The 144,179-nt window shown below is 38.1% G+C and overlaps 1 protein-coding gene, 1 long non-coding RNA gene and 1 pseudogene across 2 annotated transcripts; 2 read left to right on the top strand and 1 right to left on the bottom strand.

Annotated features, from left to right (window-relative positions):
- Positions 1 to 60,696: 60,696 nt before the first annotated feature.
- LOC140511210 (uncharacterized) lies at positions 60,697 to 62,447 on the bottom strand. The gene is made up of 2 exons (XR_011969468.1): positions 62,094 to 62,447; positions 60,697 to 60,989 (listed from the first exon to the last, which is right to left on the bottom strand). It is a non-coding gene; the product is annotated as an uncharacterized lncRNA (long non-coding RNA).
- A 75-nt stretch (positions 62,448 to 62,522) lies between these two features.
- Positions 62,523 to 138,168, top strand: LOC140512653 (uncharacterized). Its single transcript, XM_072621949.1, has 9 exons — positions 62,523 to 62,683; positions 75,687 to 75,779; positions 83,582 to 83,659; positions 83,747 to 83,839; positions 110,200 to 110,283; positions 127,548 to 127,586; positions 128,499 to 128,576; positions 134,841 to 134,985; positions 137,315 to 138,168. The coding sequence occupies exons 1-9, from the start codon at positions 62,584 to 62,586 to the stop codon at positions 138,009 to 138,011; spliced, it is 1,407 nt and encodes a 468-aa protein (XP_072478050.1). The 5' UTR covers positions 62,523 to 62,583; the 3' UTR covers positions 138,012 to 138,168.
- LOC140511209 (splicing factor C9orf78 pseudogene) lies at positions 66,809 to 68,194 on the top strand (annotated as a pseudogene).
- Positions 138,169 to 144,179: the final 6,011 nt, after the last annotated feature.

Genomic DNA, 144,179 nt, shown 5'->3' with positions numbered 1-144,179 from the left:
TCCTGTTTACTTTTTCATGCTTTTCTTGATTCTATTTTTTCTATTCATTTCTATGAATTTTCTATTCAGTTCCAGCCTTTTTATTAAGAATACTTGAAAGTCCTCTATTTCATTGAATGACCATTTTTCTCTGAAGTATTATACTCAGTTTTTCTGGGTAAGTGATTCTTGGTTTTAATCCTAGTTCTTTTGACTTCTGGAATATCATATTCCATGCCCTTCTATCCCTTAATGTAAAAGCTGCTAGATCTTGTGTTATCCTGATTGTATTTCCACAATACTCAAATTGTTTTTTTCTAGCTGCTTGTAATATTTTCTCCTTGACCTGGGAACTCTGGAATTTGGCTACAATATTTCTAGCAGTTTCTCTTTTTGAATCTCTTTTGGGAGGTGATCAGTGGATTCTTTCAATATTTATTTTGCTCTCTAGTTCTAGAATATCAGGGAAATTTTCCTTGATAATTTCATGAAAGATGATGTCTAGGCTCTTTTTCTGATCATGGCTTTCAGGTAGTCCCATGATTTTTAAATTGTCTCTCCTGGATCTGTTTTCCAGGTCAGTTATTTTTCCAATGAGATATTTCACATTGTCTTCCATTTTTTCATTCTTTTAGTTTTTTTTTGTAATTTCTTGGTTTCTCATAAAGTCATTAGCTTCTATTTGCTCCATTCTAATTTTGAAGGAACTATTTTCTTCAGTGAGCTTTTGAATCTCCTTTTCCATTTGGCTACTTCTGCTTTTTAAAGCATTCTTCTCCTCATTCATTTTTTGAACCTCTTTTGCCAATTGAGTTAGCCTATATTTAAAGGTGTTATTTTCTTCAGCATTTTTTGAGCCTCCTTTAACAAGTTGTTGACTCGCTTTTCATGATTTTCTTGCATTGCTCTCATTTCTCTTCCTAATTTTTCCTCCACCTCTCTTACTTGATTTTCAAAATCCTTTTTGAGTTCTTCCATGGCCTGAGCCCATGGTATATTTATTTTGGAAGTATTAGCTGCAGAAGCCTTGCCTTTCTCTGACAGTATGCATTTTTCTTCCTCATCCAAAAGGATGGAAGAAAATACCTGTTCACCAAGAAAGTAACCTTCTCTAGTCTTATTTTTTTTCCCTTTTTTGGGGCATTTTCCCATCCAGTTACTTTATTTTTGAGTCCTTTGTCAAGAGGAGGGTATACTCTGGGGCCCTGTAAGTTCTCCAAGATGGCACAATCAAGGGAGAGGAGTCTACTTCTCTCCTGGCCTGTGCACTGCTCTGGGAGCAACCAAAAACTTTTCTGCCTAGAATTTGCAAGTAGTAGGATTCCCACTCCACAATCACCTCTAGCTCTGCCAGTACTCCTCCTCCACACCCCAGCGCCCCACCTAAGGCCTGAGATTCAGATCAGTAACTCAATTCCCCCAGGGGCTTTAGAAGGAAGGCAGGTCTGCCACTCAGGGCTGAGATTCAGATCAGCTGCTCAGTTCCTCCAGGGGCTTTAGTCAGAGGGCTCCAAAAATGGATACTGCAGTTGCAGTGGCTGCTGCACAGCAGGGCCAGACTGCATTCACTTTCCCAGAAGAAAAATCTTTCTCACTGACCTTTGAAACTTTCTTTAGCATTTGTGGGTTGCGGGATCTGAGAACCTCTGCTACTACTGGGGATTCCACCCCCGAGTCCTCTTCTGGTCCTGTTCCTGCCAGTGCTGAGCTGGGCTAGGATCCATGGGCTGCACTCAACATCCCATGTGATAGACCTTTCCTGTCAGCTTTCCAGGCTGCTTTGAGCTGGAAATCTCTTTCACTCTGTCATTCTGTGGCTTCTGCTGGTCTAGTATTTATTGAGAGTCATTTTTACAGGTCTTTTATGGGCTGTGGGTGAAGAGCTAGAGTATATGTGTCTTTCTACTCCACCATCTTGACTCTGCTCCCTACACAGCTTCTTTACCGCTTGTTTGATTTGATGCTTGTTGGCCTTGACATCCACATGGAAGATGAGGGTGTTGTGTTCAATCTTCTTCATAGCAAACTCAGTGGTTAAAGGAGACTTAATGATGGCATGGTGATCAAGCTGTTTCTCCCAGGAGTACTTTTCTGAGGTTGAAAGCTGCCTTCAAAATTCTTAGTATCTCAGGTTGCCAGAATGTGGAGGATGCTCAGATCTTCTTTTTGTGGCTATGGATACCCTTTAACACTGTGTTCTTCTCCTTCAAGGTCTTGTACTTGACTTTGGTCTTGAGGAAGACACAGCTTTCTTCTTTATCTTTGGCATGATCTTGGGGGGAAAGGCAGGACTAATAACGAGCTACTAGGCACAATTAGCTCTTAGTAAAGACTGACTAAAATGGCATAGTAGGAATGATAGGTACAAAATAATCCCCTTATAAACCTGGGGTGAACTCTTCTACCAATACATGCAGTGTCTGTAGGAAAAGTGTGTTGAAACTTAGATTACAATAATAGTGAGGCACATATGTAGGATACACATGTGACAAAGACAACTTAAAACTCCTGGTTTATTAATTTCAAGGCTTGGGAGTCCTTTTTACTCTTCATAGGAGTTCTCCTACAATGGCTGTTGGGTTTAACATCTCAGTTAGATTCCTAGGATCTGTTCATCTCCATAGCATGACTCTCTTCTCTGTTGCCAGGGCTCATAGTCCTTGAAGCTAATTCTTCCTTTGTGGGGTTAGCACCTAAGTTGGGTGTCCAGGGCACACTCATCTCCATAGCATAATTCTTTTCTCTGTTGTCAGGGCTCATGTCCTTAAAACTACTCCTTCTTATATGTCTGCATTCGTCTAGAGTGTGTGACTATACTCTCCAGTGGATAGAGTGTCTCCTAGTGGTCTTCTCACTCTCTTTCTTTTTTTTTTAAATTAATTTATTTAACTTTTAACATTTATTTTCACAAAATTTTGGGTTCCGAATTTTCTCCCCATTTGTCCCCTCCCCCACCCCCAAACACCAAACATTCTAATTGCCCCTATCACTAATCTGCCCTCTCTTCTATCATCCCTCCCTTTCCTTGTCCCCATCTTCTCTTTTGTCCTGTAGGGCCAGATAACTTTCTATACCCCTTTACCTGTGTTTCTTATTTCCTAGTAGCAAGAACAGTACTCGACAGTTGATCCCAAAACTTTGAGTTCCAACTTCTCTTCATCCCTCCCTCTCCACCCCCTCCCTTTGGAAGGCAAGCAATTCAATATAGGCTATATCTGTGTAGTTTTGCAAATGACTTCCATAATAGTCATGTTGTGTAAGACTAACTATATTTCCCTCCATCCTATCCTGCCCCCCATTGCTTCTATTCTCGTTTGATCCTGTCCCTCCCCAAGAATGTTGACTTCAAATTGCTCCCTCCTCCCATTGCCCTCCCTTCCATCCTCCCCCCACCCTGCTTATCCCCTCCTCCCCCACTTTCCTGTATTGTAAGATAGGTTTTCATACCAAAATGAGTGTGCATTTTATTCCTTCCTTTAGTGGAATGTGATGAGAGTAAACTTCATGATTTTCTCTCACCTCCCTTCTTTTTCCCTCCACTAAAAAGTCTTTTGCTTGCCTCTTTTATGAGAGATAATTTGCCCCATTCCATTGCTCCCTTTCTCCTCCCAATATATTTCTATCTCACAGTTTAATTTCATTTTTTTAAGATATGATCCCATCCTATTCAATTCACTCTGTGCTCTCTTTCTCTGTGTGTATGTGCATGTGTGTGTGTGTGCGTGTAATCCCATCCACTACCCAGATACTGAAAAGTTTCAAGAGGTACAAATATTGTCTTTCCATGTAGGAATGTAAACAGTTCAACTTTAGTAAGTCCCTTATGACTTCTCTTTGCTGTTCACCTTTTCATGCTTCTCTTCATTCTTGTGTTTGAAAGTCAAATTTTTTTTTCAGCTCTGGTCTTTTCATCAAGAATGCTTGAAAGTCCTCTATTTCATTGAAAGACCATTTTTTCTCCTGAAGTATTATACTCAGTTTTGCTGGGTAGGTAATTCTTGGTTTTAGTCCTAGTTCCTTTGACTTCTGCCCTTCGATCCCTTAATGTAGAAGCTGCTAGATCTTGTGTTATCCCGATTGTATTTCCACAATACTTGAATTGTTTCTTTCTAGCTGCTTGCAATATTTTCTCCTTGACCTGGGAACTCTGGAATTTGGCCACAATGTTCCTAGGAGTTTCTCTTCTTGGATCTCTTTCAGGCAGTGATTGGTGGATTCCTTGAATACTTATTTTGCCCTCTGGTTCTAGAATATCAGGGCAGTTTTCCTTGATAATTTCATGAAAGATGATGTCTCGGCTCTTTTTTTTCATCATGGCTTTCAGGTAGTCCCATAATTTTTAAATTGTCTCTCCTGGATCTATTTTCCAGGTCAGTTGTTTTTCCAATGAGATAGTTCACATTATCTTCCATTTTTTCATTCTTTTGGTTTTGTTTTGTGATTTCTTGGTTTCTCATAAAGTCATTAGCCTCCATCTGTTCCATTCTAATTTTGAAAGAACTATTTTCTTCAGTGACCTTTTGAACCTCTTTTTCCATTTGGTTAATTCTGCTTTTGAAAGCATTCTTCTCCTCATTGGCTTTTTGAACCTCTTTTGCCAATTGAGTTAGCCTATTTTTCAAGGTGTTATTTTCTTCAGCATGTTTTTGGGTCTCCTTTAGCAGGGTGTTGACCTGCTTTTCATGCTTTACTTGCATCTCTCTCATTTCTCTTCCTAGTTTTTCCTCCACCTCTCTTATGTGATTTTCAAAATCCTTTTTGAGCTCTTCCATGGCCTGGGCCCATGGTATATTTTTTTTGGATGTGTGGGATACAGAAGCCTTGACTTCTGTGTCTTTCCCTGATGGTAAGCATTGTTCTTCCTCATCAGAAAGGAAGGGAGGAATTATCTGTTCACCAAGAAAGTAACCTTCTATAGTCTTATTTTTTTTCCCTTTTCTGGGCATTTTCCCAGCCAGTGACTTGACTTCTGAGTTTTCTTTCCACACCCACCAGGCCTCCAGATCCACCCAGCCAGCGCTTGGGGTCTGAGATTCAAATGCTGCTTCCCAGCCTCAGGGCTTTGGGTGGGGGCAGGGCTGCTATTCAGTGTGACATTAAGTTCAGGTGCTCAGGTAGGGGCAGGGCTGCCACACCAGGCTCAGTTCCCTCAGGGAGTTTATGCAAAGACCTTCAACAGTGAATCCAGGCTACTGCCTGCTTGGGGAGCCACTGTCCACTGCCGCCCCTGCTGCTGCCTCCCAAGGGGGCCTGAGTTATGGGGCACCCCACTCCCCTCTCAACCAGCCAAAGAGACCCTCTCACCGACCCTTGTCACCTGTGGGTGGAGGGACCTGCCCAGCTGCTAGAGATTCTGTCCCTGAATCCCGCTTGGATCTGCTCCTCTCTGTGCCCCACAGCCAAGGCAGGGCTGGGCTCTGCTCTGGGTCTCGTGCCTGACGGACCTTTCACATCAGGTTTTCAGGTCTCTCTGGAACAGAAATCTCATCTGCTCCATTGTTCTATGGCTTCTGCTGCTCCAGAATTTGTTGGGAGTTCTTTTTTACAGATATTTTATGGGCTGTGGGTTTGGAGCTGGCATATGTGTGTCCTTCTGCTCTGCTATCTTGGCTCCTCCCCCCCTTCTCACTCTCTTTCAAAGGTATATCACCAGTGAAAGGGAAGGGAAGAGAGAGAAATTGCTTGTTACCTCCGAAAGGGTTTTTACACAGGTGGTTTTTGGATTGTAATCTCTCTTGCTGCAGGATTTGCTATTTAAAGTCCCAGGTACATATTTAATTTGTTTTCTGGACAGTTGATTGTTTCTTTCTTGTCTTTCTCACTCAGAGAAGTCTTCCTATCTCATAAACTCATCATTGAATGGGGATGCATTTTTACAGTTAGTTTAACACCTATGTAATTTAGTACAATATCTTGTAATTATATTAATGGCTTTTTGGGCTGAGAGGTTGGTCAGAGATTAATTCCCCCATACTATCTTTAGGAATATTACTGGGGCCTCGAACTTTATTCTCAGATACTCAGAACCAATTATAATACCACCTCAGTATATGTGCATACAGTTTTGCAAAGATAAGTCTACTCTTGTAAGACACTGTGGGATGCCTGTTATGTATATGCAAGCTAATACTTCAAAGTGACATAAAAATTTGGTCCAAATGAAATCTAGATTTATGAAATGGGAAAATTTGAAATTTGGAATATTCTCTCAGTAATTAGCATCCATGAAAAATTCCAAAATACTTTCACAATATGCCAGTAGATACCAGGTGTGTGGCCAAGATGCTGTCCTCATAATCTTCAGACCTATGATATCAAAATAAAATAGAAAAAAAATTGATTATTAACAGAAGACCAAGAATAAAACCTAGGTCTATGGACATTCTATCCCTACTTTTCCAGCTATTTTATCAAATGGGAAGCAGACATTGAAAATCTTAAGGACTATACCTGGGTAGTTTCAGTCCTTTTCTTGTATTCCTGAATAGACATCAAATAAATAGCCTTCAGATTGTGGACAGGTGACAATTCTGGACATTTCTAATTTTATTTATTGTTATAGTTCAGTACCCTTGTGCTTTCTATTTTCATAGATCTAATTCACTAATGTGAATGTCATTCATGTTAGTTTGCAATGTCATCGTGTCATTTAGAATGTTATCATCTAGAGTTTGGAAGGGAAGAGTATTTGTGTTTTATACAACATTTAACACTGTGCTATTTCTATGTGAGTGTTTAAGAGGTTTGAGACAATTACAAGGACCTCCTGAGAAAGATTTTGGTTTCAGCTTTGGATTCTCCTTGCCAGGAAGCAGCCCTTATTTGGGGGCCACACTCCAGACTCAGATACATGGAAAAGTAATCACCATGTTAAGGGTGTGCTACTTGTGTTCCTAAAACAATATCTGCCTCCCCCAAAAATAGTCATAGAAAATAACTCTAATACCAAACTATCACTAAGAACTTTCCCCCAATTCACCAGCCTCAAGCACCCGAGGTATGTGAATGAATGAAGCAAAACATCCAGGCAAAGAATGAAAGAATGAATTGTTGGTAAGAAAGAGACAAAAGTCTCAGTAGAAGACACTTAAATGTCCCTTGTTTTAGAAAATCCCTCCCACATGGGACTGCCTCAAAAAAAATAAGATCTGGGGGGCAGAGCCAAGATGGTGGAGTAGAAAGACACACATACACATAGCTCCGAACCCACAACCCACAGAACGGCTAGAGGGGACCAACCCATGGTGAATTCTGCACCCAGACGCCACGGAATATTGGAGCAAGGGAGATTTCTGTTCCAGAGAGACCTGCAAACCTCTTGCGGGGGGTCCTTCGCGCTGTGGACTGGGCGCTGGGACTGGGAGCTGAGTGCAGCCCTGCAGTGGCCGCGACACCATGAGGAAAAGATCCGAACGGGCTACGGGGACGAGATATCCTGCGGCCACGAGGGTCCCTCCACCCACAGAGGGACCTGCAAACCTCTCGCAAAAGGTCGTCGCGCTGCAGACGGGGAGCCTAGCCCGGACCTGCGGCGGCCGGGGCTCCGAGAGGTACAGATCCGAGCAGGCTTTAGGGACGGGATCTCCAGCGGCCACACAAGCCCCCCCACCCACAGGTGACGAGGGTCGGTGAGAGAGTCGTTTTGGCGGGTCGAGAGGGGAGTGGGGTGCCCCCATGGCTCGGGCCCCCTGGGAGATAGAAGCTGAGAGGCGGCTGCAGACAGGGGCTCCCCAAGCGGGCGGGAGCCTGGATCCATTGTGGAAGGTCTGTGCATAAACCCCCTGAGGGAACTGTGCCTGAGAGGCAGCCCTGCCCAGACCTGACCATCTGAACTTAATTCTCACACTGAATTGCAGCCCTGCCCCCGCCAAAAGCCCTAAGGCGGGAAGCAGCATTTGAATCTCAGTCCCCAAACGCTGGCTGGGAGGACCAGGAGGCGAGGTGGGTGTGAGGAGAATATTCAGAGGTCAAGCCACTGGCTGGGGAGAATGCCCAGAAAAGGGAAAAGAAATAAAACTATTGAAGGGTACTTTCTCCGAGAAAAGACACCTCCTCCCTTCCTTTCTGATGAGGAAGAGCAATGCTTACCATCAGGCAAAGACACAGAAATCAAGGATTCTGTGTCCCAGCCCACCCATTGGGCTCAGGCCATGGAAGAACTCAAAAAGAATTTTGAAAGTCAAGTTGGAGAGGTGGAGGAAAAACTGGGAAGAGAAATGAGAGGGATGAAAGAGAAGCATGAAAGGCAGATCAGCTCCCTGCTAAAGGAGAACCAAAAAAATGTTGAAGAAATTAACACCTTGAAAACTAGCCTAACTCAATTGGCAAAAGAGGTTCAAAAGGCCAGTGAGGAGAAGAATGCTTTCAAAAGCAGAATTAGCCAAATGGAAAAGGAGATTCAAATGCTCACTGAAGAAAATAGATCTTTCAAAACTGGAATGGTACAGATGGACACTAAGGACTTTATGAGAAAGACAGATATCTCAGAACATACCGCGCAGATTCGAAAAATGGAAGATAATGTGAAATATTTTATTGGAAAAACAACTGACCTGGAAAATAGAATCAGGAGAGACAATGTAAAAATTCTGGGACTACCTGAAAACCATGATCAAAAGAAGAGCCTAGACATCATCTTCCATGAAATTATCAAGGAAAACTGCCCTGAGATTCTAGAACCAGAGGGCAAAATAAATATTCAAGGAATCCACAGAACACCGCATGAAAGAGATCCAAAAAGAGAAACTCCTAGGAACATTGTGGCCAAATTCCTGAACTCCCAGGTGAAAGAGAAAATATTGCAAGCAGCTAGAAAGAAACAGTTCAAGTATTGTGGAAATACAATCAGGATAACACAAGATCTAGCACCCTCTACATTAAGGGATCGAAGGGAATGGAATAGGATATTCCAGAAGTCAAAGGAACTAGGACTAAAACCAAGAATCACCTACCCAGCAAAACTGAGTATAATACTTCAGGAGAAAAAATGGTCTTTCAATGAAATAGAGGATTTTCAAATTTTCTTGATGAAAAGACCAGAGCTGAAAAGAAAATTTGACTTTCTAACACAAGAATGAGGAGAACCAGGAAAAGGTGAACAGCAAAGAGAAGTCATAAGGGACTTACTAAAGTTGAACTGTTTACATTCCTACATGGAAAGACAATATTTGTAACTCTTGAAACATTTCAGTATCTGGGTACTGGGTGGGAGTACACACACACACACACACATGCACACACGCACACATACATAGAGATAGAGTGCACAGAGTGAATTGAAGAGGATGGGATCATATCTTAATAAAAAAAAATGAAATCAAGCAGTGAGAGAGAAATATTGGGAGGAGAAAGGGAGAAGTTGAATGGGGCAAATTATCTCTCATAAAAGAGGCAAGCAAAAGACTTATTAGTGGAGGATAAAGAGGGGAGGCAAGAGAAAAACATGAGGTCTACTCTCATCACATTCCACTAAAGGAAAGAATAAATGCACACTCATTTTGATAGGAAAACCTATCTCATAATACAGGAGAGTGGGGGACAGGGGCACAAGCAGGGTGGGGGGGAGGATGGAGTGGAGGGCATGGGGAGGAGAATGCAATCCGAGATCGACACTCATGGGGAGGGGAAGGATCATAAGAGAATAGAAGTAATGGGGGTCAGGATAGGATGGAGGGAAATATAATTAGTCCTATACAACACAACTAGTATGGAAATCTTTTGCAAAACTACACAGATTTGGCCTATATTGAATTGCTTGCCTTCCAAAGGGAAGGGGTGGGGAGGGAGGGAGCTAAAGAAGTTGGAACTCAAAGTGTTAGGATCAAATGTAATGTTCTTACCACTGGGAAATAAGAAATACAGGTTAAGGGGTCAAGAAAGCTATCTGGCCCTACAGGACAAAAGAGAAGACGGAGACAAGGGCAGAGAGGGAGGATAGAAGAGAGAGCAGATTGGTCACAGGGGCAATTAGAATGCTTGGGTTTGGGGGGGGGGAGGGGATAAAAGGGGAGAAAATTTGTAACCCAAAATGTTGTGAAAATAAATGTTAAAAGTTAAATAAAAAAAAAATAAGATCTCCAAGGTGTGCAAAGCAAGAGAAAAGTGAATAGTACCAAGGTAAGCTCTAGAACTTGGTGAAATGATAAAAAGTCATTTGTATAGAACATTCCATTCTTTATTCCAACTGATCCTCATTATCATCCTGTGAAATAAGTACTGCAGATTTATTATCCTCATTTTATGTAGAAGGAAACTGAGGCTCAAAGACTTGCCCATGGTCACATAGCCAGTAAGTATTGAAGATGAAATTTGAACTCAGGTGTCTCATGACTCCAGGTTCACTCCTCTATCCAATATACCATATTTCTTACTAGATTACACTGGAAATTTGCTCGTGGTGCCTGGTAAGAAGAAATTCCTACTTATTTGAGTAAGAGAAGCAAGTATGGATTAGTAGAAAGAACCCTGGATTTGTAATCAGAGGATTTGAATTGAATCCTCATTCAGTTACTGACAGAATTGGACAAATAATCTCCCCTTTGGGCAAATTGGACAATTATTTCCAGTAATTTCCTATTTCTAGGCTGTAGTTTCCCCATCATTGAACAGTATTGCATAGTAAAAAGTTTGTTGACTCTGAAGTCAAAGGACTTAGGTTCCTATCTTACCTGCAATGCTCACTGTGTGTGATGTTGGATAAAATACTTGTCCTCTCCCAGTCTTTGTTTCCTTGTTTATATAATGTGGGAGTTGGACCATGGGGTCTCTTCCAATGCTACATCAGTGATTATGTGACTATATATTTGCCTTCTGATGCTAGAAACTAGGATCTGTAATATGTTACCTGCTCTTTAACCAACTTTTTTTTTAATTTATGGAATAAAATAAGCATTTCTATGATAATATAATTAATTACAAACCTATTGTGTCCAACATACTATTCCTTTTAAATATATAATTATCATATAATTTTTTTCTTCTATCCCCCTGCCCTAGAGAAGGCTACCATCAGACACAAATGTGTGTGTGTGTGTGTGTGTGTGTGTGTGTGTGAAATCATTCCATATGCACTTCAGTTCTTTCTCTGGATGAAGATACTGTCTTCCTTCCCATGTCCTTTGTAGCTAATTTGGGTGTTTAAAATAATAAAAATTACCTAGTTGCTCAAAATTGTTCTCAAAACAATATTGCTGCTACTCTTTACAACATTCTTTTGGTTCTGCTTTGCCTAACTTTCTACAGACTCATTCCCTATCTTCCACAAGGTTACATTTCAGAGGAAATTCAAAATCTCAATCTAGGATATCCTTTATTATATCCTGAAATCCACCCTACTTTCTCTCCCTTCCCATCACTATCATTCCACTAGTTCCAGTGCAAATAAATGTCCCAGGCAGGAACTAGCAGAGGAAATTTAAATATGGGGATGATAATAAATGATATGGGGAGAACCTATAAAACCAGATGTGGGAGAGTCAATAAAAGTTACAGTAAGATATGTCTGCCAAAGATATCTCTTATGTAAAGTAAGGGACAGATAAGAGATAATAAGGTTATAAAGTTCTAACAAAATTCAAGAACATATACACAAACTATTCATCCCTTTAAGAAGTGGAAAAAGTTGTCTGCTTGAATTGGAAAAAGGAAGTTGGTCTTTGGCCACACCCCTGGTAGCATTAAAAAAAATTAAGACTGACAGCCATAGGAACAATTTGAGAAATTGAGGTGTTCCAGGCAAGGAACATCTTTGTGAAATGTGGACTCTCATATCCCTTTGCAAAGGGCAAGGAATTTTCTCTCTTCTGCCCATTCCTCCCCCTCTCCACCCTACATACATACATCCCAACCCTGCCATAACATCTAGTTTGAGGCATAGAATAAAGACACAATTTCAAGACACAAAATGGCCATATTCAAGGTATAAAAAACTTGAAGGGATATGATCTCTGGCTGCAAAGAAGAGACCTGACTATGGAATCAAATTAGCCCCAACAGCCAAAAGTTAAGCTGAGAAGAGCAGACCCAGAAAGCTTAGTTGAGTGACCCATGAAACAAAGATGATGTACCCAGGGTAGAGTAACCCAAAGATTCAACTGGAAGAGAAAGGGCATCAAGGCTTCAAAGCCAGGTGTATGAGCTGCCTCAGCCATGTTTCTTACATATATGCCTTACATTGTAGTTCCAAGTTTATGCTCATTCTTCCCTGGAGAATTGTATGTCTATGGGAAAGTATGCTACAGAATTATGGAAGGAAATATTTTGTAACTGTTGATCTTACTATTCTATGTTAGTAAATGTCTTTGCTTGGAGTTAATCGTGTCTTTTACTAAAGGAAGCACACCAGTGGGGGCTTATAAATGATAGTTTTTAAGAGTGCAGACCCATAGATCATCCTTGGGAATTCTTCCCATGATCCAACTCATAAGTATGAGTTCAAATGAGAAAGTTATCTCAGAAGGGGTACTATATGTGAAAGAGATTGAAGTAAGATATGATCTTTTCAATGCATAGAACAAGCACTGTGGGAACAGGATCTACAACTACTCACTACTGTTAGTCAAAGACTGAACATATAGTGTATGGAAACCAAGCCATTCCCATGATTTAGAATCAAATAAGAACAAAGATGTAGCTATTCTTACCAGTAAAGTACCATCTGTATACAACATATATTTCAACCGCTACATTATTAGCCATTCTATTGGACAGATATTCTATCTGTTGTCATTGTGAATTCCTGCAAGCCAGCCTCCACACCTGAACTACACTAACTCCTCTTTCAAAATCTTTAAATTCCTTTAATTCAATTCAATAGGACAAGCAATTATTCAGCAGCTAGTATGTGTAATATCTTACCTTTAACCCTTCCTGAATTCCTCGGTTCTTAGTGCTTTCTCCCAACTCAAATTATTTGTTATGTACCTATTATGTTTCCTCTATTAGAATAAGCTCCCAATAGGCAGGGGCTATATTTCCATCTTTATATACCTTGTGTATGTTAGAGGTTAATAAAATTTTTGTGGAATTGAGCTGAACCCTAATGGAGGAATTTCTACCTAACATATGTTAGAAATCAAAAACAATAAATACTAATGTTAGCAAATGGTATCAAAGTCAAGAGATCCTTGGCTTTTGTCCTTGTTGTTTGCTGTTTTGTCTTCTTAAGGTGATCTTTCTTTTAATTACCATGTAAAAAGTGCCCTAGATTGAAATTCAGATTTTTTCCTGGAAACATAAGCTCATAGAAGACAAAAGACATATCTGTATCCCTTCCAGTATAATGACTAACATAATGCAATTGTTGACATATTTCTATAGCTATCAAGTCAACCCAATGTCAATTGCCTGTGAATTGATTCATAATCTTAAAAAACTCATTTATTCCTGCTATGTCTTAGGGCTTGTCTATCAAAGGCAACTACTGACTGCTATCCACAGGGATGAGTTTTAGGAATAAATATGAATAAAATATATTTTAAATCCTTTGGAACCAAGAAGATTCATCAATACAAAGGATATTAATACTACTACTAATAATAATAGTTAACATTTATATAAAACTTTCTAGTTTATGGCTTTCACATATATCATCTCACTTGATCCTTGAAACCGTACATATGTTACCAGTATTATTATCTCCATTTTGCAGTTGAAGAAATTGGTCATCAAAGAGAATAAATGACTTGCCCAAAACCACACAATGTAGCAAAGACATGACAGACAAATAAGGATCTCCTGGCTTCCATTCTAGTATTCTTTTCCTCTTCACCATAAGTGTCAAAACCCATAGCCTGCAAGTCACATGCCTCTCACACTGAACCTGATTAAAATGTTATTGGAAAATGTTTAACAAAATAAATAAAGAGAGAATAAAACATGTTCATTCAGTCATTTTTTCAGTTACGTCCAACTCTTCATGTCCCCATAAGTGGTTTTCTTGACAAAGGTACTAGACTGGTTTGCCATTTCCTTCTCCAGCTCATTTTATAGATAAGGAAATTGAGGCAAACAGGGTTGTGACTTGTCCAGGGTCACACAACTAGTAATTCTGGAATTACTAGAAGACGAATCTTCCTGACTCTAGATCTAGCATCCTATCCACTGCACCAACCTGTCAATAAAACATAGATAATATTAATTTTAAAACTACCAATATGAAGCCATCGGGGATTCTTATGTATTCCTTAGTAGCCCCTGTCTCTAGTTGAGATTGACACCTTTGCTCTGCACCACCATACTCTAAATACAAAATGGTGTTATACAAACATTGCCTCTAGGAGAGATGTCATTGGCCAATGGGCTAATTTCACTCCCTTTTTCTTGGGCTCCTGGGTTCCACACACCACCTGCCCCTTTCCTCAGCATACCTCTCCTCCCAAAGGCCTTTGTAAAATATGGGAGTGGAAGCCTGCTAACCCTAGGGGAGTTCCCAACATTTTCATAGCTGTTTTATACCCACCCCACACTGTAATTCTATAGCAAATACAAAGAAAAGAAAAATGTCAGACCTGTTTTTCTTCACGTACATACTTCCTGTACCCAACCTCTGCCAGATTTTCCTGGAGTGTCTATTGAAAAGCAATGCAAAATGCTGACACTTTGTGCCAAAAAGTTAATCAAAGCTCTTCCTCCTTTCCCCTAAAGCCCTACTCATCTCAATAATAATAATAAGCCCTAGCAGGATTAATTATGGCTCTTATTCATTTTCAAAGCCCCATTCACCTGCATGATCTCATTTGAGCCTTGCAAATGCTCTGTGATGGAAGTGGCATGAGTTTAGTGATAAGGAAACTGAGGCTGAGAGGGGAAAAGAGATTTGCCCAAGGTCACATGACTAATAAGTGGTAGCAGCGGGCTTAGAACCCAATTTCTTCTGACTCTTGAGTCCAACACTCTTTCCACAGAGAGGTGCCATTTCCAAAGAGGAAGGCAATTACCAAAAAATAAACAGCCAGCATGAACTGAATCTTTATGCTTTCATTTAGTGACTATGGGATATATTCAATAACTTTAAATCACTCTATAAATGTGATTATATAAATAAATTATTATTTACATACATTATTATCATTATTAAGATGAACAGCTATGAAATGCTGCACAATGGTACAATTATATTTTGCATGGGACTGTCATACAGAGGAGAATTAAAATTGAAATCTGATCATTTGGGTAGCAGTTAGGTGGCACAGGGGATAGAGTGCCAGGTTTGAAGTCAGGAAGACATCTTCCTGAGTTAAAATCTGACCTCAGACACTGTTTCTCAGTGTGGCCCTAAACAAGTGACTTAACTCATCTGAAAAATGAGCTGGATAAAGAAATGGCAAAGCACTTTAGTATCTTTACAAAGAAAACCCCACAAAGGGTCAGACAGTACCAAAAACACTGACTGCAACAACAATCTGGGTTCAAATTCTAGCCCTGTCACTTGCTAGGTGTCATTCTGTCCTCATCTGTGTGTACTAGATCATGTCTAAGTTCTCTTCAAGATCTAAGATCTCACAACCTTATGACTTGCAGTTTAAAACTGATTTAACCAACTGAACCATTTTCTTGATCGAAAAAGACTACCATGGCAATGTTGATTGTTGATCTTTTAAAATATACACTTGGATTTGTTGGATGATTTATTTTATGTGTCTGAACTCAGGCACTGTTCTGAACATGCCTCTATCCTGATTCACCCTACAGGGCAGCACAAACAGAGCGGTCTGCATTTCGCAGATCTCAGAGGGAGGATGGTGCAAATACAAGATAACATCTTATTGAGGCTTTGACTAGATTATTGTTGTTCATTCTTCATTTTCAAAGCAGACAAATGACATTTTAGAGTGATGTCAGGAATTGGATTTAGGTGAGGCAGAGCTGCACAAAGTCACCAGCCTCACTCTCTCTTCCTAAGTCGTTGAAGTCTTGTGGCTGGACGAAAGTCAAGATGATTGGTGATGGCTAGGATACTTTGGATAACCTTGGAATATTTGATATCTGACAAATTCTAAATACTCCACAACACCTGTTTCAGCCACCTTCATGTTCATTGAAACAGATTGTTCTTTTCTGCCCATTCTACTGGATGGAATCTTCACAGGCTTGGGGTAGACATCCCCCTAACTTACCAACAGGTTTGAGACCATTTGGTTGCCTTCAACCTGATTTAGACCATCTGCCAACATGGTTTACCATGTGGACAGGGCACATACTACATCTTCATGGAGCCACAGGTGAGAGTTGGATGAAAAGTTGAATAAGCAGCCCTTACACCATAGGTGCTAGTCCTTTCCTCCTATGCCTAAGATCTGCATGTGTTCATCCTTCATTGCCGTAGAAGACCATGCCATCAGAGAAATAATGACATGACTTGCACTTGACTTTGTTTTGAGTGAGGGAGGGCTGTGCAGGTCACTAGCGTCATTTTCTCCTCCTGAGCCATCTGAATACGATGACCAGATATTCGTCATGATGACTGGAAACAGCCCAGGATGAGGCAATTGGGGTTAAGTGACTTGCCCAAGGTCACGCAGCTAGTGAGTGTCAAGTGTCTGAGATGAGATTTGAACTCAGGTCCTCCTGACTCCTGCACTGGTGCTCTATCCACTGTACCACCTAGCTGCCCCTGTGCCTAAGATATACATGAGGAAAAGGCAAAAGTCATGCTTCCAAGAATCACACTATCTTCCACTTATCTATTTCCTTCAAAGACATATTGTGACCTTTCTCCATATTAATAGCTTCATGATTTATTATGGCCAAAATTTTCTCTCTTGATGGTAAATTTTCTGATAATGAGTCCATCAAACATTGCTGCACTCAGAAATACTTTCAAGATCTTTATTTTATGAAAGATTAGGGGTTTCCCCTATAAAATTATACTTAAGCTTTGCTAAGTAAACTTTTCTTGATAGAAGGCCTGTCTCTTTTGTTTTGGTGAATATTATATTCCCAGATCTTTTAATATTTGTGATAGAAGATTTCAGGTTTTATGTAATCCTGATTTGGTTACTTGGCACTTTACTTACTTCTTTATGGCTGCTTCCTATACTTTTTCTTTGATGTAGGAGCTTAGGATTTGAGCTATAACATTTCTGGGACTTTTCCTTTTATTTCTTTTGTTTTGTTCAAAAGGTGATTGGTATGCTTTTGTCTATCTTTACCTTAGGATTACTTGAAATATGATGTCCAGGATTTTTAACATTATGTTTTTGGGAGAATCCAATGATTTTAAATTCTTTTCTTTACCTATTTTCTGGGTCACTTTTTTGTAACAGGTCTCTTACATTTTCTTCTTTTCCATTTTTTTATTTTGTTCTAATATTTCTTTCTGTCTCAAGGAATCATTGATTTCTGCTTGGCTTGATCTATCCTAGTTTTCAGAAAGTCCATTACTTGAGTAGGGTTTACTACCTTCTATTCAAAGGTATTTATTTTTCTCATTCCTAAAAAGTATTTATTTAATATTTTTATCTCTTGCTTCTTTCCATATTGTCCCTGTGGAAAATCATTTTTCCCCTTTGAGTCACTTATTATGGTTGCTAAGGGGTTACTTTTTAAATGGATATCTAGAACTGCAATGATTTTTTTTTTATACTAGTAGGTTTTTTTCTTTGATTTACTTATCTCTCCAGCTTTTAGTTCCTGAATTGGGATTTTGTGCCAGGACCAGGCTCCAACTTCTGCAACCCTTTTTGGTTGGGTAGCTGTCCCTGTCTGACCTTGTTCTGGGTCCCCTGGGATACTGTGCTGGTCTCCCTTCACCTCCCAGGATTAATCTCCTTTGGCCTTTGAGGTTCTGAGCACTGACTCTTCAGGACCTTCTATGGCTCCTCAGTCCAGGTACCTTGGAGCCTCTATGCACTTAGGTTTTTCTGGCCTCAGTGCTTCCAAGTTATTCCTAGTTGATTCCTCTCCTTGTTGGTTTCTAAAGCCCTTATCCTGGAGTTTTGTTACCACTTCGGGGATTTTTCAGGAATCTCTCCACTCAGGGTCTCCAGACACAAAGCATTACAGACTATATGTATGTCTCCAGCCTATCTTTGGTTCTGAAGAGAGACTACTGCTTTATTTGCTTGTCCTGGTGCTGGTTTTACTAGAAGGCTCTTTTTCTATTGCCTGTGGACTTTAGGCTGACTTTTAATGCACTTCTGAGGTAAAAGAAATGATTTACTGTAGTTTTTCATTGTACTTCTCAATAATTATTCAGCTTATACAAACTGGGACAATTTATGGTTTATGGGAGCTGGGTTTTCTGCCTTTATTAAAGCAAACAATCAACCAGAAGTCTTTGACTAGACTATGGCATTAGTCTTCTAACAGGTCTCACTGGCTTAAGTTTCTTTCCTTTCCAATCTATCATCCATTCTGTTACCATGAACATTTTTCTTAAAACATTGATCTGACTATGCCACTTCTTGCCCATTGAGTTATAGTGGTTCCCAATTATCTTCAAGAATAAATACAAGGTCCTCTGCTATTTAAAGTTCTTAATAACATGGGCCCTTCCTACCTTCCTAGTCTTCTCAGATGTTACTCCCCACTTTACACTCAATGGTTCTAGCATCACTGGTCTACTTCTAGTTTCTTGGCACTCCAGCATCCATCTCTATGCCTTTCAATGACTGTTGATGCCTGAAATGCTCTTCTTTTGTACCTCTTCTTTTAGCTTTTTTAGCTCCTTTAAATTCTCAGCTCAGATTCAACCTTATACAGGAAGTCTTTCTGAGAGCTCTTAGCTCCTAACGATTTTTTCTCTTGTACTGTGATCTCTGTCTCCCTCCCCTCCCTCTGTCTCTGTCTCTCTGTCTCTGTCTCTCTGTCTCTCTCTCAAAAAAAGGGCCTGTATTTGTCTTTCCACACTATCTCATATATAGTAAATGCTAATAAAAGCTTTTGGTTAATTTGTGATATGTGAATTTCTTCCACAAACACATATTGTAAATCATCTATGACTTAATAGGTGAATCCTATCTCTTCTTCCACATCAGTGCTCCAGACTATTTTTTAACTGTAATGGTACCTGAAAATAGATGCTTTCTACTCAAGCCACTTTTTGATATTTCACTATAGCTCAAAATAAAATCAGTTAGTTTAGTGTCTTGTAGACTTGTGTCCAAAACCAAAATGAATGAATTAATCAATGAATGAAACAATGAATTCTACCACATCCTTACCACTGTCATGATTAATGCCATTGAGGAATCTATTTGGTGTTAGAGAAGTTTGAGTTGTACATATTCAGAAAATCAGAAAGTCCAGTACAGTATCCTTAATTGTGTATAGACTGGTAATAGGTAGGGACACCCAGAGTTGAGAGTTTCAAGACAAAGATATTATTGATTAGTCTTTCCTTTGCATGATTGGCCACATTCTTGCCCAGGTATTTAGTGCATATAGGGAAGAATATAGGGAGAAAATATATCCTCAGTTTCTTTCTAGTTGTACATCAGTTTGCAAGGAGCTCTCTGAAAGGCATAGAGATTAAATGACTTGCTCATATAGCTACTAAATGGCAGTGGGAGGTTTTGAATCATGATCTTCTTGTCTCTAAACTCAGCATTTTCTCCACTATAATACTCCCTTTGTATCCCAGACTCTTGCCTGTGAACACATGCAAATCTCAGCATTGCCATTTACTTGCTCTATGACCTGAACCAAAGTGCTTCAAATTTGTGGATCCCAATCTCCTCATTTTGGGAAATGATGAGATTGTATCTTCACCTAGATTATATCTAAGTCCTTGTACAGTTCTAAAAATTATAAACCTTAAGATGCTGGAACATGGTTGGTTCTTTAATGCTTATTTATTGTTTGATTCTGTAAACTGTAAATAGACCTAACAATTTCAGCAACTGCTATCCATACTCAAAATTTCATTGAAATACATTTAAATAATAGGAAATATGTCCATTTTAGACCTTTTGGTGCAAAATAATCAATCAAAAATGAATCTATAATATGTCTTCTTATTCTTTAAAGTGTATCCAACTTGGTCAAGATCTTTCTCTACTCTGGAAAGAGATTTGGGAAAGAGAAAACCTTGAAATGTCAAATAGGTAAACTGAAACAGAAGTCACTTGCCTTGGTCAATAATGCAATAAATCAGTAGGAGAGACATACCTAAACAATCATATATTCCACTAAAATATAGAAGTTCAGGCAGGTTAAAGAGAATGCCAATGAATAATGAGTGGCTTCTAGGCCAGACATTTAATTCATTTTTCTAGTGATATTTCCATTCTCAGGAAATCTGTTTGGTACCAATCAGCAATGCTTAATATGTGTCAGGCACTGTACTAAGCGCTCCGGATACAAAGAAAGGTAAAAACAGTCTCTGACATTAAGGAACTCACGTTCTAGTTGGAGAGCCTTGTCAATAACAATGCACATAGAAGATATGTACAGAATAGGTAGAAGAAATAGATAGAAGGGGAATGTACTAGCGGCTAAAGGGCACCAGAATAACTTCCTGCAGAAATGGGATTTGTGCGAAATCTTGAAGGAAACTAAGAAAGTTAAAAGGTAGAAGTCAGAAGGGAAAGTGTTCTATGCATGGAGAAGAGTAGTTCAAGGGCAAGCAGATAGAAGATGGAGTGAAATGCTAAAGAATACAAGGAGGCCAATGTAACTGAATCACAGATTTTGTGGAGGGAAGTAAAATATAAGAAGGCTGGAAAGGTTGGAAGAGACTGAATTATGGAGAGATTAAATGCCAGAGGAGTTTGTATTGGATCCTGGAGGTAACAGGGAGCCATTGAAGATTATTGTGCAAGAAGGGAGGGGACACATATTTGCACATTCATCATTTCTGGAGTCAAATAGACTAAGGAATATCAAACAGCCTTCACCTGTGAGTTTTCTAGTCATATGAGACAGATTTCAGGAAGCTCCTAAAAATGGATAAATCATATCATTTTTTAATCTTTTCTTCTAAGAAGAGATTTAAATCCTCTAAGTTAAATGTGTGTCAATGTAAATAAATTCAAGCCTCATGGAAGCCTCCCTATCCTGCCCCAGCTTCTATAGCAATTTTGCCTCAGTGGGAGACTGTTATTACTGTGGTTCTGTAGGGTTGTTTTGTTTTGTTTTTTTTTTCCATTTTGGAAGAATGACTTTCTCCCTAGTAACAAGAAATCATGATATCTGCCTGCTTCTGTAGTGCTAAAAATCAGCTGCAGGGTAGGACAGGACAGGGTAGGATGTTACATCTATTCCAACCAATTAAACCTATAAGTCTACTTTTTCCAAGAAGCTCCAATGATCCTTCAGCACCCTAGATGCCTATATTTTCCTCTCTCATTTCAGATACGGCTGTCATCTTCTGTGCCCTAGGATTGTAAACTCTTTGGGACCAAATATTTTACTGTTGCTATATCTTCCCATATTATGAAGCACTGTATATGTTCATGGTGCTTTGTAAATAATCAAATTATTGGTGGGGATTTATAATTAAAGATAAAATTTTTAAAATTGAAGTGGTGGGATCAGAACACTCTTCAAAAATGAAACATTTTGAGGTAACACCAAAACTCTGCACCAACCAATCTACAATTTCCTCATAGTACAGAACAAAGGTAAACTCACCTGTATTTCCCACTCACCAACCTCTTCTTGGGAGATGATGGGGAAACAGATTAAATAAAGGAGGAAAGAGATGAGGTGGCATAATATCCTGGTGTGAGTTTCTATTCCATCCCTTTGGATCATCCTAGAACAGTGCCCTACCTAGTCTGTCCTCATATTAGACATATTAACACATAAAAATTTGCATAAATGTATGCATAATATCTGGGTGGTTAGGTAGCAAACTCACTCCTGGAATCAGAAAGAATTGAGTTCAAATCTGACCTCAGATACTTACTAGCTATATGACCCTGGGCAAGTCACTTAACCCTGTTTACCTCAGCTCCTCATCTGTAAAATGAGCTGAAGAAGGAAATGGCAAACCACTACAGGATCTTTGCCAAGAGAACCCCAAATGGTGTCACAGAGAGTTTGACACAATTGAAACAACCCAGCAACAAAACATATAATATCAATTATGGTTGAAGACCTAACACTGCAGGCAAGGAAGAAAAATTAGAAAGTATTTGATCTTAGATTCTGTATCTACCTCTATTATGAATGATAGAATTGTGTTGGTTTAATTAAGATACTAAGTCTTGATAATAGGTAAAAGAATATATTGACTAAGACTGTTCTCTATAGGAGTTCTCTCCAATAAAATACAAGACGTGAAATTCAGACCTACTTATGAAATTCAATAATGCTTTTTTAATTTACCCATAGTCATTAATGATTTCAACAAAAATAGACTATCCCACTCAAAATAAACAGAAACCTAATTTGATATATATAGAAAGGCAGAGAATATACACATTCATACATGAGTATATCCTGGCTCATGTCTCTTGGGAAATTAATAGTTTGTGTCTGTATTATCACATCTGTAATCAACCTAAGGATTTATTTCGCTAACAGTTACTGTTTTCATCAGGGATAATCAATGAAGCAAATACATTTCTATTTTGTCAAATTGCATTTGTTTAGTCTAGAAGGTAATAATGGTGTTTATTACCTTCTACCATAAGCTACCACCCCGCCATAGCAACTTTGTGAAAACAAATGCTGTATAAGAATGAACCCTGAATCCTGTGTTAGAGGACCTAGGTGTGAATTCAAGGGCCAGCTACTGACTGCCTCCCCTAACACAGGGCTAGTCACTTCTCTGGGTTTCAGCTGCTATATAAGCAAGAAAAAAAAGCTAATAATAGAGGCTAGCTTTAAAGGGCACTTTGAGGTTAGGTTAGCAAAACATTGTACAAATAATCAAATCATTTTATGCTCATAATAACCATTGTGTACAGGTGCTACTATTATCCTTATTTGAGAGATGAGGAAACTGAGGTAAGCAGAGGTTAAGTGACTTGCCCAGGGTCAATCAGCTAGTAAATGCCTGAGGCCAAATTTGAACCCAAGCCTTCCTGACTCCATAACTTTATCCATTGTGCCCCCTGAAATGAGGGTATTAATCTAGATGATCTCTAAAGTCCCTTCAGGGCAGCTAGGTGGCATAGCGGATGGAGTGACAAGCTTGAAGTCAGGAAAACATCTTCCTGAGTTAAAATCTAGTCTCATATACTTACTAACTGTGTGACCTTGGGCGAGTCACTTAACCCTGTTTGCTTCAGTTTCCTCATCTGTAAAATGAGCTGGAGGAAGAAATCGCAAACCACTCCAGTATCTTTGCCAAGGAAACCCCAAATGGGGTCATGAAGAGTCTGACATGACTGAAATGACTGAATAACAGCAAAAGTTCCCTCCAAGTTCTAACATTCTGTGATGTGAGGACATATCGGAAGCTCCTAACGAGGACAATTGAATATACACATCATTAGGCTTATGGGCACATTTCACTCATTTTTAGATAATCCAGTGGACCCAGGCGTTTGACAGATGTTGGTCATGGCATCCACTTTAAGATGTATAGAAACAAGACTCATGGTATGATAAGGATAATACCTCCTTTATGTAAAATGAAACAACTTTGCTGACTATCATTTCCAAGGCTCCCTTGATCACCAACAATAGAATTTATCCTGAAGGGCTAAATGCAGCATTTCTGAGCTTATATTCTGCCATCCAGCCTTTTGTAATCACCCACTCCAATGAACAGGGGAGATATTTGGAAGTACTAGGACTGTAGGGAACCTGTGAAGGAAACATATGATACAGTGTCCCAAAAGTCTTGGTGCAGTTGTAAACTCCCAGAGTTTGAATTAGTGCTGTAATGGCTTGAAATAACAAGCTCTACTAGCTTGAAACTGCACCAAGACTTTTGGGATACCCTGCATTTCTGCTTTAAAACATATGGTCTTTATATGTGGTTCCTAAAGTTCTAGAAAAAAGAGTGAACAGAGTAAGTATAGAAACATGGTGGTTCCCAAGGGCATCGCTATCTATGTGTGGTGGAGTTGGAAAACAGAAATGAAATTGGGCAGCCACCAGATGTTGTCAACTCCACTTAGAATCACCCTGACTATTCATCATGGGGAGTTGATTCATAAATTTTTTTTTTCTTGAAGTTGTAGAATGAGTAGAACCAGGAGATCTGATATTTTGTGGATCGCCTTTGTCCGAGCTCCCATTTATATTTAGGTGAAATCAAGCTAAAATGGACCATCAGTGATAATGCTGATGGATAGAATCTACGGCCCAGATACTGCTCGAGGAAGAAAAGCCAGGAGGTGTTGAGTTGTTTCAATTGTGTCTGACTCTTCATGACCTCCTTTGAGGTTTTCTTGGAGAAGATACTGGAGTGGTTTGCCATTTCCTTCTCCAGCTCATTTTACAGAGGAGGAAACTGAGACAAACAGGGCTAAATGATTTGTCCAGGGTCACACAGCTAGTAAGTGTCTGAGGCTGGATTTGAACTCAGGAAGAGTCTTCCTGACTTCAACCTCAGTACTCTAATCACTGTGTCACCTACCTGCCCAGTCAGCATGGAGAAATAAAAATGAATTTGTAGGAGCTACCTGAGAGTCTGAGTAGATTTGCCCACCAACGTTAATTATGTCTTCTACTCTTATGTTAATTGTATTTTAGCTCCTAGTTAGCACTTTCTCCTCCTACAACTGCCATGGTGATCCCTTTGTTTCTCCCTCTACCCTCCCCTCCCCACTACCCCCAAAGTGATTATAGCAATTTGTCATAACTAAGGATGTCTCTGGAACCACTCAATCAACCCTGCTGCCTCAACTGTGTGGAAAAGCTGCAGAGACCAGGTCCTTAACTCTGGATTTGCTGAACCTCAGTCACTCATTCCACAAGGTCCTCTTTAAGCTTGGGGCAATATAATCTTGCCATGGGAAAAAAGCCAGCTTTGTTCCTATCCTTCAGCAAATCAGCAAAGTGCAAACTATATTAGCTGTCAGCCACCACTGATGGTAGTTTTGCTGTGTCCTTCCTTGCAGTAATTAGGGAATTAGAAGAGGTAACATAATAATAGCTTGCATTGGCATCCACAAAAGCAGACTGGATAAATTCCTATGAAATAGGGCTTCCAAGGTCAATAGACTCACTGCTCTCCTCTCCTTTGTAAGGATGGAACAAAAACAATTTCTCATGGGCTGCTGGTCAAGTGTCCAGTTACCTCTGGGGATAGCCTAAGCCTGGAAATAGGAGTTGCTCTGATCACACCTGCTAGCTCTGGTCAGGAAGCAATCGCATTTATAAGCTCACATTTCTATTGTGTATAAAAGTTTATTATTACTAGTAGTAATAATATTAATACTGACACATATGTTTTAAGATTTCTGAATTACTTTACATCTTATCTCATTTGATTCTGACAATAATCCCATGAGTGGAGTATTGTTATTAGCCACAATTTTTAGTAAGAATACCGAATTAAGTGTGGTTAAGCGATTTTGCCCTGGGTCAAACAAATGGTAAGCATCTAGGGTAGGATTCAAACTCAAGTCTTTCCTCCAACAACCCTGTGATAAAAAATGGTATGAGCACTGTGACCCTTATTTTGCTCGCATTGGTGAATAGGAGCTTAGTGAGGTGGTTTCTTGCCTTGGGTTACTTAGTTAGCAAGTGGTGGAGCATGAATCCTATTCTCTTACCTCCAAGTCTTGAGCTAAATCAGGCTATTTCCCAGAATGATGGAAATGCCTTGAATTGGGGCAACCAAGTGGTTGGAATGAGAATAAGCCCTAATAACAATAAATAGCACAGAAGACTTATGCTTTATGCAAGTCACTCTAAAGCTTCTCTGATTATTCACTTAAATTGTATACCTCTTTCCAATCACTGACCTCATTTGGGATCCAAGAGTGAATTGAAAATTCTCCTACAACTGAAAATCTCTACTAAGTATTTTCAAACTTTTCTTTAGATTTACCAAGCTCCCACATAACAGATAGCAAAGTTTGAGAGCATATCTAGAATGTCATTTGCACCAAGCGACGAAAACGCAGAACTAGAGAATCATTGTGAACAATGCTTCAGTGTGCCTTTTATCTCAGATGCAGCAGAATCTTTTTACATAGCAGGTAGGTGAAAAAGGTGACCAACTAAAACGTACCTTGTATATATTCTGGAATTTGTTTAATGAATGTTAATTAAATCTTAAAAGTGAAGATGCTCAGCTCAGAGGAGGGTGAGTCCTACAGGAACAAACCCAGGTCTCTGTCCACCACCTACAGTACCCTTACATATAATCTACCCTCCACGACCACTGTGGTTGGAGCATTCTTACATTACTAGAGCTCAAAAGATAATAAACAGATCTGTTAAAGTACCAATGATGTCTCTATTGACAGACTTTTAAAAAGAGCTCAGTGACCTTGCTTAATTACCCATGTAATACACTAGAATTGAAGGGACCTATTTCCACAAACCACAGCTCAGCACCACTCCACCCCCTGCCTGTCAGAGAAGCCAGGCGATGCAACGTAGAGTGCACCCACTTAGCCTTATACCCTTTCTGAATATAGTTAAAGAAAAAATTAACAGAAATTTTCTCCCAACCCGCTGAAAAAGAGGACTTGTCTAAATAAAAGTTCACTCTGAAGTAAGAGTGCTCCCCCGGCTTCCCTGTGCCTGTTAGCTGGCTTAAGAGAAGGCTAACAACAGACTTTCATTTTTTTCCTGACTGATTTTCTCCTCCTTGTGAACCTCAAGTCATTATCGAATGTGTTTTTCTCTCTTGTAAAGAAAACTTCTCTCCCAGGGGAAGTTAAGCAGGTTCTAGAAATCCACCTTTATTTCTCTGACGACTGTTCCTGACCATCTATGTCATTCCAGAATAAGTCCTTTAGAGGCTTTATTCAATGGGGAGGTACCAATTTATTTCACAAATTTTGGGCCTACCTCTGATAAACTCATTTGCAAGAAGGGGTTATTTTTTTAAACATGTCCAAAACAAAATCGTACAAATGATAAAATGTCCTTCTTATCCTTAAGTCATCAAAGCTATGGAGAAAGAATCAAATGAAAAAAAACTCCAAACAGAAAGGTTTCAAGGGGGGGCTAGGAATAACGGTCCCTCTTTAGGGAAAGGAGCAGATTTCCTGATTGGGCCCTTTGAGAAGGTAGCAGCAAGCACTTGATGAGAATCTAAAGTCCCCTTTCTTACGTTTTTAACAGACTTTTCCTCCCTCTAATATTCTACCTTTGCTCCAATGATCTTCTGGGAAAGATAACCTTTCTTGATAGCTTCCTAAACATAGTCTCAATGCTACTTTATAATCCTGTTTTTGATTTACTGGTTCATTTCCCAAATATTATTAATGTTTTTTTCCTGTATTTCTTTATCTCTGTGGTTCTGAAACAAAGTGCCTCGATAATTATTTGTTCTTAATAAAATGGATTCTAGAACATACTCTCCCATTTAGGATTCTCTAGCATGGTAACCACCAAAAAGTTCAAGGCCATAATGAACTAATGTAGATAATACCAAGATGTATAGAATCACATTTCACTAAAAATCTATCCCCCCCCCCACACGCATTCACATATACCCTGATATACTTAACAACTTTGTTCTGTTTGTGTGTGTTGTGTTTGTGTGTTTTCCACCTAAGGTACTGATTTTAAAGCTCTGTCATTAACCCTTTTGTTGAATTCCCCTCACACAGAGAACCTCAAAGATTTTATATATATATATACACATGCACATATGCATATATGTATGTGTATATACATACACATACATATATATTTATGCATGTGTTCATACAAACATGTGTATATATACATATATGTATGTATGAAATGACTTTCATGTTTTTCTGTACTTTTGACCAAAAAATGCAAACGTATGATTTTTAAAAATCAAGAAGATTGTTCTTTTTAAGAAAACAAAACATCCTCAGAAAAGTAACTTATTTTAAAGTATTATGTTGAGTACAAAAGTTGTATTATGTTGGATATAGGAGTTTCTTAATCTTTTTTGTGCATGTCATGAACCCCTTATCAAATGAGATAATATTTGTAAAGTGCTTAGCACAGTACCTGGTATATAATAGGTGCTTAATATATGTTTATTCTCTCTCCTCCTTGCCTTTAGCAAAGTCTATGGACTCTTTCTCAGAATAATGGGTTTTTTTAATGTATAAAATAGAATATACAGGATTACAAAGAAAATCAATTATATTTAAATGGTACAGTTATACAAATTTTTAAAAAATACATTAACCCCAGGTTAAGAATCCATGGTCTGATCTAGGCACAGTACCACATTTTCACACAGCAGAATGAAAAATCAATGGGAGTATAACATATGTTGCATTTCACAAATCATGTTGGAACACATCACAGCCCAGCTGATACTCATGCCTGGTGCCCTTTGAAGTTGCTGAGGCTGGCACACAAGTTAAGGGCGGCATTTTGTCCAGATGCACTAAGGTTCCTTGTGTGAAGATGGGTTGGTGTAGCAATTAACCTAATCAAACCAACAGCTTTGAACCATTCCCAGAAAGAGAAACAGGGAGAATGCACACTCTGGCATCTTCTACTGCTGTTGGATGTTACCACTGTCTCAGAAAAACCTATCTGAAAGCTCATCTGTGCAGCCCAAATCTCCCCCAAGCAGACTTCTAGAGAGCCAGCTAGTCTTCTACGGAGCTCTGGGCTGGCTCAGAATTTTTTCCCCTGTCCACGAAGGATGGAAGATGACGCCCTCCACTGGCTGAGCCTCCACTTTTCATCAATCATCAGATGCTAAAGAGAAATCACTTTGAACACTGAGGCGGGTAGCTAGAGGCAATTACTTGTGATTGATAGCTCTAAATATGAAACGGCATGTACCTCATCCATGAGGCATGGAATCAGAGGCATATTGTTAGTGGGGGAGATGAATGGAGCTTGAGATAACCTTGGCAAATTAGGCATATGTTAGCATTAAGCTTTGTCAGTAAGCAGGCTATAAATTACAGACATATTGTAACTCCATAAACTCATCTAATGAATTGAATGACAGTGGTAATTTAATGCAGAATGTAACAGTTTAACCCTTTTAAGAATTTAGCTACATTTCCGTATTATGCAACAAACCAAATTATATTAAAAAGGTTAGTGTTTAATATCTCTGGAAAGAATATATTCAGTAAGGTAGAATGGGACCTTTAAATTTCATGCACATTTTTTTTTAATGTGTTCATTAACCCGGAGGGAATAGTATTATTTACTAGTTAATTATTTTTAATGATTTTTTTTTGTTCACATAGTCTTCATTATAGTCCCTTGGTTCCCCCTTCTTAGAAAATGATCAAGCTAAATATATTTAAGCCCCAAGGCACAGCATGGAGCACATTTCTGGGCCATGACTGAACACCTCGGGTGGTATTGTGAGCAGGAGGCTAAAGGCCAAGAGACTTTAACCAGAGAAGTGCAGCAATTCTGTAGAAATGCACTACCTGTGGTGTCTTATTGCTATAATGAAATGGAATTTATAAATAAAAATAAGGGGAAAAGACAGACCCTATGCATTTACTGGCCATTATTGACAGAGCTATGACATCCATGTCAGCTAGTCCAGGATTGTGAAGCTATTTCATAATTTACTGTATATTTTAGTCAAAGTTCCATGTGGAAATAACTGACAAATCAATGTGGGAGCCAAAGAAAAGTTCCGAATTCAAAATGGGAAAATTAAATGTAATATGTCATTACTTAAAATGTGTTGACACACTAAAAAGCATTTTTAAGTTCTTACTCAAATGGAAGTGATGCAAAACAGGCCAATGGGTGCAATTATTGTCTCCCAGGTGTGATGATTTGTGCTTGATGTTACTAAACTAAGAATTTTCCCGACAAATTGCCCCCTTATACGTTTGTTATCCTACAGAATACAATTATCTTTTACCATAGTCTCTAAGTTGAAATACATTGTTGATTTCCTGTACCATAAACTGCGTTAACTGCTTTCCATGGCCATCTCTTTGTGCAAGGTAAGCAGCCCCATCACATGGACTTTCAGCCAGACGTTTTGCTTCCTTCAGACTGCACAGAGTAGATCTGTAATATTATTTTCCCTCATTCTGGTATATTGCACGCTATTCACTTAACATCTCTGGTGAACGGAACCACCACATTTACCCTAATAGAAAAAGATGAATAACAATAAGGATCATATTTGACCCATTCTGCCCTTGCACCTTTAATCTGATGATCTCCAAGTGCTTTGGAGAAGCACTGTCGAAGTAAGGGCCTTAGTAGGAAGTTGAACCTGGGCTCATTAACAGATCAGAGCTATTTGCTTCTAAGAGGCTAATTCAGAGAAACAGTCTATTCAGCTGTCATCGCTACGCTTGCAGCGCTGTATAAACCCTCAACTATCAAACTTCCATCACCTGCAGGGGAAGCTGGCTGCATTCTTTGGTTAAATTAAGCCCTAAAAGTTTAAATTAAGCAAATGGGTATTATTTCAACTTTCAAATAATCATACTTCACAAGCCTTTTATAGGGTAATCAATCATATGCCACATTGACATGCGGTAAAGAAAATCTGTGTCTGGATGGTCTACTGTCTCTTTTTGAATGGAACCTACGATGGGGGGGAGGGTGAATTGTCAGAAGAAAAAGAGAAACACTATCTAGAACTCCCTCTATCACTCGAACATTCCTAATAATACTTTATACTCTATAGGACTCAGGTGAGATACATAAATGGCAAATAGCACCTCATAAGAGGTGATATATGCAGTCTGTGCTCAATATTCATGTTATTTTGATATTGACAATACATAAAACTGGATCACTGACCTCGAGTAACTAACAAGCAAACTCCTGGGAAGATCTAATAACCCAGGACTTGGAACACAGAAAAGACAACAAATCCCTTTTCGTTGATTCAATCATTCAATCCAGTCCAAAATAATCTCTCTTCTGAACTTCTATGTGTTACTCATTTGGCACTTCTCCAATACTAAGATATGTAAATTACCCTTTCCTTCCCAACTAGACTTTAAGCTACTTGAGGGCAAAGAATGGGTCTTACACATCAGAAATTCAATAAGAGGTGCCCAATAAATTTTGATTAATTGGTTGATTGACATCTTTTGGAACTGACAGGTTGTAAATATATAAATTTAATGTTGATACATGCTAGAGGAGCTAGAACCAATGAAAAAAACTTGATGGAGATGAATGATCAGGACTGACTGAATAGTGTAAACTCTTTAGGCAGAACTTTTAGGCAACATGTGTGTTCTTGCAAATGTCAACCATTCTAAAGAACAGGCAGAAACTCATTCTTCCCATTCATAAAAAAAAGTTCTAGAGGACACACTAAAAGCCTTAGACTACTGAGTCTCTCTTTTAAAATGGGAAAGTTGGTCTAATCTGTTTTTTTTTTTTTTAAGGTAGGATCATGGATCACTTATGTAAACATAACCTATTGAGTGAGGTTAAAAGTTTAGGAAGAGGCAATACGATTTCTACTAGAGGAAGTCATGCCAGACTAATCCACTAGAATTCTTTGAAGGAATAGTTTCAGGGGAACAATGAGGAACCAATAAACATAATCTATTTAGACTTTCAAAAAGGCTTTGACAAAGTTCAGCACTAAAAGCTATTTTTTTAAATTGAGTCACTTAGGGATAAGGCTATGGAGACCATTTTACTACAGATAAGGAACTAGCTGATAGACAGGAAATAAAGAGTAGGGACAAATACTTATCCAAACACATAGAGAAAGAGGACTTGATGTTCTATTGTCTCAGCCTATAGAATAGTTTATTGAGTTTCTTAATGTATACAACTCTTCTCTGGTCAGGCCACACCCCTCCTATTGGGTTTTTGAGGACCAGCTTTTACTGTTTACAGTCTTTTTAATTAGCTGAACTTCCTACCCAGAATTTCAGGGCTTCAAACACCACCAAGTTTGGGGTGAAAATTTGTTATTCTTTTTTGTAAACAAAGGATACAAAGAAAGACTGAAAATCTCCACCTCCTTCATGAGATGTTAAGTAGACAGAGTAGTGATTGGGAATGAGGTTGATTCCACAGTGATCTATGCAAAAAGCTCCTAAAAACAAGATCCCTGTGTCCAAGATCTTGAATTCTGAATTTTGCCTGCTTACTAAAATCTTCTCCTTCCACCTCTCCTACTGCCCTTTGTTCCTAAATCTAGTTTCCTTCATCATTGGGACCACATAGCGTTTGATCTCTTCTCTTTTTTTCCCCCAGACTGTCACTGGTGTTCTGCTTAATTTCCCTTCCTCAACAGTCTTAGACCTAAAGTCATACATTTTCATCAACTCACCATTTACCATTCTTTAATCCTTTGAACATTACATGTTGGTTGTTTCCACCACCACTGCCACCACCATCTACCAAATCCATATTTCAAATTACCAAACACAGCTGGAAGATGCCTTTACTACTACATAGAAATTCACTCCAATTGACTCCTGATCACAATAGAAGGAATAATAATAATTTCAATTTTTCTTTCCTCAAACTCCCAATTCCATCATCACCTCTGTTTTAGCAGATTTAAATGAAAAGTTTAAGGCCAGCTTCAGTGAGCTTTCTCATCTCCTCTCTCCCATGCTTCCATACCTCTGTGACCTCACTCATTTTTTCTTCTTCCTTCCATTCTTGGAGTATGAGGCATCAGTCCCAGTGACTTGTTAGCAAACTCTTAGATCCAATTTTTTTCTGTCTTCTGCAAAACCCTGATAAATTGATCATCTTCTCTCGTTTTTAATCTCTTTGATCCATCATTCTATATTCCTCTCTGTTTCAATGCTATATTTCTAGAAAAATAAGCAGAACAAAGAGAATGTTGTATACAGTAACACCCATCTTGTTTTCAGAACAGGTTTGGGCAACAAAGTCATTTAGACTATTGTAAATACCCAAAATAACCACAAAGGGCCTATGAAGGAAGATGCTATCTGCCTCCAGAGAAAGAACTGATCAACAGAAGTATGTATAGAATGATTTCACACACACACACGTGTGTGTGTGTGTATATATATATGTATATACATATATATATACACACGTGTGTGTGTAATAGTAGCCATCTCTAGGACAGGATGGGGAGGGGAGGAAATAAGGAGAAAAAAAGGAAAGTTACTTGAAAACTTTATTATACATTTAAAAGGAATAACAAGTTGTACATAATAGATTCGCAGTTTCATGTGCAATCATCTTTTTTCTATTCTACTATGCCATGGCAATGTTTGAATTATTTCTTAAGTTCAGAATAACATAAATTAAAAGAAATACAAAAGGAAAAAAGAGAAAAGAAAAAGTTGTCTGCTGCCTTTCCTTCAGAGAGGGATTCTTAACTTGGAGTCCTTGGACTCCACCTCCAGGGATCTATGAATAGATTTCATAGCATGTATCCACTTGGATGGGAGGGAGGGGAAGAAATTACACCATCATTTCAATTTAATTGTTTTCCTTTTTAATCCTATGCATTTATTTTATTCATTTAAAAATATTATCCTGAGAAGAGGTCCAAAGACTTCACCAGACTTCCAGAACAGGTCCATAATATAAAAGTAGTTTAGAACTGTTTCTATATTCTCTTGCAACCCACTCGCTCTTCAATTTAACTTAGCAAATATTCACTGAGGTCTTAATATGTTTGAAGCACTATGTTAGATGCAGGAGTTACAAACAAAAATATGAAAATCTCTGCCTTCAAAGAGTTTAAATATTGTTCAATCTGGATTTCCTCCCAATTACTCAATTGAAACATCTCTCTCCAAGGAAGAAGGTGCGGATAAATTTTTAGAACCAGATATCTGGAAAAAGAAATGTACACATAAAAGGCTTTTAATTTTAATAGACATTATTCATATTTTCCCTATAGCTTTCTGAAGTCCAAACCAAAGATGTTACACTTGGAAGGAGCCAGCAAAACTAGAGTGCTGCTCAAACTGGATTAAAATATAGTTGGGAAGTGTTTAACTAAATAAAATTACAATACAACACAAATGATGCTAATTTGTGGTTTTCTTTTTAATTTTTTTTACTCATTTTAAACTTAAAGGCAAAAAGACAAAAAAAAATTCCACTTACTACAAAAAAAGAGAGGATTCAATATGAAATGATGAATCTCAGAGATAATTTTTAGAAAACTGTGTAATTGTTTTCAAAACTACCTTGCTATTCTGTGCTTCCTTCTGAGTTTTCCTTTATTCTCTGCTGTGTACTTTTTTTCTCCCTCTCTCCTTATCCCACGCTAGAGAAGGTCACCATTTGACATAAATATGTCTATAGATGTAAAATCACACTATATATATTTCTATTTATCAGTTCTTTCTCTGGAAGTGGATAGCATCTTCCTTAATAGGTCTTTTGTAGATGGTTTGAGTATTTGTAATACTCAATAACTTAGTTGTTCACAATTGTTCTTCCAATAATATTGCTGTTATTGTATTCAACATTCTTTTGACTCTTTTAGTTTCATTCTTCATCATTTCATGCAATTCTGTGCATATTTTTTTAAATTAGCCTGTTTATCATTCCTATGGCACAGTGTATTCCATCATAATCATATACCACAGCTTGTTTAACCATTCCCCAAATGATGGGCATCTCCTCAATTTCTAATTCTTTGCCACCACAAAGAGAGCTGATATAAATATTTTAGAACAAACAGATTTTTTCCTTCTTTCCTGATAACCTTGAGAAACAGACTTAATAGTGGTATTGCTGGATCAATGAGTATATATAGTTTTAGAACTCATTGGGCATAATTGCAGCTTTTTTCCAAAATGGTTGGTTGAATTTACAGTTTCATCGACACTGTATTAATGTCCCAACTTTTCCAAATCCCCTCGAATATGTGTCATTTCCCCTTCCTATCATTTTAGCCAGTCTGTAAGGTGTGAGATGATATCTCAAGGCTGTTTTCATTTGGATTTCTCTAATCAATAATGATTTAGAGCATTTTTTTCATATGACTATATATAGCTTTGATTTCATCATTGAAAAACATCTTGTTCATATCCTTTGACCACTTATCAATTGGTGAATGATTTGAATTCTTATAAATTTGCCAAAATTCTCAATATATTTGAGGTATGAGATCTTTATCTGAGAAACCATATATAAAAATTTTTGCCCAATTTTCTGCTTTCCATCTAATCTTGGCTACATTGATTTTATTGGTACAAAACCATTTAATTTAATATAATCAAAATTATCCATTTTATAACTCACAATGGTATCTCTTGTTTATTCATAAATTCTTCTCCTATCCAAAAGTCTTACAGGATAATTTGTGGTTTTCTAAGTCAATATACAGCCCATTCATTTCTATTTGAGTTTGACACCACTGGTCTAGACAATTAGCAAAACAATAAATCAAGCCCCAATTTGTAACTTTTGCCAATTTCCTAGGTTTAAATGCCTACACTGAAAATTTAATAATGAGCTCCAGAGACTCATTTAGGGTTGGCTCTAATATATCCATACTCTGAGGCCACCAATGACTTTTTAATTGCAGGATTCAATAACATTTTCTCAGTTTTATCTTCTTTGACCTTTCTATCAATATCTATCACTGCTCAACACTTTGCACATCCTGGACACTCTCTCTACCGTTGGCCTCCACCCGTTTGACCATTTCTCCTTATCCTCCTTCAATAGTTCATCTTCCTTCTCCTGTACCATATGGATGAGTGTCCATAAAGGCTCTCCTCAGCTCTCTTCTCTTTCTACACATTCTTCTTTAGTGAATTTATCTACTCCCATGATGACTTCAATTATATCAGTGCAGATGACTCCCAAATCTATGAAATCATCCTTCTTTTCTTTTCTGGATGCCAATCTTATTTTGAGCTGTTTGTTTAACACCTCTACCTAGATGTTAGCCCAACTCCTTCAACTCAACATGTCCAAGACAGAAGACATTATATTTCTTTTTGAATTTACTTATTTTGTTCAGTTAACAGAAATCTACCTTCTCTTGCTCCTACCCACTTCCCCATTGAAAAGGGAAAAAACTTTTCTAAAAGCTATTACTTATTGTATTCCCCCCCCCCCAAAAAAAAACCAATTTCTTCTCCTCTTCTGAAATTCCCTATTTTTGTCAAGGGTACCACCATCCTCCCAGTTACCTAACTTCTCAACCTCAGCATATTCTTGACTCTTCATTATCCTTCATCCCCATACCTCATCAGTTGCCATTTTGTCATCCATGCAACATCCCTAGAATCCTACTTCTGCTCTCCACTCACCTAGTATTACCTTGTTTAGACTCTTACGACCACTTGCTCAGACTATTGTAATAGTCTGCTAATTGGACACCCTCCTCCAAGTCTCTCTTTTCTCCAAGATATCCCCCACACAGATGCAAGGAGACATTCCTAAAGCACAAATCAAACTGGCTTACTGGTTTAATAAATATGACATTCCATTAACATCTTTGTCTCTTTCTGTGGTTTTTGCTACCCTCAATGTGTCCCTTCTCATTTCTACCTCTTAGAAGCCTAGGTGTCGTCAAAGCATAGCTCAAGTGTACCTTACAGATAAAGCCTTTCCTGATTGTCCAGCAGCTGGTGCTTCTTCCACCCTTGCAATTATCTCATATTTATTCTGCATATATTTTACATTGACTTGAGTTCATATTGCTTCTTCTGCTAGACTATCAACTTCTTAAAGGCAGGAATTGTTTAATTTCTATCTTTGTCCATGCAATGCCTAGTATATTATATGTGTGTGTGTGTGTGTGTGTGTGTGTGTGTGTGTATGATAGGTGCATAATATATAATAGATGTATAATAAATACTAGCTGATGAAATTGCTAAAATTCACAGAAAAATATTATTTTCTTGACTTTTGCTTCTGGGAGACAATAATTGTCACATAGCTGGGCCATCTCCAGTCATCTTGATCTATATCTTGCCACTAGAACCAGATGGCTCTGGAGGAGAAAGTAAGGCTGGTGACTTTGCACAGCCCTCCCTCACTCAAATCTAATTCAACTACAAGTCTTGTCATCATCTTGCTGATGTCATGGTCCTCTTCAAAAATGAAGGACAAAACATACAACCACAATTATCACATATTAACCTAATATTTCCTCTAAAGCATTGATGTTTGTTATAGCTCAAAGATATAGCAAATAATTTGTATAGTTTCTTAAAAGAGACAATCAGAATCATAATCATTGTTCAACATTTACTACACACTTACAAGATATGTAGACGGCATTTTGTGGTATTAGAATAATGAAATTCAGAGGACAACCTGTGTATCCTCTTCAGCCAGCCCTGGGGTCTGGCAAGGATTGTGGTTCCATGGTGGAATTAGCCAAAGACTAAAGAATTTCTGCTTCTGGAAGGATGAAAGAAAATCACAGAACCCAACTGAAAAACACAGTACTGTAGTTAGCCCTCCTTTGGGACTTTGCATCTTCCTATGAAGCAGACATCTTGCCCCTGCGAGGCTTCATTCAAATGAATGAATGGATGGATAAATGAACAAATAGATGGGTGGATGGATGAAAAACATGTATTAAATACTTATTTTATGCAAAGTGGTATTCCAAATACTAAGTATACAAATAGAAAAGGAAGATAATTGATACTTTCAAGGAACTCACATTTTAAATATGGGAGACAACATATATTCGAAGTTTCAACTTCAAGGCAAATGGAAAGACCTGATGTTGCATGGGGTACGGTGGCAACATTGGTGTGGATTCGTGTAGAGATACTCCTGAAGTCTTATTTCTGTCTTGAAGTCATCTCTACTTACACAAATGCCAATATTTCCTCTAATTCCACTGTTTAAACATATAACTTGAGTTATCACCCCACTAAATGAACTTAATGTAACTACCTAACTGGAGTTATGTATTGTAAATGTTAGTATATCCTTAGTATTCCTCCTCCACTTTCTTCTCCTTCACAACCTCCTCCACTACCTTCTCTTCCCTCACTTCCTCCTTCTCTTCTATCACCACCTCCTCATCCTCATCCTCCCCCTCTTCCTCATCCTCCTCCTTCTTTTTCTTCTTCTTCTTTTCCTTCTCCTTCTTTTCCTCCTCCTTCCCCTTCTTCTCCTTCTCCTTCTTCTCCTTCTTCTTCTCCTTCTTCTTTTTATTCCTTGAAACAAATTCTTTATTAAAACAGATGATTAAGAGACTCTCCCCTCTCAGCAAAAGTATAGATATGACCTCTCTGGAACATTGCAGTGATAGGAAACTCAGTACCTAAATTTACCATCTCCCCAAAGATCCTATTCCTCAAACCAATATGATCTGCTGTAAATGATAAGGTCCTGAAAATACAAACACTTAAGAAAAATGTAAGCAGGAACAGACCAATATATGTAATGACTATAACAATCTAAATGAAAAGAACACTAAAAGGAAACTGAACCTTGATTAGGCACAACAACCAATGTTGGTCCCAGCAGCAAGATTATCATATAGACATCTCTCCTCTGGTTGGAAAGAACCCGTCCCTTAACCTTTCTGGTCCTCGGTTTCTTCTGTAAAATAATAAGATTGGACTAGCTCATTTTTGAGTTTTCTCATAGATATAAATCTACGAGGCTATGATGTAAAAATGTAAGTGGCATCCCTCTGCAATTACCTCCAATTTGCCCTACATACATCTTGTACATACATGGCTATTTGCATGTCTAGCCAATTTTTTTTTGTGAGGACCTTGAGGACAGTGACTTTTTTTGCCTTTCTATCCATAGTGCTCAGCTCAATGCTTAGCAAATAATAAGTATTTAATAAATTTTAGTATACTTGATATGTAAAAATAAAAGGAATCAACAAGAATTATTGACAACAAAATAAACAGCAATGTCTGAGAGGACAGAATCACTATAAGTCAATTCAAAGAGATTCTTCTAGGAGTTATAGCCTTACTTCATAAAGAGATAGAGCTGCTCAATGTCAAAAAAGGGTTAATGAATATTTCTCAAAGTGCTCATGAAAAAATGAACTGATAAAAATTAGTCTAAGAGCATTCATTTCTTCAGAATTAATAGTAGAGATGGATTTATTTTAAAATTTGTGGCATGGATTCAATGAGTTCTCAATGATTCTCAGACCTCAGCAACATTGTCTCACTCTATGACATATTAAATGCCTTAGAAATGGCATGTGTTCAATAAGATGACTTTTCTGCTCCTTCGTTAGAAAAGAAAATGGCTTTCTTAAAAGGAAGAAATAATCTTTCCATAGTCAGTCAGTCATCTATAACTCAACCCTCTCAGCCAGTTCTTTGATCCAGAAAACCATTTAAGTTACCTTCTTGTGACTCAATCTTGCAAAGGGGATGGGTGCCTAGAACCCTGGTTCTTATTATGGGCAGCTCTGTGAAAGGAAGGAGGAGCTCTTCAAGATGTCAAGACAGAGACGAGTTCGAATAACTCCTGTCGTTGGAATTCCGTGCATCTGCCAAATATTCATAGAAACAATTCGAAGATGAGGTGTTTCACTGAAACCATCAATCTTTTTGCATAACCCCTTGAGCACTCATTGTCTTCAACCAGAGGGTAACAAAAGTTGTTTCAGAAATCCTTTATTAGCAATCTCTCTGGAGTACACCTTACATCATGAATTCCCATTGACTTGATTTCAGACACATAAAAGAAGCCATAGTTTGACCCTGACTAATTACCAAAACTTACTGTGTACAATGCAAGGAGCTTTCATTTAGAATTTTTTTAAAAAATAATAATCTTAGAGATCTTTTTAGGAAACTGAATCCTAGGGTCAGGAATAAAATACAATAATGGGGGGGGAGGACAGAGGTGGCATGAGAGAAGGCAAGGGAAAAAAGTAACTTTTACATCGCATTTGAATTAATACAGAAGCTAAGAAGGTATTTACAAGTTGCCTTAAGAAATAGTTTTGAAGAGATAAAATAAATAAAGTGCCTTCACTTGGGAATTAACAGACTGCTGCTGAAATATCGGTCCTGATGTAGTCAAAGGTTGATGTGAATGCTATAGAAAGGTCTTCAGGGAGGGATTGCTTTCTTCTCGGGAATTGATCCCTAGTGATTAGCAAGATGCCTAGTATATAGTAGGTGATTAATAAATGCTTAGTGTTTGATTGATTACTAGACCAGATCAACGCTCTGTAATACAGTGAAATTGACAGAAGTATGTCTTTAGTCTCATGTCTTTCCACTTGACATAAAATTAATAGCAGCTGCCGTTTGAGGTTTACAAAATGTTTTCTTTGCAATAACCTGGTGAATAAAGCAGTGCAGAAATATTTTTTTGAGTGCAGTTTCATTTTCAAGAGTAAGAAATTTGAGTCTCGGAGAAGTGACATGACCATTCACATAGGTGGTAATTGGAGGTCTGACCTTACATCTTCAAATACCAAATTCAGTGTGCTGTCTCTGTCTCATTCTGTCTGTCTCTCTGTCTCTGTCTATCTGTCTCTCTCTATACTGTCTCTCTGCCTCTCTCTCTCTCTCTCTCTCTCTCTCTCTCTCTCTCTCTCTCTCTCTCTCTCTCTCTCTCTCTCTATCTGCCTCTGTGTTTCTGTCTCTGTCTCTGTCTGTCTCTCTGTCTCTGTCTGTCTGTCTCCCTTCCTCCCTCTTTCTTTCCTCTCCCACTCCTCTCATAAAACTCAGGGAATGATCATAGGATAATTCAATTCACCAAGCATATTTCAAGCAACAACTGCATACAAAGAAGGCATTATGCCAGTACCCTAAGATACTAAGTAAAAAAATTTTAAACAGTCCCTTCCTTCAAGGACCTTATAGTCTACTGTAGTTGCATTTTGATTAGGGAAAAGTCTTAAAGTAAAGCATATATTTTATGTATCCCCAGTGATAAGCACAATGCCTGGCACACAGTCATTTAATAAATAGTAGTTGAATAATAAATTTTTAAAATATATAATTCATTTTCTAAAAGTTGAGTTTTTCTATTAATCATCATCATAACCAAATAGCTTACATTTATTTGGCACTTCCCAGTTTACAAGAATTATCTCCCTTGATCCTCAAAGTAGTCCAGTAGAAGTAGATATACATAGTATTGTCCCCATTTTAGGTATGAGAAAACTGAGATTCAAAGAATTTAGTGGTTTGTTCAATGTCACACAGGAAGTGAGTGGCAAAGTTAAGAACTGAACCCAAGAAATCTGATTCCAAGACTTGAGCTCTTCTGACTCCCCCTGAACTCCTGAGAGTCAAAGAAAAGGAATAATAGGTCATTTTTCAATTGACTTCAATGGAGACCCTGTTTAGAATCCTTTAGGCATTTTTGCCTTCCTTTTCTATTGTTTTTTTCCATGCTACTTCCAAATTCCTGTTTGCTGAACAGGAGCAGGAAACATAAGGTCTGCCTTTTTCTACAAGTGCCCAGATCCATCAAGTTCTTTATATTTCAATAATGGCACTGACGTATGCATCAGAGAGCTTTTGGCACAAATTTGATCTCTCAGTGAAATTGGCCCTTGAATCCTCATCCCAGTCAAGATTATGTGACCCTTTCCTCCCTATTTTCCTAATGGTTTCTTCACTACAAAGCCCAAATTGAATGAATATTTCAGTCATCCCCAAGATTTGGAATTAAATTTATCTAGTATAAATCAATAGAATGGAAATCAAAACTAAAAGCCCAGAATTATTTTTGTAGGGCTCTTTGTGCAAGACAACTTTGCATTTAACCTCTGGACCAACTGGCGACTCCCTAACTCCATCATGGTCACTGAATTCATGTTTCCTATACATTAATGTAATGAAACTGTTCTAAGGGCAGACATTAATGACAGGTCTATTAAAACTGACTTATACAACTTTGGTTCACTCACTATCATGAATTGTTGGATAACTAAATTAGAAAATTATAAATTTACTTAAAGTGTTCAATTTCCAATTGGAAGAGAATTCAGTATTTTTTTCCTGGCTCAGCTAGCCTTCATTATTTCCAAACTCAGATTAGTGGATTACTTCAGATTTTAATTATTTTATAATTCATGCATTAACATGACATTCATCATTTAAAGGTGGGATATGTAATAGGACTTACCCTAAGTCAATTGGGAGGCTGTCAAGCTAGAGTTGTACTGGAATTCACTTTCACCTGTTATCTGATTCATGGCGTATTCCATCCCAAAAGCCCACAGGATATCCACTAGCTGTCCAGCCCTACCCCCTTGTGGTAGCCTTCCAGAATAATGACCAATGACCCTGTGAGAATACCAGTAATTTTCAGCTTTTCCCCACAACATGGATTAAGCCATCCCTCCCATCCTTCCTGTGACAGGAATTAGTATTCCCTAAAAGAACACAAGCTGATTCCAATACCTTATTGATCCCTGTGATGCAGTTTTCTGATTACCTAAAGGTGAATATATCTATCTATAGATATATCTATATCTATACAAAGATATATTCCAAATATATTCCACCTACATAAAGCTGGGGCAGCTAGGTGGCACAGTAGATACAGCTCTGGATCTGGATTCAGGAAGACCTGGGTTCATATCCAGTATCAGACACTTGCTAGCTATGTGACCCTAGGCAAGTCATTTAACCTTGTTTGCCTCAGTTTCCTCATCTGTAAAATGGGCTGGAGAAGGAAGTGACAAACCACTCTAGTACCTCTGCCAAAAAACCTCAAATGGGGTCATGAAGAGTTGGACAGGACTGTGTGCTGTCAACCACATAAAGCTAGGGTCCCCTCCAACTTGGTAGACTTTTGAAGACCATGCAAATAATAATTAGCTAGGGCTATATAACACTTTAAGGTCTTCAATGTACTTTCCAAATATGGTTTCATTTAATCCTCACAAAAACCCTGGGACTTGGGTCCCTATTATTATCCCCATTTTACATATGAGGAAACTGAGGTAAGCAGAGGTTAAATTATGTATAGAGTAGCACAGCTAATAAATGTCTAAGGCTGGATCTAAACTCAAATCTTCCTGACTGCAGGCATATCCACTGAGCTACCTAGCTGCCACTAATATTCACTATGCCCTTCCCCATACCCTGCCCTAATGACCAGAAGAGTTTCTACATGTAGAGGGGGGGGTTCCACATCCAGAAAAATGAAGTGCCATTGTATCCTTATTGTGTATCCTTGCTGTATTAAGGAGGATTTCTCAATTAACATCTGGCTGTTAAGGCAAAGCACGTCTCCTTTTGTTAACTGTTCAATGACTTAACAAGGGCCTCATTTTGTCCCAACTTAGACCTAAACTAAGAAAGTGATACTAGAATCATCTCCAATGGATCTTCTTGCTTCCTTTGAAGGAAATTTAGTTATCTTACTTCTGATTCCTTTAAGAGATTCTAATTCAGCTGGTCATCTTGATTGAAAGCAATCCCCAAATTCATTTCACCCAGATATTAATGGCTTCATGTACAGCCGCCTAATGAGACATATTTACATGAAGAGATTCTTGGAGACAAAGTACAATCACCAAAGAAATGAATCAGTCATAGTGAGATTTCAGGCACTATATAACAAGAGAATAGATGAAATAGGGGTTTCCAAGAGTCTCAATGTAGCTTTAAGCTTTTGTTTGACCTATTAAACTTTAAGAGCTTAAAACTTCTCTAAGGCTTTTGGGAACACTGCATTTGAGTTTAGTTCCCATGTCCCATATAATGACTTTAGATGAACTGGCACCTCATCAAATTAATTAATCAATAACTAATAACTAATTAATTAAACGTGGCACTACCTATTCCATTATCTTTTAAGGGTTCAAGGGCCTTCTCTTCCCTTGATGCATTTCCGCAGTGATCTATTCTAGCACTCAAAGATGCCTAAATTGAGATCTGGCCTGATTTGTATCAGATCTTTTGATGCCAATCAATCAATTTTGTGCCAATTAAAATTATCCTTTACAAATTCACATTCCTCTAGTTACAGTATTTACTTCATAGAATCATGGTATTATAGCTTTATAGCTAGAAGAGGCCTTGGAGGTCATCAAATCCAGTTTGACAAAAGAAGCAGCTACAGCCCAGAAAGGTTAAGTGATTTGCCCAGGGTCACAAATTTAATGTGATCTTAACTCAGGCCGTCCCTAAGGTGGCCCAGTGGATAGAGTGCCAGGCATGGTATATTTGTAAGTTCAAATCTGGCCTCAGACACTTACTAGTCATGTAAGTAATTTAACCCTTTTAGCCTCCATTTCCTAACCTGCAAAATGAGCTAGAGGAGGATAAGGCAAACCACTCCAGTATCTTTGCCAAGAAATCCCCAGACAGGGTCACAAAGAGTCAGACAAAACTGAAGCAACTAAACAACAATAAAAAAACTCGTCTGACTTCAAGCCCATCCTTCTACTTGAGATCCCAAGTATTCAGACTGGTGTTGCTTTGCATTGGTATAAGAAATAGTAATATTATTAAACTCCCATTATGATTCATGCCAGCACTAGCTAGAGATGACTCATGAGGGTAAAATCTTGAAAGAGGAAAGAAAAATTTAATATTATCAGTAAATTAGTACCATAAAAATCTCAAAATTGGTAGTATATAGATGAAACCTCTTTGAACCCAATTAATAATCAAATATTCTTTCCATTCTTTGAAAAAAATTAGCATTACTGAGATGTACTTGACTGTTTCTGTCTAGAGTTGACTTTAGCTAAAGTATATTAGTCATAGAAAAATAGAAAAATGCCCCCTCTTCCAGGGACAGAGCCTCTCATTGTTCAAGGCATCATTGTTCATCATTGTTGTACCCTTACCTAAATATAATTTTAAAAAAATAAATTATCGTGTAGATGAGCAGTCTCTTGGCAAGGATAGAGTCACATGAAGTACATTTTTAATCTAGGGATTAAAAATCTAATGTCTCTTTACCTTGGAATCTAAGATTGTCCTCAACTCCATTGGAATAACGATACTCTGTATATATGAAATGCCTCCCCTTGTAGGGTTATAAGAGTGGATAGATTTCTGGGATTTGGAGGGTAGGAGGTGTTGCTCAAATCCTGAGGCAAGAAGAAATCTTATGGTTGGGGTACTAAGGAAGAACTAAAAGAAAAAGAAGAAATGAAATCCTAGGACACATGGAGGAGCTTCTGCTTCCTTTTGAGATACTAGAAAGCAATGTATGTGACTTTTTTAAAATTAAATCAAGGATATTTACTCTACTATAGACTGGAGATGTAAAGACAAAATATATTTGAAGGAGAATGTGGAGGAACTAGCAGGCCTTATCTTGCCTAACTTTAGCTGGGTGTGATCAGCACCCATTTCTCAAGGTGATCATTAATTATGTCAATGATTGCATCCTGACTGACCTCATCTTATTTCTTATTTAAAAAACAAAAACCTGTGGTTGACCCTAACCTTTTGTATTTCCTTGTACCTCTTTTGTTCGCCACTTGAGGGCGCAAGGCAGCTCTGAGAGCCACTTAAAGGAGAGAGATCTTTCCTAGCACAAAGCTGGAATGCCAGCTATCCTCTCAAATTGAAAGCATAACCATGAGGCATTCATGTGTTTCATAACATTCTAAGAACAGAATTATTACAAACTTGAACCTTCAAATCTATCTCCACCAAAGTCCAATCTTAACATAAAAACCCATAAGCTTATCAAGAAAAATATATATGTATATGTATGTGTGTTTGTATGTGTATATGTTTATGTACATGTATATGGTATGGATCATTTGGCAACAGTGAAAAAAAATGCTGTCCTGAAATTCAGGAGACTTAGGTTCTTGTCTCAGACATAGCATTAACTAAATGTATGACCTTGGGAAAGTCAATTATCTTCCCTGGGGGTCTCAATTCCACTATCCGTAAAATAAAGTGGTTGGACTAGATTGTTTCTAAAGTCTTTTCTAGTTCTAAAATTCTAAATCTCTAAAATTACGAGATGTTGAGGCATTCCCCTGCCCAAGCTCTCCCAACACCCCCCCTCAACTATTTCACATTAAGGTTAAGGGTCTTTGAAATGCCAAAATAAAACTTGGCTGCCAACTCCCCCATTTCAGTGATCAGTATCTTTAAATAAATTATACATTATTTGAATGAATGTATACACGTTCAATCTGCTCATATCTGTACACATTTTCTTGCTTCATTGATTTGATTTTTAAAGAACCCTGACTAATTCACTTTAGCATGAAGTTAATCCTAGACTACAGGGCTAAGTATAAAACAAGTGACATCCTCAAATGGGTGACAAAAATGAGCCGACTAGGGATCATTAAATCCTCATTAACTGCATGTTGTCACATTAACTACAGGGTGTAGCACCAATTTTCTCTTCTTTGTCATGAACCGACACTATCCCCTTTTTATGGAGCAAACCACTGGTGTGATATGATGCCCAACGTCTGTTCTCTGGCTCTGTTCTTTATTTGGGATTAGTTATTTCTCATACTTATTTCTATGAAAACAATCACAAAGGTCCACCTTGAGAAAAGGGGTAAGAGATGATGTTGGCATCATTGAGTCCTTGAAACAGTTAATTTTCAGTAAAATCATTTTTCCATTCTACTAGGGACGTGTAGCTATTTTCAGCCATGGGTGAAAATTGAATGCTTTTGTTTCTTTCCACTATTTTAGGATTTCAAACTTGGCCACATCCTCTAGATCACTAGGGTTTTCTATTTTAACATCTTACTCACCCCTGAGACTCAGTTTCTCCCAAAGTACGTTAGCAGTTTTTACATGGATGCTGCCAGGGTTTAGGGAAATCTGTAGGACATAAAGAATTCAGAGCCTTTTTTATAATGTGTGTTCCACAGGAATTGTGAATACTAGCACTGCAAACGGGGAGCACTGTACATGGCATCCAAAGACTTGGATACTAGTTCCACCTTCACCATCAGCTAGCTTGCTGTAGAACCTTGAGCAAATATCTTGCCCTTTTGGAGCCTAGCTTGCTGATCTATAAAAGTGGAAATGACATTTAGAGTACCTAAACCTCACCTGGCTGCTGTATAGGAAGTTAACAGCAAAATGGAAAGCATCAGGTAAATAATGGGCACCTATGTAAGACTTTACGTAAAAGATAGGCAGCTAGGTGGTACAATGGAAAGAGTGTTGGACTGAGACGGAGACTTCAGTTCATACCCCACCTCAGACCTTTATGTGGACTGTCCAAACCTGTGCAAGTCACTTAATATTTCTCATCTTCAGTATCATCAATTGTAAAGTGGGGATAATAATTACACCTGCCTATTAGGATTATTATGAGAATCAAGTGGCATGATATATGTAAAAGTGCTTTCCAAACCTGAGTGGTACATAAATTATTATTTATTATTACATAAATGTGGATTTCTGTTATTAATGCTATTTTTAACCAATATTTATCAATACACAGTGGTGCACTAGATACAGTACTGAGTTTAGAGTCAGGAAGATTCATCTCTCTGAGTTCAAATACAGCCTCAGACTCTTACTAGCTGAGTCACCCTGGGCAAGTCACTTAGCTCTGTTTGCCTCAGTTCCCTCACCTGTAAAATAAACTGGAAAAAGAAATATCAAACCACTCCAGTATCTCTGCCAGGAAAAAAAACTAAATGGGGTCAGACATGACTGAAAAACTGAACAGCTATAATCAATAATCCATCCTAACAAACAACTGATACACTATAGAAAACTTGTAAGTTACCAATGTAGCAAAATGTTTCAACCCTGAGACTAAAACTGAGCCTGAAACTAGGAAGGATGTAGATTTTAATAAATTCAGAAAAAATTCTTTTCCTCCCCTTGACCTTGTTATAAAATGTTATCTCTCCATCTCCAATTTCTTTTGATCATGATAAGATGAAAATGAGAGACGGGTTTGAATTCACTGAAATTTAGTTTGATTTCATGTTTTACTCAATATTGCCTATTTTGGGAGTTTTTTCCCAAAAAAGAGAGTGCCCCTTTTTTCTCATTTTCTGTAGTTGCTAAGGTAATTAATTTAAAATGCATTATATAAGAATTTTCAAGAGCCTATTTCAAATGTCCTTTTAAAAATTTCTTCACGGTACTGATCTGGAGTGGAAATGAGGAATACTTACGGAGGGGGGATGATATGGGAGAGAAAAGACTCATTTTCATCTTCTATGAAATCCCATTAGGTTTAAAACTCACCGACAAAAGTCCTAAACCATAGCTTGAAGCCTTGAACTTACCAGACATTCAATAAATATTCACTGAGTCAAATTGAAAAAAGAAAATTTTATAGCAGAACCCAGAACAATACACCAACTTGATGTCTTTTAATGCTTTTCTTAAATAAATTTAATACATTTTAATAAATTTCCTTAAATTTATGGTACAGTGGATAGAATGGTGGACCTGGAGTCGGATATGACCTCAGACACTTATCAGCTGTGTGACCCTGGGCTAGTCATTTCCCCTCAGTTTTCTCACCTGTAAATATGCTTATAAACATCACTACTTCCCAGGGTTGTTGTAAGACTCAAATAAGAGAGTATTTGTAAAGAGCTCAGCATAATGCATGGCACATAGTAGATATTACATAAATGTTTATTCCATTCCTAATAATGCCAAGGTCTGCTCCCTTTCCTTCCCCCTCCCTTCTCCAACTTCCAAATAATGCTTACTAAAATGACCCAGTGTTTTGCCCTTTAAATTTCAAGACAATGAGACTTCTACTCAATAATCCATCTTTTCTATTAGCGGAAAAAATACTGGATTTGTTGTGAGAGGATCTGGGTTTGAATCTCAGCTTCTGTTACTTTCTAGCTGTCTGGCCTTAGGCAAATCATCTGTTAGTCTCAGTTTTCTCATCTGTAAAATGAGTCTAAGAACATAGATCTTGGCCAAAATACTGGAGTAGTTTGCCATTATGTTTTCGAAGATGAGTTTTAACTGATGTCTTCTTTATAAGTCTACCAACACTTGCACTGCCTTGTGAGAAAGGAATTTTGTAAACTTCAAAACACTAAACAAATATATTATAATAACAACTTTTATAATTGTTGTTCTTTCACCTGTGCCACACTACTTTCTTCCAACATTATTAATTTTTTCGAAGTCATCCACATGAAAGAAGACAAACTGAGACTTATACCTTCAAGGGAAGTACCTTAAATCAATTAATTAGATAGATGAGGTAGCTAAGCAGCATAGGGGATAGTGTGCCAGATCTGGAGTCAGAAACTTGAGTTCAAATGTAGTCTTATGCACTTTCTAGTAGCAAACCACTCCAGTGTCTTTGCCAAGACAACCCCAAATGGTTCACAAAGTGTCCAACATGAATGAAACACCTGAATAACAAAAACATGGGGACAACTAGGAAGTGTAGTGGACAGAGTGCTGGCCTGGAGTCAGGAAGACTCATCTTTATGAGTTTAAACCCGGCCTCAGATCCTTGATAATTGTGTAGCCCTGGGCAAGTCATTTCACTCTGTTTGTCACAGTTTCGTCATCTGTAAAATGAGCTGGAGAAGGAAATGGAAAACCACTCCAGTATCTTTGCCAAGAAAATCCCAAATGGAGTCATGGAACGTCAGGCATGATGGAAGTGTCTCAACAACAACTACAGCTGTGTAACCTTGAGTAAGTCACTTAACTTCTGTTTGCCTCATTTTCTTGTCCAAAAAATAAGCATAATTATAGCACCTATCTCCAACTGAACATAGTGCTTGGCACATTTTTGTGGTTGTTCAGCTATTTCAATCATTTCTGACTCTTTGAAACCCCATTTAGGGTTTTCTTGGCAGAGATGCTGGAGTGGTTTGCTATTTCCTCCTTCAGTTCATTTTATAGATGAGAAAACTGAGGCAGAGTTAAGTGACTTGCCCTATGCCACACAGCTAGTAAATGTCTGAGACTAAATCTGAAGTCAGGAAGATGAGTCTACCTGCCTTCAGCCCTGACACATTGGAGATGTTATATATAAATACAAGTTACTATTATTAGCCAAGAAGGAAGGAACAATCAAAAAAGAAAAATGATCTTTTTTCATTGTGGAAATTAAAATCAATTTGATATTTCTTGAGCACAAAAGCATCGAAATGTTATTCTCAGTTGAGGAAATTCACATCCTCCCTGTTTTTATTTTGTAGTGTTGCAGAACCCTGGGTGTTGTATATTTCATATATTCTAAGAATCAGTTGATGTGTTGGTTTCTCTAATTTTCTCTCACTCCTTTTTTTTTTTAACTATCTATCACAAAAGAAAACTTGCTATAAAGGGGACAGGGAGAGATATATTCAGAAATGGAGGTGAGTTAAAAGATAGCAAAATTTAAAGAAAAAGTAGTTCTCATAGGATATCTCCTCTGTGAAATCATTGAACAAATGCCACAAATTCTATGAGCATCTTTGTGCTCATAGAAGCTTTCCTTCGTGTTTCTCCAAAAGAGATGGCACTCCACATGAGTAATTTGAGCTCTCTCAATCCACTCTCACAATCAGTCTTGAGCAGAATTTCCCAGTGGAGAGAGAAGGGAAGAAGAAGAGATATTATGAGCTGAGGAGAAAGGTTGGAATCACCAGGAATGGAGAGAAAGAGCATCTCCAACTGGCCTTAAGGAACCACTGATAAATGTTTAACAGCTGACTCTTGGGAAAGCACACATTTTAAGATTTAATCTGTTATTAATATTTTCTAAATCATTTTCTTAAGTCTAGACAATTAACATAATAAATCAAGCCCTGATTTATAGCTTACTTAACTCTGAGATAAAATGCTCACACTGAAAATTTGAAAATTTTTAATTTGAAGCTCGCTTCAGTCCCTGGCCTTAAGACTATTAATTAGGGGCATTTCCCATGAAAGATACCCCACTTGTGTTCCCTGGTATTTCTGTGCAGAAACAGGAGAATAGTGCCCTTCTCAGGCTTCAGCATCCTCCTTGACCTCCATGCTGGCTGTGGAGAGTGTCTTTTCAACCCAATGTATTCTTTAATGCATCAGCAGAATATCTCTCTACAATTAGTCTGTAAAACACATGAGAACTTTATGTGATTTTGACACAGCTAATCGTTCCCAGTTACTCTATTTAAAGCTTTATAAAGACAAAAGTAAAGAAGGCAATTAAACAGATTGCAGAGACCAGAGAAAGAGGAGCAAGAGAAAAAAAACCCAAAGAGCCAACAACAATGTATCACAAACAGCTCAGCAAATAATAGTGCAGTTTCCCAGCTAATAGAATGGTTTAACACCTGAATACATTCACATGCCTGATTAAACACTAACAACATAAACCCATAAAAGAAGATTATAAGTTGTAATATGTCTTTGCGAGAAACAGCATATTAACCAGTTTGTATGCTTCTCCAATTACATTCCTTTAATTCTTTTCATTTAGAAAACAGTTTACATTATAATAGCCAACATCACTTCTGTTTTAAAACAATTGATTACATGCATATTGCCAAATTATGGGTCTACAAGGATATTTTCATAAGTGAGTACAATTGAAAATGTGCAGTGGAAATGATTTTTAACTAGGGTTTCTGTGGGAAGAGAAAATATATGCTCTTCTGGTCATCCCTTCTTAACCTTCCAAGCCTTCTTCGCTCTCTGAAATTTCCCAGTTGTCATTCTCAGGTTCTCTGGGGACAGACTAGATTATTTGAGGTTAAGTTCTATGGGGAGTCAGATGGTAGAAACAGTGAGCTTCTTCCTGAGTTCACTTATTTCACTTCTGGAAACTGAGGCAAAGCCCAAAAAGGTAGGCTCTGTGCCCTCTTTTGTGTCATAAAACCTTCAAGTCATAAGATTTTAGGATTAAACACTGAAAGGCATCCTAGAGGTCATCTAATCAAATCCCTCATTTTATATATGAGGAAACTGAGACCCGGAGAAGTTAGTGGGAAATTGACCTTCATGCTTCTGTGTCTTTGCATAGGCTGTTTGTCATACCAGAATTTTCTCCCTCTTCACCTCTCCCTCTTAGAATCCCTAATTCCATTCAAGATTTAGTTCAAGAGCTATCACCTATCTAAGGCCATGTTGTTTTCTTCCTCCCTCTCCTGCTGGGTGGTTATGCTCTCACTACTACCCTGAAATTATTAAACACAGAGAGAGAGAGAGAGAGAGAGAGAGAGAGAGAGAGAGAGAGAGAGAGATGATAGATAGATAGATAGATAGATAGATAGATAGATAGATAGATAGATAGATAGATGGATGGATGGATAGATAGATATATAGATAACTAGGTAGGAAACTAGATAGATAGCCAGATAGACCAGATAGAAAGAGATAACTAGATAGAAAACTAGATAGATAGATAGATAACTAGGTAGAAAATTAGATAGATAGGTAGACAGATACACAAATAGACAGATAGATATAGATGGTTGGATGGATGGGTGCATGGACAGATGGATAACTAGACAGATAACTAGGTAGAAAACTAGACAAGTAACTAGAAAGACTAGATAGAAAGAAATAACTAGTTAGAAAGCTAGATAGATGATAGAAAACTATATATATACATACATACAGAGAGAGAGAGATTTGGATATAGATATAGAATCTAGTTAATTTTCATACTTTGCTTCATGGATTGCCATGGTCAAGGAATTCACCACTTACTAGAGATGAGCTTTTTTTGCACTTAATTAGGCTGGTCCTTGGACAGCATTCTAACTCTGTTGCCTTCCCAGCATGGCAAAACTTGATAATATTTGTACTTCACCATCTTACTTTTTGAGAACTAAGTATCACCACTGTGCCATGATGAAGCATCAGAGGAGGATTTTGGGGGCTTCTGTCACTGTAGAGGATGTCATCAGAGAAATGCATGATGATTAAAGATGTGCTATTTATATGTGTGAAGGATAAATGGTGGAAGGCCAGAAACCCTGAGGGTCTTCTCCTCCCAGATTAATTTTTTTTATTATGTGAAAAAGGTCATTCACTACCTCATTTCTTACCTAGTCTTAATCACAGAATGGGCCAAAGTCTCCGACTGCATCCAGGGCCATCTGTAATCATTTTGATCTATCTCTTGCCACTAGACCTAGATGGCTCCAGAGGAGAAAGTGAGACTGTTGACTTTGCACAGCCATCTCTCACTTAAATCCAATTCACTTGCAAGTTATGACTTCACCTTCCTGAGATCATGGTCCTCTTAAGAACCAAGGGCAAACAACAGTCTCTGAGTAGTAGGAGGTACCCCACTGGGCATCCAATTGCCCAATTCCATTGAGCAATATAGCTCCTTCTTTCCGTCCTTCCTTCCTTCCTTCTTCTCCCTCTGTCCACCCTTACCTGTGGGTTCTGTGCCCAAAGGAATATAAATTTTGATCACTGAAATCTAGCAAGATATCTTGGAGTTTACAGGCTAGATTTCTTTTTAAGGACTATGCCTTAAAACCAAATCACTCTGGCTCTCATTGATGGACCAACAAAAGGTCCCAGTCCAAGCCTCACTTGGACATTATTTGGGCTCTGATTGCTCAGTGAGAGTAAATAGCAATTGTTTCTATTTTGACCAGAAACTTGGAGGGTTTTCCTCTCCCAGCCTGATTTTTTTTTGACTAGGCAAAAGAGGCCATATGATAACAGCAATATTGGTCAAAGAATAACGATGAACAGCTAAGTTATTCTGAGTATTACAAATACTCAAATCAACTACAAAAGACCTATGAAGGAAGATGCTATCCACCTCCAGAGAAAGAACTGATAAATAGAAGTACGCGTGGCATAGTTTTATACACATACACACATATACGTACTATATGTATAAATACATTTGTGTATATGCATATCTATTTATATATAATGTACCTAAACATACAACTGTGTATATATTATGGATAATATGTGATGTATTGAATATATATATAAAGTGTATATTACAGATAACATGTATTGCATCTAATATATATACAAATGTATGTGTATATGCATTATGTATAAAATATGTAATATAGAAATATACATGTTTATATATATGAACATATTATATACAGAATAAATATATTCTGTGCCAATGGTGTCCTTCTCTAATGTGGAATGGGGAGGAAGGGAGACAATTCAGAACATAAAATGTAACAAAAAGTACTAAATTTTAAAAGAGAATATGCATGAAATCAGTTCCCAACTCTCATCTTAGATAGGAATATTTGGAAGCAATCTTCCTTTCTGAAAATCCAAGAGTTACTTTGGACTTCACAGCACACAAGAAAGGCTGGTCACTAGGTACCCTCTTCCTTACAAATACCATACCAAAAAACATGGGAGGAGAAAAGGAGATAGTAAAAGATTATTTTCCTTGTAGAAACTCTGTGACCAGACAAGCATGGACTGTTTGATGAGCCCCCTGGGTCTGATAGAGACAGTTTCCTCACTATATGTCTTACTGTTGTAAAAACCCCTACAGCTCATTTTCTATTGCTATGACAATTGTTCAACTGAATTAAAATCTGCAATCAGAGAAAGCTGGTGTAAATAGATTAATTTGTTAAATTCTCATCTGATTCTAATGTATGAAAACCTTACAAAACAAGGAATGTCAAATCTTGCTAAATAGGGGCAAAGGACTGATGAGAATTTTTGTCTTTTGTTTCTGAAGAGTGACTATGTCTACCCTGCCCCATGCTTCTGTAGCGGATAATCTCTCCAAGCTACCTGACACCGGGAGGTTAGGAAGCCTAGCTGTGGACAGCCTACCCCAGGGAGCAACCTGTGAAGTCCTGCCATTGGCTTTGTGAATGATTACATCTGACCAAAGTCAGTATGTAGTTCTGAAAATCCCTCTTAATTCTAATGCCTTCCCTCTGCTGATTATTTCAAATTTGTTTTGTATATAACTTGCTTGTATATGGTTGTTTGTATATTGTCTTCCTCATTAGACTGTGAGATTCTTGACAGCAGGGATCATCTTTTACCTTACTTTGCATCCCCAATGCTCAGTACAGTGCCTGCCATATAGTATTTATTATTTATTTTATTCGTTTATTAACTGACTGGCTTACTTTGCTGGGCCCTATTTTTAATAGCAAGAAATCCCTAGCCCATGGAAAGGGGAACCTCAATGCAACCTCTTTGCAAATGGTGGTCCTAGAAAGCTAAGAAGATTCCATGGGCCATGAGTCCTACAAGTACCAGTCTAGCATAGTAGAATGGACAGAGGTCAGACAACCTAGGGTTGAAACTCAAGTCTTGCTGCTTCCTGGCCCTTTAAACTTCAGCAAGTTCCTTGCTAAATTCCTTTGGGCCTTAACTTCTTCATCTGTAAAATAGAAGGATTAAACCAGATCAGGGGTGGGGAACCTGCAGCCCCGAGGCCACCTTTGGCCCTCTAATTCCTCAAGTCTGGCCCTTTGACTGAATCCTAACTTCACAGAAGTTAGTGTCTCCTCCTCACTATCACTGCAGGGCTCAGAGTGGGGACTATAGGAAGAAAAAGATCTAAAAACTCTCCTCCTCCCTTTGCTGAAAATTTCACATTGGGATGACAGGACAGCTAAGAGGCAGACAAGCATGGGCTACCAGGGACAACATCAATTCTAAAGTCAGAAAGACTCATCCTTCTGTGTTCAAGTCTGGCCTCAGACACTAGCTGTGTAACCCTGGGCAACTCATTCAACCCTATTGGCCTCAGTCTCCTCATCTGTAAAATGAGCTGGAGAAGAAAATGGGAAACCACTCCAGGACCTGACAAAAAACCCCAATGGGGTCATAAAGAGTCAAACAGGACTGAAACTACTGAACAAGTCAGACATTCTCTCTCTCTCCCTTTGTGTGTGTGTATGTCCGTCTGTGTGTCTCTGTCTCTCCCCCCACCCCCATGTGTGTGTCTTTCAGTCTGTCTCTGTCTCTGTGTCTCTCTGTGTATCTCTATCTGTCTCTCTCTCTCTCCCTCTGTATGTGTCTCTGTGTCCTGCCCCCCCCCCCCCCCACACCCGGCTTTCTGTATTCTGTGTCAGACCCAGCACACTGCGGGTTCTCAATAAATAGCAAACAATACCAGTCATGTTTACCAGAGCTGTGAAAAGCAGTCCACAGCTGTCTTCCCCCTCTTCCAGCCATTCACACTCTGTTTGCTCCTTTCACATCTTCACTCCCCTGTTCTTACCACTTCAGAACAATTTCCGCTCATGTTTAACTCGGGAATATCCAAGACACCAGTTGGAGCAACAAAAGAAAATTTAAAAGTCAAACATTCATGGAGCTTTAATTACCTCCAAAAAAGAGAGGCCTTACCATCAGGAGGCAGGTTAAAATGCAACCATGAGTGGAAGAATGAGGATGTTTTTTAAACAAAGCACATCAAAGAAATTGCATCTACTGCTCCTTATCCAAGGCTGTCCAGAAGCTTTGACTTTCACTGATGAAAAAGAAGTAGCTCGGAACACTGGGGAAGAGTGCTGGATTGGGAGTCAGAGGACCTGACCTCAGGTCTGGCTCAGGCACTATCTGCATTACCCTGAGCCAGCAGCTTAACCTCTGAGGCCCCACTCTCCTCCAGAGAAAGAAAACCTCCATAAAATCACAACCAGTGTGGACAACTCCCAAACCCTACTAGAACAACTCTGGGATCTCTTTCAGCTTAAAATCTATGAAGCCATATAATGAAGACTTGGAGCCTTAAAGGTCCTTGCTTCAGAAATGGATGCTGGAACAAAGCAAAGGCAGGCAAGAGATGATTCGTGGGAGCCAAGCCAGGTTTGCATAAACCACATGTCCGTGGGATGATTTGAGAGGGAAATGCCTATCTGTCCAAAAATATTTCCTTCTCTAATCTGCTGTACTGGCAGTTGGGGGAGGGGAGAAGGAGGCAGAGATGAACTCTCTTTTATTAGTGATTCTTGAATCCAATTTTTTCGTTATTTCTCTGGCCAACTTGAGAAAGTCCTTTGTTACAACAACATTGTTTTCTGTGAAAGAATGACACAACAATAAAACGGCAGCATAGTGGAGTTGATTAGGATCCTGATTTGAAAACAAAGAACTTAGGTTCAAACCCCAGTTCTACTACTTATTACCTATGTTACTTCAGGCAAAAGAGGATTGACACTTACTAGTTGTATGACCTTGGACAAGTCACTTAACCCTGATTGCCTTGCCTCTCCCCTCCATAAAAGAAAACGAAAAGATGATTAATCCTCTCTGGGCTTCAATGTCTCCATTTTTACAATGAGGAAGTTGGTCTAGTTGAGGGCTCTTATCCTGGGGTGCATGAATCCATTTTTAAATTTTTTTTTCATTTCTAAAAATATGTTTAGCATCATATTTCCCCCTATTACATATAAAAACAAAATTTTTAGCATTCTTTTTTTTAAATTAAATTCCAAATTTTCCTCCTCCCTCTCTTCTCACTTTATTAAGAGGGCAAGCAATTTGACATAGGTTATACATGTGCAGTCATGCAAAAGATATTTCCATATTAGTCAGACTGTGGAAGAAAACACAGATCAGAAAAAAAGACCACAAGAAAAATCAAATTTTTAGAAAGTATGCTTTGATCTGCATTTAGACTCCATTGGTTCTTTCACTGGAGACGGATAACATTTGTCATTATAAGATCTTTGGAATTATCTTGAATCATTGCATTGCTGAGAACATCTAAGTCATTCACAATTGATCATCACACAGTATTGCTGACCCTCTGTATGTACACTGTTCTCCTGGTTCTGCTCATCCTACTTTGTATCAGTTCATGTGATTATTTCTGAGAACATCTTGCTCATCATTTCTTATAACACAGTAGTGTTCCATCACAATTATATGCCACAACTGGTTCAACCATTTCCCAATTGATGGATATCCCTTCAGTTTCCAGTTTTTTGCTACCACAAAAAGAGCTGCTATAAATATTTGTGTATATAGGTCTTTTTCCTCTTTTAAAAATTCTCTTTGGAATACAAACCTGGTAATGGCTTTGTGGGATCAAATGGTAGGCAAAGTTTTTTAGCCCTTTGGGCATAGTTCCTAATTGCTCAGAATGATTGACTCAATTTGACTGTTAGAGCAAGTTCTGGGGGTCTGTAAGTTTTTGGCTCTTCTAAGACAGTATGATTTAAGAAGAGGTATGATTACTGCTTTCCCAGCCTGTGCTCTTGTCTATGAATGACCACAAGCACTCTTTTCCACCCTGGAACTGTGACCAGGTCCCTGGTCCTCTGGGGCTGCAAGCTCTGGTATGCTAGTGTTCTTTCTCGCCCTGGGACTAGGACCCAGGACTGTGACCTGGATATTTATATGTACAATGGCAATAGAGTCCTACACCCAGTGCCAGCAGAGGGACCCTCTAGAATCTCCTTCTGACCAGTTGTCTAACCCTCTTACAGTCTGTGAGCTGAGAGCTCTGAAAGCCAGAAGCCACTGCTGCTGCTGTCATACTTGCTGGTTTGCTGGGGCCTGGCTTATGCTGATACAACCTGCACTGGACTGTACTCCACTCTCACCCTGGTGTGACAGATATTTCCTATTGATCTTCTAAGTTGCCTTAGGCTGGAAAATGGTTTCATTCTATCCTTTGATGGGTTCTGCTAGTCCAGAATTCATTTTGAGGCATTATTTGAAATTGTTTGGAGAGTAATTTGGGAGAACTCAGTTGAGTCCCCACCTTTTCTCCACCATCTTCTGTTTTTAAAAATTATAATCCTAGTCTCAACTCTGCAATATTTACATAAGCTTTTTGAAGAAAATGATGACTACATGGTATGCTTTCATGAGAGGCAGAGTTGAAACAAGACCTCTGGGGCCAAGAGACAGTTTTCTTTCTTCCTGCTTCAAGAGAAAGGACATATGAATGAGATTCCAGTGTCTCTCAGGACCAATGCTGAGGACAGAAAGGAAATATTTTGGAAGGTAAATATGTAGGGGAAAACTCGTTCTTCAACCATGATTTCCAATTTGCCTCCCTAGAGATTTCAGAGAAATTCCCCTTTGGTGAGTCTTTCTTGGTTGAGCTGAAATATTTTGCTCCTTTACTTTGTGTATTATCTAGTTTATTCCAGTTTCTCTAACTTCTCTAATTTCTGTTTGCTCTGTACTTATATTACTGGGTTTACTCACTATTCACTATTGTTGATGGTTGTTTCTATGTAACTTGCATTTGGAAAGGGTCAAGCTTTCAGATGAACACGGGATACCCCCTTTCTTCTTAAGAGATAGTGACAAGAAAAATGATTTGACCCTGAGAAAAAGATTATTCCCCTAAACTAGGGAAATTTAAGGGGGCTGATAATTATAATTCAATTCTAGTACCTTCTCTGTGAAGTGGGCAAAGAGACTAATGTAATGGTCCTTTCCTCTATTTCCCTCCGATAGAAAAAAGTTTCCTTTGGAGAGAAGTGGGCAAGATTCCAGAGACATGTCTCCATGTCTTTTTGTGAACTGCAGTTAGATAACTTACATGGACATATACTTAACCTACACAGGCAACTCACAAACCTTATATACATTTTGATAAAATAGATTTCCTTTATAATCTCTTGTATTTTACTTTATTCATTTAAATAAGTTATTCTGAGAAAGGGCATAGAGACTATCCTAAACTGCCCAAGAGGCCCATGACACATAAAAAATAAAAGATTAAAAATGCTTAGGTTAGATGATAAAGTGCTCTCAGTTATAAATTCTGTAATCTATGAATGAGACATCTTCAGCTATTAACACCTATTGTGAATTCATCTGTTAGATTCAGTCTCATTGCTCGGCATGGCTCTAGGCCATGTGGGTGAGGAACCTATGGTCTCTAGGCCACATGTGACCTTCCAGATCTTTGGGGGCAGCCTTTTAACTGAGTCCAAGTTTTACGGAATAAATCCATTTATTAAGGGGATTTGTTCTGTGAAGTTTGGAGTCAGTCAAAAGGCAGCACTTGAGGACCTAGAAGGCTAAATTTGGCCTCCAGACCACAGGTTCCCTATCCCTACCCTCGGGGAAAGAGAAATAGGACCGTTAAGTTTTGATGAAGGGTAAGGAAAGTGATGAAAGAGAGGATGGAGGAGGAAAAACCACTTAAAACTTTATGGGCTACCTGCCACAGATCTTCTCTGACCTTAGTGTAGGAACATTGATATTTATATTTTAGCAGGAAGGAAGAAATAAGACTGAGCTGTGTTTTGTTTTGTTTTTTACAGGTCAGAGGAAAATAAGTAAAAGGACAGAATGGAGTAGAAAATCAGTACCAAACAGAAACAGCATCAGAAGAAGTAAAAGCTTGGATGATGCCAAGATCCTAAGAGAATGTTTGTTTCAGTGGACATGGGATATAAATCTTGAGTTGCCCCCAAAATTCCAGGAAGACATTTGCTGCAGTATTGCTTTCGGTGGGTAATAAAGCAGAGGACAGCAGTGATTTCATGCTGACTCCATGCATTAGTGGTGATCTTAAGAAAACAAAAATGATGTAGCAAGCTCATCACAAGCTTACTTAGTTATTCAAACCCCAGTTCTACTCAAGGATTGAAAAGCTAACAAGCTGAGCTTAAATCAATGTCACATTAATCGGAGAAGCCGAAAAGCCCTTTGGCTTGGACACTTGTTTTTAAAGGGACGGTTTTATAGAATGAGGCTTTGGGGGAGAGGAAGGAGAGCTTAGTTATCTGTAGCATGTCATAAATGAAATCCCTTTCCTTTCTAATATCACTCACAGACTCTTGCCAATGATGGATTTCTCCTCCTTTGTTTCCCATGGTGTTAAAATGAAAATGCTATCTGCTTTCTTCCACCAGAGCCCCCAGCTCTGTACTGAGGACCACGATTGTCACTTTGGTTTTTCATCATCCATTTAAAGTCAGTTAGTGGGCATCTGCATTGCTGAAAGAGAGGCCTTAGCCAGGAGTCGAGAGAACATCCATGGAGAAGGATGCCAGTGCCACAGACCACTCAAAAATCCCCACAATTCAGGTCTACTCAAAGGTTTATTTTCTACCCCCTCTAAGACTGATGGGTTTGGAGTACCATATGGCAGTAGGAAATCATTTTGCCTACTCTGGACTCCTCCATCCTTGGCAGACTTTATCTCTACCTTCAGAGCAGAATGGTCTTCAGCCAATCCCCTGAATGGTGTCCTGTGAGGAAAACCCACACACCTTTGGACTCATCAGTCTCGACTCTCTCTTGCAAAGAGTGTCTTTTTTCTTATAAAGCAGGAAAACACCATTTACAATGGCTATCATGATGACAACAAGCGCACTGTGGAAAAGACAATAGTAATAGAAATTAAAACTGAACACTGTCTAATTATATTGACCAGCCTGGCCCCCAAAAAGAGATGAGGCAATGTATTTCCCTCTCATTGCTGGAGATATGGGAGACTATGTTTGGGTTGGTAAAGGGAGGCAGGGGAAATGTTGCACATACTCTCACCTGATATATTTGCTATTTTTCCTCTTTCTTTTTTGTCCTTTGTTTTGGAGAACAGCCTTCTAAGTGGCAGAGACATGAAGGGCTGTATTTGAAGATAAAGGCGCTAGAAAAGCTGATGGCATCAATAAAAACTAATCATTCAGTCAATCAAAAAGCATTTAGTACATGCCAACTTGGTGCCAGGAATTATGCTAGGCTGGGGGAGGGGGATCACAAAGACAAAAATGAAATTGTCCCTGACCCCATCTATTTGGGGAGATGAGAAACATATAAATAAGTCCAATATATGTCAACAATATGCAAAATAAGCACAAGACAATTTGAGGAAAGAGGATGCTATCGTCTGGGTGATCAGGAATGGCTTAATGGTACAGAAGCAGACTTTCGAAGGGAATGAGAGAGTCTGAGAGTATCAAGTGGGAAGATAATGTTTTCCAGGCATAGGGTTCATGGAGGTCAAAAACACAGAGATACGAGATAGAATATCGTATATGTCAAATAGTTTGGCTAGACCATAGGGTCCCCAATAGGGAGTGATGAATAATAAAATTGGAAGGGGACATTGGGGTCAGGTTTTGAAGGTCTTTAATAGTCAGTCAGAGAAGCTTTTATTTCTTAGAAGCCACAGAGAACCACTAGAATTTACTTAGTGAAAGAGTAACAGGGTCAAGCTTGTATTTTGGGAAAGTAATTTTGGCCACAGAGTGTATAGGATGGATTGAGTGGACAGAAAATTAAGATAGGAAGACCAGTTCAGAGATTCTCCTAATAGTCCAGGAGAGAGGTGATGAAGGTCTGGCGTAGGGTGGTAGCTGAGAGAATAGAGAAGGGACCAGACATGAGAGGTGGTGTGGAGGAAGAAATGACAATGAAAGGAAATATTTCTTAAAACAAAGAGGAGTGTCTTCCTGAGTGAGGCAAATTACTTACCTATCTCCAATATATATCTCCAATATATTTTCATATCCAACCAGAAAATATAAAATCTTCCTCACTTCCTAGAGTTGCCACTACGTGTGTCAAAATGAAAAGTAAATTTTTAAAAATATGCAAAGGTACAAAATGGAAAATGGGGCAAGCAGAACAACAATAATCCCTAAAGTACCTAATGTGCCAAAGTCTGTGTGTGTGTGTGTGTGTGTGTGTGTGTGTGTGTGTGTGTTATTTTTTCCCTTTTCTCTTCTTCCAGAATTGGCAAGGACTAAGAACTGGAGAAATTGGAGGCTTATGGGGAGAGTTTGCGGGAGAGTTATAAGTGACAATCGCCCTAAGATGTTTGCCTCCTTTGCCACCTAGAAAACGCCATGCATCTCACTTCCCACCCTGTGACATAACAAAGCTCTCCACGTTCCATAACGAAGCAGTGTCCTGGAGACCAAGGCCAAGGAGGGGAGAGGGGCTCCTGTTGCCTGTGCTCAGCATGACAGGAGTTAAAGTAAACGTGACTCCTTTCTCCTTCTTTGTCCTCCTTCTTCGCTCTTGGGTAGATACAAAACCCTACATGCTCATCAATAACCCAGGTACGGTCAGAAGGTTCAAGATTAAAACAGACAGAAAGATTTTTTTAGCCTTTCATAGAATTAATTGTAGACAGACTTGGAGCAAGAAAAATTCTCTCCCCATTCAATTTTCTGATCGACATACAGATGAAAGAGAGACAGAGACAGAAATGCAGAGACAGAAAGAGTCAGAGCGAGACAAGCAGACAGATGTAGATGTAGTGTATGTATATGTGCAAACAGACAGCAGCAGGGTGTATAGGATGGACAGAGAATTAAGACAGGAAGGGCCAATGTGGTCAGCATTTGTACAAATGTGTACAAATATGCAAATATGTACAAATACACAAATAAGTCTGTTTGTCTAATTATACCTCCTTTTCCTTCTCTCTCTTCCTCCTGTAGGCATTTGGGGATAAGGATAGAGAGTAGTAGCCAACTGATTTCTCCCAGAGTTCATCATGGAGTTCAGAGCTTCATCCTGCTCTCCTTAGTGATACAAATTAGAGTTAACTGGCTATGGGAAGAACTGTGATTATACTTACTCCTAGAAGGCAGTAGCCGGTTAATGGAAGGACCATCAATCAGACTGAGAGCCAAGAGTGAGAACGCAAGGTTGAGTGCTAATCACTAAATTACAACCTGTGTAGCCTTAGGTAAAACATATAACCTCCCTGGTACTTACTTAACTCATCTATTAACTCCAGAATGTACAAGTGATTCCAAAGGGTGAATGTTACAGTGAGGCAGGTATGTTAGTTCAGTGTAAGGAAAAAATTTCCTGATAATGAGAGCTGTTCAAAATTGAAGTAATGAAACTTATTCTCCCCTATCAGTATCCATCATAAAGAGATCTAAATCTGAAAGGGACCTTGGAGGTCAACTGCTCCAGCCCTTTCATTTTATAAATGAGGATTCTGAAACTGAAGGACATTGTGACTTGGCCAAGGTCATCTAGTTAGTAGTGGAGTCAGGACTCCAAATCTAGCATTCTTTCCCTGTCTTCAGGGTTCAAACTGAGGCTAGATACCCACTTTTTGGAAAGGAAGAGATTATGGACTGGGCATGAACTCATGCAAATGGCACCTGAGATCTCTTCCAGCTCTGAGATTATATCTGTGATCTCCAAGGTTGCTTTCATTCTAGAATTGTATGGAATAAGCACACCTGGGAGAGGTGAACTGTTTGTCCATTTTCCCATGGCTAGTAAAAGTGTAGGTTTATTTTCCTAATTCTCTCTATTCTATTTTTACAACATTCTTGAGCTATAGTACTTACTGTTTGAAATCCTGGTGAATTGTTTTATCTTATCACCTTGTCTACCTATGAGTCTTATCCATACCATAGAACCCCAACTGAAGCACAGAGATAATTCAGGAAATTATAATCTATTCCCTCCTCACCTGAATATAGCTAAATAAAAATTATAGAAGGAAGCAGGAGCACCTTTCCTTTTGGACACAGCACAATCCACAAATACCTAGTGAGGCTTTTGTTTCAGGGCTTCCTCTGGGGCTATATAGCACATTTTTACATGGTAAAGATGAGGTGACAAGGGGAAAAGGGGAAAGTGTCTATACTCGACACTACACTCTTGGAAACCATACGACTATTATAAAACATAAATATTTTACTGCATGCGCTTACTGGCTGACTTGCACAATGCTTCCATTATAATTACGGGACAGACATGAAATGAAAAGAATATTTTTAACAAAGTGCCTGCCGATGATGCAGCTGTATCCATTCTTAATCATTCATTAATGTCTCATCAAAAGAGTACTGTACTTTCTGTTTGTTTCATTTACCAAAGGTCAGCATACTTGGAAGCAATTGTCATACACCATTACAGACCTTTTTACATATTTTCCCTGTATTGTTCTAAGCCATCATGTGCGCAAATGAGTCAATTGGTATGCAGATTGTCTGTCATTAAAACCATTTGAAAATCAGCTTTGTCACTGGTTTACTGTTGGAACTTGAGATTCTGGGAATACACGTCTTGAATATACTGTGAAGCTCAAAGCAGGTAGGTGCCTGAGCCCTGTGGAAGACTTGCTTTGTGCCTTACAGAGCAGCTCTTTTGAGGTCTACTTGCTTTGACTCCACACAAAATACAAAGGCTGATCTTTACTTTGATGTATATACCAAAAATACAGTGTTAAAGGTCGAGGATTCAAGATTGCAAGAACCTGTGTTCTCTGCCGCTAAATTGTTGTGTCGCCTAAGACAAGTCATTTCATTTCTGTGGGATTCGGTTTACTTATCCATAAAATGAAGGGGTTGGATTAAGGTCACTATGTCATTCCATGATTCTATGATGTTCTCCTACTATTTAATCCCAGGCCCAGTTCATGAAATAGTTAGGACTCTCTCCTTTCTTTGGAGAGCTTGGGGCACTATATGTGTGGTATCTTGCAAAAAAAAAAAAAGTCAGACATAATCAGACCAATGACTGATCGGTTTTAGTGGATTTTTTAAAAATTATTTTAATCTTTGTTAAAAGGCATAGTGTACTGGGGATGGAAGAGCATGCAGTCAGAAATTAAGGTGTTATAAATGCTTACAATGTCAGTAGTCTACATGAGAAAAAAGTAAGATTGAGCACCCTACTGCCATACATTTCAGTGAAGTTGTAAGATATATATACTGATGGACTAACTGGACAGAATATCTTTTCTCTCTGTTTCACAGTTTGGACTAGATCAATTTTTTTATCCATTTTGTTTCCTCAGTGTGGATTGTTAGAACAATCTTTCTCACATTTCTATGAATTTCACTTGAGGCTTTGCATTTAGAAATCTATTTTGTTTTTATTTATTTGTTAAATATTTCCCAGTTACAATTTTATGTGGTTTGGGCCCCATTTGGGATTGTTGTGGGCTATTGGCAGTTGAAGGGCTATGTGTTTGAAATCTCTGATGCAGACCATTCTCAGAAAATATTTGTAGAGATGGGTGAGTAGTCATATGGAAAAGTTGTTAATATCCCCCTGGTCATTGCTTCTTCTTGCATTCTCCTCTCTTTCTGATATGTGGAGAATAAAGTTCTCAATGCCTCAAAATTTTCTTACCTCTAATGCAAGGGGGAAAAGAAGGGAATAAACATTTATTATCTGTTATATGCCAGGCACTATTCTAAGCACTTATCTCATTTGATCTGCTCAATAGTCCTCTATTATTCCCATTTTATAGTTGAGGAAGCTGAGGCAGAGAGAAGTTAAGTGACTTGCTCAGGGTCAGACAACTTGGAGTTTCTGAGGCCAGATTTGAATTCAAGTCTAAGTGACTCTAGACTCTCAGTGTTCTCTCCACTATGTCACCTAGTTGTCTAATTGTCTCAATCGGCTATTCTTCCCAACTTTGTTTAATTCAGTGTTTGTTTAATCTAGGCTAATTCTTTTTTTTTTCATGGAGCACATGGATCAATTCATCATTAAAAGTTCAAATATGCTGGCTCCATTGTCACTGAAATTCTTTTTTCTAGAAAGTTATCATGGCATAGTGCTAGATGTGGAGTCAGGAAGACCTATATCCAAATTCTTATTTGGATACTTACTAGGTATGTGACCATGAGTATAATCATTTCCCTTCTCTGAGCTTCAGTTTTTTCATCCGTAAAACTGTCATAATAATATTTACCTACTTTACATGATTGTCGTGAGGTTCAAATGAGATTTATACATTTATGCAAAATGTAAAGCATTTTGAAAATCTTAAAGTGCAATATGAATATTAACTATGATTTTTACTTAATGATACATACTGGCTGCATGACTCTCACAAGTCACTTAATCTCTTCTTCACTCTAGGCAATTTGCTAAACCTATAAATTTCAAATAAGGTGAGATCTGCATTGGTAGAAAAAAGGGAGTTCTCTATAACAATGAAATTACAGTCCCAGTCTCTTAGTACTTTTCTAAAACCCTTTTAAAGAGTCTTTTCTATTTTTTAAGTATTTATTTTACTACTCCTGGTTTCATCTTTAGGATGGATTTTCTTAGTTGAGCCTCTCTGTAAGCTTTCTGCAAATTCATTTTTCTTAAAACTATTTCTCACTGTTTTGTGGTAAAATAAAATTTTCTACTATCTTTGTAAGAACTTACAAAGGAGTTTTCTTTAAAAGCACATCTGATATTGCCTTTGGTTGTCATATCTGTCTGCTTTGTGAAAATATCAGGTATTTGCTGGTCAATGTTGACTTCTAGTTTATTCTGATCTCTGTGGTGTGGTGATTGGTATTTATGTATATCAAACTTCCTTAGGAAATGGTTATAGTCTTCCATGAGATATGTTCTTTTATCCATTTCCCATTCTGTGGTGTCAATGAGTTGTTTAAATAGGTCAAGTCTGGAGTTACCTCAACCGTATGTCATCTCCACTTTATTCTTCTATTTTGATATTGATTTTGGACTGTAGCAAGTTAACACGGTACAGAAATCTAATTTGAAAAACATTCTCTCATAATTATCCCTCCATTTCCTATCTATTAAAATACAAATTAATTTTGATATTTGATGCTCACAATGTCTAGTGTCTCCTGACAATCTTCTCTAATAAACTATATATGAACAGGGCTTTTGGACCCGCACCAGAACCAGTCCTGAGCAGTTGTGCAGGTCCGGGGCCAAGAAGCCCCATCAGAGGACCCCATGGCAGTGCCTGGTGGAAGCTCGTGTGCTAGGGACCATGCAGGCTGACAAGACCTTTTGCAAGCACCACACTGACTCAGAGTCAGAGCTGGATGAACAAGACAGAGAGGAAGTCCAGCTGAAACCTGAGGAAACCAAAGAAGTTCAAAGCTTGAGGAGACGACTTAATAGGGTGAGTTCTGTAGTCCTCCTAGTTGGGTACAAAGTACAAGAAGAGACCACTGTAGTGGATGATCGCCTTAAGATCAAGACTGGTCGAATGGTAGACATGAAGAAACTTAAAGAGGGAAACAAGGACAGGATTAACGAAGAGGAGAAGTTCAGCAGAAACCAACCAAAGAGATAAAGATGATGACATGATGAAATACATTGAAACTGAGCTAAAGAAGAGGAAAGAAGTTGTGGAAAATGAGGAGCAGAAGGTGAAACTGAAGAATGCTGAAGATTCTCTATGAGCTCCCTGAGAGCATCCAAGTTTCCTCAGCTAAGAAAACAGAAGAGATGCTGTGCAATCAAATGCTGAGCAGCATCCCTGAGATGGACTTGGGCATTAATGCAACAAGGAAAAAATACCAGTGGGACAGAAGCTGCATAGGCACACCTGCTGGCTGAGCAACAGAACTAAAAAAAAGGCAGTGAAACCTCTTTTGTTCCAACCAACAGGACTGTGAACTATGTGCAGCACAACCGATTTTATCATGAAGAGCTCAATGCCCCAGTTCGGAGGCAACAAAGAAAAACCAAAAACCTGACCCTTCAGGGTGGAAGATACAGAGAAGCCAGAACCTGAGAGGTCTCCAAATTGCAAGCGTCTTCCCAACAAAGAGGCAACTGATGATGATCATTACGAGAAGTTTAAGAAGATGAACAGATGCTATTGATGTCAGCTCAGTGGGAGTAGGTGTGGAGGGGGATTTGCAGAGAGTTTATTTTTTGTCAAGATTTTATCAATATCACAGGGAGAAAAGTTTGTTTCTTTTAGATCTCTTTAGGCTGTACAGTTGTCTTACAACCTGTTTTTGGATTTTTTTTTTTTTTTGCAGAGAGGTGTATTAATGAATGTGACCATATGAAAATTGAAAAAAAAAAAAGATTAGGGTTTTTGAATAATCTACAAGCCATTATTTGATCTCCTTTCTTTTTTAATCCCAAACCACATTTTCCAATATATTTTTCACTGTTCTCCCTATGCCCATTTTCACATGAATATTACCATTAAAATATGTGTCGGGTTCATTTGGAGCATTTTATCGAGTTCTTCACAGCATTTCTTCAGCACTTCATCCTCTGCAATAGATGCTGTTGCATAAGCAACAATTATCTTCATATTTGTTTGGGGTTTTTTGCTTATTTTTATCATGAGCTCTGCAGTGGGAGGTGAAGAATTTTCCCACAAAATGACAGTTCTTTTTTTTCCTTTAGAAGAGTAATAAAACCAACCCCAATAAACCCTTTCTTTGTTTCTATGAGAATCAACGAGCCATTCTTCCATTTCCCTATAACTTTTTTTTGGTCTTCTGGTTTCATTTGGGGTGACTATGTCAGATTGAGAAAAATTCAGAGGATTGCCCGTGAGAGTTGTTGTTAAATGTTGATTATGAGCATTTTCACCTCAGAATTGGTATTAGTCACAAGTCAGAGCTTTGATTTATTGTGTGTTGATTGTATAGACTTAATATGTGAAGTGTTAATGATGCAGAATAAACTTGCAAGTGTGTGTGTGTGCATATTCCTTCCTCTTGCCCCCCCCTCCACAGAGTCTGGTTGTTAAACATTTATCAACATACTCCTAGATTGGATTCAATTCCTCTCATAGTATGATGATCAACAGCCATTCACTGGAAAGAGATGTCACATTTAAAGAGTATTAACAGTGGAGTTAAGGTTTATAGAAGATTTTAACATGGTTTTCTTGACACTTCCTGCCTCTGGTCCCTCTTCTACTACTTTGCCACCACCCCTGCAGAAGCAGAAGGGGACTTTGCACAGGACTGAGGACCACTTTGTATTATACTTTGTTTTATGGTTTCACCAAGTGACTAGTAAGGAGACTTTCCATACCTAAACCGATCCTCAGAAAGCAGACACAATATGTCACCAGGATTGTGTCCTAAGTCTTTCAAGTATGGTAGAATCTCCTAGATTTTGCATTCAATCTATCACGCTGTCAATCAGTAAACTTTTATTGAGTACCTACTATGGGCCAAACACTGTGCTAAGCACTAGAGATACAAAAAGGGGCAAAAGACAGTACTTGCCCTCAAAGAACTTATAGATCATAGCCTTCAAGAAATCATTGTCCTCATGGTGCCATGATGGGGACTGCGAGTAGTATTTTATGACTAATGAAATATGACTATAAAATTGTAATTCTCTATATGTCATTAAATGTAGTGTGGTATAGAGGTTAGTATATCAGATTTAGAGTCAGGGAGACTGGCATTCCAGCCTCTAAGACTTACTAGCTGTATAACCCTGGGTAAGTCACTATATTTCTGTGTCCCTCAAGTCAAAGATGCACTGTGTTCTGCTTGAGCAAAGGGAATTTCTATGCTAGAAGTTGGTTATGTTGGTTATGTTGACAAAAATTTATATGTCTCATTAACTACTAATGTATGCTCATCAATACCAGTGAAGGTAGTGGTCCCACCAAAAAGCAAACAAACTGGAAATCAGAAGGCTATGTATTCCTGTCTCTGTCTGTAACCAACATGCTACCAACCAGTGGTCTTAGGGCACTTTATTTGCCTGTGTGCTGCCATTTATTCATCATGGGCACTGAACCAACCATTCCATTCTTCCTTCTTTTGGGGGAGGTTTCAATAAGTAATGATCACCACTTGCTTTAAGTCTCTTGGAATGTGGAAACCTGAACTGCATTAATATTTCAATAAATCTAGTTTCTGCTTTTCAGAATTAAATCAGAACATTTCCGAAGCTTTCCTAGGTCATCCCTTTAGGCATTGTTGATAAGGGAAGTGAAAGCATCCTTTTTTACAAGTGATTATGTGTTCCTCTTCCTTTGCCTTCCTAAAATGAAAAAAAAAATAAGTGAACCAGAGCAATGTGTTGAGTTGTATTGGCGAATGCAATAATCTTGTCAAAGGTGCTGTGCAAAACATAGCTCATTTTTATTGTAATATGCCATTTACTCTCAAAGAAGTCAAGTATAAATTCAATGAGCATTGAACTTGAGAATATCCTTTTTTTTTTTCCAGTTTCAGATACTGTTTCCATCCCTTTCAGAAAGTCATACCAGATCAATGGCTGAAACACTTAGTAAGCAATAATCTCATAGCATACTCCCTTACCTGGTCTTTGTATTTGAAGAGGATACTAATGAGAGTGGGCTTGGCAGCAATGATGATAATAATTAAGATTAATATTCAAAGTTTATATGGCACTTTATTGTTCCAAGACTTCATGAGTGCAGGAGAGTAGACTGGTACAAATCGCTGAATGTAGAGCAAAAGTACCTAAGTTCCCTCCTTCCACTGGCTACTTACTCCCTGTGTGACTTTGGGCAAGTCATTTCTTCCCTGGTATAAGAATTTTCCCTGGGTTTCAGCTTTCTCAGGTGTAAAATGAGAAGGTTGTACCAGACAACTTCTGGGGTCTCATTCAGCCTTAAACTATGATCCTATGTTACTTTCTTTTATCATCATAATAACCCCTTGAGGTAAGTGCTGTAAGTATTATCATTCTCCTTTCATAGGTGAGGATACTAAGCCTCAAGGAGGTGAACTGAATTGCCCATGGTTACATTGCTGGTAAATACTGAGAGTGGATTCATTTAGGTTTCCGACTCCTTATCGAGCACTCCACTAGTGTGGAAAGAAATCTCATAAGATATCTTGGGGTTTACTGGCTAGATTCCTTTTTAAGGATCATTCCTAAAGCCCAAATCACTCTAGTTCTCATTGATTGGTCAACAATAGGTCCCAAGCCAAGCCCCACTTGGTCATTGTTTGGGCCTAGATTGGCTCAGAGTGAATGTAAATAACAATTCTTCTTTTTTGGCCAGAAACTCTGAAGTCTTCTCCTCCCAGGTTGTTGGTTTTTTTCTACTAGGTAAAAGAGGCCATTCTCTGCTTCATTTGTTACCTAGCTTTAATCACTGAATGGGCATTGCTTCAGTCAAACTGAGACCTGAGAAAGACTTTAGCTTAAAAAGGTCCAGGTCTCCCACTGCCTCCCAGACCATCTCCAGTCATCCTGATCTTTACCTCACCTCTGGATCCAGATGGCTCTGGAGCAGAAAGTGAGGCTGGTGACTTGGCTTGCACAGCCCTGCCTCACTTAAATCCTATTCACTTGTCATGGCATCATCCCCTTGATGTCATGCACCTCTTCAAGAAGGAAGAGAAAACAACAATATACACATACAAAGAAAGGAATTCTCTTTGAAGCCATTGTTTCCAGAATCTGCTTCTTTTATTTCTTACATTCATAGAATCTCAAGGATGGGAGAGACTTTAGAGATCATATATTCCAAATCCTTCAGTTTATCTCTAATAAGAATAGCTAGCATCATATAGCACTTTAGATCTGCACAATGTTTTAAAAGTATTGCCTCATATTCCCCTCACAACAACTCTGGGAGACAGGTACTATTATTATTATCATTTTTAAAATGTGAAACCTGAAATATACAGAGTTTAAATAAATTGACCAGGATGTAATCAATGAGCCTCTGAAATAATTTGAACTCAGGTCTTCCTCACTCTAGGTTCAACATTCCGTCCACTAGAAATCAAGGCCCAGAGAAACAACACAATTTGACCATGGATGCACAGGTTGCATAAAAACCTAAGTTTCTGACTCTCCCTCCTATGTTGACGCCCCTGTTATATTGGCCCAAATCCCCAAATGGTATCTGTTTCTCATTGGTACTTTCCAGGGAGACCTAAAGTGATTTCATCCCTAAGAGGTTGTTATGGGTTTGAAGTGCTGACATAAGTGACTATCAGACCTGTAACTAGGATGAAGTGGCCATGTATGGAGTATTCCTGTAAGCCCTGCTACTGGGTTTAGCCTGAACTCGGGAGCTGTGAGCTACAACAGGGGAAAGCTGTGATTTGGGTATTGACACATAGTCTGACACCACTAAGGGGAGCCCCTGAGGGCCAGGGGCCTCCACACTGCCTAGAAAGGTACAAACTAACCCAGATCAGAAGTGGAGTAGGTCAAAGCTTCCATGCCCATCAGTAATAGGTTGGTTGTGTTTGTCTTTCATTTTCAAAGAGGACCACCATATCAGGGAAATGATGACATGACTTGTAGTTGACTTTGATTTGAGTGAGGGAGGGCTGTGCAAGGTCACCAGCCTTACTTTCTCCTCCAGAGCCATCTGGGTCCAATGGATAGATATTGATTGACTGGAGATAGCCTGAGGTCTATGAGTGGCCAGGATGAAATTGAAAGATCCAGTCTCAAAGACAAAGAGACAACTAGGCTGGGGTGACTGAAGCTGTGAACCAGGACACCATAAGAAGAAAAGGGGAAAGGACATGCCTCCTATCTATGATGGTCCTTCAGCCCCCTATCCCTGTATTTTGTGGTCTTCTGCCATACCATGGTTCACCATTCCAATCAGCCCCAGGTCACTGTCTCCCAAAGCCTACCATTTCCAAATGCCACACACTCATGAGTGTCCCAGATGGGGACATTTCAAAGTTAGTTGACTTTGGCTGATATTCTGCTTCTAAAACTGAAGTCAGTCAGTCAATAAACATTTATTAAATGCCTCCTATGTGCCAGAAACAAAGGAAGGTAAAATATAGTCCTTGTTCTCAAGAAGCTTACGATCTAGTTGGGGAGACAATATAGGAACTATGTACAAACAAGTGGTACACTGGATAAACTAGGGATAATCAAGACAGAGAAGACTCCAGAATGAAGGAGGACCAGGAAAGTGGAGGCTTAGCTGGAATGTGAAGGAAGCCTGAGAAGCCGGGAGGCAGAAATGAGGAGGGAGAGCATTCCAGGCATGGGGGACAAGCCAAAGAAAATGCTCTGAGTGTGTGCATTTGACCATGTCTCTTTTTAGATAGCGATACTTTGTTCAGTGCGGATGCATTGCCCTCCTGCTTAGACAGCTTATGGGACTGCTACTGTCTTTTGTGAAAAACTCCTGTCAGACTTCATTGAGGGGCTGAAATCACAGAAGGAATCGTAAACCTTTGCAAGTCCTTAGGCAATGACAAATAAGTTGGCTGCACAGAACTCTTCATTAATCTAATCTTTCATATCCAGATAGCATATATTATGCCATATATTCAGTCTTTGATGTATATATGAGGGACTCAGGATTGTCATTTTATATACAAAAAAAGATACACAGAAATAATAATAAAAACCTAGGTTTTTATACAACCTGTGCCTCCATGGTCAAGTTGCATTATTTCTCTGGGCCTCAGTTTCTAGTGAATAGAATGTTGGACCTAGAGTGAAGAAAACCTCAGTTCAAGTAATGAGGAGAAGAACTCCTCAGACATCCCCATTGCTGTTCCTTAGATTTGTTTTCTTCTGGGTTTGCTGTTCATTCCATTGCCTCTGACTGGAGATCTCTCTCCCTTCCCCTCTCACACCCCATCATCATCTTTCATCAAACTTCATGGCCTTATCCATTCAGGACAGGGCGTACAACGGCAAGATGAGCCAACAGCAAGGAGGAAAGCTAGGGAAGAGGGATTAGAAATGGTTTCACCCCTTTACCATTGCAGGGGACTTTTCCAATGTCAATTCTACTATCTATTTCAGTATCCCCAAGCCCTATCAAATCTCCCATGTCCCTCCCAGAGATCTATTCTATCTTATTCATCATCCCAGATGCCTTTGCCTACCAAAGACATTATGATGAAATCTGTAGGATAGCTAGAGTTTGGTTTTCTTCTAAAATGTAGAGAAATGCTGCCTAAATCTTTTGTTCACAGATTCAACTTTAGTAATAAAATATAACTTTATCTTTCCCCATTAGGTATAAGCGTCCAGCAAATTGGCAATTGGGACAATGAGTATTCTGTAAGGAAAGGAGAAATAGAATCAGATGTCAGACTATTTGGAAGCCAAAGTCACCAGGCATGTCTATCACAAACCATCTTGAAATAATGGTAGACCACCACAAACATTCTGCAAAAACAAACCTTAGGTTGCTCTCTTTACAAAATGTTATACTGCACTTATGTTACTATTCTTTCTTGAAGGATTTTTGGATGAACTAATTAGGAACATGGTCAGCTATTTAGCAGTTTTTTGAGGGGAAAAGTAGCCACTGTACCATTGGAAGAAGAGGAGAAAGCCATATCTGAAGAGATTCTTTCCTTATAAAATTTATAGCAATTAGTTAATATAGCAGCATTTTTTAAAAAGAAGCAACATATGCAATTGAAATTTAAATACATTTATCATTTAATATAGCATTTATCATAAGCCAGCAGAAAAAATACATATTTTATATAGTAACTAGCTATTTATGTTTATCGTTTGGTTAAGCACCTAAAAATAAGAAAAGAATTTCTACCTACAAGAGTTTGTGACATTCTCCACCATTTCCTATCACATATTCATGTGATCAAGCTTTTTCCACTTAATCCTTATCTTAAATTAAAATACAGAAGTAAATTAGTTGCAGAACCAGATTTTTAGATCATCAAAATTAAGTTTATATATGATTATTATATTGTGTTAGACAATATAACTTCATGTTGTAAATGAAAACATTACAATGATATAGACATAATTGAGGTATAATATAAACATAACATTTTACATTATAACTTATTTCATTAAAATGTTATATTCAACATCATTTATAAAATAAAGAAATTTAACATGAAGTATTAGTAAGCATATAAGGTGTTGCTAAATTATTTGTTTTAATGCTTCTAGAATTACAGAATTCATTCTTATAGCATGTCCTGCATAAAATATTCATAGTAATTTTATAATTTGAATTTTATCATTTAAACTTGGAGTGTTCATAATTACAGGTAGAATAGCATTTTATGTTTTATAATTATTACTATGATGTAAATTTTAATTTGGAGACAAAGGTTATTGTAGTTATTATAAACACCTAAAAATTATAAGTAGTATATTAAATTATCATTGTGGAAGGGCTTAACAACACATTTTTTTTGTAGAAAGGGGTTCATGAAATAACACTTTTCCTTTAATCTTACTCTAGGTCAGAAATTTTTCTCCGTAGTTGTTTTTTTTCCCCAGGTCAAGGCTTGGAAAGCCTCCATTCATCTACAGATCATTCTTCTTAAAATAATTGTACTTGATAAAGTAATATACAGTCATATTAGATGACTATGGGGAATAGTACAACGATGTATGCAAAACTGGCTTTATGTTCTTTCCCTGTAGATCAAAATCAACAGCCTTTGCTTTCTAAGCAAAGGCTACTAGCCAATGAAAAGTTAACAGAAGCAGTTGAAAAATCGAGAAGAACAGAAAAATGCAAGTATTCCATCTTTTATAATTTTTACTCCATGAGTGTATATATAACTGTAGAAATTTAAAAACATGTCATATGGTCCTATACATCTTTAATGTCTATAAAGTTCTTTCTTCACAACAACCCCATGAGGTCAGCAGTATAAGTATTATCATCCCTATTTTGTAGATCCTTAGGCTCAGAGATTGCGACCTACCCATGGTCACATAGCTAACAAGTGTCAGAGGAAGGATTTGAACTGAGTTCTTCAGATTCTAAATCCAGAGGTTTTTTTCTACTATGCCATAATGCCTCTTTAATGTTTTGAATGCTATGGCATATTTGGTTCTAGAAGGGACTTTGAAAACACCTAATCTAATCTCCTCCTTTTGCAGATGAGAAACTGAATCCAAGAGAGATTCATTGACTTGCCCAAGGTCATACGGAGAGGAATAGTCAGTATTTGAACACAGGTTCTGACTTGGGTTCAGTTTCTTTCTGCCATACCTAGTTGACTCCAGCTATATCATCTTCAGACAATCTACCAACATACAGCTATTTTTCTAAATGAAATACCCATTAAGATAAAAAAGAAAGTCAAAACTATATGCATAATCTCCCATTCATACAGGAGTTAAGTACAGTTTATTATGTACAATTTAGAATTTCTCTGGAGAGAACTTTAAGATACAAATGGTGGAGGGCTCTGATCATCAAATCCATTCATTGGTTGCAAAAAAAATAACAATAGAAGCTTTCTAATGAGAATAAAACAAGGCCATCATAACAATTCTATAGAACAGTGAAGAATTAAATTCATATCCAAAATATGATCCCAAATTGCAGGGAAAAAAGTGAAGTCCATGAGAAACTATTAACTAACAGGTAATAAATGTAGGATTGGGTATTAAAAAAGTCTGATCCACATATTAAGTCATATTCATTCAAAGACAAAAGCATTTGACTTTGTAGTTTAATTGTGAAGAATTATAACTGCATAATTTCACTTTGGGGAAAAATACCTTGGGCAGGAAGATGGTGCCAATAGGGAAAAGTGAGGCTGTGGCATGGTGGCATGGTAGAGAATAATTCCATCACAAATGTAGGAAGGAGGTCAAGACTATCAAGGGAAGAATTTTTTCAAATATGTGAATATCTAAAATTTTTTAAAATATGTGAATATCTAGCCATGCCAGATCTCAGTCTGTGTTACAAAGTGGTAATCATCAAAACAATCTGGTGTTAGTTAAGAAATAAAGAGGCTGATCATTGGTATAGATTAAGTACACAATACACCATAGTAAGTAACCACAGTATTCTAGTGATTGGTCAATTCAAAGATCAAAACTCACTATTTAATAACAATTTCTGGGAAAATGGGAAAGCAGTTGGGCAGAAACTAGGTACAGACCAACATCTCATACCATCTACCAAGATAAGGTTAAAATAGGTACATGATTCAGAACTTTACTTGTCAGATCTATGGAAAGGGGGAAAATTTTAACCAAACAAGATATAGAGAATATTACAGGATATAGAATAGATCATTTTTATTATCTATTTGATTAAATTTAAAAGGTTTGGTGCAAACAAAATCAATGCAGACAAAATTAGAAGGAAAGCAGGAAACTAGGGGAAATTTTATAGCAAGTTTCTTTGATAATGGCCTCATTTCTCAAAAATATAATCAAAATACAAGTCATTGCTCAATTGATTAGTGGTCAAAGGATATGAACAGTCAAAGATCAAAGGACATGAACACTTTTTAGAAGAAAATAACACTATCTATAGTCATATAGTCAAAATGTTCTAAATCACTCTTAATTAGAGAAATGTAAGTGCAAATTAAAACAACTCCAAGATACAACCTCATACCTATCAGATTGGCAAATATGACAGAAAAGGAAAATAACAAATGTTGGAGAGGATGTGGAAAAATTGAAACACTAATACACTGTGGAACTGTGAACTGATCCAACCATTCTGGAAAGAAATGTGAATGCATGCCCAAAGAGCTATAAAATTTTGCATACCTTTTGCCCCAGCAGTACCACTACTATATCCCAAAGAGATCAAAGAGAAAAGAAAAGGTCCTATATGTCAAAATTATTTACAGCCACTCCTTTTGTGGTGGCAAAGAATTGGAAATTGAAGGAATATCCATCAGTCGGGGAATGGCTACATATTGGAATACTATTGTGCTAAAAGAAATGATGGTTTTAGAGAAACCTCAGAGAATTTTTATGAACTGATTCAAAGCAAAATGAACAGAACCAGGAAAACATCATACACAGTAATAATAATATTGTATGATGGTCAACCATGAATGAATTAGCTATTCTCAGCAACATAATGATCTAAAACAATTCTGTAGGACTCATGATGGAAAGTATTTACCACCTAAGGTCTGATGGAGTTTGAATGCAATTGAAAGCATACTTTTAAATTTTTCTTTATTTTTCTTGTTTTTTGGTGTGTTTTTTGTCTGTGTTTTCTTTTACAAGATGGCTAATATTGAAGTTTGTTTTGCATGACTGCATATGCATAATCTATATCAGAATACTTGCATTTTCAAGGATGGGAGAAAGTAGGGAGAGAATTTGGAATTCAAAAATTATTTTACAAAATGAATGTTAAAAATTGTTTTTACATATAATCAAGAAAAATAAAAAACATTCTTTTAAAAAAATTTAAAAATAAAAATATTAAAAAGTATAGAGGGTAGACTTCCCCAGAGAGTATGAGCCATATTCCTTCAAGCATTGCTGGAGAAGATAAACCTCAGAAAAGGGGTGCCAGAGTGACAGGAGGTACCAGCCCAAGACTAGAAGAGGAAATGGTGTCATACTCTGCAATGTAGGCCATTAGAGAACCATGAAGAGCAGGGATGATGCTATCTAGATCAATTTATAGAAGTACCTCCATAGATGTTGATGCCCAGGGTAAAGTCCTACTTGCCCTGCCCTTGTTGTGGCTCAGTAGTTTTGCATAAAGATGAGAATAGTAGACAGTGACTTAGGTAAGACCACATTAGTGTATCTTCTGAGTCCCCAAAACTCACAATCAAGGCTGCCAGATTAAATTCCTTCTCTGAATTTGTATATTAACTTTCCAGTTTACATATTCAAATAGAACTGGAAAACCATTGTAGCAGTCTAACTTAAAATTTCAAATAAAGAGGCCAAAAATGTGCATATCCATAACCAAACATATTTCAAACCTCTTAATGACCCCAGTTTTCCATGTTGCTTCGTTAAAAAGCTAGTATATCTAATAAAATATAAGCTGCTTGAGGGCAGATGCTATGTACTCTACAAAAGTTCAGTTCTGATGTTTCTTTGTGATATAGACATAAATCAGGGTTCTCAAAAAGTGTATCTATGGGAACTTAGGCAAGTCACTCTACTCTCTGGGCTTCAGTTTTTCCAACTGTGAAGTGAGAGAATTGAACTAAATTGCCTTTTAAGGTCGTTTTTAGTTCAAAATCAATGAATCTATTTTCCCATGTTGGCAAAGCACAATCAGACCAAAAGACTGTCAGTTGCTTGACACAATATTTATTTTCCAACTGTTTGTTATAAATAAAATTGCTCTGAAATACCAATGTATATAATATACCTTTTCTTGAGGGAAATAACCTTCTCAGAGTGTAATCCCAGTTGTGGATGCTCTGTATTACATAGGTAATAATTTAGTCTCTTTAGTTTACTTGCATAATTCTAAATTGTTTTCCAGAATGGTCATCAGTTAACAGGTCTACCAATAATGCATTAGTTTACAGTAGGCAGGTGATTTTTGAAGATGATTTTTTTTTTTTTTGGTAATAGATCACATTTTCAAAATCACACAATTGACTGAAAACTTTAGGGAATACAAAATCCTACTGTGACTGGTGCTTACCAAAAAAAAAATCGATTGATTTAACAAAGCAACATACCACGTTGAAGACTCTCATTCAATAACCCATGCATATATTAAGTGCATATGGAATTTCTAGGTAAGTATAACCACAGAGATAATTGTTCAATGATTCTCTGATTACCAGTATCAAACAAGGCATAAAACAGACAGATGCATGCTGAAGCCGTTTCTCATTGTCACAGGAATATTCTGTGCTGAGTATCTTAATTCCTAGCAGGAGGGAAATTGATGAATCTCTTTTCCCTCAACATACTTAAAAATAGCATAGAATCTCATTCATCTAGATGGGTTTTAATGTGACCCTACCTGATCACAGGTGTGTGGGCAAGATAACTTCTTCCAGGTCTTTACAGCCTTAGAATTCAGTGATTAAACTTCCCTATGGTCCCTTCTTGAAATTAATCCTTCTCAGATTTTGTAATTTGTTGAGTACATTGACTTCTGTGAGTTCCCTGGAAGTCATAAATTAAATAGAGTTGAGTATCTTTTTGGTGCCTATGCTCACATTAGAAAACATTACAGGGAGATTTTAAGACTGAATGCACTATGCATGAAATATAATGGCCCCATTAACACAACCAATTTGCATTATACCCATTGTCCTCTTTAAGCAAATCGAAGAGGAAATAAGAATAGACAGAAAATATGTTCCAGAGAGAGACAGACAGGGGAGTGGTGAAGGAGGGTTAAGAAGGGAAAGTGAGCCTAAGAGAGTGGGAAAGAAGGAAGGATAGGGTGGGGCAGATGAAGTTAGAAAGACACCTTTGGAAAATGGAGTTCAAGTTACCAGGTGGATTTCTTTCCTCTTTGTCAGCGGAAAATATGTGTGTGAGATCAGCTAAGGAAAACCAAGCTGCTTTCGAATTCTATTAAGATTTCTCTCCCTGCCCATTTTTGCTTTCTTTATCCATGAAGTAGGATCATTTGATGCTACAGCACATTATGCTTAGCCCAGATATGCAAGGGGCTCTATCTCTTGGTCCAATGCTAACAGAGCCATAACCAGAAATTCTTGTCCTCAGGGCAAATTTAATAGAAGGGGAAAAGGAAGGAGGAGAAAGGAAGTTGAAGAGTAGTAAACAATTTACTTTATTCTGCCACTGATGAGTCAGAACAGCCAAGGATATTACCTAGAAAGTCCCCAAGTCACAGAGTACAGTCCCTGATCTCTCAACCCAGAAGAGATGGGGAGAAGGTGAGAGGCAGGTGAAACCAGACCCTGGGAGAGGGGTGTCCTGAAAACATGGGGCATATCCTTTTATCTTACTACGTTAAAGTCAGCGCCCTCTTTGTCCCCAACCTAGTTGGGCTCTGAATTAGAATAGGGATGATCAAGTGATCTGGGTGCTCATTACCTCACTGATGAATTTAAAGGATTCTGAAAATTAAATAAAGTTCCATGAAGGGCTATTAGGTTCACTTAGTTTTCTTCTCCTTGGGGGTGGTAGTAGGGCTTGTCTCTCCTATAGATTCTTAGAAACCTCTGGCTTAGCCCTATGGACCACAAATGATCTTCCCTACCTCAGATGCTTACTAACTGTGTGACCCTGGGCAAGTCACTCCCCTTCCCTGGGCCTCTGTTTCCACATATAAAAAATGAAGGGGTTGGACTTAAAGATATGTAAGTTCCCTTCCAATCTAAATCTATGATCATATTATCCTATGATCTCAAGGGGCAACAGCAGCATATAGCTGGACTGCCTTGTGGGTACAATCTGTGAAAGTAATAAAACATGATGGAAAATAACCAGCAAATCTATGTGACTATAATGACTATTGCACCATCATTATTTATTTCATATCCACTGGGTGCTTTTTGAAGCCCTATTGAAAACAGAATAAAGGCACTTCTGTCCAGAAGCCCAAGGAACATCTGACTTTAGCTGAAGCTTCCATATATATGGTCTTCCCATTAGAATGTAATCTCCTGGTCACTGAGGACTATCTTGCTTTTTTCTATGTGTGTTGTCTGTGCTTAGAACATGTTTTGCACATAAGTAAGCATTTAAATGAATTATTCGTTCATTTATTCACTCATTCATTCTTGGAGAGCTTAAAAGATAGTTGCAACTATGCAAAAGGGACCTGCTTCTGGAGGTTTGGGATACATCCTCCTCCTCCAACCCCCATAAAGACATCCACACACCAGCTAAGAAATCACATTCTTAATAACCCAATGTTATAATCTACAGTTTGCTGTGAAAATCTATTCTTGGTCTTCCAAATCAATAAATACTATTGTATGTTCACTGTATCTTTTATAGCCATACTCACATAAATGATTATTAAAGCTGGTTTAGAGCAGATGAGAGCCACAGAAAGCTCTCAAGGTTGCCAGATTGCCCCTCAGTTCCTTTATCTGTGATTATTTATCAAGGAAAATTTTCCTTGAATTGAATGATCAAGTGGCAGCTTTGTCTCTGAAAGACCCATAGGTTATATTTTGCAAAGTGCATTAAGTAGTGGAAATTATATGTGTATATGTGTTTGTGTGTGTATACACACAGACAAATATTTACTTATTTATGCATACACATATGCAATTGTTGTATGGTTTGCTTATACAACTTTATGTAATAGGAAAGGTCCTGGAGCAAAAAGGTCCACGGTCAAGTTCCTTGTTCCATTACTTTCTAGCTATGCATCTTTGAGTAAACACTGTGCCCTAAATAGGGAAAAGAAGGGGAAGAAGGATACTGGTGCTTCTAGGATGCATTAGCCTTGATAAAGTTCTTTACATAGAGGGTACTACTCCAGTTATCATTGTCATAGAGTGGTTGTAAAGAACACACAAGATCAGAGAAGAGAGTATATGTTAAGTGTGCTTCATAACGGTCAAGTGCTATGCAAGTATGAAGTTCTAACACTTAGTATCTGTGTCATTTAAATGGCAAATCATTAAAAAAAAACTCTCTGTGCCTCAGTTTCCCTAGATGTAGAATGAGGCTGATAATACCTAGAGTACCTACCTCATTACCTTGCTCTGAGGTAAAGTGAGTTTATCATTGTCATGTGACACAGAGGCAATCTGTGTTTCATAGTTTTAAAAAAACAAAATTATCTGTATCCCATTGGCAATTGCCCTCTTCTCTAAAGGAGACAAACCAGGAGCTGAAAGGCCTGCAGCCCCTCTCCCCTCCAGGGTAGCAACTCTCCTGCTTGACAATAGGCATTTCCCTGCTACCGTTCAGTGCATCCCAACAAAAGACAGATGGCCTCTTACTAAACACTACACATGCTCAGAAATTGATGAACAGAAAAATTTCGTGAGCAGTTGGTGCCACAAGGGATCATATTCCTTCGTTTCCCTTCCCATGCCCAGAGTGTGACAGGAGCTTGTTACTCACAAGTACACGGCAGTATATTCATTCTGCCTCTCCTCGGTTCATCTCTGGGAAATCCCCCTGCCAGAAGCGGTGGGGAGACCCCCTCCCTCATCCAGCATACAGACTGCCTGCCGGCCTGCAGACTTGGGTGCCTCCCCTGCCTTAGGCAGCATGCAGGGGATGATTTCATTGAGTCATTTCTTTGTTGGAGGAGGTTTACATTTGCAGCTCCATCCCCATAGTGTGCAGTAGCAAGAACCATGAAATCCAATTGCAGATATTCCATGGTGCCTTCCACTTGACTAGCTATGTAATTAATCAAGACAAAAGACATCAGCGCTTGTTTCTTTCAGCAGCGTGCTCCTCTTCGTAGATCTGTCTAGGACAATTAAAGTGTAAACAGTGAGAATCCGAACAATTGGCCACCGGTGTTTTCATCTCTATCAATCTGTCTATTTATCTCTTTATCTGTCTGTCTGTCTGTCTAGCCATCGTCCATATTTGCTTATTTATCTGATTGTTTATTTGAGTGCTAATTTATTGCTTTTTTATCTTTCCCCTCCCCACCCCCAATACAGATGCAACTGACTCTCCTAACAATCTTTGGATTAATCAAATTTTAAATACTTTGGAGAATCACTTGGGCAAAACTGAAGGTCAGAATTTAAGGTCAGAATACATTTTTATGGAAATGTAAAAACAGCTGCCAGCTATTAATGTGCTTTTAATATTCCTGTTTACAGGTTCCCAAAAACATGTTTCTCAAGACAAAGAGAAAGATATTGGTGAACTTATTAAAGCCTTTCCAGAGTCTGTTGACCTACATAAAGGAAATGGTAGGTAAATATTTCTAGCTGTTATATTTTAATCAACACAGCTCTGCATTTGAAACTCATTCCATATTTGAAACCTAAACACTTAGCAAGAACACTTTCATTGTATTTTATAGACACACTGCCATGGTCAAGAAGGTAATAATAACTGTACTTTTCATTGTATTATGTTTTATGATTACAGTGTTGCTTACCTATACCAACATATCTGATTTTCATGACAAGTGCTATACGTTAAGCAGGGCAGGTATTTTATATCACAAGCTGAAGCCAGCATCGAGAATTGGGATTTATTGCAGAGCACTGACATTTGGAAGAACAGAGTAAGATTTACTTTGTCACCAGGAAGTTCACACGAGGTGGTGGAAGAGTCATGAGAAAAAAAGAGAACAAATATGGAAAGAAATCACATTCTTACCTTCGTGGAAGGCCGCACAAGAGTGAGGGTGTGAAACTGACCCTTTCCTAGATTCACCTTCTCCCCTTTAGATGACTACATCTGGCGAGGATAGACTGGCTGCCTGGGACCCAAACAATGCAGAAGTTCTAACATGGGAGTGGGGGGGAACCTGAGGCCTTGAGACCACACGTGGCCCTCTAGGTCCTCAAGTAGGGCCCTTTGACTGAATCTGAACTTCATGGAATAAATTCCCTTAATAAAAGGATTTATTTTAATGAAATGAAAGCTACAACAATGCAGGCTGTCCTTGGGGTATCCCAGGCTCTCTTTTCATAGTTATCATAGCTCAGGAGAGGGAAGGCCATCCCTCACATCAGAGATGAGGAAACTGGTTCAGGGAAGCAGTGACTTGCCCCAGGACCACAGAGCTAGTAAGCTAGGATGTGAGTGGCGTGACCCAAAGGCCAATGCTCTTTCCAGAATGCCAAGCTGCCTCTGCCTCTTGGATGGCATTTACTCCTGCTGCCCAAATTCCCAGACATGGCTTGTTGTTCACCATTTGCTTTTGATTTTACATATGAGGAAAGTGAGACTTTAAAGAGAAGGCTCAAGTGACTTTTCCAAGGTCACACAAGTAACTGCAGGAGTCAGGACCAAGACCCAAATTCAGCTCTTCTGATTCTGAGTCCAGGACTCAATTAAAGCATATACATTTTGCAGAAGGCTGGGCTAAGCTACACTTCAGCATTTGGCAACCCTCATGTTTTTAGCTGTGTGCCAGGTGAGTCATGTAATCAGAAGTACAAAAAAAGCCACCTTTGTGGTATAGTTAAAGGTATGCTGGCTTTGGATTCGGCTAGGTTCGAATTTTGGCCCTGCCACTTACCACCTGTGTGATGCTGGCAAGTATTCAGTGTTTCTATGCCTCTGTTTTCTCATCTTTAAAATGAGGGGGTGAGGTTAGCTCAGGTCTGTATACCATAGGACTCACAGGCTGCTTGTAAAGAACCCCAGGGGCAGTATGCTATACAAGCCTGTGTTATATCCTCTACATTTTTCAAGGGCCACAAGCGGCACAAGCTGAATGTTGTGCAAGCCCCTGCCATCTCAAGTCTAGTCAAGAATGGGTTAAGTGCCAGTTATGTTCCAGGCACTATGCCAAGCAATGGGGATACAAAGGGGGAAGAACACAATGTCTGCCCTCAAGGAGGTCATAGTTTAATGTGGGGAGACAACATGCATATAACTATGTACAAATAAGTTATAGTACAGGATAAACTGGACATCATTATAGATATTATATGGCATTAATGCAGACAGGCTTCTTTCAGAAAATAGGACCTAAAGGAAGCTGGGGAAGTTGGAAGGTGGAAATGAGGAAGAGAATTCCAGGCATGGGGAACAACCAGTGCAAATACACAGTTGGAAAATGAAAAAACAACAAAGAGGCCAGTGCCACTGGATCTCAGAATTCTTGGAAGGGGGTATGGCTGTGAGAGTTGGCCTATAAGGAAATCTAAGTGCCTCAAAATTGACATTTTTGAAGGGTGATGCTGGAGAAAACTTTTGAGAGTCCCATGGCCATCAAGGAGATCAAATCAATTAATACTTAAAGAAATTAATTCAGGCTTTTCACCATAAGGTCTAATACTGAAGACGAAGTTTAAATACCTTGGCCACACAATGAATAGACAGGATTCGTTGGAAAAGACCCTGATGTTGCCAATGATTGAAGGCAAAAGGTAAAGGGGATGGCAAAGGATGAGATGGATAGATAGTGTCATGGAAACAATGAAGATGAGAGAGAGTGGAAGACAGAAGGGTCTGGCAAGGATCTCCATGAGGTCATGAAGAATCTGACATCACTGAACAGCAACAGTCACCAAGTACAAGAAGTCAGGAAAAGTAGGAGGGGGAAAGATTACGAAAGGCCAGATAGAGGATTTAATATTTAATCCTGAAAACAAAAGGGAGCCATTGGAGGTTCGTGAATGACATGGAGGGGATGAGTGACATTGTCAGACTTCAACTTTAGAAAGATTATTTTAACAGCTGAATAGAAGATGAAGGGTAGTGGAGAGAGACCTGAGGCAGGAAGACCAATCAGACTATTGCAATCTTCCGGCTGTAAGGTGATTGGGGGCCTGAAATAAGGTGGTAACCTTGACAATAATAAAGATGTTAGCAGGGTAGCTAGGTGGTTCAGTGGTTAGAACACTGGCCCTGAAGTCAGGATGACCTGAGTTCGTGTGGCCTCAGACACTTACTAGCTATGTGACCCTAGGTGAGTCATTTAACCCCTAATTGCCTCAAAATAAAAAAAAAAATGATGAGTTTGGTCTTGAATATGTTGAATTTAAGGTGTCTACAGGAAATCCAATTTAAAATATCCAATAGGCAGAGTAGAGGTAGGCACTAAATTAAGAAAAACTTACATAGGAACATTTTTACAAACAAATAAACAGAACAAAAAAGGCTGAGGGTAAATTAAGAAGTTAAATCTTCTTCAGGGCAGGTACTGGATTATTGTTCAGTCAGTCAGTGATGTCAGATTCTTCATGACCTCATGGACCATCACATGCCAGGTCCTTCTATCCGCCACTATCTCTGATCTTCATCGTTTCCATGACATTATCTATCCATCTCATCCTCTATCATCCCCTTTTCCTTGGGCCTAGAACATATAAATTAATTTGATATGACTGCCCTCAAAGATCTTAAAATCAGGGAAAATGACATATTCATAATTGATAATGACAAAAAGGAGAAAGAAATAAATGTAAAGAGGCACAAAAAGTGCCATGAGTAATTTGAGAAAGAGGAGAAACCACTTTCAGTGGGTCAGAGGAGTTGTGGTGCATGTTTCCAATCAAGGGTTCTACTGGAAAACAGAGGCAAATGTGGCACTGGAAAGGACCCATTTCCAAGCATGCTCTCCAGAAGATCTAGTCACTGTTACATTTGACTTCCTCCTCTTCCTGTAGTTTTCTTTTTCAAATCTGTCCCTTCCTCTGAACTCCCTCCATAACTACCTCTATTCAAGTTTTTATTACATCTGAACTAGAGTATTAAAATATTCTCCTAACCAGGCTTTCCACCTCTGTTAATCTGTTAATCTGTTACTTCTCCAAGTCATCCTTCACATACAACATAGTCTTAAGAATGTCCCAAATGCACTGCTCTACACGTCACTCCTCTTCTAAAAAACAAAAAATATCAGCAACCCCTACTCTCCATCAAATTAATATCTAATCTTGGCATTCAAGCTTTTCAAACTTTTCAGTTTTCACTCCTATTTCTCTACCCTTCACACATTCTTATCTGCATTCCAGCTAAGCTGAATTATTTTTATTCATTAATTCAGTATTACTTAAGTACCTCTATGCTGAGCACCATGTTCTTTCTCCTTTTGTATCCTCACCATTTGTCTAGGTCTGTCCCTCATCAGATTCAGTTCCTTAAGAGCAGGGAATAGAGAGAGTGAGAGAAAAAGAGAGAGGGAGAGAGAGATGATGGATGCCTGTGTATATGTGTATGTATGTATATGTTTATATGTATATGTGTACATACATATACATGCATGGATGTGTAAATATACATATACGTGTATATATGTGTATGGAATGGATGCATTGCATATATGCGTGTTTACATGCATACATGTGTGTGAATGCATATGTGTATTGCAGGCATGTTGTGTGTATTATTTCTACATGTGTATACACACACATATATGTATAGGTGTATGGGCACACCTGTATAATGCATGTCTATGTATACATGCATATCTGCAAAAATATAGGTATATATGTAGGTACATATATATGAGTATGCACATGAGTATGCACAATACATATATATGTATAGATATATGGATGCATTGCACATATATGTGTGTCTATATGTGTATATGTATTATACATGTGTATGTGTGTGAAAATGTATTCAAATGCATATGTGTGTATGTAGGTGTGTGTATATATGGGTGTGTATATATGCATGTGTGTATGCATTTACACATATACATGTGTATATGTATATGTGCATTGTGTATATATATATATATATCCTCATAGCTCCTGAATACAATAGGTGCTTAATGACTGGATGAGTGAGGGATAGACTGGGATTACACCTACCAGATAGGAGTGAGTGTGGAAAGGAAGGGATAGAAGAGAGTGATTTTGCCAAGGTAGAATCAGTAAGACTTAGGGAGCTTCCTTAAGGAAAGGGACTGTTTTTGCTTTTCCTTAGTTTCTCTAGAACCTAGTACCTGGTATATATAAGTACTTAGAGGAACTAGAAGGGCTAAAATGAGGGAATAAAGTACAGAACCTCTTGTTATGTTGAATTTATTGCTTTCTTATTGGCTAATATTTTAACTCCTGTTTACTTGGATTCTACTTCTCCCTGTTTGCTAAGAGTTGTCTGTAATTTGTAACTTTAACTTCCATTGGATTTGGAAGTCAGAGCAATTATTATTCTTGAGAGCTGAAAGGGATATGGTGGAGACTCATTTTTCTTTTAAAAATAGATTTGTATCAATTTTTAATCAATAAATTTAAGTTTTAAAAAAATCAATATATGTTTTTAAATTTATTTATTTATTTTATTTTCAACATTCATTTCCACAAAATTTTGAGTTCCAAATTTTCTCCCCATCTCTCCCATCCCCTCACCCCAAAATGCTGAGCATTCTAATTACCCCATCACCAATCTGCCCTCCCTTCTAACACTCCTCCCTTACCTTATCCCCATCTTCTCTTTTGTCCTGTAGGGCAAGATAAATCTCTATACCCCATTACCTGTATTTCTTATTTCCCAACCATATGCAAGAACAATACTCAATAGTTGTTCCTAAAACTTTGAGTTCCAACTTCTCTCCCTTCCTCCCTCCCCACCCATCCCCACCAAGAAGGCAAGCAATTCAATATAAGCTATATATGTGTAGTTATGCAAATGACTTCCATAATAGTCATGTTGTGTAAGAGTAACTATATTTCCCTCCATCCCATCCTGCCCCCTGTTTCTTCTATTCTCTCCTTTGATCTTGTCCCCCAAATGGCTCCCTCCTCCCATTGCCCTCCCTTCCATCATCCACCCACCCTGCTTAATCCTTCTCCCCCACTTTCCTATATTGTAAGATAGGTTTTCATACCAAAATGATGCAATTTTCCACATAGCGAACCCCAAACTTTTGTAGCGAGAGACAATCTTTAAATGGCCCATTCCTCCTGAAATCCCAGTCCACTCATGACAAAGGGCTAAAGAAACAAGCTGAGCCATGATAACATTTCCAAGTATCTCCCTCTGGGAATCCTATACCTGGCAATTATTGCTTTCCTTCACTGACTTCCTCCTACAGCGCTTCTAGACCAGCCTGAGTCATACGTTTTAACTTTTAGAAAAAGCTAAATTGGGAATATTAAGGCAACTTCCAATTTAGCTTTACTCCTAGAGAGTAAAGGATGGATTTACAGTGAAATCCTCTCTGGAAACATGATTCCAACCTGCAATTCAAAGGTCATAGTCTCACAGCTAAAGAGTACCATGAGTAATTTGGAATGGAGGAACTGGGAAAGAAATCTATGATAGATGGTTAAAGAAAATAAGATAATTTAGAACCGAGGTTATTTAATATGGTTGCCTATCCTTATTGCTTCCGTTTCCTTTCTTCCCATTTCTTTTTTTTTTTAATCAACAATTATTAAATGTCAAATATGTACTTGACACTAACCTAGGTACTGGGGATAAAAATACAAAAACAAAACAATCCTTGCCTCCTAAAAATTGGAAATTGAGGGTATGACCGTCAACTGGGGAATGACTGAACAAGTTGTGGTATATGAATGTAATGAAATACTATAGATTGACTTCCTCTTCCTCTGCTACCCTTCCCCACATATGTACCCTTTATCCTTCACTTCCAGGTTTCCAATGTATGTCTTCTTCCATCAAAATGTAAGGTCCTAGAGAATAGGAACTGCTTTATTTGCATTTTTAATCCCAATAGTTAATACAATGCCTGGCACAATGTATGCATTTAATAAATGCTCTATGTGACCTTTAATTGGTAAATCCAATTGTCTTTTCTCAGTCTTCATCATTCCTTGACTCTCCTGTAGCTAGTGATACTTTTGACCAGCTCCCTCTTTCAGAATGCTCCCTTCTTCCTTAGCTTGTGACCTTACTTTCTTAATGGTTTTTCTCTTACCTCTCTGATCTTTCTCAATTTCCTTTACTAACTATCCAACTCTAGCTTCCTAACCCTGAGTGTATACCTCAAGACATTGTCCTCTGTGCTTTTTTTTATTCTCTCTCTCTCTTTCTCTCTCTGTCTCTCTGTCTCTGCCTCTCTGTCTCTCTGTCTCTGTCTCTCTCTCTCTCTCTCTCTCTCTGTCTCTCTCTCTCTCTCTCTCTCTCTCTCTCTCTCTCTCTCTCTCTCTCTCTCTCTCTCTTTCAATAATTTCATCAGTTTTCATGAGTTCAAGTATGTGGGCAACTCCCAAATATAATATAGGCAGTCCTGTTCTCTCTCCTCAATGTCAAACCTATGCCACCATACGCTTGACAGACATCTCCACCTGGATGTTTTATAGGCACCACAAAGTCAGCATGTTCAAAACAATTCGTTATATTTTCTTCCGAGCCCATCTTCTAAAATTCCTCATTTCTATTGTGATAGCACAACAATCCCTTGAGTCACTCTAGTTCAAAGCTTTGGAACTATTTTTGACCCTTTCCTCTCCCAGGACATATCCAATCCATTGGTCAAATTTTGTTGAACTGCTATTTAAGGATGCTAACAATTTATTTTCTACTCCCTATTCCTACCTTTCCAGTCCTATTTCATACTCTTCCTATTTATTCATTGAGTTCTAGTAAAACTGTCCCAGTATCTATATTCCATATCTGGCATTCTATCACCCAATTTCCTGCCTTTGTACAAGTGGTCCCTCATATCTGAAATGTCCTCACCTCTTATGGCATTTGCATTTTCTTTCAAAGTGCTACTTTCTCCTCTGTTGTTAGCACTTTGTCTCTCTTACCTGAAATTACTTTGCATAGCTTTTCCCATAATTTTATTTACTTAGGATCTGTGTGTATTTTGTATCTTCTCAATAGAATGTAAGTTCCTGAGGGCAAGATCTCTATCTTTGTACCCTACCTTTGCTTTCAGTCATATCCAACTCTTCATGACCCCGTTTGGGGTTTTCTTGGCAAAGATACTGGAGTGGTTTGCCATGTCCTTCTCCAGTTCATTTTACAGATGAGGAAATTGAGGCAAATAGGGTTAACCCCAGGGTTGCATGACTAGTAAGTGTCTGAGTCCAGATTTGAACTCAGGTCTTCTGACTATAAGCCTCTGTTTCCTACCTTTATACATAACTAACACATAGTAAATGTTTTTAAATTAAACTATATTGAGATGTTAAAACTATACAATGGCTATTTTAATACCTGTGTACAAGAAATTCAATGATTATTTTTGAAAGAGGATGTGTTGAGCAGTTTTATTCAGATCTGCAAAAGGCAGATGATAAATAAAAGGACCTAAGTTGTTGTAGAAGGTATAAGGTGCATCAGGTATAAGAAAATACTTCCTAGAGAATGAGGTTTCAGCTTTATTCATAAGAATGGGTTACCAAAATAGGACAAATTCTTATCTGTCTAGGACAGTTTAATCCAGACACTGTAAGTTAGGCGATGTGCTGACTCACAGGATCAAAGGGCCCTGGTCCTTAGTGTAAGGCTTTGTTACCTTGCTTTGTTTGCCTTAAATGTCCTCTAATCCAGACTTTTGTTGTACAGAGTAGGAAACTAAGGCTCCTAGAGGTGAAATAACTCACCCACGTAGTAAGGTCAGAATCAAACTCAGGTCCTCTGACTCTCATTACTTTAAGGTCCTTTCTGACTTTTTATTCTATGAGGAGGAGCAGAAAGATGTGATTGGAATGAGTTGCCTAGACCAAAGATGCCCCACAGAGCAGTTTGAACATATTCTTGTAATTCTGCTCCGTAGCTTTATGGGACCATAGAGTTCAAGGTGAAAGTGCTTATCAAGTCTACCCTGCCTCATTTTACAGATGATGAAGTTGAGACAAAGAAGTCAATTGGCTGGTGTAAGGTCCTACAGGCAGTAAGTCCTGGAGCAAAAATTCTAACCTAGGTCCTTGGCTCCTAAATCCCCTGTCCTTAGGTGGAAATGCAGGTTACCCCATAGACTCCCAGACAATTCAATTTAACAAACATTTATTGTACATCTATTATATCCTTCAAAGCATGGTGCTAGGTGCTGGACCAGTAACCAACTATCCTCTGAGACAACTAAACCTAAGTTGTTTTTCTTCATTTCAAAGACATTTTCCCCAATCATCTTATTTAGTATATTCCTACTCATGCCTGACCCCTCAGGAATTGGACTGCTTAATAGACTTTTTTTCCAAGTAAAAACTAAATCTCAATCCTAAAAGAGCAACCACGTGACCATGGAAGAAATATAAGGCAAGAAGCGTTGAGTGAGACATTATCCACAGATATTTTCTTTTGACCGCATTTTCACATTTTCTGCCTTTTAAAAAAAAATTCTAAGAGCCATAAGAAGAAGAATTTTACTCTCACTTTTTTTTATCTTTCCTTCAGTGTTATTACTCTCAAGAGGGTTTAGGTCCCTGTCATGCAAATGGAATGGGCTGGTGATGAGGGTGGTGACCTGGGTTTCCTGGGGGATTTAAACAGCAGCGTGCTGTTGTGAGAAAGGCCCCACTGGTCCATCAGGAAACCATTTTAAAGTAATCAGTGTCCAACGCCTCATTAGAATATCAAATCAGTCATCTGAAGCTTTGTCTGAAGGGATTGTTGTCTTTCTAGAAGGTGAAGATTTCAGACATTTTTTCTTCTTTTGAGCAAAGATTGACACATGCTCAATTTTGTCAGGTGTTTCCTGTGGAGCACGAACCAGAAACAGGTTGTTGGAATCTTTTCCCCCCTTAAATTGGTGGGTTTTTTGCTTCAAAAAGTTGTTCTGCACACACAAAAATAAGTACATTAGTAATCCAAATATTATTTTCAGTAATAGAAATTAATGTCATCTTTAAACCTTTGCCTAGAAAGATACCATCATTTCCATGTAAGTTCTCTTGGTTTTCCTTGTTCTTCAATATAAACTTGGGAGTCGAGTAGAATTGCCTCCACAAAGCAAGCCAAACAATCAATCAGCATCTATTAAGAACCTATATTCTTTATAATTATGTGTCAGAGACTGAGGATATAAAGAAAGAAAAAATGAAATCGTATCTGCTCTCAAGAACATTGCATTCTATCATGCCAGGTAGATTTCCAGAACACAGGATCACCTGGCAGCATACCTGGGGAAAAAGTAAACGTTTCCCTTTTCCTTGTTAGGCAAATACAGAAATGCACCTTGCCCCCACAAGTGACCTGGCACATACCAATTTACAAACAGAAATTTTGAGATCCTGTCAAGAGTTAGTTTGATCATCCCTCTCTGAGAAACTTTGACAAAATCAAACTCATTAATGCAAAATCCCACAAACTGATCCCAGGATATTCAGTCAGTCAGGCAGCCAAATGGTAATTCAGTGAAGCACATGTATTAAACACTTACTGTATGTTTAGCAATTTTCAGAATTCTCCTTTTTTCCTAAAAAGCTGTACTGGATTTTATTCGAATCATATTCTAGTCTATTCTATACCATCCCACCCCTTCCCATCCTGTCCTATCCTGTCCTATCTTATTCAATCCCATACCAACCTACCCTATTCTACCCTGTGCTATTGTGTCCCATCCCACACCATCTCATCCCATCATATCCTATCCTATCCCATCCTATCCCATTCCATCCTATCCTATTATACTCCATGCCATCCCAGTCTATATTATTCTATCCCATTCTGTCCTGTTCCATCCTATCCCATTCTAATCTATCCTATCCTATCCTATCCCAGACCAGTTCATTCCATCCTATTCTTTTCTATTCCACTCTATAACATTCTAATCTGATCAACTCACTTATTATTCAGTACCTAACACACACATGACATTTTGATGGATAAGAAAGACAAATACACGCAAGGACAAAACAAACAGAGGGAAACAAAGACAAAGAAGAACCAGTCTCTGCCCTCAAAAAGCTCACTTCCTACTAGGAGAATGGGAGGGGGAAAAGAGGAGGAATATGCCACATACACAAATAAATGTTATGTGCTAATAGATACACCCAAGGAGAAGACATAGACTCATATAGTTAAAGCTGGACCTTAAATAAAGGTTTCTAATTTAACCACCTCATTTAACAGATGAGGAACGTGAAGCCCATAGGAGTGACGTGACTTGCTCAAAGTCATACAGGTAGTCAGTGGCAGAGCCAGGATTCATACAGTACTCTTTCCATCATATTACATTGTCTCTCAGAAAGAAGCTTAAAAACTGTTCTAAAAGAACCCCCAACAACACAGGAGGTTTCAGTCTTCTTTCAGTGAGCCCTCTGTCTTTTCCCCCTCCCTCTGCTCAGTTGTTTGCCTGATGAGTTTGAATGAACTAAAATGAAGAGCATCTAATCCCCAAGAAATGAAGTCAAGTCTGAGTGGTTCCTAATGAATCACTTTTTAAAATAGTAGATCTCAGTCTATAAAATTAGTCATCACAGGTGTTTTTAGTCTTAGAAGCAATAGAGTCAGTCCACATTGGACCCCATTTTTGCAGCAGCCAACCATTCACTTTTGTGATCTCAGTAGCTGTCCCAGAAACATACTAGCATTGTGGAGGCTTAGACATGTCTTTTAGTCTCCAGTCCTGTCCCTGGTTCTGGTCTATCTTGCTTACAGATCATTTTATTAGAATGAGCAGGCACAATGCTGACCCCGTGCTCAAGAGATCCAGGACTCATATTTTCCTCCTTACCTTTCCTAATCTGAAGGGGCACTTTGGGATTCTTCTGTGAGGTCCGTATGATATAAGCTATATGCTCATGAAAAATAAATATAATAAATATGCCAATAATTTATAAATATTGTTTATTTAATAATATGGTTTATTAATAAATAACAGATTTGATGAAAATATTAATAAATATAATAATAATAATAATCTCCTAATAAGTGGTACTACACAGCTATTGGGTAACATTTCAATGCTATTAGGTACTCTCCAGACCTGGAAGTGTTAATAGTGAAGAACAGATTTTATTCCCTATGATTCACAGGAGAATCATGAGGCGTTTATCACTTTTCTGAATCTGTCCATTGGAGCCTCTCAGAACTGAAACCTTTGCTCTCCTAGATAATCTAACTAATAACAACATTCATCATCTCCCACCTTCCCCATCCCTCCCCCAGAAATAAATTGCTCTCTACTAACTCATTTTGAAGATCTGCTATGGGAATTACATTTTTTAAAAATATAAAACCCTGTATCTTCACAATATATACAGTACTAGAACAGTCCCTTAAAAATGAATCAAAAATACACTTGAATAATCATAGACTTCAGTAAATTACAAAGAGTTAGATTCAAATAATCATTCTCATAAAATATGTTAATGGAATTAAATTTTAACTGGATCCATTTTCTACCTTTAAAATTACACATGATGATGTCCATCTTCCACTTTGAGCTTAGGAGACTTGCAATGTGGCCTAAGCAGTAAGGAGGAAGAAAAGACATCCTTTGGTCCCTTCAATATTTCTTCTTCCATCAGGATCTCAGGGACAATAATCTTCCAAGGACAAATTGCACTTGATACAATGTATCCCAAATCCAAGGATATCGCTTGTTGGTGCCTTTATATGAGGTGCAACTGTTGTAGCATCTCCTTTTCTGAACTAAGCTCCCTTTATACCAACAGGAGAAAACATAAGGATGTGAAAAGTAATAACATGAAGAAAAGGTTAGAAAGGTAAATGGGAATTAGGTAGTAGAAGGCATTAAATGCCAAGTTGAGGAGTTTCTATATTTTCCTAGAGGCAGCCACTGAAAGTAGCATAATTAGATCTGTACCTTAGGAAGATTATTTTGACACCTATATGAAAAATGGGTTAGAAAGAGAAGGGAAGGGACAACTAGGTGACAGAGTGGATAGGGTGCTTATATCCCTATTGCCAAAAGAAAGGAAAGAAGGAAGGTAAGAATGAAGGAAGGAAGGAAGGAAGGAAGGAAGGAAGGAAGGAAGGAAGGAAGGAAGGAAGGAAGGAAGGAAGGAAGGAAGGGAAGGGAAGGGAAGGGAAGGGAAGGGAAGGGAAGGGAAGGAAAGGAAAGGAAAGGAAAGGAAAGGAAAGGAAAGGAAAGGAAAGGAAAGGAAAGGAAAGGAAAGGAAAGGAAAGGAAAGGAAAGGAAAGGAAAGGAAAGGAAAGGAAAGGAAAGGAAAGGAAAGGAAAGGAAAGGAAAGGAAAGGAAAAGAAAGAAAGAAAAAGAGAAAGAAAGAAAGAAAAGAATAAGATAAGATTTAGGGATACTTGTTAGAAAGCTATTAAAGGAGACTGAGTGAGAAGTGATAAGGACCCAAACTGGAGCAGTAGCCATATGAGTGGAGAAAAGAGGAGAGATTTCAAAGATGTTGAAGCAGAATTCCAAAGTCTTGGAGATTGAGCAGATGTGGGGGAAACTGCAAAAGCAGGAAGAGTCAGAGGGAGACAGAGATGCAGGAAGAGAGGAAGCCACTTTCAGTTCCCCCGAACCTCCAGAGACTAGCAGGAAGAAGACATTGGGATCAGGTGGGTGGAGAGGGCCCGATGATGAGTAGCATTTCTTTCCTGTGAAGAAGACTAGGGTAGCTAATGATAACATCTGACATGTATATATGATTTTAAAGTATCAAAGCGTTTTTCACACAATATCTCATTCAAACCTCACAACTATCCCATAAGGTATTACAGACGCTATTGTCCTTATTTTACAGATGAGAAAACTGAGGCTCTGTTAAGTGAAATGCCCTTAGCCATGTAGCAAGTCAGTGTCAGAAGTGAGAATGAACCCTAGGTCTCCTCGAGCCCAAGTTTGCACCGCATTCACTATGACACACTGCTTCATGAAGATATCATTTATTAAGGGACCTGGAATGAGCAAAGCCCTATGCTGAGAATTGTGGGGCTAAGAGCAGAAAGAGAAATTATAAAAGGATCTTGCCTTCCTAGAACTTACAAAGGCTTTCCTGTTGTCTTGTATATGGTACCTTATAGTAGATGGCTGCCTGCTTGTTTTTTGTTGGAGGCAATCAGGGCTAAGTGACTTGCCCAGGGTCACACAGGTAGTGTCTGAGATCACATTCGAACTCAGGTCCTCCTGACTCCAGGGCCAGGACTCAATCCACTGTTCCACCTAGCTGCCCCTACGGAGAGTCAGAGACAACTGAAAAATGACTAAATAACGACAGAGTATAGAACTGCCTAAGAAAAGTAGAATTGGGGGAATTATGAGGGAAGAGAGTATTTCCTTTAAGCAACGTTGCCTTTTAAATATGAATTAACTTTTATTAGAAAAATCAGAACAAAATGGTCTTGGAGATCATCTGGTCCAAGTCTCTCCTTTTGCAAATGAGAAAATTAAAGCATAATAAGCATTCTTGTAAACTATAGTTAAGTTTTAAAGGGTATGATAGAGCCAATTCTAACTGATTAGTGAGGGCCAGTTGTAAAATCTTAAGCTTGAGCATTTACACTTGGGAAATTGTCAAACACTACAAAATTAGGATTTGATTTATTAATTTGTTGATTGTCCAGATGTAAAAAAGTGATGAAGAAAATGTTAATAATACAGATTAAATCTAAAAGTATGGCCTGTGATCATTTTTCCCCCTAGAGAGCCAGTTGATAAATGATTACCAGCACAGTTACACATAACTAATAAGGCAGTACAGTGAAAAGAAAGTCAGTCTTGGAGTCAATACCAGGGTTGTCAGACAGTCTCTGACACAGACTAGCTGTGTGACCTGGAGAGTTTTACAGGTAATTCTCTAAGAATAGAATTTAGAGATGATAAGGTCATCTCTATCATTTGAGGGAGTTTCCAAAACAGAAGTTTCATACAACAGTGAGATTACAAGTCTGACACCCCTCACCCTCCAAAAACAAAATCAGGTTTAGGATTGTTGACATTGGAATAAACTGCACAGAGGATAGAGCACTGGGCGGGAATCAGGAAGACCTAAGTTCAAAACCTGCCCTGTCACTTACTAGCTGTGTGACCCTGGGCAAGTCACTCAACCTCTGTTTGCCTCAGTGTCCTCATCTATAAAGTGGGGATAATAACTGCACTTGCCTCCCAAGGTGGTTGTGTGAATCAAATGAGACATAATTGTAAAGCATTTGGTATAATGCCTGGCATACGGTATACATGTGTGTAATAAATATATATACATATGTTTATATATGTATAAAACACACATATGTGTGTGTAACCTATGTGTCTTATAAGCATAATACACATGGATACATGGTGCATATATTACATGTGTATACAGTGTACATATATGCATACAATATGTACATATGCATGCAATATTCCTATATGTATTTAATATGCATTTGGGTTTTTTTGTTTGCTCTGGTTTTTGTTTTTTATTTTCATCTGTCATTTTCAAAGAGTACCATGACATCCTAGAAATGATGAGATGACTCCGGGGTGGAAAGTGAGACTGGTGACCTCGCACAGCACTCCCTCCCTCAAAACAAAATAATATGCATATACATGTATGCAATATACATATATGTATACAATTTACATGTATAATGTATACAATATATACCAAGTATATTATTTATAATGTATATGATATCCATATATTACGTGTGTGTGCAATATCATATGTTACAAATATTACATATCATAAGTGCTGTGTAAAGGATAGCTATTATTATTATTACACCCCTCCTCTCCTTTACAAACATTTTCCCCCAATCGAAACATCCTTTTTTTTTATAGACAGTCATTTAACCCCCTTTTGTAGCTTTTCCATAATCATTATTACAGATACTGTGTAAACTAGAAAATCTGTAAGCAGAAGAGTCAACAACGCTGGCAAGGTACATTTTTATTCATTTTCTTTCAAGAAGCACTAAATTCATATCTGTATATGTATATACGTATACATATATATGTGTGTATATACAAACCATGTCTCTTTGAGGGAAACATGGAACCCTTAAAACCCAGAAAAATATTCAAAGTGACCCATAGTCATAACTACCCACTCCTAATGAGTGACACTATTTGCTTCTTAGTGGTTAATTTTTTAAAAACTCATGATAGTCACCCTGGGTCCTGGAGGTGAAAAGTTCTTCATATTCCTGAGCTATTTCACCGCTACTACAACTGATTCCACCTGGACTATGGAGCCTTAAAAAAATTGCCACAGGAGAACAATGAGAGGAGTGTTTTTCCTTTCAAGTATTCACTGTGCAAAATCATTTTTATCTGCAGAGACTGGGAGCAAGCTACTTCCTGCCTTCCATGCTGAGAAATTGGAAAGTATAATGACTTCACAATACCCCGCTGAGCCGAGTTCTTCTCGAAAACGTATAACTCCCATTTTTCAGCCATTTAGGGCAGGCCCTCAGCCAACTTAATATTGGGTTGATTTCACTGGAATTTTTGGATGTTCCCAAAAATGAAATCATCCTCAATAAAAGCTGTTCTTCTGAAGTAAGTGTTATTACTGCTTTCTCGTTTTGAGATGTTTTTGGTAATGGATTTTAACCTATATGGAAGTCACTGCCCATCCCTGAATCTCAGTTTCCTTATCTGAAATATGAAAGGGTTAGACTAGACAACCTCTAAGATCCCTGTCTAGCTATAAAGTCTTTGATCCTCCCCAAAAAGGTAGGATCTGAAGTTTGTGGTCAATGTCAAAGTCTGAACAATTGCTCACATTAAGAAATGGCAGTGATTATCACCATTGTTGACAACAGTTTCAAAATGAGAAATTAAAACAATAAATCCTCCGAAGACTATTCTATTTCATCAACATCCAGAACATTCAAAATGCTGAAGCCTATCTAGGTACAGATGTGTCACATACCCTGCTCCAAACCTCTTTGCTTGAGTATTAAAGATGGAGATGGTAGAGACTATCCAATTTTAGACACAATAATCTAAGGATCATTCTCCCCCTTCCCAGTTCACTTTTTAGAATTATAACCAAAACATAGTGGCAGCATCTTTAATATTAAGATGTTAGGGTCAGTGTTTCCATTGAAAATCATCCTTCCTGAGAATTTCCTTCTTGGACAAAACTTGAACGTATCAAACTTCACAATTTGAGTTAAAGTTAATTTTTACAATTCCCAGTATGTAAATGTTGCCTAGCCTCTGATCTTACTCCCCCAGTGCCACCAGGATCATCATCATGAGACTGGCAAAATAAAAAAATAGCAGCTAGCATACATGTCTAAATCTAATGGCCTTTTCTCATTCTTTATCTCATCTTCATCAGTCTTTGAGACTCTTGACCATGTCCCTGCCTTTCTTCCCTTGACTTCTCTGTTGTCTTCTGCCTCTCCTCCTACTTAATCTCACCTGTCTTTTGCATAGTCCTTCACTGGTTCACCTCTCTCTTCCTGCTTCCTAGGCAGGGGCCTCCCTAAAGTTCAATCTTCATCTCTCTTTGCTGTCTCTTTCTCAAATTGTCGTATCTATGCAGTTTATTCCCAAATCTCTCCATTCAGCTCCAATTCTTTTTCTGGAGTTCCAGGCCCATATTTCTAATTGCCCAAGGGACATCTCCATGTGGATGTCCTGCTACCTTATCTAACTCAACATGGCCAAAAATGGAACTAACATTCTCTCCCCTTCTAAACTTAGGGATTTTCCTTGTTTATTTTGATAGCACCACCGTCTTTGTTCTGACGTAAGCCTGAAATCTCAATCATCTTTGGCGCTTCGCTCTCCTCCTCAGCCTGCATGTTACCAAGTCCTGTCAATTTAACCAACAAAATGTCCAACCCTTTTACCCCATCCCCACTGCCTTCGCCTCAATTTGGACCATCATTACCTCTTACATTGACTATTATTATAGCCTCATAACTGCTTTCCTGGATCCCAGTCCCTCCTCTCCTTAGTCTATCTTTTATATGGCCGTTGAAACACTTTTCTTTTTTTAATTTTCTTTTTAATTTTGGAATAAAACAAACATTTCCTTAACATAGTACAATTTTTAAAAATGATTGTACATGAAACTGGAAATCTACTATCACAACTTGCTATTTCTTTCAAATATACAACAAAATTATCATGTGCATTTATTTTTCCCCTTCTGCCCTAGAAACGGCTACTATTGGACACAAACAGGTGTGTGTGTATGCATAATGTGTGAATGTTTATGTCTATATGTATGTATGTGTATAGGTGTGTATATATACACACATACATGTGTGTACAGGTACATATGTGTGTGTAAAATTATTCTACACGTAATTCTATTTATTACTTCTTTCTCTGAATGAAGATAGCATCTTTCTTCATATGTCCTTTATAATTAATTTGTGTATTTATAGACAAAATAATATTTGCCCAAAATCATTCTTAAAATAATATTGTTTCTATTGTATAAAACGCTCTCTTGATTATGCTGATTTCACTCTTATTTTGTGCAAGTCTTTCCATATTTTTCTAAATCCTTGAGCTCATTCCATCACCATCATACACCACAACTTGTTCCACCATTCCCCAAATGATGGGCATCCCTGCAATTTCCAGTTCTTTGCTGCCACAAAGAGAGCTGCTATGAACATTTTAGAACATATAGGTTCTTTTCCTTTTTCCTTAAACGTCTTTGGAAATAGACCAAGTAGTAGCATTACTGAGTCAGAGAGTATAGGTAGTTTAATAGGTCTTTGGACATAATTCCAGGTTGCTTTCCAAAATTGCTCTCTCATTTTTCATATTGAAAACCCTTCGATGTCTTCTCATGGTCTCTAGGACAAATGCTAATTCCTTATCCTGATTTTTTGTGTGCCATAATTTGGCTTCTAATTATCTATCTAGCCTTGTTTCACTCTACTCTCACTCAAACAGGTTCCAGCCAAATTGGGCTACTGTTACACCTCTTTCCGTGCTTCTATATGCAACATTTTATATTATATTAACATTATATATTATATTATATATATATATATATACATTATATTAACATTATATACAGCACTACCTCTGCTGGATAAAGCCTTCTTCTTCCTTCAAAGGTAGCTCAAATGCCATGTCCTTCTTGAAGGCTTTCCTGAAAGGGATTTCCACTTCTCCATATCTCCCTTTCTTTCTTCTTTTAAAAAAAAATATCTGATTGATTTCTTTTGTTTTTATATCACGGTCAGTTTAAGATACAGCAAATTCCCTGAAAAACTGAGCCCTCTCTCACAACAAAGAAAAATAGTCAAACCAAAACCACTCATACCAACACGTATACAATGGATACAATACATGTATACAATGTATCCAGTATTCTGTTCACACACACACACACATGCACATACCTCTTTGCTCAGAGTATGCAGGTATGTTTGATTTTCTGTTCTCTAGTACTAAGATGGATTATTCCACTTACTCAGGAACCACCTTTCTTTTAGTGATCTGTTGATTTACATTTTAGTCATTATGGAAAGTGCTCTCTTTCTGTTTATTTCAGTTAGCATAAGTAAATACAACTTTCCTATATTTCTTTGAATTCCTCATATTTATCATTTCTTAATGCAAAATGACATTTACAGATCATGGTTTGGGGATAGCTAGGTGGTGCAGTGGATAGAATATCAGGCAAGGAGTCAGGAACACTCATCTTCCTGAGTTCAAATCTGGCCTCAGACACTTATCACCTGTGTGACCCTGGGCAAGTCATTTAACTCTGTTTGCCTCAGTTTCCTCATGTGTAAAATGAGCTGGAGAAGGAATTGGGAAACCACTCCAATACCTCTACCAAGAAATTTCAAATGGGGTCACAGAGAGTCATCCATGAATGAAAGACAACAACAAATCATAGTTCTATACATAACCCTCTCATCATTAGGCATGTGCTTTGTTTCCAGTTCTTTGACACCACAAAGAAAATGGTGCTTTAAATATTCATAAAATTTTACTTTTTTCTTTGACATCTTCAGGGTATATGAATCACAGTGGCCAAAGGATATAGACAATTTAGTCAGGCCCTTGTTTTCTGGAAAACTCACATAAAGTGCTACCTTCTCTAAGAAGCTGTTTCTAACTCTCTCCTTCCAGACTCTTAATCCCATCCCCAAATACACTGTATTTTTTTGTATATATTTGCTTATGCATATGTTGTTTCTTTCTATAGAATATAAGCTTTATAATAATGAAGACTTTTTTGACTTTGTACCCCCATAGACTAGCACAATGCCTATATGCATACTGGATGATTAACAATGCTTGTTGATTAAGTAATAATTCCTGTTTTTTATCCCTGAATGGTTAAATCACTTCATAGCTCCACCAACAAGAGCAATGATGTACATTCTTCCTACAGTCCCTCTAACATTATTTTTAGACATATAGAGAACAGGACATGGAGTCAAGATAGACCTCAGTTCCAATTCGGCGTCAGACACTTACCAGCTCTGTAACCCTAGGCAAATCACTTAACCGCTGTCTGCCTCAGTTTCTCCATCTGTAAAATGAGGATAATAATATCACCTACCTCTCAAGGTCATTGTAAGGATAGAATGAGATAATATTTGTAAAGCACTTTGCAAACTTGAATACTGCCCATTTTTATTATCGTTAATATTATTATCCTGCCTTTCAATTTACAAGGAGTGAGGTAAAACCTCAAAGTTTTTAAATTTACATTTTCCTTATTATTAATCATCTGAAACAAGTCTTCAAGCAATTGTTGATAGTAGGTGATTCTTTTTTTGAAAATTTACTCCACCCCTTTGGGCTCTTCCCTGTCTCTTCCCTATATTTTTTGTGGTGCTTTGTCTAAATACCTTCTTTGTCCTTATCACATTCTTTTTTGGATTGTACTTACTTGAAGAAATTTTTCCTATTAGATTTTAAGCCTCCTGAGAGCAGGGACTATTGCTTTCTTCTCTATAGCTCCAGTGCCTAGCATGATGTTGTGCATAAAGTGAGTGCTTAATTGGTTTCCATTTTGTATATTTTTACACTTTAATATTATGCTATTTTCAAAAAGGTTTTACATACCATGATTCCAAAAGTCAAATGGTGCTTAGCAGATAGAGGATGTCCAATAATGCTGATAAAAGAAACCTTTTATATGAACACAATTATAACCATCTTAGGGAGATCCAACTATGAGTTTCCCCTTATAGGAAAGCTAGTTGGACATTAAGATTATCGCATCCTCTCTGTTTGATTGTGAGTAGAAAGAAAGCTGACTGTAGGACACTACACTTAACTTCCATAGACTCATGGAAAGTTAGGGGTGAATGGAATCTTAGAGATGATTTAACAGAGATCATTTAATCTAACTCCCATTTTAAGGCGACATTTTAAGGTGACACAGCAAATAGAGTCAGGAAGACCTGAGTTCAGATCTGACCACTAGCTTTATTACCCTGGGCAAGTCACTTAACCATTGTTTGCCTCAGTTTACTCACCCGTAAAATGGAGATAATAATGGCACCTACCTCCCAGGGCTGTTATAAGATAATAATTATAACCTTCTTCCCATAGTACCTGGCACATAGTAAGTGCTATATAAATGTTAGTTATGATTTTATAGATGAGGACGCTGAGGGTCCCATATGTCACATACTTAATCTGCCCCATGAGTCCAGTCACTTACTGTTTTTGTATTTCAGAAGTCACACAACTAGCTAATGGGAGACGGTATCAGACTCTAGTCCTCTTAATGTTTGGTACTTCAGGGTTCCCAAGGATTAAATCATATACCCGCATCCTTCCAATCAAACTGAGAATGCAAATCACAGATGTTGATAAAGTTTCCATGTTTCCTGAATCATTTTCTAAGAAATGCTCTCTAAATTAAAATTATAGTTTTATTGACTATATACTCAACAAAATGATAAAATCCAGCAATAGGCTGCCAATGAGGCATCTCTCGCATTTCTATCTATGTAGCTTTGGGAGGTATCATTATCACTCATAACAGCCATTAAAACCAAGTATCATGATAAACAGAACTTAGAACCAAGCTTTTCAATCCCTCCAATGAAAAATGTTAAGCCAAGATTTTCACAAACAATGCATATTAAATAAATATTTGATAAATATTCAATTACACTGCTTTTACTAATGATTAATTATTTTAGTTAGAGTACAAAGCTTATCCCAACTAATAAAATGTAATAAAGTTGTTTTTAAATATTATTTCACATGCATTCCATTTTTATTTCTATTTTTGTGTATCCTTAATTATATACTTAACCTATATGTTACATACATGTACAACAGTACATATATATGTCAACTATATATTATATACCTACATCTTATACATATGTACAATTATATACATAATTGTACAGATGTATACTATATCAATAAACTAACACACATTAGGATACGTGCTCAAGAATATTTACTGATCAAAGTACACTGTCAAAAATGTTTGGACATCTCTGGTATAGAGTGAGGACAACTTGTTAGACCCGGAATCAGGAAATCCTTTATTCAGTTTCCATCTCTGAGACTTATTAGCTATGTGATCATGGGCAAGATCCTTAATCTGTCTGATCCTGTTTCCCCATAAGTAACATGAGAACATTATCTATTACACCTACCTTACAAGGTTATTGAGATAATAAAATGAAAAAATTATAGTTATTGAAAATTTAGTTAATTAGTTACATAATAAAACACTTTGCAAATGAAGTGCTATATAAATGCCAGTTATTACGATCACTATGTTTGGTTGCTTTTGGTGGGGGAAGGGGATGTCCTAAATCTATGTATTCATTGGCATAAACACCTCCCACGTGATGAAATATACTTTCATCATGGAAGTTCCCTCCCTCAATTATCAGTTATGCCCACTAACATAGAGCTCTAACTCAGGTTTGATGTTCAGTCTAAGAAAGCTGCCTGATATGCCTAAGATATTAAGTGGTTTGTCCAGGTTCACACAGCTAGTATGTGTCAGAGTCAGGGTTTCCTGGCTCCCAAGAGGGTCTTCCATCTACTATCCCTCTTGGTCTCTCACTGTTGAGAGACTATTCCATTTAATTCTACAAGCATTTCTATATTGAATTTGACTAAAGAGATCACAGATTCAATGAAATACTGAGGACTGTGATTAGGTTTATACCATCCTATGGGACTACATTTAAACCTGTGTAAGCTAGGTGGCACAAGGATAGAGTATCAGACCCGGAGTCAGGAAGATCTGAGTCAAACCCTGCCTTAGACTCTTACTAGTTCTCTGACTCTGGGCAAATCAGTTAACCCTGTGTGCCTCAGTTTCCTCATCTGTAAAATGAGTTACATAAAGAAATAGCAAACCACTGCAGTATCTTTGCTAAGAAAGTTCCAAATGGAGTCATGAAGAGTCAGACATGACTGAACAACAATAGTGTACTTAGAGAACGAGTATCTATCCTAGATCTAGAGTTGAAAGGGAGCTTAGAAGCCATCTAGTCCAGCCCTTTCCATTTACACATCAAGAAGTCCTACCATTTTACAGAGCAGCACCAAAGAGGTTCAGTGAATGACTTAGTCAAGGTCACACTGGTAGTAAACATGCGAGGCAGTATTTGAACCCAGGCCTGAATCTCATGATCCCTAAAAGTTTTTTTCTTATTCTTTTTTATTCTCTAAAGGGATCATCCGTAGAAATGAAAGAATATTTTTCTAAAAGGAAAAAAATTGATCCGTTCCTAGATGAAAATTGTTTCTAGCGTTAATCCCAATTGTAGGAAGATTAATATCAGAACAAGTTCTAATACCATTTTCTGGTGACCAAAAACAACTATGGAAGAGCCCCCTAACCAGGGTCTCATTGCACCTAAATTGTAGAGTACAATTAAGTAACTTGACTTACCTAGGTAATAAATGTCTAAGGCCAGATTTGAACTCAGGAAGATAATTCTTTATGACTCCACGCCTCACACTTTGCATCACACACTGCATCACATAGCATATAAGTACACACTGTCTGCCGGTCACTGTGCTAAGCACTGGGTCGAAAATGAAACAGTCCTTATTCTCAATGAGCTTTACATTGAATCAAATATGATAATATACACAAAGTACTATGCAAGTCTTACAGCATTACAGAAAGGTTACTTATTATCATTACCAGTAGCAGCAGCATCCTGGTATGTTAATCATTAAACAGATTATTTAAGTATTCAAATTATTAAATTATTAATTTAAATTATAAAAATTATTATAAAATTATAAATTAAAAAATAATTCAAATTATTAAATGTTAAGTAGCAGAATACCTACAGAGTACAATTTCTAGGGAAACAGAAAGTTGGTTAGCCCATCCCATAGAGAGGAACTCTCTTCCATCTCTTAGATGCCTACATCACACAGTCCCTTTAGGTTAAAAATTTGAATATGTAAATGTTCCTGGGAAGAGAGCTAGGGTTAAGCTCTTACCAGTCATTTATGCCTTGTCTGAATGAATGTTAATTCAGATAGCTCACTCATACAAAGTGTTTTGTGTACCTTGTTTCCTTTGAATCCTTTATATAACCTGGAAGGTAGGTTATATAAATGTGACGCTATTTTATAAAAATGAAAAAGCCATCACGCAGAAAAGTCTACTGAATTGTCTGAAACAAAGCAGCTGGTGACGCAGAGGACAGGGAGCTGGGCCTGGAGTCAAGAAGACCCAAGTTCAAATCCAACTTCAGCTGGATTTACTAGTTGTATGACCATGGGAAGTCACTTAATCTCTGGTTGTCTCAGTTTCCTCAACTGTAAAATGAGGATAATCATCTACCTTCCAGAGTTGTTGTGAGGATCAAATGAGATATATACAAAAGCTCTTAGCACAGTGCCTTGCACATAGTAAGTGCTCTATAAATACCTATTGCCCTTCCTCCCCAATGAAGACCTCTCAGACCATAAATAATAGTATTTAGTATTGAACCCAGGCTAAACTGTATACTAAGCCCATGATCTTGCTACTACATTGTACAGCAACTAAGGAGATGAAGTGAGAAGAGAACACTCTGACAATGGGTATCTGAGGAGGGAAGAAGGTCGCCCTAAGGAGAGAAAAGGGTATAAAGAAGACATTGGAATTCTGAAGTCAAACTTAGCCTACCTCAAAATTTGCCTAGATGCAGTTCTAAGCCCAAGAGCTCTCTTCAGACCCAAGGCATTCCTAACCAAACTCAGTTGAATCTGGATCTGTGAGGAAGGCATCAGGAAGAAATCTTCCAATTTGGTGAGAGTAAAGGGGGTCATCTATCCAGTTACATGCAACAGCAAACCAGCTCCCCCAGTAAAACATGTGGTTCATGGAAAGAAGGGTAATGGTAAACCAGCAAGGGGATAGGACCTGGCAAGTAATTCCAGTCATTGTCCAGCTATCACGGCTGCCTTGTTGAATTAAAGTCTGAGAGGCTAGAGAAGGGTGAGGCTCAAGTCAGAGGACATGTCAGATTCCATATCCTCTTATTCTCGATTTTCCTTCTCCTAAGGCTTTTGGAAACCAAGGATCATATATAATTAAGTACCTAGTTCAATGACAGAAGCTCCCAGACTGTATACACAGAGAAAAGCAAAAGCATTCAAAAAGAGTAAAAATTATTTTTTGTACAGCACTACACAAAATACTTTCACATATATTTTTCCATTTCATACTTATAAGGAGGCTGGTTAGGTAGGTATTATGCCCGTATTACAGATGAGGAGATTGAGACTCAGAAAAATGACATGACACAGTTAAAATTATCCAGTTTTTCATGCCAAATCTAGTGCTTTATCCATCATAAACCACTGCCCTACCTACCCACCCATTCCAGTATGAAACAGGACAACAGTGAGACCACAGTTGTACAACAAAACAAACAAAAGCAGTTGTATAGAGTGGGTTCCAAAACTGTCCAATCTGCAAGAAAACCCATTGAGGCAGAACCCCAAACCAATAGCACTTCATTAAAGGGGTCATGGCTTCCTCCAATGAAGTGGACCTCAGATCTTCATAATTTCAGATGCCCCTGGTCCCTAGGACTTTGTTTTTATAGGCTTTCATATGTGGACACTCAAGGGAGAATAAAGCAAAATATGGAATCCCATTGGTTGGTAGGCTTCTCTCTTGACCCTCCAGGAAGGCCAGATATGATATATCAACATGGATGGTCACAAGATAAATGAGGCAAGGGTCATCTCTGCTGACTAAGCAGCCCGAAACTGGTAGAGGAAATAGTCATCTCTGGTGACTAAGTGGTCATAAGATGGTTACCTGCTCCTGTTAGACAAGAAAGAGTGGTCTAGAGGCACAAAATTAAGTTGGGGGAATTTCCAAAGAATCAAGCCGTCCTCCTCACACTGGCTTTGGATATACCATTTGAGCAAAAGAGGATGGAGATCTTTTTGTCAGTATTCTTAAGGTTTTACAAGTGAGCTTCATACCTGATAAACAAGTGGAGAACATTGGATTAAAGCGTGAGGCCTACTATAAAGGCCTAATAGAAGAACCTACCTTATCTAATTATCCCTTTATAATTCATGTAAAATATCAAACTGATGAATACTGACTGAAATACTGTAGGGATCCAAATTAATCATTTTTTACAACAGCCTAGGTTTGGAAATACCTTGGAATTGTTTTAAACATTTTGTGTAAACTTAAGAATATTATTTATTCATACCGTGAAATGACTTCCCATTATGAAAAAATGATGACTGACCATAGTCATCTCTTAACCTTACAATGAGGCATTGCTGCTGGGCCCTGGAAAAGTTAATAGCTTTGTAAAGTTGAAAGAAAAAGCATTTTGGAATTAAACTCTACTTATTTGTTGAGGATTGATAATTATGTTTATTTTCCCACCACAGAAAAACGTATGGCTTTATCAGAAAATTCAAAGGTCAACAGATCAGTTATAGAATCGATCCTTCAAACTCTTAAAAAATATTCAGGTAAATATAAATTTAAAATAATGTTAATGATAATGTAAAGACGAGCTATTGATAATATGGCCTCAAGACTTTGTTGTCTTCTAGAGAAGAAAGAAGGAAAGTAAATTTTCTGGTCAGATGACAAGAACAGTGAAATCTTTGTTTTTTCTAATAGGAATGCTAAGGGCTAGCTGTAGCAGGTCAGACATTTTCTCTGAATCATTATTAGATTTTGAGGGGAATGTGATTTGACTCATGACATCTCCAAATCCAAGCCTAGCTGTGTCATTTAATTTTTTGTGAGTCTCCATTTCCTATTCAGTAAAATGAAATGATCAAGATGATCCCAAAATATTTAAATCTTATGATTCTGCAATTCTCTGAAATAAGAGGGAAGGATGAAAGACTGAGTAAAGATTTGTTCATTTCTGACCAAAAGAGGAGAGTTTGGAAAGCTCAATTTAACTGGTTTTTAAAATTAGGTAGGAGATGCAGCAATAACAACCGTTCCAGCAAGCAGATTTTCCTTCAACTAATTAATTAAAACATTTTTAAAAAAACATTTTGAGTTCCAAATTCTCTCCCTCTTTTTTGCCCCTCCTCCACCCACTGGGAAAGTAAGAATTGTGATATCAATTTTACATGTAAATTCATGCAAAGCATACTCCTCCAAGAACTGGAAACTGAAGAGATGCCCATCAGTTGGGGAATGGCTGAACAAGTTGTGGTATATGAATGTAATGAAATACTGTTGTGCTATATGAAATGATGAACAGGCTGACTTCAGAAAAACCTGGAAAGACTTATATGAACTGATGCTGAGTGAAATGAGCAGAACCAGGAAAACATTATACACAGTAACAGCCACAGTGGCGAGGACTGTTTCTAATAGACTTAGCCCTTTACAGCATTGCAAGGACCTAAAACATTCGCAAAGGACTCTTGAGGCAAAATGCCATCCACATCCAGAGAAAGAAATCTGGAGTCACAATGCAGAATGAAGCAGACTATTTTCTCTTGTGTTATGTTTTGTTTTGTTTTTTTCTCATGGTTTCTCCCATTCATTTTAATTCTTCTGTGCAACATGGCTAATGTGAAAATGTGTTTAATAAGAATGTAAAGGTAGAACCCATATAAGACTGCATGCTGTTTTGGGAGGAAGGAGGGAGGAAGGGAGGGAGAGAAAATTTAAAACTTATGGAAGTGATTGTTGAAAACTGAAAACAAGCAAATTAAATTAAAAAAACATATTCCCATATTAGCCATGTTACCCTTCCTGCCAAAAAAATTTAAAAGTGAAAAAAGTATGCTTTAATTTGCACTCAGAGTGCAAGTACTCTGGAGATGGATAGTATTTTTCATCATAGGCGCTTTGGCCTTATTTTGGATTATTATCTTGATCAGAGCAGCTAAGTCTTTCATAGTTGATCATGGTTACAATATTTTTATTACTGTGCACAATGTTCTCCTGGTTCTGCTCACTTCACTTTGCATCAGTTAGTCTTCTCAGGTTTTTCTGAAACCATCCTGCTCATTTCTTATAGCACAATAATATTCTAACACAATCATATACCACAACTTGTTCAGTCATTACCCAATTAATAGCCATTCCTTCAATTTCCGATTTTTGGTCAACACAAAAAGAACTGCTATAAATATTTTGTACAGATAGTTCCTTTTCCCTTTGATGTCTTTGGGATACAGACCTCATACTGGTATTTCTGGGTCAAAGGGTAAACCCAATTTTATAGCCCTTTGGAGCATAGTTTCAAATTACTCTTCAGAATGATTGGACCAGTTCACACCTCCCCAACTGTGAATTAGTGCATCTGTTTTTCCACATCCCTTCCTGTATTTATTATTTTCCTTTTCTCTGATAGGTATGAGGTGGTATCTCAGAGTTATTTTGCATTTCTCTGGTCAATCATAATTTAGAGTATTTTTTTCTTATAACTATTGATAGCTTTGATTTCTCCTTCTGAAAACTGCCTGCTCATATCCTTTGACCATACAACTAACATTTATATAGAGCTTTAAGGCTTATAAAGCACTTTGCAAATAGTATCTCATTTTATCCTCCAAACAACACTGTGAGATAAGTGTTATTATTCTCAGTTTTCAGATGAGAAAACTGGTACAGACAGAAGCTGTGACTTTTCTCCTCCTCCTCTTTCTCATCCTTCTCCTTTTCTTCCTCCTTTTCCTCCTCCTCCTCCAAGGAATAGGGTTAGATATAAAATCAGGTCTTTCTGACTTCAGGTCCAGCATCCCATCGACTGGGTTACCTAGCAAGTGAAAATAGCTCTGATGAATTTTTAAAAGACCTGAAATTCACTTCGGGGACTTTGATGGGAAGATGATGAGAGATTAATAAAATTGAGCAGTAGTGAGGAGTTGGCTGAGATTAAATATTAACTCAGAAAGATAAAAAAAAAAGATAGGAGTAAGACCTGCATTTGAACACTTACTAGCTATATGACTCTTAATAATACCTGTGGTCATGAGGAACAAATGAGATAAGGAATGTAAAATGCTTTGCAAAATTTAAAGTGGTATAATGTCAATTATGATGATAAGGAAGACTTCCTAGCAACCTGTGGCAGTTTCATTACTTTCTCTCGCAATACTCAGAAACATAGAAATGGATACCAGAGAAGGGGATGGTTCTGGTTGCCCAGAGTTAAGGACTAGCCACTAATCTAAGGCAAATAGGTCAAGTGACACTAACATGGTGGTTAGCAACTGATTTTAAAAGTTTTAAGGGAGGGTGAGCTGGGTAGAAAAATAAAGTTCAGATGATGGAATGATGGAATATGAGAATAGGAAGGATAGATGTCCAATGAGGATAAAGAGGTTTAGTAAATATGAAGGAAGGTATGTTATGGAAGGACAGGAGATTGTGGTTAACATTTTTAGCTATGCTGTGAAGCCTAACATCCACAGAACATCCAATTCTAGATAATCTTGTTTCCTTGGCTTCATGGATGCTACTCTTTCTTGGTTCCCCTCCTTTTTTGCTCCTGTTCTTTCTTTATCTTTGATTTCTCATCCTTTTCCCAAAACTACAACATGGATACTCCCAAAAGGATTCTTCTCTTTTCTCTGTACTTGGCAATAATATTCATGACCAACAACTTCAGCTGTCGCCTCTTCTCAGATAACTCCCAGATCTGTCTCTAGCCCTGACCCATCTTCTGAACTGCATATTTAAATCTTAAAAGATATCACCACCTAATGTCCCACTGGCACCTCAAGTTCAACATTTCCAAAACTAAGGCTATTGGCAGCCCCCCACCCCAAATCTATTGGCTTCAGTATTTTGGTCAGAGGCACTGCCACTTATCCTGTCCTCCATGCTCACAACACTGGGATTACCTTTGACTCATGTCTCTCTCTCACCTGTCATAACTAATCAATTACCTGGTCCTGTGAACTTCATATCCAAAATATTGTCTGCATCTGTCCCATCCTTCCTATTCCAATTGACACCACTCTACTACTGAAATTTATGTAGCAACCACCATTGTTTCCAATCTAACTTGTCTTCCTGGTACTTGTTAATCAGTCTTTTGGAAGCGGCTCTGTTGAGGGAGGTGTCATCTAGTCTATAGCTTGTTCTTTTGATGCTCTGGTCCTACCTGCTATTTAGCCATATCACATGACCTTTCATTCCATCTGCTTTGTCTCAAATTTCATTTCCCTCTCTTGTGGCAACTGAGAAGGAGCTGATTCAATGGCCAATCTCCTTCTGAAAGACATGTATCTATCTGAATTGGTTTTTTCTTATTATGAAAAGTTGTCTTTAAAAACTATCTGGTTCAAATTCCCAGGGGTGATCCTCAGTGATCAGCTCATTGTGTTTCTACCTTGACATTTTTAATAAATTCCCTTTTAATTCTCTCTCCTGAGTTTTGCTTCTTTTATCAGGGCAAAAGACCCAGACATAAAAATTTTCTTTTAATACTAATACAAGGCCTTGTAACCATCCATCTGGTAATATTATGATCCTGCATCTAATTTTTTTCCTTCTCTAAACAAGTTTTCATACCATTTCCAGAATACTGTTTCTTTTATGCTAATCTGGTCAAATCATTCCTCTACCAAAAAAATGTTAGCAGCTCTCTACTTGCCTTGAAATGTTCAGATTCTTTTGCCTAGCTTTCAAAGCCCTCCACAATATGGCAACTTGGAACTTTTTTAGCTTTTCCTTATGTTACACTCCTCTATACACACTATGCTATAGACCAACTGAAGTTCATGAAGTCATAGGCTATCAGAGATAGAAGAGAATTTGGACTATTCTGTCCTCAAAGCAACAATATATTCACATACCTCAGGGGCTTTATTTAGGCAAATGTTACATATGAAATATTCGCCATTCCCCATCATCTTCTGTTGAATTACTTCCTAACTGAAATACCACTTCATCTTTGGAGTCTTCTCTTTGTGAATCTGCCTCTTTTAGGCATCTATTGGCACAGTAGAGAAAAATGGGTATAGGAGTCAAGAAGAGCTGAGTTCAGAATTGGCCTCACTAGTCATGTGACCCTTTGAAAAGTCACGAAACCTCTCTCTGCTTCAGTCTCCTCAACTGTAAAATAAGAATAACGGTAGCACCTAGCTCACTGGGTTATTGTGAGGATCGTGTGGGATAATATTTATAAAAGCACTTAGCATAGAGCCTGGTACATAGTAGGTATAATATAAACTCTTATTTCTTTTCCTTCCCACCTTTGATGATCCCTATTGACTATCCTTCTTAGTCCATAGTTCTTTATTTTATAACTATCTAATGCACTTACAATGTAATGCTGTACATTACAATTATCTGTTTCTATATCATGTCTTTTTTTAGACTGTGATATCCTTAAAGGAAGTAACAGTGACCAGGAGAATGCTTTGGGCATTGTAGGCACATAATAAATTCATGAAGAATGAGACTTCAAAGTCTTTCCAGAAAATAGTTCCATACCCAGGACATAACTACAATGAAACAAACATCAATCTATTTCCAGTAAAAATGTTTTTCATCCAAGGTTGTTAAATAAATGAAGTTCAGGTGACCAGCTCTCAATCACTAAAATTGATTTGGCTATGGCTATGGGAATCTGAAAGCATACTTGATAGTTGCTAGAAATGTCTTTTTGGTCACCAAGAAAAGACCTCTTGGTCAAGTCTTGACTTACTTGATGTCACTAAGTGATATCCAAGTTCTTTTGATGAACTGGAATGAATTGTGTTGCATTGATAATGGCTTTAAATAAATTATCCATCAGTCAAGGTTTGGAAATTATCTTTGTTATATAGGGATTGGGCTTAAAATGGAATTTATGAATGTAATTAGAGGAGCATAGTCTTTAAAATCTCTCATGAAGGTGACATTCTAGGCCACATAACTCATTATCTTTGTGGTACAGTGTATTTCAACTAAGTGATTAAAAAACGTCAGCGGAGAGACAAGTGACTTTTAGGTTCCTTCATGGAAACTGGACTTTGCTTGTCACGGTCTTCCACAGACTCTCCTGGAAGATACTGAGTATCTTCACCATTTATCATCTTTGGCCATATTTTCTTTTGTTACCTCTTTTTATCAAATCCCATTAGTATGAACTATAAAAAAAACCTCATATCATCATGATCTCAAGTTTTTCCTCTTTTTAAGTATATTTTATCTAGGTTTAAGTAAATAAAACAATTTTCTTTTATTTAGAACTCCAATTCTTATTTTCCTTTTTCTAAGCATATACAATCTCTTCTGTTACAATATAACATATGTATGCTCCCCGCCCTCCAAAAGAAGCACTGGGCTATACAAAATTGTGCAATTAAAACTATAAGGGGAAAATGAAGGTAGGGACATAATGTTCAAAAACTTTATCAGTGACTCATAAAAAAGATAGGAACCAAATTTAAAAATAGTAGCATGCAGTTCTATGCACTTTAAATGGATGAGACAATTAATGTGATGCCTATGTTTGGGCTGCTGCTTGATTTGCAGCCTGACACCCTGTGGTCAGAGACTATAGCAGAGGGTGGGGGTGGGGTATCCACTAACCCTTCTCCAACCATAGCTACTACTACGCCAGGAGATAGACAATAAATACAGGACTTTACCCTTAAAAAGACCTGAAGTTTGCTAGTGGAAGCAGGTGTCAATAGGGTTACAGTTTGTGAGTAACTGTGAAATGGTGCAGTTTTCTATATTCACTATTTCAGCAAACTGGAAACCAGGGTTATTCCCAAATTGTTCCCAAATACTTCCCAAATATATGTTTAACATTGGAACAAATTCAGTTTTCAAAACAAGCATTATAGCAGAACTAATAGTGCTCTTAATGGGTCAACGAGTAGGAAGCTATCTCTGTTCTCAATTTGTAGAAACCCAGAATAGGATATGTATATATATATATATATATATATATATATATATATATATATATATATATAGAGAGAGAGAGAGAGAGAGAGAGAGAGAGAGAGAGAGAGAGAGAGAGAGAGAGAGCGAGCATTGGACTCAGAATTAGGAGTTTTAACTAAGACACCAAGCAATCCCTTCCAGTTCTGGAATCCTGTGGTCCCATAACTCATGGATATAATCTTCAAACAACTAGCAGATAATTGAATTGCATTCTCTCCTACCTCTCTTTTCTTTGCTTAGAAGCACTCTTTCTCTCTGATTGAAAAGAGGTGATTTCTGAGAAATGGCAGGCGCACCCCTGGATCCTCCTACCAGCCGGTCTTCACATTAGCAGATCCACCACCCACCATAGTCATACTGCTCCCTGTAACAGAGAAGCCTCTGACCAGCTTAAAATTTGAACTTTTCAGTAACTGTTCTTCATCTATGTGTAGCAATAGAAAAGTGCTCTGAGAGTGGAGGAGATGAGAGACCTCCATTTACAGATAAACAAGCTCACTTTTTGACTCTTTAGCGTTGTCATTATAAAGCACTCAGAGCTGATCAGCCAGTCAGATTGCTGGACTGACTGAACATTCCTTACCCTATAATTTTGCATTTAGAGAACATCTCATGCTGTGGCGCTAATGGTTCTTAGATTGTTCCATTGTGACTGTTGGACTCTGACCTTTGGGGGGGGGGGGTATCCTGAGAGAAGGCAACTGCTCTGAATACAAGGAATATTTTTGGTATTTCCCTGACTCAGGTGGCTTCTTATTTCTGTGTTATAGGAAATATATGGTGCTTTGTTGGGGGAGGTGCGGTTGCAACTGCAATAATTCCTAATGACCATTAGGGCAGAGTGAAGATAGAGGTCTCCAACTGGAGTCACAGCGATTGAGTGGACCACTTTTATGGCCAAAGGACTGGTGCTTTTATAGGGGAGGAGAAGGGAACCCTCAAAAGTCATGTGGTATCTAGTGGAGAGATGCATATTTATTTGACTATGGTACTCCTCATTATCGATCAAAGAATGCCAGACTTAGAAGTGGCTTCAGAGGTCATGTGCTATAATCCATAAGCAATATATTTTCAGGAGAGTTAAATGAAGATTGCACAGCTGCTGTTCTTAAACTTTTTGGTCTCAAGGAACCTTTATACTCTTAAAATTTATTGAAGATCCCAAATATGTGTTATGTTTACTGATATTTCTTGTATTAGAAATTATACAGTCTTAGCATTATTATGAAAAGTTTGAAAATGTCTTGGGGTCCCCCAGGGGTCTCTCAACCACATTTTAAGAACCACTATTGTGCAGAATAAACATCAGTTCACATACATACAAACAATATATATCATATATGCACACATACATGCATGCATGCCTAATACTTCATAAATAAAATGTGTCCCATTTAGACTTCAACAACATCGAAAGTTCTATGGGGCAAAGAAAGAGGCAAAGAAATGGAAAGGTATAAATATTCCTTTCAGCATAAATGAACACATCTAAAGGAATTCTGAAGACCCTGAGTAAGGTAGTTGCATATGAAAAGGTCAAAAGAGGCAATGAGCTTGCCCCCAGAGTACAGGCTGCCCAAGTACCTTTGTCTTGAACTAGTCATTATAAACTTACAGGAATTATGAAATTTACTGAAGTAGTCAACCTAAGTTAGAGAAATATATACCTCAGTGAGGGAACCTGGTTTTGAATCTAGAAGTTCTGTCTTTCCTACCTCCTTCCTGAACATCACAAACTTCAAAGCCAAGGTTCAGAGGAAATCTTTTGGGGAATTCTGCTAAGCTTAGGCAAAGAACACAGTAGCAATTGCAATGCTCCACCTGAAAGAGTCTGGTCACATCCACTGGAGCCTGAGGAGACTGAGGTGGTGGAGAGTGCAGTTGCCCATTGAAGATTATGGTCAGTAAGTTTATTGGATCAATTTGCCCAGCATAAATGCCACATACTCACAAACAAATCCAGTGGCCAAGCAGAGCATGCCCAGCTGAACAGTAGAACAACTTACTTATCAAAACTGATGCCCCAACCTGAAGTAAATTACGTAAGGACCCTACAGAGAGAGAAAGAACATGAAGGCCCTCTACTCTAGAGTGATGAGTTGCCTTGGCCACATGGTTTCCTATGTTTGTGCCCTCTCTATGCTGCCCCCCTGGAACTATGTATGTGTATTTGTGAGAGAATGTGTTCTAGGTCTGAGGGTAGAATGTTTGGCAATTCCTGTTCTGATTATCTCTTTTGAGCATCTCTTTTTAAGGCATTAATTGAACCTGCTTGTTATTTTTCTGTTCAGTTGTTCATTCATGGCTGACTCTTCATGACCCCGTGGACCATGACTTTCCAGGCTCATCTATCCTCCATTCTCTCCCAAAGTTTGTCCAAGCTTCTGTTCATTACTTCCATGATGTTATCTATCCTTCTCATCCTCTACTATCCCTTTCTCCTTTTGCCTTCAATCTTTCCCAACATCAGGATTTTTTTCAATGAGTCCTTTCTTCTAAGTATATGATCAAAGTATTTAAACTTTAGTATTTGATCTTCCAATAAATAATCTGAATTAATTTCTTTACATATTGACTGATTTGATCGTCGTGTTGCCTAGGAAATTCTCAGAAGTCTTCTCCAGTGTCACAATTTGAAAGTATTTATTCTTCTGTGTTCAGGTTTCCTCTATTTCATTGAATATCCATTTTTTCCCTGAAGGATTATAGTCAAATGATTGTTGGGTAGGAAGGTGATTCTTGGTTTTAATCCTACATCCTTTGACCTCTGGAATATATTGCAAGCCCTCTGATTCCTTAATGTAGAAGATGTTAAATCTTGTGTTATCCTGATTATGTTTCCACAGTGTTTGAATTGTTTGTTTCTGGCTACTTGCAATATTTTCTCCTTGATCTGGGAACTCTGGAATTTGGCTAGAACATTCCTAGGAGTTTTCCTTTTTGGATCTCTTTCAAGAAGTGATTGATGGATTCTTTCAATTTTTATTTTGCTCTCTGGTTCTACAATATCAGGGTAGTTTTCATTTATAATTTCTTAAAAGATGATGTTTAAGCTCTTTTTTTGGTCGTGGATTTCAGATAGTCCAATAATTTTTAAATTATCTCTCCTGGATCTATTGTCCAGGTCAGGTGTTTTTCCAATGAGATATTTTACATTGTCTTCTATTTTTTCATTCTTTTGATTTGGTTTTATAATTTCTTGATTTCTCATAAAGTCATTAGCTTTCATTTGTTCCATTCTAATGTTTAAGGAATTATTTTCTTCAGTGAGCTTTTAGACCACCTTTTCCATTTGGCCTATTCTACTTTTTAAGGCACTCTTCTCCTCATTGGCTTTTGAATCTCTTTTGCCATTTGGGCTAGTCTATTTTTTAAGGTGTTGTTTTCTTCAGTTTTTTTGGGGGGGGTCTCCATTAGCAAACTATTGACTCATTTTTTCATGATTTTCTTGCATCACTCTCATTTCTCTTCCTCATTTTACTTCTACTTCTAATATTTGATTTTCAAAATCCTTTTTGAGCTCTTCCGTGGCCTGAGACCAACTCATATTTTTCTTGGAGGCTTTGGATGTAGGAGCTTTGATTTTTTTTTTGTCTTCTTCTGGTTGTGTATTTTGATCTTCTTTGTCACCAAAGTTAAATTTCTATATTCTGAGTTGTTTTCTGCTATTTGCTCATTTTCCCAGCCAATTGCTTGACTTTTTAACTCTTTGTTAAGGTAAGACTCTGCTTCTAGTGTGGTGAGTGTCCCAAGTTTCAGGAGTTTTGTGCAACTGTTTTCAGAGATACTTCTAGGTACTGTAAATTTTCAGTTCTTCCAAGGTGTATGATCAAAGAAGAGGTATTTACTCCTCTACTGGCCTGTGCTCTGGTCTGTGAGTGATCACAAGCACTCTTTTCTTCCTTGGAACTGTGAGAAGGATTCCCTGTCCACAGCCACCATAAGATCCACCATGCCAGTGCTTCTCTTTGCCCCGAGACTGCCAAACTGTATAGTTTAGCTATGCAGACCTTTGTCAGCAACATGATGCCTCCACTTTTAAGTATACTATGGATTTGGCATAGTTTTCCTTCCAAGAGGTAAGTGCTTTTAATTTTGTGACTGTCATTACCATCTACAGTGATCTTTGAGTCCAAAAATACAAAATCTGACTTATTTCCATTTATTCTCTATTTGCCAAGAAGTGATGAGGTCAGTTGCCATGATAGTGGGTTTGATTGGTTTCATTCTGTTTTGATGTTAAGCATCAAGTCAGCTTTTACACTCTCCTCCTCCATCCTCATCAATAGGCTTCTTAATTCTTCTTCACTTTTCGCCATCAGAGTAATATCGTCTACATAGCTGAGACTGTTGATATTTCTCCAGACAACCTTAATTCTGACTTTTTATTCATTCATCTTAGCATTTTGCATGATGTACTCTTCATATAAGTTAAATAAATAAGGTGACAATATACAGCCTTCTGTTAGCTCTCATTCCTTTTCCAATCTTAAATCAATAAGTTGTTCCATGTTGCATTCTGAGCATTGCCTTTTGACCCACATATTCAGAGAAAAGTAAGATGATCTGGTACTCCCATTTCTTTGAGGACTTACCACATTTTGTTGTGATTCACACAGTTAAAGGTTTTAGTATAGTCAATGAAGCAAAAGTAGATGTTTTTTCTGAAACTTCATTCATTTCTCCATAATCCAGTGAATGTTGACAATTTGGTCTCTACTTCCTCTGAGTCTTTGAAAACCATCCTGCTCTTCTGGTAATTCTCTGTTCACATATTGCTAAAGATTAGCTTGCAGAATTTTAAGTATAACCTTCGTGATGTGCGAAGTGAGCACAATTGTTCAGTAATTTGAATATACTTTGGAATTGGCCTTCTGTGGGATTGGAATGCAAGCTGATCTTTTCCAATCCAGTGGCCACTGTGGGGTTTTCCAAATCTGCTGTTGTATTTATTGAGGGTAGTTATTTTAACAGCATCATCTTTTAGGATTTTAAATTACTCAACTGAAAGTCCAGCATGATGGACTTACTGTTAGCCATGTTTCCTAAGACCCACTTGACTTCATTCTCCAGGATGTAAGACTCTAGATCTGTAACCATGCCTTTGTGGTTATCAGTGATATTAAGATCTTCATTGTATAGTTCTTCTTAATCTCTTCTGCTTCTGTTAATTCCCTACCATTTTTGTCTTTTATCATGTCCATTTTTGCATGAGAGGTTCTCTAGATTTTTCTTACTTTCTTGAAAATATCTCCTGTTTTTCTCATTCTGTTGTTTTCTTCTATTTCTTTCCACTGCTTATTTAAGAAAACCTTCTTATATTTCTTTGGTATTCTCCGGATTTCTTCACTCAGCTATGTTAATCTTTCCCTTTCACTTTCCTTCAGTCCTCTGCTAATTGTAAAACCTCATCAAACCACCATTATGCTTTCTTGTTCTTCTTTTTCTTTGGGATATTTTTTGTCACTGCCTCCTGTACAATATTGCAAACCTCTGTCCGTAGTTCTTCAGATATTCTATCTACCAGATCTAATCCCTTAAATCTATTCATTATCTCCACTTCATATTCATAAGGGATGTTATTTAGATCATAATTTTATGGTCTGATGATTTTCCCTACTTCAATTTAAGTCTGAATTTTATAATAGTAAACACATAATCTGAGCCATAGTCAGCTCTAGGTCTTGTTTTAACTGACTGCATAGGGCTTCTCCACCTTTGGTTGCAAAATATATAATCAATCTGATTTTGATATTGATCATCTTGTGATATTCATGTATAGAGTCACATTTTGGGGATTGTTGAAAAAGAGTGTTTGCAGTGACCGTGAGTTATCTTGACAAAATTCTATTAATCTCTGCCCTTCTTCATTTTGTAGTCTAATGCCAAATTTGCCTGTTACTCCAATTACGTTTTGATTTCTTACTTTATCGTTCTAATCCTTTATGATGAATGTGACATCTTATTTTTCTTGGTGATTTTTCTAGAAGATGTTATAGGTCTTTATTGAACTGATCAACTTTGGACTCTTTGGATAACATCAATGATTGCCTTGTATTACTGTGATGTTGAATGATTTGTCCTGAATTCAAGCAGATATTGTTTTATTTTTGAAACTATACCTCAGTACTGCTTTTCTCACCCTTTTGTTGACTATGAAGGCTACTCCATTTCTTCTAAGGAATTCTTCCCACAGCTATAGACTATGCAATGATCACCTGAATTAAATTCACCAATTCCCATCCATTCAAGGTCACTGATATCCAAGACATTGATGTTTAATCTTTCAATCTCCTCTTTGACCATATCCAGCTTACCTTGGTTTATATATCTTACATTTCAGGTTCCTATGCAATATTGATCTTTACAGCATCACACTTTGCTTTCATCACCAGACACAACTTCAGCTGAGCTTTCTTTTGACTCTGGTTCAGTCATTTCATTAGTACTGGAGCTACTTGTAGTTGTCCTTCACTCTTCCACAATGATGTGTTGGCTGCCTTCTGACCAGAGGGGCTCATCTTCTGATGTCATTTCTTTTATCATTTTGATACTGCCTATGAGGTTTTCTTGGCAGAGTGGTTTGCCATTTCCTTCTTCAGTGGATCACCTTTTCTCAGAACTCGACCATGACTTGTCTATCTTGAGTAACCCTGCACAACATGGCTGATAACTTCTTTGAAGTACTCAAGCCACTGTGCTCCAACAAGATGGGGATACAAGAGGGAATTGAATCTACTAGTTGGTATTAATAGGACCCCACTGGTGGGGTGAATCAGTTAGTGTTACCCACAAGGTTACCTTAGAACCAGAAGCAGTAATGGCTCCTCTAGGGACCTGACTTGCCAGGACCAGTGTAAGCTGGGGATCTGAGCAGAGAAGAGGCATTACTCACGAATAATACAGACATATGTGAATGCATAATAAATACATGTGTATATGCACATGTGTATATGTACACATGCATGTATATCTTTGCCTATGTTTGTGTGTCTGTGAATTGGGGGAAGAGAAGGAAAAAGAACTAGATGTGATTTCTTTGGTATAGGAATCTCTGAGTGAAGAAACCTCCTTTACCAACATAGAGCTGCAACTGCTTTTTAACTTGTTGAATTGGAGACTAGCCCAGGGTGAGAGTTTAAATGATTTGCCTAGTACCATCAGAAGTAAGACAAACCCAAATCTTGCTGAATTCAAGGTCAGCTTTCTATACACTACACCTCTACTTCATATATTAGGGGAAACTATTCAATTTATTTGTGTATGTGTTTGCTAACCTCCTTTGAAGGCAAGAACCATGTCATTTTTCATTTTATGTCACTGATGCTTAACCTGGTACAGTGCTCTGCATTTAATAGGCACTTAATAAAGACTTGGCTGTTGAACTGAATTGAACTTTGTTGAACTTCCTTCCAGGAAGAATTGTTAGATCCTGGAGTAAACTGCTAAGGGCAATAATGGATTCCTTCCCTGGATATATCCTGATACCTAATAAGTTCTCGTCCACCAGGGCTGTTTCTAGTGTTACCCTGTCAGAAGACAGAAACAGGAACTGGATAATCCCTCAGAATTGTTCTATAATCTTGAAATTTTGCTCTGAATATCTACAGTAGTCATTTTTATGTCTCATGAGGAAATGTATTTGCTTATTTCATGGGTTTCAGAGGATGAGCAGGCATGGGTGGGTTATAGTCTGCCTCAGTGTAGGGACCTCTTAAATTAATGAGATCCCACTGGAATACTTGAGTATGAGGAAAGAAGCATAGCTATTAAGAATACAGTAAAAGCCTGGAGAGAGGAAAGAAACTCTTTACATGTTGTCCATCACAAAAAATTCACATTTTAGAAAGAACACTGTTGATTAACTTATATGCCTAGTGTACACTGAATAATTTAAATGATTAGCACATGCTTTCATCATATGTGAATAAAATGTGGACCATTGTCAGTTGTTTAGACTTATGTCTTACCACTTGATTCAGATGACTCTGGAGGAAAGAGTGAGTCTGATGACTACACAGCTCTGATTCGTTTAAATCCAATTCACTTGTAAGTCAAGACATCACCCTCATGATGTTGTTGGCCCTCTTTAAGAATGAAGGACAAACAAGAAACAACAACAAATATAATGTTACAGGTTCACTATCATTAGGACTTTTGTTGAGCTGTTTTCCCAATAGTGAGGATGAGATGGTCATCCTTATCCACTGAGTCATTCACATTCATCCAGTTGAACATAGATATTGGATCATTCAACACATTCTTTTGGAAACTGATGCTCACTTTTCAGCGGTCTTGAAACTGACAAAGGCAATGCCATCAGATCAGCTTTGTTGTAAATTAATTGCATTGAAAACTGCATTACATTGCCCACCAAAGGGCCTAGAGCAGAAGAGAATGGTGCTGCGTGTCTTGTTTCTAAAATGTCACATTTTCTGATACATAAAGCCTTTTGTCTCCTTGGGCAAGGTCTCTAAAATCTGAGGAAAGGAGAAGAAAGCGAAAAGAAAAATAAAGGAGGCAAAAAGTTAACTTCTAACTCATTGAGAAGCAGGGACATTTCTATTAATTGAATATCTATTGAATATGATACACGAAATTCATAGATAGACAAGTAAGGAATGTTTTACTCCAAAAAGTGCTTTTTTCTAATACTGAATTTCTGTCATTGTATCCCCAATGCTACTTAATTAATGTTGAATTGAATAAGGGGTGGGAGTAGGAGTGGGAGTGAGGACTGATTACAGCAATACATATGAACTTTTCCTCTAAATTTTTTTAAAGAAATCTGAATGATTTATCACTTGTATTATAGAGCAAGCTATTTTCATTGGGAAAAAGAACTAGGAAGTCAGAAAATGGCAATTTACCAAGCTTTTTTTTCTTACAGAAAGGGAATAAAAGAGTTAAATAAAGAAGAAAGTGACAATGATATACATACCACATCAATGATCTTAGTTAGATTTTCAGGCTGCAAATTAATCAGGAAATGAACTTCCTATAGGTGCTACGTGCCTCTGATGGTCTAGATGTCAGTGCTTTTTTGAGGACTGAAGAGCAATTATCATGTCAACCAGAGATGATTAAGGAAATGAGTACTTCAGCTTTCTTTCATGGAATTTTTAACAAAATAACTATGAGTGCACCTTGGACTAACTTACATGCAAGTAAGCATCTGACCTTGAACCAAAACTAGAAATTCCCCGTTTACCTATAGGCACTCATGAACCTTTGGTGTTCAAAGGTTTTGTTGTAACAGAGAACGAACCATGGCCCTCATTGACCTCCCAAGCTATAGGATGACTCCAATATTCTAGTTTAACTACACTTTCTACTTTCCTGCTAACTTTAGTCTGTAAGCCTAGGTCAGCTAACTACAGAGCAGCAAGGGGCTCCTGGGGTCAAACTCTGAGGAATCAGGGTGGCATGTGATTAATGCACAAGAAAATCTGGTTCATTGGTTTGGTTTTTCTCATGGTTTCTTCAATTCATTGTAATTCTTTGCAATATGACTAATGTGAAAATATGTTTAATAAGAATGTATGTGTAGAACCCATATAAGATTGCATGCCATCTCAGGGAGGGAAGGGGTAGGAAGGTGGAGAAAATTTAAAACTTATGGAAGTGATTGTTGAAAACTGAAAACAAATCAATTAATTAATTAAAGAAAAGAAAATCTGGTTCAAATAGACATTTGTTATCAAACTGTGTATACTTACCATTCATCAGTTAGATCATACCTTGAAAGAAGCATGATCCTCTCTCTGAATGTTTTCTTTATTATTGGGAATTATTATAATCCCAGGGAGCTAACTCTCATTTCCAGGAGCAGTTGATGGAGATATAAATGTGTCAATAAGATGCAAGGTAAATTTGGATTCATCTTTTCCCATAACACAATTGTTAGTACAATTCATATGTACAACCTCACACTTATAAGATTGGCTAATATGATAGAAAGGAAAATGACAAATGTTGGAGGGGGTATGGAAAATTTGGGACACTGATGCACTGTTAGTAGAGTCATGAATTGATCCAACCATTCTGGAGAGGTATAAAACTGTATATCCTTTGACCCAACAACTCCACTACTAGGTCTGTATCTCAAATAGATATTTTTAAAAAAGAAAAGAACCTATATGTATGAAAATATTTATAGCAGCTCTTTTTGTGGTAATAAAGAACTGGACATTGAAGGGATGCGCATCAATTGAGGAATGGCTGAACAAATTGTGATATATGATCATAACGGAGTACCATTGTGCTATCAGAAACGATCAGCAAAATAATTTCAGAAAAACCTAGGAAGACTTTCATGATCTGATGCAAAGTAAATCAAGCACAATCAGGAGAACATTGTACACGGTAACAGCACTATTATACCATGATCAATTATGAATGACTTAGCAATTGTGAATGACAAAGATCTAAAGGACCTAGGTTGAAAAATGCTGTCTGACTCCAAAGGAATCTGAATGCAAATCAAAGCATACTGCTATTGTTTTTACTTTCTTTACTTTTCTTGTGTTTTGTATCTGTTTTATTTCATAACATGACTAATACGGAAATATGTTTCACATGACTGCACATGAATAGCCTTTATCAAAATGCTTGTCTTCTCAATGAAGGGATGGGAAAAGAGGGCAGGTGAGAATTTTGGAACTCAAAGTTATAAAAAACAATGGTTAAAAATTATTTTGGATAAAATTAGGGAAATAATATTAAAACTTTTTTAAAAGATAGTTGTTAGTCCAAGTAGTTATTCTTGTTATTATTAATATCACTGATGATAAGATTATTATTATAATTTTTGTAACAATAATAGTGATAGGGCATTAAGACTAAACATGTGTTTTTATTTATTTAGCTGACCCCAGGGATGAGAAAATTCCCTCCGTACATGCAGGTTGGTCCCTTTTCCGTAACTTAAACATTTAGAGAGTTGCCTAGACTATCGCAGCAAGAAATTAAAGGATCACAGAGACAATATGTACAAGACTTAAACTTAGATTTTCTTGGTTCCAAGACCAGCTCCCTATTCCCTATACCATGCTTATTCTTTAACAGTTAAAAATAATAATAATAAAAATAGGGCACCCAGGTGGTGCAGTGAATAGAGCACTGGTCCTGAGTCAGGAGGGCCTGAGTTCAAATCTAGCCTCCAACACTTGACACTTACTAGCTGTGTGACTCTAGGCAACCCACCCTGATTGGTGGCCTGATAGGCAAGTCACCTTAACCCTGATTGCCTCACAAAATATATAAATAATGACAATAATATTAATCAACAACATCTTACATTTCTAAAGTGCTTTGTGGTTTACAATGCATAGTCATTTCTACCTTTGTAAAATTTGAAGTATATGATTCCTTTTCCCCTCTGATACTGCAACCATACTGGTGCAAGCCCTCATCCCCTCACACATGGACTGCTCCAATAACCTAGTGCATGGTCTCCCTGCCTCAAGTCCATCTTCCACTCACCTGCCAAATTCATCTTCCTAAAACTGACCTTTAACAACATCATTCCCTTGTTGATAAATTCCAGCAGTTCCCTTTTACTTCCAAGAGCAAATATAAAATCCACTATTTGGCATTTTAGAATCTTCACAAAATGGCCCCTTCTACTTTTCCAGTTTTCTTACACTTTATTCCCTTCTACATACCTGGCAATTTGTAACATCAGCCTTCTTGCTGTTCATGTGACACTCCATCTCCTGACTCCAAGCGTTTTCTGTGTCTGTTCCTCCTTCCTGAAATGCTTTCTCTTGTCATCTCTGCCCCCTAATTTCCCTGGATTCCATTGTCTCGAATACAGCCCACTTTCTGCAATCTGCCTTTCCCGTTGCTCCTCATTCTCAGTGTCATCCGTCTGAGACTGCTCCCAACTTATCCGGTATGTATTGTATTTATGCATGTTGCCTGCCCCATTGGATTGTGAGCTACTTGAGAGCAGGGACTGTTTTGTTCGTTTTTCATTTCTCTTCATACCCCCAGTGCTTAGCAAGTTGCCTGGTACATAGGTGTTTAATAGATGCAAGCTGACACTTGACATATATTAACTCATTTGATAGCCTTACAACAACGCTATGAGATAAGTCCTGCAGATGTGTTATTATTTTCATTTTACGGAAGAAATCTAGTAAGTATGTGATGTTGAAGTTAAACACAAAGTCTTCCTGATTCTTTGGGAAAGATTTAGTCATCATCTTCCCTGAGAGAAGCAAAAATAGAGGATCCTCTATTGTTTGGTGTAACATCTCCATGGTCACATAATAAGAAGAACATGTCACCCAGAACACCATCCATTTCATTCAAATCAGCAGCTTTCAGGAGGAAAGAATGAACATGTGGGATTCTCAACTGATGAGTCTATGAAATCACAGGCTCTCAAAATTATAGCCTTTTAAATCTAGAAAAGTTTTGAGGGTTCGAAATCAACCCACTTATCTGATAAATGAAGAAACTTAAGAAGTCTAGAAGAGAAGTTCCTTACCCCAAATCACATAAATAGTAAACAGGAGAGAAAAGTTTTGAACCTGGGTCTTCTGACTTTAGACCCATTGCTCTTCCTATTATGTGGATGATGCCTGAAGATTATGTGGATGATGCCTGAAGATTATGTGTCTGGAAATGCCACCTCAGAGCTCCTGATATTGCTACAAGATTCTTGGAGCTGGGCGCCCACCGATGAGCTATTGACCAAATATGGTCACTTGGCTTCTTCAGAACTGGCTGGGATCAGAGGGATCAACAGCCAGGGCTTGCCTGTACTATACTAGACCAGCCTGTCTATATGAGCCGTGCTTCAGCCCATAATGGTCTCCCCATTTGCCTCTGCAGTCATTGTACAAGCTGCATTCAAACGCATTGTTCTGTGCTTTGAGATACCTCTCCTTTGAGAAAGACTGAACAAAAATCAGCCTCTATTCTAACACTAATGTAGGCATTAAAAAGGTTAGAAAAACAGTTTCTGTGCGTGCACAGTGGCCAATTTTCAAACATTAACTCCTCTATCCTTAATATTTTCTGTAAGTTCCAAAGAAGGTTTGTTCCACATGACAGACTAAATGGCTGCATCATTTTATTTAAAAGAGAAAAATTGATTTTGAGTTTATGAGAGGGCAAAAAAAAGTGACAGGCCCCAGAAAACATTTTTTTAAAGATACGACTTTTAAAATGGTCAAATAGGCTTAAAAATATTTGTGAGAAAAATGTGTTCCCAGGCTAAGATCCTACATGATGTATTTCAAACCAGAGTGCACTTTCACAGCTCAATTCTAAATCGCTGATAATAGGACTTTATAAAAGGCAATTCTGACAGCCCTTTAAGAAACCAAGGCACTAAGCAGATAGTATTAGAACTCCAGGAAAGTTAATTACTATGTCAGCTGTGCCAAGGGTTTAGGAGAGCCCTGATGCTCAAAACTATGATTCTAGGCCAGCTTAATTTTCTCCTATAATCTAGCCATGCAAATTAACACATACCCACAGAGCCAGGGCCTTCCTGGAAATCAGACTAGGGCTTAGCAAATCAAAATGACTTCAGCCTCACCTCAGTGAGCCTGCTCACATCCATCCGTGTATCATTCACTCAAATGTTTACTGAGCACTCTCAGGGTGCGTGGCGAGTAAGTACCCTGGAGTCAATATTAAGGAAGGGCAGGAATCTCTCTTCTCTCAAGAAGCTTAAAATCTAATGGGAGAACCAAGACCAACAAATGTATTATCTACGGAAATATGTCATTATAATATTCACGAAAATACAGGGAGGAAAAAAGAGGGCCAGGCTTCTAATTGGGCAAGATTGCTGTGGGATGAGCTTTTGGATTTCCATGGTAACTTAAAATAAGACAATATCATTTTAATTATTTTTTTCAATGAGCAAAAATCCATCTTCTCTTTTTTTCCTCCTCTACAAATGAAAATGAAAAAAAATTTCTGTTACAAACATTTGTAGTCAAGCAGAACAAATTTCAGCATTTGTCAAATCCAAAAAAAAATGATCTCATTTTGCACTCTTGAATCCCTCACCACTCTTAAAAGATGTATAGATAGCATGTTTCACCATTGGTCCTTTGGAATAATGAGAGGCCGTAATGCTGATCTGAGTTTTTACTTCTTTCAAAATCAGTTTTACAATTCGGTTGCTATAACTTAACTTTGCATCAGTTCATACATGTCTTCTCAGTTTTCTCTAAAACCATCTCCCTCATCATTTCCTACAGCACAATAGGATTCTATGAGATTTATTACTATACCTGAGTCAACCATTCCCCAACTGAAAGATATCCCTTTTCCAATTCTTTGTCATTACAAAAAGAGTTATAAATATTTCTTATACATCCTTAGAGCTTGTTTGCCTTAGGACTAATCCCTCCCTTAATCTGCTCTCTCTCTAGTTGCCCTAACCCTCTCTTTTCTTCCTTTCCCACCTGTTTTCTTACTGAATGAAATGTATTTCTGTATCCAACTCTCTAAATTTGTGTGTTCTCTTATCTGACCAGTTCAATGTCCTTCTTGTTTGCATAGACTTCTAATTGTGAGCTGTTATGTGTAATAATTTTTCCTAATCTTCATCTCTCCATCCTCCTCTATTGTATTTCTGTCCCCTCTCTTTCCATTCTTCTTTTAAGATCCTCAAGCCATAATAGAACTACTCCTTGGCTTTTTGTCTAATTAGACTCCCTTTATGACTCCTGATGATGGTAGGGTTCAAAGAGGATGCATATATTGTATCCCGATATCAGAATATGAACAGTTTATCTTTTGGGGAGACCATTATGATTGTTCCCACATGTTTGTTATATTTCTCTTTCCTCCTGTGTTTAAAGTTCAAAGTTTCTATGTAGCTATCATGGTCTTTTCAGCAGGAATGTTTAGAATTCCATTAAAGATCTATTTTCCCCCTGTAGGATTATACTCAGTTTTGATGGGTGAGTTATTCTTGGATGTAAGTTTTTACCTTCTGGAATATTTAATATTACAAGCTCTCCATTTCTTTCTAGTTGTGATAGCTAAATTGTGTGTGATCCTGACTGTGGCTCCTTAGTACCTGAATTCTTTCTTTCTGGATGCTTACAGCATTTTTTTTTCTTTGACCAAGAGTCCCTGAATTTTGGCTATCATGTTCCTGGAAGTTTACTTTGGCAGGTTTGTTTCAGATGGTGACCATTGAATTCTATTTCTTCTTTGCCTCTGGTTCAAAGAGATCTGGACAGTTTTCTTTTAAGATTTCTTGAAATATGATATCTAGGCTCTTTTCTGGTCATGACTTTCAAATAATCCAATGATTCTTAAATTTTTTTTTCCTTTTTGATCTGTTTTCCAGGTTAGTTGTTTATACTATGAGATACCTTACATTTTCTTCTATTTTTTTCAGTCTTTTAAATTTGTTTTAATATTCCTTTTTGTCTATTAGAAGGTTTTACGTTTTACTTGACCCATTTTAATTTTTATGGAGTATATTGCTTGGGCAAGGTTTTGTATCTCTTGTGCCATGCTGTTAATTCTCTTTCCAATTTTTTTCTTTTTCCATAGCTCTCATTTCTTTTCCATTTTTTCCTATAATGCCCTCATTTCATTTATTTAAAAAAACATTGTAAATTCTTTTTCTTTACTCCTACCTTATCATTTCCATAAATTCCATTTCAATTTATGGCCAGTCTCTGTTTTTCTTTGAAACTTTATTCTTAGATGTTTTTGAAGTCATTCTTTTCTTTTGCATTTGTGCCTTGGGTGTCCCTGTCACCATTGTAGCATTTATAATAGAATTTTGCACATATATATTTGTGTGTGTGTGTTTGCTCATTCTTCCAGTCTGCTTGCTGACTTTAGACTTTACTTTAGGGCCAGTGTCTGTGTAGCTCTGGAGGGAGAGTCAACTGGATCCTACCGCTAGGGGAAGGTGAAGGGAGTATTAAGCATTATGCTATTCCAGGGTCTCAGAAATAACTCAGTCTGGAAAACTTTAAGCTTTCAGTTCTCTCAACATGATCTGAATCACTACCTCAGTTTCGTTAAATTGAATGTCAACCCTTAAGAAAAGAAGACATTTGTCCATCTCTCCTACCTAATGTAATAGTTCCGATATCTCATAGTCTCAATTCATAATTTACTATGAGTGTTCCTGTAGTAACTCATGTTGTTATTGTCATTTTCAAGGGTCCCTATTCACACTGAACCAACCCCACCCCAACTCCTCTTGCCCAAAGTAAAAAAACATTGTGGCAATATCTTGTGATGAAGAGATGTACGAAATGAAATGCTAATGCAGTAGAACAGCAGGGAGATCATTGAGTTTGACCTGTGGCCTCAGGAAATACTCTCTCACTGTCTTGCTGCCCTATAGTCCTGACACTGTTGTACACTGACTTAGGGAGATAGTGCTATGCACTCCCTATTTTTAAACTCTTGATTTTATGCCTTTCAGATGGGTCTTATTCAGCTAAGATGTATTGTGTGTATTCAGCTGAAAGAGAGGAAACATTTTCTATGGCTCCAGCAATTTGTTTGCCTAGACCTCAATTACAAAATTAACAGGGCAGATTTTGTTGTCCTCGTTGAACTCCAAAGATTACAATCAAAAGCTCTAATGAAGTGAGACATAAGCAATAAGAACTAAAGACAATAATAATGAGAAATGGTTTATTTATTTACTGAAGATGATTCAGTGGCCCCACTGCATCATTTAGGTTTCAGAATCAGCAAAGAAAATAATTTCTAAATTGCTGTTCAGCCCAAGGCCCTGGGCTTGCACAGAGGGTGTGTGTTGGTAGATGGGGAAAGGAAGGTATGGGAGAGATTGGTTACTGGCTGCTTAGTCTTTGATAAAAAAGCTTTTCCTGAAATAACTAAACATATTGACTTGAGGAAAATAGTGTTGCTGAGTTACCTTATGGGGTAGAATAGGAAAGAGATGGGGATGATAGTCAGTACTGAGATATTTGAAAGATCCTGGGAAGGATATGGCAGCATATTGGCAAAGCAAACCTAATGTATGTACAACTAATACCAACTCTTTCCCTTTTAGTCTCCCTTTTATCTTCTCTGCTCTTGAGTAAGTCAAACTTATTCACCGATTTGACAAACATTTATATAAAACACTTACTATGTGCAGAGCATGATGTCAGATGCTCAGAACACACAAAGTTAGAAAAAGGATATTGCAAAGGCATCTGGAAATCACAAGAGGAGTCAGGGGAGGAGACATAGATTTTGGAGTCACCTGCATAAAGGTGGTAGTTAAGGCCATGAGTGAAGGAAGTTGCCAAAGCAGAGGGCATAAGGAGAGAAGAAAAGAGGTCCAATGACAGACCCTTGAGGGGCACTCATATTAAAAAGTTAAAAAGGAGATGAAGAACCAGTGATGGAAATGGAGAAGAACACATTAAAAAGTTAAGAGGAAAACTAGGAGTATGGAGTCTCTGAAGCAGGGAAGAGAAAATATCCAGTACGAAGGAGTCAAGAAACTGCCTCAAGAGTATCAGAAAAATCAAGGATGCTTGAATCTGGCAAACAAAAGATTATTTAGTGATCTTTAAGAGTAGTTGCAATAGAAGGGGTGGGGACACCCCTTAGATAATGAGGAAATAGAAGCATGCAACACTGACAGCTTTTTCAAGAATTTAGCAGTGAAAGGAAAGAGAACAATTCTATAGAATGAAAGGGAAAAAAACTGAGGGTCAGAGAGGTTATGTGGCTTAAGTAACTTTTAAGATTGAGAGGTCTGAGGTAGATGGAAAGAAACCAGTGGAGAGAGAGAAACTGAAGACTATGAGGGAGGAGAAGAGATGGAGACAACTATTGCAAAAAGATCCTGGAGGAGGTGACAGGAAATGGGATCCAGGGCACAGGTAATGTCTGAGGCCAGATTTGAACTCAGGTCATCCTGACCCCAGGGCCAGTACTCTATCCATTTGCATCACCTAGCTGCCCCTAATCAAAGTCTTCTCAATCAATCATCCTAGTATTGATCATTTACTATGTGTCACGCAATTATGCTAATCACTGGTGGTATAAATACAAGGAAGATAGTCTCTCTTTTCAAGGAATTTTTATTCCAGTGGGAAACAGTAATACAAGAAGGGAGCTAGAGCGGTATTTTTCAAATCAGGAGTTACTCACTATTTCCTTTACAATCTCTTGCCTTCTTTTTTAGATTCTCATCAGCATCCAACAACATCTTCTCTGCTGAAAGTCCTGAAGAACATAGTCATAACCTGTCTAACAGTGACAGGCTTACTGTTTGTTTTAGTTTTATTAATGTATATATTTACTTCATTGTGTATGAAGAGCCGGTCAAGGTGAGGTGACTTTTAGCACTCAGTTTTGCTGTGTTCCAAATGCTGTGCCTAGAGAAGTATGTGACTATATCAAATCTTGTTCCCAAAGCAAACTGCTTTCTTACTGATTTTATTATTCTGAGGTCCTCCAAAGTTTTCAGCTAACCCATCATTAAGACAATACCTCTTACCAAAAGCCAGTAGAGATTGGGCTCAAGGTGATGTCCTCTGAGATATGGTCATATTGGGAAAACTGGCATGGAAAAAGCAAGATTTGGAGTCAGAAACTTTGGGTTCAAATCCCAGCTCTTCTCATTTCTACCTTTGTGACTTTGGGCATGACACTTTGCACTTTTGAGTCTCAGTTTCGTTTTCTGTAAAATGGTGGTGCAGGGGAATGAAGTCCCCAGGAAGTCCCTTCCAGCTATAAATCCTGTGGTCCTATAATCTAAAAAAGAATTACCCCGGCAAAGGAAGGCACTGAGGGCAGTCATAGCTATAAAAACATACCCGAGGTAAATAATCTAGAGACGGAACCCAGAAAATAGGGGAAGAGATGTTCAGTTTTGCTGAGAAAATGGAAGGGGGGAACAAGAGCATCCATATTGATCACGAGCCACTAAATGGCAATAGAACTTTTTAGCCTTCTAGGCAGATATTTGCCTCGTTTTCCCTCTCTGTCTGAAAAAAACTCATCTCTGAACAGATCTGGGAAAATGATGGAACTTTTTTTCTTTGTCTCCACTCAGATTTGATCCCCCTACACATATTGTCAGAGATCACAGTAGCCTCCGCAGAGTAGGTGGTCACCTAAGTTAAAAGATCTGAAGGCTGTGAGTAAGGCTTCTGGGCCCCCAAAGTATTTCTCTGAACTAGGTGCTGAAAGTGCACCATTAGAACTGATTACCTTCTACGTGTCTGCTTTTCAAATGCCAATGGCTCTGCTGGGAAGCATTGTAGTTGGGACTTGTCTTTCATTCTCGAAAAAGACCATGAATTCAGGAAGGTGATGCCATGACTTGCAAGTCCATTGGATTGAAGTGAGGCAAGGCTGTGCAAAGTCACCAGCCTCACTTTCTCCTCCAGAGCTATCTGGATCCAGTGGCCAGATGCAGATCAGAAGGACTGTAGATGTCCCCAGTTGCGGTGGAAAACTTTGACTTTTTTAAGCTAAAGTCTTTCAGAGTTCTCACTTTGACAGGGAAAATCAAACTATTCCATCACTACCGCCTTAGTGTGACTAATAATTGGCATTTCTGTAGCACTTTAAAGTTCATGGGATCGTGGATTTAGACCTGGAAGAGACCTTAGAAGTCATCAAGAACAAGCCCTTATTTTGTAGATGGGACACAGAGAGGCCACCTTGCAAGAGAGGTACCTTTCCCAGAAACACAGTAAGTTTCTGAGGAAGGATTTGAATCTAGTCTTCCTGATTCCAAGTTCTGTGTCCTACCCCCTATACCATACTTTCTTTCAAGGCTCACAAATACCCTGTGAGGGAAGTATTAGTAGTATTATTTTCCCTATTTTACAGAAAAAGACACTAAGACTCAGAAAGGTCAGGTGACTTGTTCACAGTCACAAAGCTTGTAAGTATCAGCTCCAAGTCCAGCAGTCTTTCCACTACCAATGCTCCTCCAAACAAATGTCATAGTCCTATTTTATAGGAAGGTTCAGGAAACAGGAGAATATTGAGTGGCTGAGAAAAAAGAGCATGTAAAAAGATATTTATATAACACCTATTATGCAGCAGGCACTAAGCTTATCAGCACTTTACAGATATCTCATTTGATCCTCACAATAACCTTGGAAAATAGGTGCTACTTGAGTTCCACTTTACAGGTGAGGAAATGAGGTCAAGTGACTGGCCCCGGATCATATAGCTAATAAGTATATGAGCCTGACTTCAGCCCAATACCACCTCAAGAAAGCAAAGTCAAAATGGAATGAGAAGGATGGAATAGCAATGATGAGACATTGTCACTTTTATACTTTTTCCCAGAAATGACTATACCATGTTTCTGTACTGTCCTGAAAGGAATTATTCCTTTGGTTTATTCCATGGGAGAATGGCAACGATGGACGAAACCCCTCTGCCATCTATCACAGACACATGATGGGACAGGGCTGGGGAATGAGGGTTCATAAAGAATTTCTCTGCTACCACTTTAGGGAAAGATGAATTCTGCATCCTCTCTTCCAGTTACCTCCAACTACTGCCTTCCTACCTGAGTTTCACAAGGATCTGTCCCTGACCTACCAGTCAGACAGCTGGTGTGATATACAGGTGAATGTGCATATTTTACTGATTAGGAAAAACCAGTATCAACTTCTATGTGTTCTTTTTTAGGGAGGCGCCAGTAAACAACACGTACAACATTTACATAACTGAGGAAATGAAGAACAATTCTGCCTGCATTAAGGAACTATTCTCCAAAAGAATAAGAGAAGACTGTTCTAGGTCGAGATCAGATTCCCCAAATCTCCACTATGTACAGTCAAGAGGAGATTGTCTCAGAGACCCTGAAAACAAAGGGAAATTATACTTTCAGAATTCTAACTACAATAACAGAACCATTTTTCCTGGGAATTTCATGAAGGGGAGGATAATACCATTGAAGGGCTTAATAGTTCCGCGTTACGGAAACAAATCGAGACCATACAAAGATGTCTCATCTTCAGAATTAAGTGACTCTGATACCATCCAGACCCTACCCCGACCTAAAGCAAATGGTCATCAATCGCATGACATTCCAGGTCCTCATTTGAATAAGGAATATATGGAGAAAAAGGATCCCAATAAAGTCAGTGGGTCTCACAAAGAGCCGGACACCTTGAGTCATTCATCACACAAACTAATTAGTCCAGAATGGAAGCGTCCAGGTACTGCTTCCCCTGACTCACTGATTTATACTGAAGAGACCCAGTCTGATACATACCCATCTTCAAATACTTCAGAGAACTCAGAACTGGTAGGCAGCCAAGGAAATAGGTCAACATTACTAAGGAATACTAACTCTCCTAGCTGCCCTTCCCATTCAGACTAGAACAGAGCGATACAAGAGTTCAAATTCCCATCCGTCAATGTTCTTTAAGTCAGTCCTTTTACCACCTGAAATCATGGTAGAGCCCCCATAGAATCCTGAAAGTTATGTTTTTCTTTTTGTAGTCTGCCCCAAAATAAAAATTATTTTTGATATTGGACATCCGTACTCTTTTTTTAAATGCTTATATTGTCTTTTGATGTGGTAATGACAGTTTACAACACGTGAATCAACATTCTTTTTATAAGCCTAAGAGCAAGGACAAGCTATGTTGCCTTTCTCCTTCCCCTTAGGTGTGTATGGAGTATGGGCCAGGGTCATTCTGGCATATCCCAGTTCAAATGGGACTGTTGGCCTTTCCCTTCTTTCTACAAAAGATTACCGTCAGGAGAGGAGCAGCCTGGTGGTACAGTGGATAGAGCACCAGTGCAGGAGTCAGGAGGACCTGAGTTCAAATCTCACCTCAGACACTTGACACACTAGCTGTGTGACCTTGGGCAAGTCACTTACCCCCAACTGTCTCATCCTGGGTCATCTCCAGTCATCCTGATGAATATCTGGTCACTGGATTCAAATGACTCTGGAGGAGAAGTGAGGCTGGTGACCTGCACAGCCCTCCCTCACTCAAAACAAAGTCAAGTGCAAGTCGTGTCATCATTTCTCTGATGGCATGGTCTTCTATGGCAACAAAGGATGAACACACACACACCCTCAGGAGAAGAGTCAATAGCAAAGATTGCCCCAGGGTGTGGTGGCAGATCACATCCATATGCTGGATTTAAGATTTGGTCTTGGGAGTGAAAAATCTCAAGAAAATAACAATATTTGCTTAAACAGAAGCACCAGTCTAGATTCTAGTTACAATCTGAGAATAAGAAACAAGAGAAATCTCTCCTGCCACAATAGAATCAGTATATTGATGATATAAAATACTACACAGTGTCTATATTGACGGAGTCTATAAAACATAATCTACCAAAAAACTCAGCTTCATAATCTGTCACTATCTGGTCCTAATTAAAACTATGCACACAGATTCGGCCCCAGGAAGAGCTGTGTTACATAGTTCATGGTAAAATCCACAAAGAGTTAGAAAGAACTTTAGAGGCCTCCTACACCAACCAAGATTAGTGAACAAAGCTCAGGGCAAGTGACTCACTCAAGGTCACACAATGTGAATGACTTCTGGCTGACTATAAACTTGCTATAAATCAATAGTGTGACTTGGTTGCTTAAGAAAAATGAAATCAAATAAAATTAAAAATCTATTATAAGCAGAGGCTGGATTAAAAGATATTATAATAATTCATATATATTTAATAACTGACTCTCTGGGAAGAAAAAGTACTTATTACACAATTTTAGGTTTTATTTTCATTATTGATATTTTCTCCATCCCATTGTTTAGCCAATCAATAAAACAATAAATCAATTCCTGACTTGTAGCCTTCACTAATTTCCAAGGTATAAGTGCTCACACTGAACATTTAACAATAGGGTCTTCTAAGACAGTTCAATGTGGCTTCAGCTCACACCTACTAGGCCTTCTCTAAAGTCTGATGATAGAGCAGAAAAAATGCTGGTTTCTTGAGAGGTAAACTAATGAAGAAGAAATGGGGCACATGTCCAACAAGATGGAGATCTAGACATTCTCTGGTTTTCACACCCTCTCAAATTTCTCCAAAATGGAAGTTGTACACCAGACATAACACAATTTCACCTGTTGCCATGGTCTAGGACAGGACTTCTTAAACTTTTTCTACTCACTACCTCTTTCCACTGTTCAGCAGCATTGGTTGACACCAGCCTTGGGGTTATGTGCCCTGAGGGGATGTGTAGTGCAAAGTGCACATGCTTTGTGTTAAGAGTCAAGGTTAGAGTGAAATTGTAAGATGCAACAAAGGCAAGGGCTGCTAGAAACACACAGGATTCATTAAGGATTTGATTTTGAATTAATTTTTAGTCACTTAATATTCAGAAACCTTTCACTGTTGTTAAATTTTTTGCTGCCCCATCTGAGATCACAACGACTGTTTAAAAACACTGACTTGGAAACCAGGAACCCAAATGAAGTAAAAACTCTATGAACTAATTCCTAAATCAAGCTCACTCAGTATTCTCCTCTCTCACCACATCCAACACTGCAGACAGCAAGTTTGCACGAGCCACAAGAGACTTTCAACAGAACTCAACTCCACATTGCCCATCTCTCAGGCCTTCTTTCCAATGCCAGTGAAGTCTAAACTCCAAATGCTAGGGCTTCCTAGATGTTTTGGGTTTCTCCAAAGAGATATTCTAGAACAGTAGCTGCTTCTTGTCCATGCCTACCTAGTGATCCCCATCTTTCTCTAGCCATATAAATACTTAAGCTACCAAAATATTTCTAAATCAGCCCCTCCTCAACATCTTACCCCAAAGCTACCCAACCCTTCCAATGTGCTCTCTGGAATACCTACTCCATTGGTAATAAATTTGTTTTTATCTTAAACCTTTTCTTTTCTCACTCCTTCCATCCCCTTGCATTCACTGCATCTTGCCTTCCTCCTGATGACAACTTCCCTGGCCACCCTTTCACTGGTTGAACTTTCACTCATCCCTCCCTACTCATTGATTTTGGTAGAGAAGTTATAATACTCCATGTTCTCCATTGCCACTTGCAGAGTTTCCCTCTACCACCATCACTCAGTAACATCTTCTTATTCAAATTCATATTTACCACTCACTTCAGTTTCTGGTAGCTGTTCTCTAAATCTGTCCAGGATGCTTTCCATCTTTCCTTACTGAGTTCAATGCCTGGATCAGTTTTTATTTTTCTTTTCCATACCCCCAACTCCAACTCTCATACTTGGGAACTTCAACATGCCTATTGATATTCCCTCAAGCCATCCTGGGCCATCTCCAGTCATCCTGATGAATATCTGGTCACTGGACCCAGATGGCTCAGGAGGAGAAAGTGGGGTTGATGACCTTGCACAGCCCTTCCTCACTCCAAACAAAGTCAAGTACAAGTCATGTCATCATTTCTCTGATGTCATGGTCTTCTCGAAAATGAAGGACGAACACAGATTCCCTCAAACACCCTAATATTCCACATCCTCAACATACTCACTTCCCATGACCTCCACTCCACCTCACCTACACACAGAGATAGTCCTACCTTTGATCTTGCCACCAGTTACAAGTATTCCACTTCCATGTTTATGAACTCTGAAATTCCCTTATCTGATCACAATTTGTTGTCACTGCACCTCTCTCCAAATTCCATTTTTGACCCTCACTGTGACCTCCAATAGCTCCACTCCTCACTTGTTTCCCTGGCTATCACCCTCAGGTGGGCTACATACTCCTCTGGACAGTGCCTGTAGCATCATATGTATTTAATAAATTCTCATTGACTGACGTTCTACAACAGCACATTCAACTGACAATGGGTCTCATTCTGTTAGAATTAGAAACCAATCACCATTTGAGTTCAGTGCTATGCAAGATCCTGTGGGAAATGCCAAGAGTGTTTACCATGAAGCTGAGAAGGTAAGACTTATGCAGAAGAAGTACTTAAAGCACAAGAGTAATAGATCCACAACTAAGTGACTTTTCTTAGTGATCATTAACACATCTTTGGAGTTCATTTAAATTGATTTTTTTAATGGCAAAAATAGGATGAGACACCATGGGTAACAGAAAGCAAACTTAGGAGTAAAAGACCCAGGAGCCATTCCCTATTTGGCTGCTTTTTAACAGTCCTGTTCAACAAAAGTTTATTAAATGTCTATGTTCCCAGAACTATGCTATGTGCTAGAGATATGAGATGAAAAATGATGCTTGCCCTCAAGTAGCTTATACTCTAATAAGGGAATATGATTCAGACCTACTCAACAGTACCTTGCCATGATATGTGGTACTATTTATACTTTTTATACTAATTGTACTAAAGATACTAATTTATGCTAATTATACTAATTATGCTTTTTGCTTTGACCCTCGGTTTCTTCCTGCTGTTCTTAGTTCTTTACTAAACTGTGGAGGACTCAGAACTCCTCTGTGCTGATCAACCCAGCTGCTAGGTCCTGTCATCACCATCCCCAAATCTGGTCATTGTTTTATGGAGACTAACATTAGGACCACCTCTCTGGCCAGTGGCATAGCTAGGGAATGGCTTCTTCTTGCCTGAACTAGTCTATCCTGACACATTCAGCATTTACTCTAAATATAGACTCCCCTTCCTGTGTCAGACCTACTCCCTAATACTCCATTCTAAAGATGGAGTTCTTGGTGGGTCTTCACCAGGGCTGGCTGGAGCCAGCTCTAACATGTTGGGAACCACTGTTAAATGTTCACTGTGAATGTTTACAGTGAAATCAGCAATCACCACAAATGAAGATTTTTATTTATTATTTTGTTGATTTCTAGATTTAATAAGTTATTGTCTGTCCTTCTTTCTCAGCCATCAGGAAGGTGATGTCTTGCCTTGTATTAAATTTAAAAGTGTATGGGCTCACACTTTTTTTCCCTCTGAAAGCCTAGTTGTCAAATATTTACCAGCACACCTCTGTGTTACTCAATAAATATTGCTTGAGCTCAGCAAGGGCACAGTTGAAGGAAGGAATAATTGTTTATACAGCACCAATTTTGTGCCAGCACAATATGTTCAGTGTTTTACAAATATTATCTCCTTTGACATTCACCAAACCCTGAGAGGAAGGTACTGTTATTATCCTTATTTTACAATTGAAGAAAATGAGGTAAACAGACTGACCCATGATCACATGGCTTGTATCTGAACCCATATCTTCTTAACTTCAGACATAGTACTCAATCCACTCTACCACACAGCTGCCTATGCTTGCTGTGTGGTTTTATTATACGTTCTTGAAGAGGACCACGACATCAGGGAGATGATGACATGACTTGCAGTTGACTTTGATTTGAGTGAGGGAGAGCTGTCCAAAGTCAATTTCTCCTCCTGAGTCACCTGGGTCCAGTGGTCCAATATTGAACACTCAGGGAGACCTGGTGACTAAAGACTATATAATAATAAATGTAATATAATATAAAGTCTATATTGATATGACAGTAATAATAATAATAAATCCCATCTATATAGTAATGCGTTAAGGCATATAAATAACCTGGCTTTTCTTATCTCATTTGAGCCTCACGTCTGATCTGCACCCAAATGACTAACATGCCTCACCCTTCACAGTATTCTGCTCTGAATCAGCATGATCTCAATACCTTCTCCACACTCCATTCTCTTACACATGCCCCTATTCTACTTCTCTCTCTACAGTATCTCAGGATTTCTCAGAAACACTGAAGGGCTAGATCTCATAACGCCATGCCAAACCACAATCGTAAACATCAAAAAAGAATGTCCTGATGCTTTTTTGTAGTGGAATAATTAACTATTTTGGACAGCTATAGACATTGAAGACAGGATCAGAAAGGCCTAGGTTAGAGTCACTCCAAAAGTCTATGCCACAGATCTAAGGGACTACAGAAACCATCCAGCCCAACCCTCTCATTTTAAAAATTAGATACTGAGACCTAAGGAGGCCAACTTACTTGCTCAAGGTCCCACAGGTAGTAAACATTCATGATGGATTTTGAACACAAGTCCTCTACATTTGGAACTCATCCTCTTCTCACAGTATTATGTTCTGACACATTCTGACTGACTGATCCTGGACAAATTGATGAAGCTTTCATCACTCCAGTCTGTAAGACTACAAATTGAAGCGTAGTTGCATTGGTAGAGATTTTCCACCTCGGGGGTTCCTTACATCAATAAAATTGAAGGTTTGAACGAAAAAAAGGTTGTTTTTTTTTAAATTTGTGAACCCTGCTCTTTGCCTGAACCATCTAGCTGCCTTTCTTTTGGAATGGCTTTAATAAGATTCAAACAATAAGATAGACATAAGTAATGTGATACAAGGTACCATGTGAGAAGGGTAAAAGGGAGATGCAAAGTTCCTTAAGAAAATCTGAATAGGAGGAGCTCACTTTCAGCAGGACCTATGAGAAAAGATCTCATGGAGAAGATGATGTGTGAGCTGGGCTTGAACCTGAAAAGCTTTCAACACATTAAAATGAGAAGGGACTGAACTGCAGCCTTAGGTGAGCACCTAAGTAAATGCCCATCAACAGGAGAATTTCACTGATATTTACTTG

This window comes from Notamacropus eugenii, chromosome 6, assembly GCF_028372415.1.
Source record: "Notamacropus eugenii isolate mMacEug1 chromosome 6, mMacEug1.pri_v2, whole genome shotgun sequence".
In the NCBI taxonomy this organism is placed as follows: Eukaryota; Metazoa; Chordata; class Mammalia; order Diprotodontia; family Macropodidae; genus Notamacropus; species Notamacropus eugenii.
Note: the sequence above shows the minus strand (reverse complement) of the source record. Positions and strands in the feature narration are given on the sequence as shown.

What these genes read in the sequence shown, in the direction of transcription:
- LOC140512653 (XM_072621949.1), top strand. Translation starts at nt 62,584, where the DNA reads ATGACAGGAGTTAAAGTAAACGTGACTCCTTTCTCCTTCTTTGTCCTC. An exon ending in AACTCTTAAAAAATATTCAG is followed by an intron (nt 110,284 to 127,547) that starts GTAAATATAAAT and finishes TTATTTATTTAG; the next exon opens with CTGACCCCAGGGATGAGAAA. An exon ending in TGTATGAAGAGCCGGTCAAG is followed by an intron (nt 134,986 to 137,314) that starts GTGAGGTGACTT and finishes GTTCTTTTTTAG; the next exon opens with GGAGGCGCCAGTAAACAACA.